General features: G+C 41.6%; 2 protein-coding genes and 2 long non-coding RNA genes across 6 annotated transcripts; 2 read left to right on the top strand and 2 right to left on the bottom strand.

Annotated features, from left to right (window-relative positions):
* Positions 1 to 30,581: 30,581 nt before the first annotated feature.
* Positions 30,582 to 77,296, bottom strand: GALC (galactosylceramidase). Of its 2 annotated transcripts, XM_058655190.1 has the most exons (17): positions 77,037 to 77,296; positions 72,895 to 72,963; positions 72,259 to 72,322; positions 70,614 to 70,727; positions 68,885 to 69,024; positions 67,108 to 67,146; positions 61,497 to 61,627; positions 55,512 to 55,667; positions 52,171 to 52,295; positions 50,172 to 50,299; positions 46,236 to 46,325; positions 45,528 to 45,620; positions 44,010 to 44,160; positions 40,414 to 40,594; positions 36,913 to 37,076; positions 34,904 to 34,980; positions 30,582 to 31,314 (listed from the first exon to the last, which is right to left on the bottom strand). In XM_058655190.1, exons 1-17 carry the CDS (start codon positions 77,229 to 77,231, stop codon positions 31,168 to 31,170), a joined length of 2,064 nt encoding a protein of 687 aa, XP_058511173.1. In that variant the 5' UTR covers positions 77,232 to 77,296; the 3' UTR covers positions 30,582 to 31,167. The 2 variants fall into 2 exon arrangements, with proteins under 2 accessions (XP_058511173.1, XP_058511174.1); XM_058655191.1 differs by lacking the exons at positions 72,259 to 72,322; positions 77,037 to 77,296.
* On the top strand, positions 77,160 to 122,831 carry LOC131478023 (uncharacterized). The gene is made up of 3 exons (XR_009244249.1): positions 77,160 to 77,299; positions 84,234 to 84,287; positions 122,807 to 122,831. It is a non-coding gene; the product is annotated as an uncharacterized LOC131478023 (long non-coding RNA).
* Positions 94,248 to 96,745, top strand: GPR65 (G protein-coupled receptor 65). The gene has a single exon (XM_004584351.2). The coding sequence runs from the start codon at positions 95,515 to 95,517 to the stop codon at positions 96,523 to 96,525; it is 1,011 nt and encodes a 336-aa protein (XP_004584408.2). The 5' UTR covers positions 94,248 to 95,514; the 3' UTR covers positions 96,526 to 96,745.
* Positions 122,832 to 132,499: 9,668 nt separating the features above from the next.
* LOC131478037 (uncharacterized) lies at positions 132,500 to 139,981 on the bottom strand. 2 transcript variants are annotated; one of them, XR_009244270.1, is made up of 4 exons: positions 139,847 to 139,981; positions 139,085 to 139,553; positions 137,169 to 137,466; positions 132,500 to 132,794 (listed from the first exon to the last, which is right to left on the bottom strand). It is a non-coding gene; the product is annotated as an uncharacterized LOC131478037 (long non-coding RNA). The 2 variants fall into 2 exon arrangements; XR_009244269.1 differs by having other exon boundaries at positions 139,085 to 139,981.
* Between the last annotated feature and the right edge of the window lie 4,198 nt (positions 139,982 to 144,179).

Raw genomic sequence — 144,179 nt, 5'->3', positions numbered from 1 at the left:
CCCCCGTGCATTTCCAAACCTCCTGTGGACCACAAGTTTCTTTTAAATCTTTCTTCTCCCTTCAATTTCCTTCTCCAGTAGCAGCTACCTCCAGAACTATTCAGGCGGGACAAGAGCACACCTGCTTTTTACTTGTTTTAAAAGCCACTGAAAGACTTGTGGCATATGCTCCCATTTGACTGGGCAACTTTGAACAAATGGTCTAGCTTCCTCATCTATCGGTTGGCGCTAGCAGTACCTACCACAGACCTTTTATAATGAACAGATGAGTTTGTCATCGCAGGTTAAATTAACAATGAGACTTACAGAAAGAAAAAAAACAAACCACTCATGTTACGCAATAAGGCCCGTCACTGACTGAGAGCCCCCAATGTGCAAAGCACCCTTGAGCTTGTCCACATTTCTGTGTTATCCATGCATGGTGCAAGAGTCAGGTGAGACTGCCTACTCCCACTTTGCAGATAAGGACATCTGTCTGCCCAAGAACACTCTGTGACAGCAAGCTGTCTGGCCTGGAAGTGACCCTCTACCCTGTTAGCACTGGACTGCTCATCTGTGTGCTAGGATGATGGGCCGCTGGGAGGCAGTGGGGATGCCTTGAGGAGACCCAAATGGAGTTCCTGGCTTGAGAAAGCCTGGGCCGCTACGAACATTTGGAAGTGAACCAGTGGATGGCAAATTTATTTCTCTGCATCTCTCTGTCTCTCAAAAAAAAAGTAAGGGAAAAAAAGAAAGAAATACTATGATGATTTTATAGTCCTGAGATACTAAAAGTAATGCTATATATATATTTCTTTAAATTTTATATTCTTTTACTCTGATTTCTAGAATAGTTCTCATGCTTCATCAATTTAGCCACACTTGTATTTGTTTTCAGGAAATATTCATTTTAATATAAGGCAGGAGAAAGATTACTGAAAATTATTTTATGTATTACATTCAGGGTTTTTATGGAAAAAGCAAACTTCACAAAAGGTGCAGAATGAATCACTAAAAGAAATATGTGAATGGGGCGGGTCTTGTGGCATTGCAGGTTGAGCCACTGGTTAAAGTTGCCAGGTCAGAGTCCCTGCTTTGATCCTGGCTGCTCCGCACTTCCCAATACAGCTTCCTGATAATGTGCCCACAAGGAAGCAGAGGATGGCTCAAGGACTTGGGTTTTTGCTATTATATGGGAGACACAAAGCTACCACTCCTGACTTCAGCCTGACCCTGACCTCACTGTTGCAGGTATTCGGAGAGCGAAATAATAGATGAACAATCGCTCTTTCTCATCTCTCACCCCTCTCGCCATCTTTCAAATAAATAACCTTTTAAAAAATATTTCAAAAAGTTATTAAGCTCTTCAAAGCAATTCCTACCCTACTTCCAATTTTTTTTATACTTTCCCAATTTTCTCTATTTTCCTATACGTCATCTTTTTTTTTAAAGGTATTACTTTATGCAGTGAAATATTATAATATTGTCAGTTTTTCACCAAAATAAGCACTTTCCATATTATCTAAAATATACAGTCGAAGCCAGTGGTGCTTGTTTAAATACTTCAAAGTTAGGCTTTCTCCTATTTAAATTCAATAGCTGATTCTCTTCCACTTTTCACATGTGCTAATCCAAGCCTGACATTTAGAAACGGCCTAAAACCTTTTCTGTGAATGGAAGCCTGCCAACAACATAAAATTTTATTTTGTCCCTGGTCTTATGCCATTGGACTACTTCGCCTTGGACTTGTCCAGGTGTTCTACAATATCCTTGCATCTATTTACTGGCCATTTTCAGTGTGATAAATACCGTAGCATACAAACCTCAAACTGAAAACAGAGACAAAATAAACTACACCATAGGCCATCCTGCATCACACTTATAGAGCTGATCATCTCACTATGTTTAGAAGCTTTAAGGAATCAGTTTTTTCTCTAGAGAAATCCAAGATGCTGTTATAGAGAGATGAGTGAGAAAACAATTATGCACGCACAGATCCAAAAGCTGCAAGGCAGGCTAGCTGGTTGGAGTTCCAGCTTGAGCCCAAAGGCCATCTGTTGGCGAAATTCCTTCTCGCTCTGGGGAGGGCAGTCTTTTGTCAAAGCCTCCAACCTGTCGGATAAGGACCATCCACCTTATGGATACTAAGCTGTGTTAGTCCAGATTCACCCATTTAAATGCTAATTTTATCCAAGAAGCACCCTCACAGAAACATCTAGAATAAGGTTGGACCAAATATCTAGGCACCATGGCCCAGCCAACTTGGACACATAGAATTAATCACCATGCCTGCAACATAAGCCAAGGTTAAGAAATTGCCTCAGAACATCCACCGCCCTTACTGAACTCTTAAAATCACCATTCATTAATATTTTCAAAACCCCTGTGTCATCTGTTTTTGCTGCTAAGATTCCTGAATGTAAAATTTAAACATGAAAAGAAAGCTGTCAACACTGAAATACAGAAGAATCTCATTAATCATCAACTAGATTCTGTTGAAGTCTTGTCACGGGGGAAAAAAAATCCTGAATTATTGGATATAGAAAGATATACACATTTTTAAAGCAAAGTAATCTACATTTTAGCCAAAATAAGGATCACCATAACTTAGCAAGTCAATTTCCTTCTAGATCTGCTTTAATAATCAGATTGAAACAATCCGTAAACAGCACATCGATTACTGATTTGGAAATAAATGCTGAATGGAGTTGGGACTAATGTGCTCTCAGAGGAAACCAAACATGTTCCACACAGTTCAGTTTTTATTACAAATGAATGTAATTTTTCAAGGTTATGTCTGACTTGGAGGAGATTCTACATTATTGAAGCTTCAAATTATTAAAGAATCTTCTAAATAAGCAATTAGCAAGGTTTTGCTCAACAGTTTCAACAGATGTTTGGAATTCTGTGGTTGGTTTTTTTTTGTTTTGTTTTGGTTTTTTTTGGTTTTTTTTTTTTTAAAGACAGGGCAGTTTGCATTAGCGTGATGCCAGCAAGGAGGCTAGAAAATGTCCGCTGTCTTCCAGAGTGAGGAATACCCCTTTTAGTGTGGTCAATAGAAGCCGTGAAGGAAGGAATATTTCAGAAGGACATGAAGCAAATGCCTGGCCCAGGACCTGAATAAATACGTTCTGGAAGGGAGTCTAAGAGTCTTTCAGAAGACCAGGCTGGGGAACAATCTGCAGGTCAATTCACGTGCAAAACTGTTTCCTGATAGATTGGAGACGGACAGGACACGTTAAAGGAGGTTTAGCAAATGGGAAGTGAGGAGTTGTTCTAACGATAAAACAGAATCAATGGAGTCTTTCAGCAGAGCGGGGTGGGGGGGAGTCTGTTTTGGGGTTTTTTTGGCTAAAATTTTAAAGTTATTCTGCAAACACAACCTTGTTCCTAGGTAAGTTTGAGGTTCCTGTTTTATACTACAGGAGAAACAGTCATGGAAAAAAAATGAAGTGTTCCAATACATTTCATATCTAGAACATGTCATTCAGCACTGTACTTAATGCTTTTCCCTGACCACTAATCATCTTCCATTTCAGGCTCTTTATTTTTAAAAGTCTCAACTATATAACATATAATCAATATAAGTAGTCACACTCCTCTATTTCAATTTGTGCCTTCTTTCATCCTTTTTGCTTTGAACCACTAATGAAATGGGGATAATTCCACATGCCTCACAGGTCCAACCTGAGATAATGTGAACCTGAGATGCTATGCCAAGTGCCACTTATAGAGCGGGTGTTCTGTAAATGCTGGTTCCTAAATATTGGAGAAGTCAAAGTTTGGGTAGTTTGACAGAATGACTGCTTGTAGGGTACGATATCAAAAAGAAAATAAATTCCTATACTGATACAGCTTTTCTTAAGAATTGTGGCACATTCCCTTTCATTTTTAATAAAAAGAAGAAAGATATTCAAACTGGCTGCCTATGCATTCAACTCAGCCGGTTCAGTTGCTGAAGAACAAGAAGGATCAGGTTGACTGCAAAGGTCTGGGCACCGCAGGGGGTCTTCCTTGTACAAATAACAAAGAGAAAGCAGCATGTGCCTTCCGGGGCAGGGTTTCAGACAGCCCTCATTGGTGCCCAGCTCTTCAGTTTCCTTCCCAGGCACCCACCTCCCTGTGGGCAAGTGCCTTCCTTAGCTCCACAGACAGTTGTAACATTCAAAGACTTCTACCAGGAGGACTAGGAACATCAAAGACCATCCAGACCCAGACCTCTGCTGACGAGCGGGACACACCTACCCACCAACTTTTGATATGAAAGAGAGATGAATCCTTTAGCAAAGGAAATCCCAAGAGGGAAGTGCGTGGACAGTTTCAAGCACTGGGTGGTTGACTGTGTCGAGGTGAATGCTGTAATTTATTTGATGTATTTATGGTACCCACACTGTGTGATGCCTTCAAAGAAAGTCATGACCAAACACCATGAGACTTCCTTAGAAATGCAGTAGGCCCAATAAATCCATAAATAATTTGACATTTCCTTGACATTTATTGGCTTCCCAAAGGCTTATGGTATATGAAAGACAAGCTACCTGAATTTCAAGCAGTATGCTACTGACATAGTTTGGATGATTGTTTAAAAATAGTTTTAGCGGGCCAACACAATGACTCAAATGGCTAATCCTTCCCCTTCAAGCACCACGATCCCATATGGATGCCAGATCGTGTCCCAGCTGCCCCACTTCCCATCTAGCTCCCTACCTGTGACCTGGGAAAGCAGAGAAGGATGGCCCAAAGTCTTAGCAAACTGCACTCACGTGGGCAACCTATAAACAGCTCCTGGCCCTTGACATTGGATCGGCTCAGCTCTGGCTGTTAAATGCAGACGATCTAAATTATAGTGTGAAACCTTCCTATGTGTGGTAGTATTGTATGACTGCCCTAGGGAGAGAATGCTTGACTTGCACACATGATTGTGGTATGGATCAGATAAATATTAATATCTGTAAAAAGGTTCTATAAAATAACTGAAGTGCAAGTGTCAAGTGGTACTATTTTAAATTGATTACTAATGAGCCTCTGTTGTTGTTTAAATAACAGTATTTGCTGCAAAAAATCATGTTGAAACTTAATCCTCATTGTAGTGCTATGAAAATTGGGGCCTTGGGCCTGATGCAATGGCCTAGTAGCTAAATCCTCACTCTGCAAGCGCCAGGATCCCATATGAGTGCCAGTTCGTGTCCCAGCTTCTCCACTTTTGATCCAACTCTCTACTTGTGGCCTGGAAAAGCAACGGAGGATAGCCCAAAGCCTTGGGACCCTCCAGCTGTGCCAGAAGCCCAGAGGAAGCTACCGATCTCTAGCTTCAGATCGACTCAGCTCCTGCTCTTGTGTTGATTTGGGGAATGAACCAGTGGATAGAAGATCTTTCACTCTTGTCTTTCCTTATTTCTGTAAATCTGCCTTTCTGATAAGAATAAATACGTTTTTTTTAAAAAAAATAAGAGTTTTATCTATAGCCCACCCCATACAAGTAAAATAGAAGTGGGTATTAAAGAGCAACACGCACAGATTTCAGCAGATGTGTAAGAGTTGAGGGAGACAGAAAGCCATCTCTTCCTTGTAAGTTGGAGAAGCAGTGTTGCATCAAGCAACTGCCCCTTCAGGTATCAGAGCTTCCATCATTCAGGGCGCATCTACTATTCTAAGGGTTTAATAGCATCCAGTTTGTTTGGGGTGAACTTAACAGACTGCATTCGCCAGTGCATAAATGCTCTCCTTTGAGACAGGTGATGGCAGTGCTGTGTATGACTCATATTGCTCTAGGTCACAGAGTCATGTCAAGTTTTTTCCATTGGAACCACCTGCACTGATAGTTCACGTAAAATTTTGAAAAGCATCAGGCTGAGGCATAGAAGTGCTTCCTTTTGACATGTTGCACCAATATGCTGTGACCAATCGAGGAAGCTGTATTGCATCTTCAAATGGCTGAGCTTTCTATTGTAGCTCCTAAAAAATGCTATTTGTAATGGTAACCAGATTGTCTACCCCACCCCAACACACCATAGAATCTGGTAATAAAGGTAATGTTCTTCTATAAAACAACGGTTTCATAAAATGATCAGAGCCTGGCCCAGTGTCCTAAACACTTACCTACCCCTTAAAGTGTTGAATTAGATTAAAGTGCCATGGGGACATAACTGATGTAATGTTTCAAAATCGTAAATGCAGGAGGAGGGATTTTAAAGCTGGATAATGGAGAGAATGGAATAATGCAATAAAACCTGGCTCAAACACTGAATCTGTGATACATGATTTATTGTTTTAATATAGTACTATAAAGGCCATTCTTGAATACACGGCAGTATTTTATTTATCTAATAGTCATGATCCTAACAGTGGTGTTTAACAGCAGCCTCAGACCGAAGGTGGTGGCACGCACAGATAAAGCTGGTCTCAGAGTGTTCCCTGAAAAAAGAGAGCAGAAGTGGGGAGAGGTTGAGAGGCTGTGTTTTAGCACCACCTGGGAGTGCCTCTATAAAGATCTTTCTGTTTCTCTAAAATGGACCTGAGGCTTTACCAACTGTCGCCAGCCCTGCCAAGCTCAGCAATTCGAATAAAGAAAGGCCCTGGTGAATAATCAGAGACCACAGGACGGTTTCGAACCAAGGGCTATGGGTCCGCTCTAAGGCTAGCAGCATGTGGTGTACACCAGCAGACAAGAGGGTCCAAGAAGGGAGGGAGACAGCAGCACCTGTGCAATCCCCATGTCTCACAGGGCCTGGTCTTACCTTCTTGACAGGCCCCAGAGGTAATGCTGTGAGCCATGAGGCCAAAACTTTGCTTCATTTGGGGGATTTTTCAAATTTTTCTATAACTTGCAGATATGAGAAATTGGGTATGATTCATTGGCCAAAATCATTCTACCTTAAAAAAATTAAAACCCAGCACCTGTGTTTTCCACCAGCAGTTCATTCTGCTTGTCCAATGATTAAGTTCTCAGTGGTGAAGCAGCGTGGTGCAGTGGCTAGGAGAAGCTCTGGCTTACAACCCAGCTCCACTTCCTGTGGCCCTTTGCAGATTAGTGGCAACTCCTCATGCCTTAGTTTCTTCATCTTTACGGTGAGGTTCAGAATGTTTCCCACCTTGTTCAGGGTTAAATAAAATACTGCATGCTCATACAACTGGCAGTGGTGGGACAAAACTGGTTCAGTGGTCCAAATCAAAACTCAATACTTCCCTAAAGGGGAATTTTCAAAATGCCTTCAGTGGGGAAGCTTTCTCTTTGTGCTTACCAGGAGTCTGTCTAAAGCATGGCCCACAATATATGGGCCTCAGATACTAACAAATTCTTCAGTCATATGCCAAACTAAACCTCAGGTCACCATACGGGAACTCTCATTCCAGGCTTCTACTCACTTTGGACTTCAAATCTTCTCCCCTTCCAACCTAAGATCCATTCAACTGAGGACCTGACTCCCCTAGATGGTATTCTTGGGCACAGACCCCACCAAGTGACTCTCAACACAGCATTCTGGCCACAGTGTGCACCTCTGGTCCACATCCAGCTACCTCTGACCAGCTTTCCTACCTACACTGACCACTTCTCTCCCCTAACCTCTTCCTGCTCCCTCTAATGGTCCCTGCTCCCAGAAGGCTTGGAACACTTGGGCCCACTCCAGAGGTCACAGTAAAATCCCTTGTTGGAGTAGGGGAAGAAATTTTCTTCAAATAAATTGTATTCCTAAATATACTTTTTCCTTGTTAATAAAAGACATGTTTTATTTGAAAGGCAGAATTACAGAGAAAGACAGCGAGACAGTGATGTTCTATCCACTGTTTCACTCCGCAACTGAGCCTAACAGTGGGAGCTCTGCAAGACCAAAGGTAGAAGCCTGAAATTCCAGCCAGGGTGGGTGACAGAGGCCCAAGTCCTTGGGCCATCATCCATTAGCAAGTAGCTGCATTAGCAAGTAGCTGAACCAGAAGCAGAGCAGCCAGGATTCAAACTGGTACTCCACAGTGGATGCTCTTGTCACAGGCAGCAACTTAACCTACTGAACCACAACACCGACTTCCCCTGCTATTTTCATGCCATGTAACTCCTGCCCCTGTGACAGTCTGCATTTAGAGTGGCATATTATTTGGGTAAGATGCTGCTGTTGACATTTCCAATTTATCACCCATGACATATGAACAGAGAGGTTAACACATGCCAAGCATGTAGTAAATACTTAACAAACACATCTATCCAGAGTAATGGTGCTGATTTAAACATAGCATTTGGAAAACATGACAGTGTGAAATTTGAAACACTGGCCAGGCATGTCCATGTCTCTCCTCTGCTAAATTTCTCCAGTGGCTTCTCACTTCCCCTGGAGTTAAAACTCACACTCCAATCCTTCTAAACTTTGTCTCCATTCAACTCTTCCTGTGTTTCTTCAAAAACACTGGACTGTTTAACGTTACTGTTTTGCCAACAACTCAAGCCTCTCCCTATCTCTGAATCTTTGGGTTTTGTCCTCCTGCTGTTACCATCTCAACACCCTGAGTGGTTTCTGTCCTCCCCCAGAGAGGCCCAACCTGACCACTCAATTGGAATAGCTTTCTCTGCCCCATTTTAATCCCAGACAAGAGTGAGTTCAATCTTATAAAATGTTTCGCTCTTCACATTTACCACAATCTGAAACTACGTTCTTGATTTTTTTTTATTTGCTAATGTGATGGTTTGAACGTTTACATCTCCCTCAAAACTCATTGGTTAAAGTCCTCACCTCCATTATGATTGTATTTTAGAGGTATAATCTTTGGCAGGTACTTAGCTTCAGACGTGGTCTTGAGGTGCCCTCATGAGATTACTGCCCAGTGAAGAAGAGGAAGAAAGACACTGTGCCCTCTCTCTCTCTCTCTCTCTCTCTCTGACCTTGGTGTTGTACTTTGCACCCTCTAGGACTGTAATAAATGAATGTTTGTTGCTGAAGCCACGCAGTCTTTGATCTTTTGTCGTATCATGAGCTGACACAGCTCATTGCCTCTTTTCCTCCCTCAAGTAATAATTTACTCCCCTACAGTCTCCATCTAAAGAAAAATCCCCCTTTTCAATGAGTAATAATCACTCAAATATGTTAAACAAGTGGATAATAATAACCAATATATTAATAATTAATATATGTTGTGCTCTACATGAGAAATATAGTGGTCTTACAGGCATTCACCCGATTAACACAATTCTATAAAGTAAGTACCACAACGATACCCTCTTTACTCAGAAGAAACTAACGCAAAAACAAGGGATGCTAAGTAAACTATGCCAAGGTTAACAGCTAAGAATTTGATAAGTTGTGCATCAGAATTTGAATACAGGTCACCTAGCCCCAAAAATCTAAGTTTTAAAGCCGTACCCCAGGTAGGGTACCATTTTGTGCTTTCTAACACCCTGTGGGAGCCAAGCAGAGGTTCTGCCAACAGAGAGACTATAATCTTTAATTACCAAGGCATGGTCATCTCTTACCTTCCACCCTCTTTGTCACTTTACAGCTACAGATTTAAAAGTGAAATTTTTTTTGCGCAAATACACAGAGAAGTTATAAAACTATAAATTTAAGACCCTAAATTTTACCATTTAAATTCTTTTTAACTTAATCATCATTTTGTGACGTTTCTATAAAATCTGTCACCATCTGTTTGACACTAGCTTAATGCTAGACTACAAAATCTGTTAACTGCTTGCTTGAAGAATCACCCATACATGTGTTGCTCACTTATGGGATATTCCTTCTTTATCTCAGCAGAAAGAACATCTCTTGATTCCTTTATCTAATCTTTCCATCTTTTCTTTTTTTCTGAAAGAAAGAGGGAAAGAGGGGGCAGAACTTCAGGAGGTAGACACCCAAAATATTTATTTCTGTGCTCTATAATAGCAATGATGAGAAATGTATATTAAGGAGTAGGGTGGTAGTTGAAAAACGTGAGCTGTACTAATTATCCTGATGTTATCATTATATATGGCATGCATACATTAAATTATCATACTAGACACCATAAATATGCACAAATATTATGTCTCAATTAAAAGGTACAAAAAATTATGAGCTCTGGATCCTGAATAGTCATTTGAGACTTTGAACATGTTACTTCTCTTGGTGTCTCAGCTTCTTCATCTGTGAAATGGGGCGGCATCTACGATGAAAGATTTGAATGCTAACTGTGTTAGCATAATAGATTGTTTAGGACTGTGCTGGTAAAAAAAAAAAAAGGCTGTATGAATGTGATGAGCCTGCTAGTTTGCAGCAAGACAGTGAAAAAAGGGGGATTTTCAGAAGAGTTGGGGTGATTTTCAAAGAGTGGGAAAACTCCCTTACCTATGGACTAGTTCAGACTCAATGTAATGTGACAACCCCAAACTGTATGCATGGATGAGAAGTTTTCATACTTGAGATGAAATATTACATTGCCAGACAAAAAGAGAAATATTTCCATGTGGGGATGACAGATTCTAATTGACTCTAAGACCTGTTCCCAAAAAAGCTCCCAGACGAAGATGTCCTCTCCCATGCCAAAAGCAAGAACAAATCCAATTTTTGTTGAAACAATTCAAATGAAGGGAAGGTGTCATTTTCCCAAAATAGACATGTGGTAGTCTGAGGCCTTCTCAAAGAATCACACATCCCACCACCCAGTACCTGCTTCTTATAATTAGATAAAAGGGACATTGAATATCAGATTAAGTTAAAGATTTTAACAGATATTACTTAGGCGATAGCTAAATTCTATCACAAGTGTGCTTACATAGAAGTGGAGGAAGCTTCAACAGAAGCAATGAAGAAAGGAGCAGATTGGAAGGATAGGAGGAGAGGAGGAGGAGAATACAATCTAAGAGATGCAGACCCCAGAAGCAGCAAAGTAAATAAAGTATTTCTCCCCTAGGGTATCCAAAAAAAACCCCAGTCATGCCAGTATCTTTAATTCAAACCAGTGGGAGCAACTTTTGACTTCTGTTCTCCGGAACATTAAGAGAATAAATTCATTTAAGACACTGAGTTTGAAGTTATGTATTACAGCAGCAGCAGGAAACCAGTACAGATCAGAACACAGTTGCGATTACTGCTGACACAGTGGTTCTCCAATTTCCCACCTTAAAAAATGGGTATGCCAGATTGCAATAGCCAAAATGGAACAATAAATTCATTTAAAAATAGGGAAGGGCATTGGATCTGTCAGTAAGGATACCTGTAGGGACATCCAATTGCATATTGGACCACCTCTATATTAGAGTCCTGGCTTCACTCCCAGTTCTAGCTTCTACTCATATGTACCCTGGGAGGCAACATGTGGTGGCTCAAGCAATTGGGTTCCTGCCATCTGTGTGGGAGACTTGGATTCAGTTCCCAGTCCCTGGCCTCTGCGTAGGCAAGTCCAAGCTCTAGCCATTATGTGGATTTTAAAGAGTTTCTGGATTTCTGGAGAAGAAGAGTTATTCCATCAAGGAACCAGAGTCACAGAATGCATTCTCGGGCGGATTCTCTCCAATCCCTCCCCCCCGGACCTCAGGCAGGTGCCCTGTCCTTCCTCTGTACTGTGAACATCCTCCATAATGCTTCTCTCTTCCCTTGCCTTTGTTCCTCTTTCCAACCCCATACAACACAATAGGTGAATGGGGAAAGGTGAGTCGGTTACCCAAGGGTCTGCTCATCCCCTAGTGTAAGTCTTGCTGGTGAAGTTGCACCTCACTTTGGTCTGCAGCCTCTGTTAACGTGAGCACTCAGCTGAACCGCATCTAGGCAACCTTTATTTTAATGGCTCTAAAATAATAATAGCAATGGTAATAATAAGAGTCAAAATTTTATTGGTCACACAATTTTATCAGTCTGTGAACTGAGTACTTTGTGGATGCTGCCTTATTGTAAAACCCTTTTAGGGTTACATGATTTGTCATTTGACACATAAGGAAGTCTCTGGAAGGATCTGTGACTTCTGTCAGGTAGAAATTCATATAGGGCAATGAAAGGATTTGAAAGCACATGACTGATTCCAAGGCCAGCGTCAGAAGATCCACATGTTAGAATGCTTGTGTAACCATCACATCAGTCATTTATTTGATAGTTTATGAAAAAGGTTTTTGCAAAATCATAAGGATTCTTCAACTATTTATATTGTTATTGTACTTCTAAAAAGACAATGCTTTTTATGATTCCATCCTATTAATACAGCTTTAGGCTGCTTGCATAAAATACATTAAAAACTCTGAAAAAGATATAAATTGAGGCTATGGATTACTAGGCGATACAGTAAGTGTTACAGTGGTCATTAAAATGTCTTAAATGTTAAGGTGCCTAAAAATGGAATATTTAACCATATTAAAGTTGCCAAATTAAAATTGGCTGTTTTCCCAAGCATGCTCCCTAGTAAGTCCCACTTGATTGAAGAGCAATTCAAAAGGGCTGAAGTATGAGCAACGAAAATGATGTTCAAGCTACCCCCTTGCGTCCCCTAACCCTCCTTTAGGTTCATGGAGTTCTACTGATTGCTCAGAAAACAAGATATATACAATTTTTAAATTCAAACAAGCAGCAGCTATAGTAACACCATATCCCGACCACTGAAAATAATTATGAAAGGAACTTTTCTATTGCATATGACATGATGAAACTGGTGATATTAACATCTGATACGTGAGATGTTTGCCCTGAGCTGAGTCTTCCATGAGAATGACTTGTTGGAATGCCTTGTTCTTAACACCATGACATAAAACTCCTGAGGTTCTCAATCTGTGAAGGAGACTTAGGACAAGTCACTGTGATGAACAGAAAAATCTCCCCCAAAGATGTTCACGCCCTGATCTGCAGTTCTTGTGCATATTCCACGCACTGTGCCAAAAGCCTTTGCAGATAATGATGGCACCTAGAATCTTTATTATTTTTTATTATTAGTAAGCCAGATACACAGAGAGGAGGAGAGACACAGAGGAAGATCTTACATTACTGATTCTGAACATGTGATCAGGGGCTACAAGCCAAGGAATTCAGGATCTCTCTGGAAGCAGCCATGGCAAGGAACCTAAAACTGGGGGACCGCCCACCTCACAGGCACCATCTCTGCTGGATTGTAGCCCTGTGGGACCCAGTTCAGCCTTATGATTTCTACAACTATAAGATTATATATAAATGTGTGTGGGGGGTTATCTCTAAATTATTAAATATGTATACTTTGTCACAGCTTCAATAAAAAGCTAGATAATTTACCTGGATATTAGTAAGTGCTGCAGGTTGGCTGTGAACTCCGGAGTGCTTGGCTGCAATTCCATCCTTTTATCTGTTATTACGCATTGAATTATGCTCCTTTCCACCCGTGCCTCAAACTGTCAAAATCCTAAGTCTCAATATCTGTAAATGTGATCTTATTTAGGAGTGCAGTCTTTGCAAATGATCAAGTTAAGCTGAGGTCATGTGGGGATGGATCCCATTCCAGTATGTTGGTGTTCTTACAAAGCGGACATTCGGGCAGAGACATGCACAAAAGAATGCAGGGTAAAGAGACAAAGGGAGAAAAGGGCCCAGGGGATGCAAGGCGAAAGCTCAAACTATGGCATAGCTAGGACAAAGAGAAATGAGGGCGAGCTTTTAAACAGATCCTCCACCTCAGAGTCTGCCTGGGCCCACCAGCACCCTGATTCCAAACCATTGGCCTCCAAAACAAAGATAATAAAAATCAGTTGTTCCAAGATATGATGTTTTCATACAAAAGCCTTAACACGTCCATTCTGCCAAGGAGCTTGTTGACACCTGTAATGAGTAGACATTATTCGCATCTGGATTTTCAGGAAGTATCTTAGTCCCTTTGTGCTTCTGCAATAAAACACCTGAGCCTGGGCAACATTCATAATATCTACTTCTCACAGATCTGGAGGCAGAAAAGTCCTGGATCAAGGTGCTGTGGCTTAGCTGGTTAGCGAGGGCCTGCTCTGTGCTTCCAAATGGTGCCATGACTACGGTGTCCTCCCACACAGAACAGGAGCAAGAACAGAAAGACCCCGAGACAGTTCCCTACAGCCCTTTTGCAAATTACCATTTCTCTTAGGAAGGCAGAACCTTCGTGACTTAACCACTTTCCCCAGAAGATCCCAATTCTTAAATCACTACAATGAGGATTACGTTTTGACATGACGTTTGCAGTAATACCGTTCTTGAAACCACGGCAGAGGCCTATTAGTAATCAATTGAAAACAGCACCACTTGACATTTGCAGTTGAGTTCTTATCTTATAGAACCCTTTTCACAAATAATTTATCTGATCCATACCACAATCAGGTGAGCAAGCCAAATGTTCTCTTTCCAGGGTGGTCCTACTATAGTGTCACAAATAGGGGCAGGGAGTTTCACGCTGCAGTCTAAAGTGTCTGTATCCAAGTGTTGCCCTGTCTGTGACTTGGGAAAGTTACCAACTTTCAGTGCGCCTCAACTTTACCATCTGTATAGTCGGCATCATAATAAAAGTAGTACTGCCATAGAAGGCTTTAAAACCAGGTAACGTGATATTCTTGGAGTGAACACTTATGAGGCTCTGGAAAACCCTGTTTTACAGACACAACAAAATAAAAATAAAAAATTATGCTCAGGGAAGTTAAGTAATTCACCCAAGGACACATGGCTCTGAAACAAAAGCAGAACCATCATACAAGATTTTTAAGCCCTGGGAAAGAATTTTTGGTGTCCTAAATGTAAATCATTCATAACTTGGTTTGTCGTTTAAGCAGTTATAAATTTAATACCTGTCCCACTGACGACCCCCATGGTCATTCAGTAATGATTACAGTTTGTAAAAACTGCAGTCTTCTGAATGTCCAGTTTCTTTTAGGACAACCATTATCCCAAGAAGTGACTCGTTAGATTGCCCAGAAACAAAGCATTTCTGTCAATAGTGTCTTAGCTGAATAAAGCACCAAGGCCATATGAAAAGGTGGAAGACACACCAGCCACCCACCAGCAACCACCAAAGCATTGAATGCCCAAAACCTTTCATATATTGATCCCGGGGAGTCTCTGCTAAGCGAGGGAGACGAGCATAAATTCACAAGTAAATAAACTTAGCACCCTGCAGACGGCAAGGTTCCAGGGGACCTCATTTAGACCCTAAAACAGTTTTTTTTTTGCAGGTATCCAACCATCTTAGAAAGTAGCTCTCAAAATTAGGGGATGCAGAATGAAAAACCCATCAGGGTTTAATGGCCATATTTTAGCAACCTACTGCTTTTTAAAAGGAATTTGGCTTTTTCAGCGCTTTTGCAAGTTTTGGGTTTCTTAACTGCATCCATCAAAGTTAAACTATGGATAGGGAGACTGAAAGGAGAGCCATGAATGAGACGAGTTGCTGAATATTAAAAAAGGCCATCTCCCAGTCCAATAAAACACAATTAACTGGATTTCATCAAGGCTTCTATAAAAAATACACAAAGAATCAATATTAGGCATAAAACCCAAAAGTGGGTTGTTATCTCTAAACCAGAGAAACATTTCATTAGGCTGAAGGATTTTATACTCCCATTGGGAAAATTGCTTTTTCCTCACACCCCTCTTTGCTCACTACAGAAACTCAATTGAAAAGTCAATCATCGAAACCACTTAGCAAATGTCACGAGGTGCTGCCGCTTTCTAAATATATTTGTTTCCTGATGGAAAATCCAGGCCCTAAAAGCCTGGCACCCTTCCTCTATGTTGACTCACACTCTTCTACTCTTCTGCTGCTGCTCTTTCTGGTGTTCTGTTTCTGTTATTTCTTGCCATTGTTGTTGGAAAGCCTATTTTGTAAGGGTGTGGGCAAGAGCTTTTCCCTTTAACATTTGTGCACCCAGAGAGAGCACCTGTTGCCCAGGTTAGAAAGGAGCGTCGGGCGCAGTGCGACAAGGAAGGCCTTTTGAGACGCGTGGCAGGAGGTGCAGTCCTTTTTGAAAAATCCTTTCATCCTTGGAAATGTCTATTGTCTGCCTGACACTCTGCCCGGCACCTGTGCCTTTGTTGGGCTTATGTCCCGTGAACCCAGAGCAACGATGCACTCACTCTCCTTCCGCAGCGCCCGAAAACACAATTGTGCAGAGACACAGAGGGCACAGACACCAGGGGCAGAAGTCAGAGATAAGAAATATACCATCAAAATAGAAGCTTAAAGAATTTTCTGAAGACCTCAAGTCATAAATTACTGAACTGAAAAAGGCAAGAGGTAAGACTACTTAGTCTGGGTACCAATGACCCAGCTTCTACTAAAGGGTAGCCAGAGTGAAATAGCAATTCACTGGGTCCCTCCATTGTGTGCTTGATATGTTTTATCTTTCTCTTTCTGAATTCTCTTTTTACTGGCTTGCCATGTGAGCTGGGGCAGCCAGCCTCTTTTTTCAAGCTTAAGGTTGTGAAGCTCACGCAGGATATATTTCAAAATGCTTTCAGTGCCTTAGAAAGAATTATTTTGTCAAACCTAGCATAGGAACTTCTGCTATTAGTTGACCATTTCTATGTGTGTATTCACGTACTTAGCTATCCAGACTCCCCAGACACATATTTCTGATTTACTTTATCTGGCCACATGAATGTGTACTAAAGGTGACAGATGGTGACAATAGCCAACAGCTCTAGTAGGGCCCTAGCACCCCCATGATCAAATCTAGCATCAGACTTGTAATAATCTAAAACTTGGAAAAACTACTGCTAGTCCTCTTGGGTCCAAATCTTTTGGGCTTTTGCTCCACATTCAGATACTTCTGAAAGGATTTTCCCCTAGTCAATAGGACAAGTGTCTTCTTCTTAAAAGGATTTGTAAGAAAATAAATTATGTCACACTAAAGTACACACTTAATACACAATTCATGGTGTGTTCCACTATGGTGGAGCCTCCACAAACTCCTTGCCAAAAGCTCACTGAGGAATTGGCACTCAGGAAAAGATGTAACTATTGAACATATTGCACCCATGAAATCTCAAACATGGAGTTGTAGTTAACAATAAATTGCCGTAGAAAAAGAAATCACTTACATCCAACGACTGAGTGAAAATTATGAAAGAACAGTAATTAGTAGGATCATAGCTGTGTGACTAATGCCTTAGCTTAGAGCCATTCCATAAACATTGCCTGCCCTTTGAAGAAAGTACTGTTAGCCAGGCAAAGCCTGGGACTGGCCAAGCAAAGGTGGCAGTGGCCCACAAAGGGCTTGTAGCCAGAACCTAGAAACTGCTTCAGGCACGTGTGATTTAAGTAATGGTGAGTAAGAACACATTCAGAATGTCAGTATTACACTTCTTGCGTTAGTAGTAAGAATTCTGTACTAGCTTTAGATAGACGGACATGTAAAGATACACATGCTGCACCATGTGGGAGGGTTTAACACTGTGTTCATAGCTATGAAACCTTTTGAGTTCCAACATCAGTGAAGCATAATAAATCCCTGTTTCTGTTCCCAGGAAGGACAGTGAGCCTCTTGCCAGGGTCATGCTGCCATCCAGTGGGCATTTCTTAGAAGTGAGGTTCTTCTTGCCTCTGGGAAATCACTGAGAAAGGATTCAAAGTCCTCAGGGGGCACATCAGGGGCCTGTTTTTCTTTAGGAGGCTAAGTTTTGGAACAGCTCTACGGATGTTTCTGAGCCTGCATCTAAGTATTCTTCACACTAGATCTCTCTCCTGTCTTACTTGAAAGCTATTTTCAAATGTGATAGTTACACTCAGTGAGCTGGAATAAATTTTTTCTTTGTCTAAAAACGAGAGGATGTTCACATGAGAAAAAGGCGCCCCTGGAAAGAAGTGCCATGTGGGCAAACACGGGCGTGATCCTTTCGCTTAGCTCCATGTTGCCTTGGAGGAATGAGACCTCAAACAAAAGGACTACACAGATAACTTTCCTTTTTTTCTGTTTAACCTTTTCATTCTGTCCTGAGACACTTTTGAACAGTGCTGTGTGACAAGTGTGCTGCTGGTTGGAAGGGGACGTTTTATTTTAGGCCCTTCACATGCTTCAGTGCAACACCAAGGTTGCACCAAGCAGGATGAAGGTAGAGAAGGAGAAAGCCATGACTCCTTAACAGCAGCCCAAGTTACTCACATCTCATTTCCGAGCTTCTTCGTTTCTCTCCCTGTTCAGTGAGGAGTGCCATGAGACAATGCTCTCTGGGGAAATCAAACCCTGCCTGCCCTCTGGGAAGCTTTGGCCGGAGGGTGAGCTCCTGGACACTCAGTGGGATTCACAGTCATCTCTGAGCCTTCCATTCGCTGTAGGACAGGGACCTGCCCAAAGCTGTACACTAGGGTCAGCTGGAATGCTTGACATTTTCACTAGTGTGGGCGCTGCCCTGAGGCTTCAGAGTAGTCTTAAAGCTCTCCATGTGGATGCACTTTGCCAGGAGGCTTGAAGACCACTGCTCTGCAGAAACCAAAACACAGATCCCTTGGATAATCAAATGCATCTTTCGAGAAAGGGGCAGGAGAGCAGGGCACTTGTACTGAACCACTTCATCCCTCATCAAACCTCAGCTTGAAAACTATGACCCACTTCTGGCTCCCTGTGAGTCCTTCTGATCCCACTGCTAAGTTTCAAACACTATTACTTGGTCCTTTAAGGTACGTGCACACAGAGCAATAACTCATTCTTTGCCAAAGGAGGAAAAATGAATTCCCCTTGCTAAAGACATAAAGTACCATGGATGTCTTAAAGGGAAAGGGGAATATAGAGATCATCTATTCCAGGTCTTTGGTTTGACAAAGATGTAAACCAGGAAAGATCAATAGCTGGATATGGTTTTTTTCACATGCTCTAAATCAGTGGGGCTCCTGGCTATTGCTTCTAAATCCATCCTAACTATAAGTGTTCATTATAGACTCACAGAGTAAACATTTTTCAGCTCTGTTGAGATATCATTATTAAGCCAACATCAGTTGATATTGGATTTGACCTTGAACTAGGGCATCCAGTTAATTCATATTATACGAAGTCTTGTTCCCACAAGTCATGGATGACCAGGTCCAACTGGAAAACTCAGTCTTCCTCTAACTCTATCTAAGCTGCCCCACATTGTACATTTGGCCAGCCAAGACTATTGTTTAATAAAACACTGCATCTGCCGGCTCTCATTAGAAACCTCCTTCAGAAACCCCCATTCTCTCTTCTTCACAGCACCTTTCCTTCTCAAACCCAAATCCAATCATACAATCTGACCACAGGGAGATTTTGGAAATTGGATAATGCAGGGAAATCTAGATGCGTTGGGTTTTTTCTCTATTGGCTTCACATACACAAATGTTTTACTATGTGCATTGGATAGCTTTACTGAAGAAAATGCACACACTGGGCCCAGCACAATGGCTTAATGGCTAAATCCCCACCTTGCATGCGCCAGGATCCTGTGTGGGTGCCGGTTCATGTCCCAGCAGCTCTACTTCCCATTCCAGCTCCCTGCCTGTGGCCTGGGAAAGCAGTAGAGGATGGCCCAAGGCTTTGGGACCTTGCACACACGTGGGAGACCTGGAGGAATCTTTAGAAAACATGTAAAACAGAAATAAATATGTCAAAACATGTGTGTGGTTTACATTATCCATATTTAGCTTAATATTTTCATTTTTAAGATTTATTTATTTTTATTGGAAAGGCACATTTACAGAGAGGAGAGACAGCTACTACTGCTTTTTTTGAAGTTTTCAAATCCATAGTATGAGTTTGTGTTTAGTCATTCTCTTGTCATTAATTTCCTGTTTTACTATTATAAAGAGCCCTGTGATAACATCCTCATATACACTTGTGCCTTTTTATATTTTTAAGAATATATAAATAACATTTTTATAAATACATAAGATGTTATATCTTTATATGTAATAAACATTTCCATGTACATGCATTTATCACTGTGATATACCAAAATATGCTGTATTTTTTAAATGAATTTTTAGAAGAAGAGAGAAAGAGACAGAGAGAGTACTCCTGTGTGTCGTTTTACCTCTAAATACCCAGGAGCCAGTACACAAATGTAGGTCTCTCACATGGATACCTGGGCCCCAACCCCTTGAAGTATTATCTGCTGCTCCCAGAGTACATATCAGCAAGGCTCTGGAATCAGAAGCAGAGCTGGGACTCAAACAAGGGAAGACCCTCTCTCAGCTGCCCTCCAGTCCAACATGGCATGGGCACCTACCAGGCAGTACTGTCCCCTTTTATTCTTTTAATGGACTATGCATTTCCATAATACATACATATACATAACACATAATACATATTTATCAGAACTACACAAGTCCTAGACAGTCTTCACCAAGCTTCTTTGCAGCAAAGATGGCTTCTCATCACTAATCTACTACAAACCACAGCTCTCAGCTCAGGAAGGCCCTGAGGAGCTGGGTACTACCCCAACAGGTGTCATGTGTTAACACAGGCCACTTCTTCCCCCATCTGCCTCCATTTCCACATATGTTCAGATGGAATATTACAGAATTTCTGGAGCTAGCAGTACCTCATAAGATTGGATGTGCTCACACTTCTAAAAGAGCAGAAGCAAGGGCTGCACTGCTAAGTCTACACTGGGGTTGGGTTAATAACAGCTCCCTCCAAAGGGTTCTTGTGGTGTTGTTAACATTAACTCACTCCTTCAAAGCCATTTAAGACTTGGAAAATTCTCTGCTCATGTCTTGCCATTTGGCCATTCAAAGCCTTGTCTGAAACGCTCCTTCAAAATATATAACTCGTGCCCTCACAGTTCTACATAAAGCTGCTTGCTTTTATCGAGTTATACTTTTAATGCCCTGAATGAAAATTCTATTAAAAGAGCCCAACATCCCAAGCCATTGCTGAAAATCATACCGTCATCGCTAACAATTTTGTCTGCTAAAATTAGATTCAAGGGTCCTTAATAAAGGAGATGAAAAGTCATCATGAAATGACAACTGGAGAGGAACAGAAAGGCAAACGGATGATCTGGATTATTTGCTTTGTTGAAAGCGGAAGGCAATTATGATCAGATTGTAAATCTGTTAGCCCCAGACCTTTATATTTTAGCAAGAGATAATGCAGCCTTCCAAACCTGTCACAGGTATCTCATGACCCATACTGTCCAGATAAGATTAGCTGTAACTCCCATGTTTTCCAGCCATCCACAAGACCTTTGTGTTTGTTCTTTTGGTTGCCTCTGACTTAGAATCTCACTTCTGCTCATCCGATCATCAGAGGGCTATCCTGCACTGCCGTGGCCCTCCAAAGAAAAACGCATGCCTCATCTGCCCAAACTGTTCATTTTCTTAAAGATTTATTTGTTTTATTTTAAATGGAGAGAGAGAAAGAAAAAGTCTTCCAAATACCCACAATAACCAGAGCGAGGCCAGGCTGTCTCCTGGAGCCAGAACTCCCTCTAGGTCTCTAACCTGTGTGGGAGGGAACTAAGACCTTGGGTCTTCGACCACTGTTTCCATAGGTGCAATAGCAGGAATCTTGACTATACGTAGAGTAGCTTGACCTGAACTGGCACGTCAATGTGGAGTGACTAGGGTGTCCCAACTGGTTTACCTACTGTGCCTTGCTGTCACCACACAAACTGTTCTTTCACTCTGTCTCTTACTTTCCCTGTCCATATGTGTGTCTCTCATGTGCACATATACACATATACAGTCACATGCTAGCCACATATGTGTGTTTACATCCATGCACTTCCATGCATGCACACCGTGCACACATAGACCCACACACACACCACTTACAAAGGATGTGCGTTGGTGTGCACAATACACCAGATTTCAAAAAAATGGGAAAAGACCTGAGTGTTGTGCATCAGTTGAACACAGCCCTCTCAAATGGCCGGCATCCTAATCACATCAGGGGCCTGTCACCAGAGACTCACCACCGGTCCCTCTATCTCTTCTCCCTGTCCACAAGTTTAATATCCTACACACAGAAATCTCTACATTCTGTGCTTGTCTTCACTCCCTCCAGCCCTCAGTGCCTGCTCTTCCATCCCCAAATGACTTGTCAAAGAGCTCCCCTCCAAAGCATATTTCCCCCACCTGCACACCTCTTTCTGCTTTACCTACTTTTTTTTCTGACTAAATAATTGGTATTCAGGTTTATAAAGAAATGCCAGATTCTGGTAAGGTGAGCATTTAGCATTTAGTTAGGATCCTAGTGAGGCTACCTGCAACCCACATCAAGTATCTAGGTTCGATTCCCAGCTCCAGCTCCTAACTCAAAGCTTCTGCTAGTGCACACGCTGGTAAGCAGTTGTGACAGTCTTGTAATCGAGCTTCTGTCACCCATGTGAGTTGAACTGAATTCCTAGGTCCAGCTTCATTCTGGCCGAATCCAGGCTGTGGTGGACTATTGGAAAGTGAACAGAAGATGACACTGTCTCTCTCTCTCTCTGCCTCTCAAATCAGATTTAAAAAGAAAATAAATACATACTCTGTTATGGATCTGATAAATCCTGGGAACACAAAGACTATTTTAAATTTAACACTATTCTATCTTTATGGGAATTCCACCAATTTAAAGGACTTCGCCGGCCAGAGATATGTTAAACACAGGGGCTACCCATAAATTCCTTGGCTTGGGACCCAAATCACCACCAAGAGGCTCCATCAATTCTATGACTCTCAGGTCTATTCAGGGACAGCTGGTCATCCACCAACCACAAGATTTTTTTTTTCAAAGATTTATTTTTATTACAAAGTCAGATATACAGAGAGGAGGAGAGACAGAGAGGAAGATTTTCCATCCGATGATTCACTCCCCAAGTGAGCCACAACGGCCAGTGCGCGCTGATCCGATGCCGGGAACCAGGAACCTCTTCCAGGTCTCCCACGCGGGTGCAGGGTCCCAAAGCTTTGGGCCGTCCTCCACTGCTTTCCCAGGCCACAACCAGGGAGCTGGATGGGAAGTGGAGCTGCCGGGACTAGAACCAGTGCCCATATGGGATCCCAGGGTGTTCAAGGCTAGGACTTTAGCCGCTAGGCTACGCCGCCGGGCCCCAACCACAAGATTTAAGCCCTGGAGACAGATGTTCAATAACCCAAGACGACCATTGGCAGGAGGTGCCAAGTGCACAATTCTTTGTCGAAACAGGGACCCACTGAAAACTGCATAACAGGAATGAAAGGAAACCTTGCCAAGCAGGAGAAATTTTAGGATAATTTGGTAGGAGTGGACCTGGAGGGGACAGCTGGAAGACTGCTTTCAAACCTCAGCCTGTCCTGCCAAACACCCACATTGAACAGAGCGGGGAGAAGAATAAAGATATCAGCAGATGCCAGCTGAGAGCACCAGGTGTTGTCTTTGCTGGAGCAAAAAGAGGAGTGAAAAGGGAGAGGGCTGATTTCCTAGATGCCTGACCTTAACCGCTGGGCCGGTTTTGAGTCACACATCCTCAGGATGACACGTGAAGACGCGTGTGCCCCCATCACCTCTGTTTCTACACCAAGCATCCTCTCTTGAGTCTGCCTCGTCCTGCTCACCTCACAGTTTCCCATAAATACACACACTTACCTTCCCCGGAAAGATCAGTCATTTGTCTTTGCTTCCCCCATGGAAGCCAGATCGTGTCCTACCCCATGAGTAGGCAGATTACAAAATTTTGTCCATCTTACCCTAGAGAATAGGGAAAGTGGAATAATAGACTGACAGCCAAATGTATGAAATGTCTGTGTTTTTGTCAGAAAAAAAATTCTCACCCATCCCAGAAATCATTCACTGACTCTTCTGGCTTCCTTCACTGTAAAGAGAGCAGCTTAGCCGAGGATTATGAGAAACTGGAAAGGTACAATTTTCCTGCCCAGTTGACAAGTCAGGAAGAAAATGCAACTTGTCTAGTGACAAAGATGTCTCGACAGAGTGATGGCCTGGGAACTTTGCAGGCAGCAGCAGAGACCAGCAGCAGGGGATGCCATGCAGGCTCCTAGCCCTGCAGAGAGCCAGCATCTCTTCACAGAGAGCCAGGAGGGCAGGATCAGCCAGCTTCCCTCCGCAACCTCATGATCCATTGTTTGTAGTACGTATGTATACTCCCAAATAAGAGGAGGACTTCCAAAGAAACTGTTAAATATACCTTGACAACATGATTCTAGATATTCTAGCATTGTCTGTACCAACAATGTCATGATACACTTAAATACCAGAATGTCGGACTTGTGACTGTTGCTGAAGAACTATACTGGTATAATAATATGGGGAAAACAGTAGCGGGCAGGCAGAGTGAGGAGGAAGGGAAACTGAAGGTGGGAATCTCTGTTCCTACAAAACCATATCACGGAAAATAATTTTTTAAATTTTAAAAATTAAAAAATTAAAAAAACTGCAGGGCGTCCCAATCCTAGGTTTCCAAGTCCATAACATTTTATTAATTATAATTTTTAATATTCCATTTGTATTTTTGAACTTATGCTCATGAATGAAATTGACATAATTTTACTGTTTTATTCTATCATTTCATCAATACGGTATTGTTATATTATCTGATTAGAGAGATTTAAGTAGCCTTTGCTCTTTATCTAGTCTGAGGAACTATTTGCATGAAATTGAGATTTTTCTGTACCTTAATTTAGAACTTGTCTCTAAACCCTTTTGTACCTAATACCTTTTGGGATGATGTAAACATGCATGCACAACTATTTACACATAAAAATCAGCTTTTCACAGTAAAAAAAAAAAGGTTCACTATTGGACATAATGGAATTTCCCACTATCTCATCATGTATCCAGCACATATATATTCATTTATATAAAATGCCTCCACCACATCTAATGAGAGCAACACTTTTCTCCTTCCTTTAATCACCGATGTGAAGAATTATGTTAACAGATTTTCACTGTTGATCCATCCTTTGATTTGTTAAAATGAACCTCTCTTGGCCACATGTTCTCTCTCTATCCACTGCTAGATTCTATTCACTTGAACATTATCTGGGGCCTTTTTATTGGTGTTCTTAGTAAGATTGAATTGCATACCTAATTGTTGGGGGGTTTTTTAGATTTTTTTAAAGATTTATTTTTATTGCAAAGTCAGATATACAGAGAGGAGGAGAGGCAGAGGAGGATGATTCACTTCCCAAGTGAGCCACAACAGCCGGTGCTGTGCTGATCCAAAGCCAGGACCAGGAACTTCTTCCAGGTCTCCCACGCGGGTGCAGGGTCCCAAGGCTTTGGGCCGTCCTCCACTGCTTTCCCAGGCCACAAGCAGGGATCTGGATGGGAAGTGGAGCTGCGGGGATTAGATTCGACGCCCACATGGGATCCTGTCACATTCAAGGTGAGGACTTTAGCAGCTAGGCCACTGTGCCAGGCCCACCTAATTATTTTTAAGGGCTGTCTCCATCTATTTTTTTTATGCTATGCCTGTTTCATACAGATAACTCAGAAGCTTCTCTTAGTTCTAGAACACTATCAAACAGCCCCAAGCGCTGTCTCACTCTCAGTAATTTGGAATTATGTAACTAGAAACTGCATCTGATGTTTTATGACAACTGACTCAACTTCCTCCATGATAACTGGTCACTTTCAAATTTTGTTTCAGTTCCTTTTGAGTTGGTTTTACTAAAGCTTTTTCTTGTTAAAGCATTCATTTTTAGACTCATTCTTTTCTGTGGGCAGATTACTGCATTTGGATTTCCCATAAGACTCTTCTTTAAATTTTTCATAAAACTTTATACTTGGTAATTCCCAAGTTTTTAACCAATATATATATATCAACAATGAGCTATATATATATATATAGCTCATTGTTGCCCGAGCCTTACTCAGTGCTGTCATGGAAGCTCCCCACACTCTGACACACAATCTCTGACAGTTTTGGAAAATGCCTCCCTCCGATGCAGAAGCTCTGCTAACTGATGATGCAGGCACAGGAAGTGCTGTAAGGACAAAGGGAAGTGGTTTCTGGGAGAGGCGCCTTGTTGGGCTGTCACTCCTGACCACATGCCGGAGACACTCAAGCATGCTGCTAAAATAAGCACCTAGATCCTTCCCCCATGTCCATCCAAACTGACTTTTCAGGGTAGAAGCCACACATCGCTATTTTAGATGTGTCTAACACACATCCAGAGTTGAGAACGTCCAGACTCTAGAAGTAGAGAAAGAGTTGGAGAAAGCCCTTGAAGGAATATGCTCACAGGGTTTGTAGCCCACCTTCACTAATATGAGACTTGTTCCCTAGGCTCAGTTGAAGCCACAGCTCTGCTGTAGGGATCTTGTCTCAAACTCAAATGGTTTGAATCTCTCCACAGGGCTCTGAAAGACCACATCGGCAAAGTAAGACAGGCATGTACAAAAAACACCAAAATCTTCCCCCAGTGGAAATAGAAAAACCACAGAAGTAGAAGAGGCCAGAGTCAGATGCGACATAAAGATGATTTCTATAGCTCACGGAGATCCTTTGCTCCTGCACAAATTCATCATTTTCTTTGAAAAACACTTTAGAACCATGAAAAATGCATCCTGGGCTTCTGGGAATAAGACTCAATGTCACCAGTCTATGAGAGTGAGAAAGTACTGAAAATGGCCCCAAGTTCTTGGGTCCTTGTTGTCCATGTGGTAGAGCCAGCTGGCGTTCTAGGTATCTGGCTTTGGCCTGGACCAGTTCCAAGCACTGTAATAATCTGGAGAGTGAACCAGCAGGTGGGAGATCTCCTGCTCTGCCTGTCCCTCCTACTCTGTCATTTTGCCTTTTAAATAAATAATCTTTAAAAAAATCTTACCTCATCCTTTCCTTCCCAAAATACTGTCTATTTTGGTTAGCTTAAAATATCAGGTTTTCTCCCCAATTTCCTATTTTTCCCTCATTTTAGTAAGGCAAACCAAGTTATATCTTAAATGCTGGATGATATGTCACTTGGTCAGGCTTTTCAAATTCCTCATTTATCTAAGTTACTTTATTCATTTTATATGGTAATAAAATGGCAACCCCCAAACCTCCAGCTGCGCTTAGTAATTCAGATGGAGTCAGAGAGACCAGTTCAGATGCTAGCACTCACATCACTATGTTAGTACTCGTAGGCATGTTGTAAATTTTAGTTTCAAACATATCTGCCTCCCGAGGTACTTCCAAAGATGAAACGGGACAGCTCACGAGAAGGGCTTAACACAATGTCTGCCACCTTGTAAACACGACATCCCCTCAACCAACAGCTCTTTGTTTATGAAATTCTGTTTCAGATATTAAGGGCTATGCTGGGCACCACAGACACAGTGGTGCATAAAATCAAGCTTGATCCCTGTTTCTACAGCGCTTACAAACTGATTCCCAATAAATGCTTGCTATTATCATTTCAAGATGCTAAGAATGGGAACAGTCCATTCACTGCTAAAAATAAATAGTGTGAGCGGCTCAGCAAGAATTTGCAAACATTTCCTCAAGCGTGCGGATTCCCAAATGGCAGGCATTTGTAGTTGTGTTTCTTGGAGAGAAACAATACAGCACGCCGGGGTGGGGGGGCATGTTCGCTTTGATTGAGCTTGAGATAACAGGGTCTCCTAAGTCTGTAGATACAGCATGGGGTGACGTTTCCCACTCACACTCAAGGCTCCCAGGGCACTTAATTCCCAAGCAAGGAAAAATTATTCAATTATATAATTACTAGATAGAGGAAAGGCATTTAACAAATGTAATACTCATTATAACAAATTTGAACAAGCTGGAAATGGAGAGAAAATGTACAAAATACTAAAAAGAATTTACAAAAAGAAGAAGAGCTAGCAAGTGAACTTGCAAATTAACATAACTGCTGGTCAACATACACAAATCAACTATATTTCTATGTCTGAGCAGCACATAACAGAAAGAAAACAAGAAAAAAACTACTTATAAGAACATACAAAAACCACTTACGGATAAATTTCAGAAAATGTGTTCAAGATCTGTCTGTACACTGACAACTTTATCACTTGCTGATATAAATTATCGAAATCTAAATACAAAAAAATGACGTAACGACGCAAAGACCGAAGACTGCATACCTGTGGGATGATCAGCATCCTTAAATCGTCCCCAACTTAAATGTGATCACAATCAAAATTCGATCAGGCTCGTTCCAAACAATTAGATGCAAAACATCGATTCTTCTTTAAAAAGTGGATCTGGTATAAATAGCTCTTATAACTCAATGAAAAAGACAACACAAATTTTTATGTGAACAAAAGATTTGAACATTTTACAAAACCAAAAGAAAAAAAGGCCAATAAGTTCATTAAGACATGGTCAACGTGGTTTTTTTGAAGATTCATTTATTTGAAAGTCAGAGTCTCTCTCTCTCTCTCTCTCTCTCTCACACACACACACACACACACACACACACACACAGATCCTTTATCTTCTGGTCCATTCCCCAGATGGCCAGGGCTGGACCAGGCTGAAGCCTGACACCAGGAGCTTCTTCTGGATCTCCCACATAAGTGGCAAGGGCTCAAACGCTTGAGCCAACTTCCACTGCTTTTCCCAGGCCATTAGCAGGGAGCTGGATCTCAGGTGGAGCAGCCAGGGCATGAACTGGCAGATATGGGAATAACGGTGTCATAGACAGTGGTTTTATGTGCTGTGCCACAATGTGGGGCTCTCAACATTTTTATTCATCAGAGAAATTTAGCCACAACTAGAGGTAAACCTGAGGAAGAGTAAGGGCCATTGCTTGGCTTAACAATCTAGACACAGCTTGGGATATCCACATGGCATAACAGGTGTCTAAGTGCCAGCCTGTCCCTAGCCCCAACTTGCTGATAAAGCATGCACCCTGGAAGGCAGCAGGTGCTGGCTCAGGAACTTGCGTCCCTGCTACTCACATGGGAGATGGTGTTCCTGGCTCCTGACGTCAGCCTTGTCCATCCCCAACCATCGTGGACATACAGGAAGCCAACCAGCAGACGAGAAATAATTCTCTACCTGCATCCCTCCACCATCTTTCAAAACAAACAAAAGTTTTAATTAGAACAACATGAAGCACCCAAGAATATAAAGTAGAATTCATAAATATTAGTGATTTAATTTGAAAGAAATTTCATGCCTTCTAGTGAAGACAAATATATATTTACAATAAGATCCAGCCATTTCAGTCTTAATCCAAAGGAACTGAAATCAGATGCCTACACAGAAATCTGCATGTAAATGCTAATAGCAGTTTTATGCACAATACCAGAGACTGGAGGGAACAAGCAATGGATCATCATATATTAGCAAACGGAATGATCTTGAAAAATAAGAAGGGGAAACCACTAACACATACCATGGACGAATCTCAAAAGCATCCTGCTAGAGAAGTCCTTTCCAGGAGCGCACAGCTTGTGATCCTTTGGAACAAAGAAACCCAACCTCTAATGACAGAAGTCGTGTTGGCAGCTGCCAGGATTGAGAGTGAAGGTAACGGACAGCCAGGATGTACAAGAGAACCTTCTGGGATGACAGAGACGTTCAACAGCTTCACTGAAGAACTGGTTACGTTACTGTCTCCATTTTTCTCAAAACTCATTCAACTGTGTATTTCCAATCTCTGGTATCTTATTGCTAATAAGTATGTCTCTATAGTATCAGTTTTGAAAATAGCAATTTGATCCAGAACTCATTTGGACTTTAAGTTGAAATATTCTCCATCATCTAATTTATTCTAGTAATTATCTTTTTTAAAAAAGATTTCTTTTTATCATGAAGTCAGATATGCAGAGAGGAGGAGAAACAGAGAGGAAGATTTTCTGTCTGATGACTCACTCCCCCAAGCAGCCACAGTGGCCAGAAATGTGCCTATCAGAAGCCAGGAGCCAGAGCCTCTTGCAAGTCTCCCACGTGGGTGCAGAGTCCCAAGGCTTTGGACCGTCCTCGGCTGCTTTCCCAGGCCACAAGCAGGGAAGTAAATGGGAAGCGGGGCTGCTGAGATTAGAACAGGTGCCCAGATGAGATCCCAGCACATTCAATGTGAGGACTTTAGCCACTAGGTTACCACACTGGATCTTAATTATCTTTTGTCTTAAAATAATATAAAAATGTATTGTAATTTAGCCCAATTTGCAGAATTAGCTCAATGACCAACTATTTTTTTTTTTAATCCATTTTATTGTATTGTTGTTGACAATCTTTACATAGTTAACTATAGTTGAAGGAAAATCAAGAAAGAGAAGGAAAAGAAAAAAAAAAAAAGGTTCAGGGGGATAGGGAGGTGGGCAATGCTATTATGTCCATATTGTTTCCATCATGTATCTGAGGTAAAAGGGGATATTGAGGGAGAAGCCCCACCCGGTTTCCCGCCCACCCCAAGTCCCATATGTGGGGCATGCTCTGAGACATGTGCTCAAGTGGAGTTAATAGTTCAATGACCAACTATTACACAGAGTTTCACGTTGACTCTGCCCATGATAGCAATTTATTTTCATCTAAGAGTAACATTATGTTCAGTATAAATTAGACCACATGAGAAACACATTCTTCCATATTTAGATATAAATATATTTGCAATTTTAAAAAGTACATATATCTAACTACACAAAACATTAAGGGATGAGCAATTCTTTGAGCTATTAAAAAGCTAAGAGCCCTCCCCCCACTTCCACAAATAAGGAAATAAAAGCATTAATCAGACGTTTCTGTCCTTACCAGTGCCACATTTGAGGCCAGACCACTAAAGGAACGAGACACAAGGAAACCACTACAACTCACAGGAATTAAAGAGCACAGATAACCCAGTTAGTTCATTAATATTTATTACTGCAGAAATAGTTCTAGAGGTAGTTTATTAATGAGGCTTTTTTTTCGAATCTTCTTGCAATTCTAAGGCAACACAAAGCATCATCTTATAAAAGAAAAAATATCTTTTCATGTAAGTATAACATGATTTTTTCCAAAAGCAGCACTTCCAGTGTTGTTCAGCTCGCCACTGCAGCAGCTCCGCCTCCTGATGGGACCGTCAGCTCCTGCAGACACACGGTCAGCCTTTGCAAGCACCTCTGGCAGGACCCTGTTAGTCATCGGCAAATAACACTGAAGCAACAACACCTGACCCACCCAAGCCCCGCTGGAGCACAAGGTGAACAAGCAGGTGGAGCTTCAGGGCACAGCAGGTGGCATTAAAGAGCCACTCGTTTCCTGCAGCTGGTTCGAAGAAAACCTTCCACAGGATCAAACAAAAATATATTCTTCTCTCCATTTAGTGTTCATAATTTTCAACGTCCAAAGGCCCATGTATTGGCCCATCGAAACAAGAACGGGCTCTGAATCAAAACCGAAAAGGAAGGAAGGAAATCCAAAGAATGTTCTGCGATATTCAGTATCATCAGCACGCAGCTTCCACGTGAAAGTTGTCGAACTGTGCGAATTCGAAGGAGTGCGTGCCGATCGCAGCCCAGCCGTTTTTCGGGAACAGGACACGAACGTTATTCCACAGCGGCTTGTCATCCAGCATGCCAGAGGACAGCTGACCCTGGAGTAGAGAGAAACACATCCCTTGAGAACATGGAAATAAGAAAATGCATGGGCCACCTACTTAGTGGAACAAATGTCTTTCTCACTCTAGACTTACCACACTGAAACACAATCCCACGAGTCTGAGAAAAAGCTTGTAATCCAGGAAAATGGTCTGGAAGAAAATTCTTACCTTCCTATTTTAAAAGCTCCCAGGGTTCCTGAGTATTTCCTTGCGCTCCACCAAAACGTGAAAACAACAAAAACTATAACATCATCATAAACTTTTAGACAGAAGTACATTAAGTTCTTTTTTTTATCCCCCCACCCCCAAAATGTTATTCACAAGTACCTGCCTGTGCAGGTGTTAAGGCTAACAGAGCTGGAGCCAAATGTCTGCTCTCCCTCGGTGCTTATTAAGCTCCTCTTTAAGGATGCTCAGCCCAGCTGAGAGCAATCAGACTTGTCCAATGCTTTGTCCTCATGCATTCACTGTCTTTGCAAAGCCATTTGTCTCTCCTACACTTAAGCTGCAAAAATAGTAGGCATCAGTTAACGCCATGTGGGGTGGAGTACCAGCGTAATGGTGGCACTTCCTGGTCACTGACAGAGAACAGCATGTCTTCTTTGGGCAGTGGCCGTCTCTTCCAAGCTTGGTGCCTGGCACACAGTACACGACCAGTGTTAGCTCTTATTATTAATACGGCACACCTGTCAACTTACAACCACAGTCTAACAGATTTAGCTGAATATTTAAGATGGTCTATCCTCAAATGCTGAGGAGCTGGTGATCCGAAACACTAGGTCAAGAAGCAGAGTCAATCAGTTTTGGGAAGTCATAGAAGTAGAAAGCAATGCATCATAAGTTGGTTCTTTCAGTCTATGTATGGATGGGGACACTGAAGAAGTTGTTACCCTGACTAGGGCTTGGCTCCAGGTCACTCTTATCCTAGAGCCACAGCCCCTAGACCACATAGCCATGTAGTCATCTAACTGTCCTCACTGAACATCTTGCAATACTGATGGGACGGTACACAGTAACACCGAGCCCAGGGGCTCCCTTACCAAATCCTATCCAGCACAAGGCTTGCGCTGCATCACCCCTCTCCTCTTCCTCCCTGCTAGCATCCTGGGCTACGGCTCGTCGGGCCTGCAGGCCGAGGTCCCGGAGACAGGAACAGCCAGGCCTGCTCTTGCCGAGGCCCTGTTGTCTGCTCAGGTTCTTCATTGTCAGGTCTAAGATTAGCAAGCTCATCTCTGACTGCCCTCACTGGACGATGACAGCAGGGAAGCTGCTTCTTCCTATTGGCCCATTTTTTCCCCTCATGATTATTTATGTATTTATTTACAAGCTTAAATTTTAGAACAGGAGTTTAGAAAACTATGACCCACAGACCAGCCATCTATTTTTGTACATTAAGTTTTCCTGGCAGAAACCCGTTCTCTTACGTACGGTCAGTACTTCCTTAAGAGGAATTGAGAGGCTGCAAGCGACCCCAGGGACCCACAAAACCCAAAGTACTTATGCTCTTGCTCTCCACAGAAAGAGCTTGCCTGTCCCTGTGGAGGAATTTCTATACTAAAACGGGAATGGTGTGTGTCTTGCTCCATGCTATAACCCTACTATAAGAAAAGGTACTTCATCAAAAGAGTGGATAAAAATAAAAAACTTGAATGAAAGAATGAGGCACCATTAACTCTCAAGACAATCTCACAGAACTAAGCTCCACCTGGCACGTAAGCACACAAGCTGGAGACGGGGAAATACCTGGCCGGGAGCCTCTGTAACAGCACCAAGGAAACCCCAATCAGTTGGGCTCCACGCACATCCATTCATAAGAACATTAACTTGATTCATTATGTTCTTAGCATGCATTAGGTACTATACCAAGCTTTCATATATGGTATCTCATTGAGTCTTCCTAAGAAGGGCATAGCAAAATAAGCTGACAAAATAAGCTATAGTAGAATAAGGGATGCAGCTTTCAGTTGGATGGTTGGACAAAGATTCTCAGAGTATGTGGCATCCAACAGAGATGTCGGGGAAAACAGAAGGCCCACAGATGACAGAACAAGAAATACCCGGGGGGAAGGCATCAGAGTGGGTGTAAGAAAAGCCCTGTCCACTCTGGGAGCAAGACAAGAGCTAAATTCTAAAAGCAACAAATCACTTGATAGGAAAGGCATACTAGAACCAGCAGCTCAGAGAGTGAGGATGGCTGTGTCAAAAGCAGAGAACAAAAAGCCTGGATGAGGAAGGAGGAACGGGAGAGGAGCCAGGACACGGCAGCTTTCGGCGCATCTGTCTGATTCCTAACTGGACATACAAAGTCACCTGGAAAAATTAGGGAACTTCACCTTTCACATCCCAGTGTTGACTTTTTAAAATTTCTTACAATTAATAAAATCAACCTTAGTCAGAGATGTGCAGAAAGTAAAAACAGACTGAAGGACGTAATAAGAGCTCTTAAGCAAGGGTGAGATACAATGTAGAATGAACACATTATTTTAAAAGTTATCTTCTCCAAATTGTTACATAAATTCATCGTATCAGCAGTATTTTTCTGTAGAGTTGAAAACTGCTTTCAAAATTCAGTGAAGAACAAGTAGAAAAGATAACTCTGAAAAGTAACAATAAAGAAGGTTCACCCTACAATTTCCACTTACTCATTTAATGAGAATACACTGAGCTTTCGCCTCTGACCACCCATCAGGCATCTTCCAGGTGCTGCAGAGAACGGAGACAGACTAGTCCCTGAGGGGTGGGGTGCCATTGGGGGACCAGGGCAACACAAGCAGGGCAGTGTGTGCGGTAAAGCACTGAGGGCAAATGAAACACTAGCAGGCAGGTTGAGTGACATGAGCACTATTTTACAGCAGGTGGCCAGGAGAGAATTCTGAAGCATTCAAGGCAACAAACCACATCACTGAAGATTTCAGAAAGACAGCATAATGTGAAATACGGTGCCAGCACAGGACAGTTTAGAAGCAAGTTCCGCACACACTTGCACACACAGGGATAATACGCAGCATGCCTGGAAGCCTTGTTGACTAGAACTCATAACAATTAATCTTGACAGTTTTTAGATGTCCATGATGCTGTGGTTTACCTAGTATCTTCTCTAACAACAAATATCTGAGGGAATCAGTGTACACAGCACTGTTTGATGGCTGAAAACCAAACAAACTTCTGTGAAGTTTTCACACCAATAAGTTTTTACTCTAGTCACGGTTCGAGTACCTGAATTCAATGATTCAGTTGTTGACTTTATCCACCAAGTATTCCTCAGTTTAAACAAAACAAAACAAAATAGCGTTTTAAAACATAGTGATTAATCTTAGGTCCCAGGTTCCATGATTGCAGGCATGTGGGGAGTGAACCAGCAGCACACAGGAGCTCTGTCTCTATCTCTCTGTCTGATAAAGGTGGCTGCTGGTGATTGCCACCTTCTGTCATCTGAAAGGCAGGTGGCTGGCTGGCTCCATGGCACATACCCTGCCTGTTTCTGTTAATTCCCATACTTTCTCTCTCCCATATTACGATGGAAAATTCTAGAAAGGCACACAAAAGAGCATTTAACTTAGACATTTTGATCAGCAATGCTTACCTTAATAGTTAACGTGAGTGTATACCATGTTTTCTCTATGATTCTAACCCGTCCTGCAGCATATACGATCCATCCGGCTGTAACATAAAGATTATCATGACTGGTCTATTTTTGAAATCTAAATCACAGAATCACGTAATTCAGTGGGGAGGGGTGTCCAAAATGGTACTGACATATACAGTCAGGCTCGAAAAAGAACTATGGTCTGTTATTTCCAGCTCTGTTTCCCCTTGAAAACATTCATAGCTCGGCTACACAGTCAAAAAGGATGTACTGAGATCTACAGCAAGGCATAGCCTGTGTGTGCTCACACAAGAACTGGTGACAAACGGACAGAAAAATCCACCACAGTACCATCTGTTAGTATCTGTGGTTCACACACATTTGTTCCTGAAGGGACAGAGGCGAGGGAGCAGAAGCAAGGATGACCCAAGACTCCTCCCTGATAGAATGGCCAACGCAGTCACAATATCAATTTAAGCTGACAGGGCACAAAGAATCAGCTAGTTTTTAGATTTATTTCATCTGAATGCCTGGGAGAAACCCTAGATGAGATCATGCAGCCAGTCTACAGCACGTGGGGACCAGAGAGACAGATTCAAATTCCTGCTTATGTGGCTGTCGCTAATTTGTTTTGAGACTTTGAGCAAATCAATTAACCTCCGGTTTGTTGTTTTGGATTAGAAAAATCAGTGAGGTGCCTTTAAGACTAGTCACACTAAGATTCCACAACTCCTACTGCAATTCCCTTGTCACCTAGTCCCTCCTTAATTTTTATTTTATTGACAGAGGCAAGGCAAAGAGCAGCAAACCACCAAAGAGAGACTTTTCAATTAATGCAAGAAGACAAGAGAATAAGAATCAAGAAAAATCACCACAATAAAGTCTAGTTCCAATGAAGTGATGTGTACTGAAATCAAATGAACTGGATTAAATCCAATCTGAGCACTTTTTCTCCCTTGTTCCATTTGAAAGGCAGAGCTGTCAAGAGAGAAGAAGGTAAACAGAGTATTTCACCTGCTGGCTCAAATAGGTAGAAGAGCTGGACTGGGCCAGGCCAAATCCGGGGCCTGAAGCACCATCCAAGTCTCCCACGTAAGCGGCCTCCAGCAGTGGGCTTTCCAGCTTCTTGGTCACATTCAGGGGAAGCTGGCTAGGGGGCAGAGCATCTGGGACTGAACCAGGGTTCAGACGAGACGGCAGCATGACAGGCGGCAGTTCAAGCGCTGTGCCCGTAACGCTGCTCCCCGTCTGGGCACATGCCAAGCGGCTATTCCGCATGAAGCCCTTCCACATCCAAGTCGTGTGTGAATGAGGAAAGTCGGGTTCTTTTCAAGTGTCAGCAAACAGGATTTCTCCATTTTAAGCACATCAATCTTTCTTCTACTTCCCTAAGCACAAAGGCAGCGTTTTTAGTCTTTGATGGCGACACTTCCAAGTGTCCTCTCCCTCCCACTCCCACATCACCCCAGTTTGTAAAATCCCTCCCCATACTGTTGGTGCACATCTCCAATCCCTTAAAAAGATTTCTCCAATTATTCTATCTTTAACTGAGCTGCCTAGCCTTATACTGGTTCAGTAACTCCGTATTGTGCATGATTTGGCATTTGGTTGCGTCGTGTTGGACATATTTAACAGAGGGGGCTTATCACTCGAACAAGTGAGAAGCACGCACTCCAAGTGAGAGCTCACTTAGTCATGCGCCGGGATGGACGGTGGTGCAGCGCGTTGATCAGCTGCTACAACCCTGAGTCCACACTGCAGTGCCACGTGAGTCCCACTGCTTTGCTTCTCTGTCCAGCTCCCTGCCAACATACCCAAGACAGCAGCCAAAGATGCCCAGGTCCTGCCACTTAGGGGGGAGACCCGGAAATGGTCCCTGGTTCCTGGTGCAGCCCCAGCTTTTGAACCAGGGGATGGAACATCTCTGTACCTCTCCTTTTCCCTGTAACCCTGCCTTTCAAATAAATAACTTTTTACAGTCACGTGCTACGAGAGACGCTACTCACCCAGATCACCTGTAACTCTGTAAGATCCACTTGCAAAAATCCAGAAGAAAACTCCTTTGGCACTTCTAATCAGCGTGCCCCCTTTGTTTACTCTTCCTGCGATGAACACTCCCCCCACCTCGGGGGTCTCTATGTAAACATCACACTTCACAGTCATGTTGGTCCTGCAGAAGCAAACAGGTGATTAGAACTCTTCAATACTGCCCCTCCTCTCCAGAGTGGAGCAGGTGGGAAGGAGGAAGCTTGGATCCCAACCATGAAGACTCCCAGACCTTCACCACAAACTATTAATACGAGCAACAAGGACTATATCCCAACTGCCAAGGAGGCCACAGGGAATTGGATGCCCTCGGAGACCGAGTACTCTGAGGTCACCCACCCCCAACCGGAGCTTCCACATGGGATGGAAGAAGTCCAAACACTACCGTGCAGAAACCAACGTCATCGGAAAAACAACCAGAAGCCCTGAGCGGTCCGCAGAAACAGAACAATAAACGTCCTTCGGGACCAGGGAGGAGAGCTTTCTCTGGTCTGAGCCTGGCTCCACCTCTGGACCCCCACTCTCCCTTGCAATGACCATCGGGATCGCTTCGAAAACCCCTCACAGCAAACAAACAATCATACAAACTAAAAAAAAAACCTAAAATAAATAGACAAACAACAAAAAGTAGAGCTTGGAATCTGACAGGAAAGAGCTGGCGTGGATTGGCTCATGCCTCGCTGGGTGGGACACAAAGATTAGTCACTCCTCACCAAAAAAAATGTTCTGCTCCTTAAATGTCGACAAATGTCTTGTTAGAGTTACAAGCCAGTCTAGATTATCCTAAAATCTGCCAAGATCAGCAAAATTATACTTCAACACAACAAATGGCTAAATACTAAGATGAAATAGAATGTCAATGAGCTAATCATAGGTTGTGGTTAAGAACTTGCTTTTTTTTTTTTTTTTTTTTTTTTACATACTGGTTACTCAAAACCATGTCAATTCCATAATGTTGCAAATTGCTGTCGATGTTATATTGGGACTCTTAACTGACTGGGATGATATTCTACCAGCTCTAACTTCGGACCAGAAATGGTCTCCCCAAGAAACTGTTCAACCCATCTGGACAATAAATAGCTGGACTCTATGCTTGGTATACGTTTGCAAGGAAAGAATCTTGATTGAATTTGAACTGTAATACTGTATCAAGGTGGAGGAATCCACCAGGGGGGAGGGGCGTGGGGAGGGGTGGGGGGATTCCCAGAGCCTATGAAACTGTCACATAATGCAAAATAATTAATAAAAAAAAATACTGCCCCTCCTAATGTAGGGAGAAGATGTCACTTCTCTGCAAATGCTCCCAAACTTCTGACTGAGGTAAGCTTATGATTGGCTGAGTCTGAACTTGCCCTGGGGAGGGGCTTCCAAAAATATTCATTAAGGACAGTTTGAAGTCCTATGTGATTCAATGGAATCATTTTGTTGCCTTGCTTAATAGGACACACCACTTGTACGTTCTGATAAAACAACTTGTCATCCTTATAGTCCATGGGATGTCTGTGTCTTGTCCCTGATCCTGTCTTTCTCCCCCCCCACCCCACCCAGACACTCATAAAAGATTAAGGCTGCCACAGGATGCTGAATAAAGAGCTTTATTCACATTTCCCTCTCAAAGGAAGCCAGGCAGGCAGTGCCAGTGGCCCAAGAGGGCTTCCGTTACAGGATCTCGTGCGGCAGGTCTGAACTTACAGGTCCACTGCTGACACCACAGGCCCAGTCCCACCTGGAGGACTGCTCTGCACTGGCATTGGGACTCTGGTTCTAGGCTCAGACTCCTTTGGAATCTATCCAAGAAAGGAAAAGGCGCAGCCCACCAGGGACTACTAAATCAACCCAGAACTCCTTGTGGGACCTCAACTGTTCTGCACAGGGCTGTCACGTTTCCCATGACTGAAGACTTTAAAGTTTCTCTAGACTTGTGGGAGAACTAGGGACTAGAAGGGAAACTTATAATTGGCAGGAAGGCAATTCAGAATAGAACGAGACTTTCTGCAGCGTTCTACAGATAAGCAAGTCAAGGCTCCTCTCAGAAATACCTTCCCTCTCCTGTCCAATTTCCAAGCTTCAGATAGGGCTGTCTGGTGGCTCAGCCTTACCGTCTGCCATATCTAAATTGGATTGCTTATGAGTGGCTATTTTTTCCATAGTGGAAATATACTAGTTATAGGAAAAATAGCAAACAAAACAAAACAAAAACAAAACAAAAAACCTAAAATGAGTTTAAGTTACACATTGAAATTCTGTAACTAAACTGTAGGGAAGGTTAAATTGGTTTCGCTAAGTGAACAACAAACACAACTTGTCTCTTTACCACACATCCACCAGCTAAAGCTGATTTACTGTTTACTATCGCCATCTACTGTCCAGAGGTAAATGGCTTTTCTACAAAAGCTAAGACGGTGTAAGTCTAGCATTAGTCCACCAGGTGGCAGCCCAGATCAACAAATTAACCAACACAACTAACTGAAAAATCTGCAAATCTATTTATCAGTAAATATTAAATTATAATTTGACCCAATGTCATCAATTTTTAAATTTGGTTCAAACTTCTCTTGCAATGATTTGGAAACCCTTGAGAAAAGGATACTGAAGTGGTGTAAATATTATAATTTTGGGGGGGGGGGGCATACCTGTTTATAATTCATGGCTCATTAACTCCCTCCCCAAGAAAGGCCATGGAAACTCAACTAGTAGCTCCTGAGAGCCAGCACATTCCAGAGGGGATTTTGTCCATGTCCTGGAGGAACACTGCTGAAAGAGTTGGATACAAAGACCTTGCAGGCTTTTCCCATGAAGTCCACGTACTGAAGCCTCTGTGAGTATCCAGGAGTTCAGAGAGCTTCCAGCAAGGTGGTGGCCCTTGCTCCACGCCTCACCCTATAGAGCTCTACAACTGTGCCTTCTGTCGTATTGTTTGTGAGAAACCAGTAAGTGGTTTCTTTGAGTTCTGTGAACTGATCAAGCAAATTGAAGGAAACCAAGGAGGGCTTATAGAACCCAAGGTGGAGTTATGGAAATCGCAGATAAAACCCCAGGGGCTTGCAACTGGCACCTAAAGCACAGAGGGAGTCTTAGGATCTGAGCCCAAAATCCCAACCCCAACCCCAGCCCTGGGGGGACACTAGCTCCAGGTAGACAGTATCAAGACTGCACTGAATCATGGAGTGCCCAGCTGGTGACTGCCCCACAACTTGCTGGTGGAGAGAAACACCCCACCTTTCAGAGCACAGAAGTAATATGTGTTGTAAACACATAATAGGAGCATTCAAAACTGAGTTTAACTTGGTTTCTCCTTCTCTATCTTCAGGGGCAGCAAGCACAATTTGCTGATCGAACAACTGTCTCACACCTGTGGCCCCAAACAAGGAGCCGCACGGGACAGCTCTGCTCTAGCAGGACCTGACAGTGGTAAAGGCTGTCTCAGCCACATGCACGCTGGGGACATCAAGCTCGCTTACCACCTGTAGTCTCCCAGGATGCTGATGGTGCTGGCTGCGTCGGCAGCCCAGGTCACGGGCCGCTGGTTGAGAACCTGGCGGAGGGTGAAGCGGTGTTCTCCAGAATTCTCGATGTTGGTGTAGTACTCAAACACGCCAGTCTGATCAGCGAAATTCGGAGGTTCACTAAAGTATGGGTAATCTGTCGGAACACAGTGAACCCCGCTTAGTAGCAACTCCTTTCAGAGGCTCTCCCCGCCGATACTGAATAAAAGATTTTAAAACACTTTGGAAAATCTTGAAATGAATAAACATTGCTGCTGCCAAAGTTGAAGATTTAAGTCTAATAAAGAGATAATGACTTTGTCAGCGGGGATGCACTTATAACTCACTGGGTGGGACACAAAGATTAGTTGCTCCTAACTGGGGTATGGAAGATTTCTCTGCACACCTCTCCTAAACAAGCTCACCTAAACTGTTGACATATATCCTGTTAGAATTATAGAGTTAGACCACCCGAAAAACATCCAGGTTCAGCGAAATCATGCTTCAATGCTATAAACTGCTCAAGACTAAAATTAAAATAGGCATGAGACAGCTGAATAGCAATCTAAGCCATTTTAAGGTGTATAGAACACGGTTGAATGTAAACCAAAATTGCAATGTCTATGAAGAAGTCACAGGTTGTGGTTGAGAACCTGCATTTTCCTATTAACATATTGGTTAATCAATACCATGTCAATTAATGCCATAATGTTGTAAATGGTTGGAAATATTATGTTGGGGCTTTTAATTGATTGGGATGATACTCTGCCGGCTCTACCTTCAGACCAGAGATGGTCTCACCAAGAAACCATTGAACTTACCAGGACAATAAGATGCTGGACTTTATGCTTGGTAAATACCTCCAATGAAAGAATGTCAACTGAATTTGAACTATGGAAATGCAACAAGGTGGAGCAATCCACCGTGGGGGGAGGGCTTTGGGAGAGGCAGGGGGAATCCCAGTGCATAAAAAAATGTATCACATAATGCAATGTAATTAATTTTATAAAAAGGAAATGCAATAAAAATATATGTTAAAAAAAGAAAAAATAATAAAATAAAAAAAAGAGATAATGACTTTGTAATGTCACCATTACTACGTGTCAAGCTGTCAGACTGGAGAGACAGACTCCGTGTGACGTGGGATGTCTGCATTTGGCGACGAGCACAGAGCCTGAGTTCTGGGGTATGAGAGACCCAGGTTTAAATCTTAGCTTAGTCTGTCACTGTCACCTTCGAAAGCTAAGTAGCGTCTCTGTATCTTATGTTTCCTCCTTTCCAGGGAGGCAAGAAGGGGGGAACCGAGTGAGAGGTGCACACAAGCCAGCGCCTGCAGAGGGGAAGAGTTCGTCACTTCTAAGAGGAGCATCGTCAAACGTGCCTCCCTCTTAACACAATCTTCAGCTCAAAGAACATTAGAAAAGGTGCCATATTATCAATTTATAAGACATCTTCCAAAATGCAGCAACACCAGTTTGGGGGTTAGGCCCCTTTCTAATCTTATTAAATTATAATCTTATGATAATCAAGTCTATCAAAGAACAATCCTCATCGTAAAATCTTAAAGCTATCTCCACTTCATGCTTTTCCAACTACGTTCACATCATTATCTCATTGGACAATATTAAGAACTCCAGTATGGTGTTCCAAGTCCTGGCTTACAGGTTTGACTTTAGTTTTTAGTTTCACTTGATGGCCAATAAAATCTGGCATTTTCGACTGGAACAGCCAGAACTGTCTCCGTGTTCAGGTCCCAGGACAATGTTCTGGACCAGCAGGCGTCCTTCCGTGTCATGAACAGCACCATGCCAAACATGGACACTGGACCCCTGAAAATAAATCCACTTAACTTTGCTCAATGAGCCACAGAGCACTAAGACAGTCATGTCAGGTGAAATTAATGTGAACTCTTGTAAGAAGTCACTTCAAAGAGTTGCAGGAAAACAAACTACCAGTTTACCCTCAGCTCCCTCTAGTCTTTGTTACACAACACATTTGAGAGGACTTCAATATACAACCTAAAGGGTTTCAGGCTCCAATCTGCTAGAAGAGCCTTTCCTAGGAAACTGAGCAAGGCCTGGAGGGAGGGCAGTAACCGGAAGGGGTAGTGGCATTAGGTATGAAGACAGCAGAGACCCTGCCCAGGAACCAGCAGCCTCAACATGGCTCAGGAGCGGCCCCGCACGGTGCACTCCCCAGGCCCCTGCCCAGGAACCAGCAGCCTCAACATGGCTCAGGAGCGGCCCAGCACGGTGCACTCCCCAGGCCCCTGCCCAGGAACCAGCAGCCTCAACATGGCTCAGGAGCGGCCCCGCATGGTGCACTCCCCAGGCCCCTGCCCAGGAACCAGCAGCCTCAACATGGCTCAGGAGCGGCCCAGCACGGTGCACTCCCCAGGCCCCTGCCCCAGCACGATCCTCCCTGCCCAGTGCCAAGTGGGCTGCCCAGTCTGATAATACTGCACGCTAATACTCTGAGAGGCATTTCACCAGCTTCATACCCAGAAAACCATTTGTACTGGGAAAGAGGGTGGGAGAAGGAGAAGCAGAAGCAAGAACTGGACCCTATTCCCCTATAAAGTCTGGTCAGGACACCAACTGGGCTCTCAGTAACTTGCCAAGAGGCCCACTTGGCCTGACAGGTGACTCCCTAGGCTGCCCCATGCAGAATGATTGAAGCCTCCCTGACACTTCTGAGGAGGTGCCCGTCTGTTCCCATGGATGTGCTACCTCACTGAACTTTGCCACCTGCCTCACCACTGTTCTCTGTCTCCCATCTGAAATCTTCTAGGAGGACAAGAACCTCTGTTCCAGCCACCTGTTAGCAGTGGGCGTCTCCTCTGACAGAGCAAGCACTCCCGCAGTCAAAGGGGCGTTCAAGCTGCTCTCCAGCAAGGCCAGTTCCAACCACTTCGCTCTCCTGCAGAAACTGGTTTTAGGAACAGATGACAGAGCCATGGACTGTGAAGCCCATAGCCTATAAACAACTAACCTTCTTCCTGACTGACCCATCTATGAGTACAGCCCATCTTCTGACTGTTGTCCCAGTAGCTTTCCCAAGTTATCCAAAATCCATGGCTTTGCAGTTTTAGGGCAGAGCTCCATGGATCCCCAGGAGAGCTCTCACACTGGTGTAAAACCCCCAGGGGCAGCTAGAGGGAGCTGTGTTATCCAAGGAAAACAGAAATATCCATAGCACTAGCTTTTCTAACACAGTGGAAAGTCAGGAATGAGTAAGATTTAGCCTCCATGTAAGTGGAAGTTGCCCAGAATGTGCTAACAGGAAACAAAGTTGCAAATCTTGAATTGTATCAAGCTAGGAAACAAAGTTGCAAATCTTGAATTGTATCAAGCTAGAACTTTTATTCTGACACTAATCTATATTCTTCCAGGTTCTGAAAATCCAAGGTCTTCAAGTTGATACAAAAAATTTGATCTTCCACCACCAGGAGATTTGAGAGTTAAACCAATGTGCTTTCTGACAGTCACTCTATAATATACCTGGCATGCCAGAAACCACCCTATTACTGTGGAAGATGGAGAGGAAGGTAAATCGCAGTGAAAAACACCTACCATCGTCAAAATCATCCATGTAGCTGCACGGGAATGGCTGGGATTCGGGAGGAAGTGGGTGACTGCCTTTCCGGCCGGTGGTGAGGGTGGTGAGTGTGAACAGCTCATCCTCCTGAAGTTGCAGTGTGAATTGGCCATTGCTGTCCAGCAGCTGAAAGAGATGTTACCACCATACAGGCTTCTGAAAACACACTCATCCCTTTCACAATTAAAGCAGCCATTATATTGATTTCCATTACATGCAAACTTTGAGAAGCTTTTCTACTGCTTTCAGTTAAAGGGTTTTTCTTTAATCATATCTTTAATAATGAATTAATAGTCTGATCTGTGGGAGACTGCATCCCATACGCTGGCTTAGGAATAACCACAAATGAAGCTCATCTTTCCTGTGAGTAAAGTTAATCCTATTATGTCATTTCTAACAATTTGTTACACAGAAAAACGTATAGACTTTTTTTAGAACTCAATACACAGAACAGTAGCTGACTGTCAGAACATAAATTACTACAAGAAAACAATAGCAGGTGTGTGTCTGTTAGGTGAAGTAGTGCGCCTGATTGGGCCAATTCACTCTTAGAAACTTTCCCTGTGTCAATAAACACAGCAGCACACACCTGGGCTATAAAACTAACAGGCAGGACCCGGTCCTCCGGGTGTCTGATGAAGAGGAAGAAGTGTTTAACCAAACAGGCCCAGGGTCCCAGGTGGTCACCCCACTAAGTGGGTAGAGACAAGTTCAGAGGGGGTGATACCCCAGGTAAGTCTTAAAGAGACAAGATTACCAGGAAAAGACATTCTAGGCTTGAGGTTGGGGGGACAGGGCGTGTGCAAAGTCACAGAGCCAGGAAATCAGGCCTGCTATGCAGCGAAAATTGCAGCAAGCTCAGTCTGAAAAGGGCCAGGAGAGTGGGGCCTGGATGTAGAAGCAAAGCAGCGCACAGAGGCACCCCAAGGCAAGAGCCTGACAAAGCCCAGCTCTGCATTTCAGATCCACACTTGTGGTACCAGTCCGGCAGGGGAGGCCGGGAACACAGGAGGCAGCCAAGGTAACCCCGGGAGTGCAGCATTGAGGAAGTTAGACGGGATGCAGGAGCGGGGACGGAGACTCCGCAATGAGTAACAGATCTCCACGGAGGGCACAAGCCAAGACAGAGTCTGGAATGAGACTGGAAGCTCCTCCCAGGGCGGCCAGGGAACAGTGATTCCATGCACCAGGATGAGACGGTAGCCGAAAGACAGTCCTAGAAACAGTACTGCCTGCAAAAGGACTTCCACCAAAAACAAACAAGACCCCAAGTTGCAGACAACTTTATCTCTGCAGTGCTAATGAGTTACACCTGTGGCACAGCAGGTAAAGCAGTCGCTTGGCATGCTCGCAACCCTTCCTGGAGTGCCAGTTCAAGCCCTGGCTGCTCCACTTCCAAGCCAGCTCCCTGCTAATGTGCCTGCCACCCATACAGGACACCCAGCTGGGGCTTTACTTTTGCAAAACAGAAACTTTTGTTTTTCAAAAACTACCCATAGTGAGTCCAGTTGCTTGAAGAGCGGTCTCTCCCGTGCCGATGACTTCCCAAGCTTCGTGTACCACACCTGCAGCTCTGGGATTTCACTCTGGGGAGAAGACGAAAGAGCATCCTTGTGTGAGTCCCAAAATCCTCTCTGAGCATGTGAAAAGAATAATGACGCATTCCATTTCCACTTAGCAAAAAGAGTCACCTCAAATTTTAAACAAAAACACACTTTATTTCCTACACACACCAATGAATCTTGCCAAATGTTAAAAAAAAAAAAAAAAAAACTCAGTGTGTTTGCTTCAAAGCTGCTCATTACTGTCTCTGTGTGAAGTGCTTCTGAAGAATTCTCTGGTATTAAAATCATTAATCCCATATCCGTAACCAAAAAGGCACTTTATGTTCTCAATTCAAATCTAACCACAGGAAGAAATGGCAAGAATCCAATGCCTTCAGTTTTGTTTTATTTTTGGCATAGAGAACTTTCCAGATCAAGGCTTGAACATTCCCCTCCCGGCACAGTTGATGCTTGCCCACAGGTACAGACTTTCAGAAGCTCTGAGTCCTTTGGAGCCACAGAGAGCAGAAAACAGGGTGTTTGTCCACTCACAGGCAAACTGCTAACAGTTCATAAGACTTCACTGAAGAATTGGCTAACCTTCAAAGAACACGTAAGTTCTCGAATCAAAACACAATGAAAGGTATGTTTACTTACAAAGGATCCCTGAAGAGCAAATGTAGCAAATTGTCGGGACACGTTGAAATAAGGAAGGATTGGCCGTATACATTGAGAATTTCTATGACTCTGAGGGGAAAAGAAAATCACTTCAGTTATCCTAATGATAACCATGCTATCTTTTGGGAACACGGGGTTGAATAGTTAATGTTCCAGGATTAACACAAAGGGGACAACTTTGTGGTACAGTGGCTGAATCGCCATTTGGGATGTCCACGTCTCCTATGTGAGTACCTAGGTTGTTCAAGTGCTGGCTATTTCTTTTCTAATCGTGTTTCCTGCCAATGTGCGTCCCAGGCGACAGCAGGTGTTGGCTCCAGCACTCGGGTCCCCGTGGCTCACATCAGAGCCCTGGAGGGAACTCGGGGCGTCTGGTTTCAGCACCAGTTGTTGCAGGCATATGGGGAATAAACCACTGTCTGGAATCTCTTCCTTTGTCTATCCTTTCTCTCTCTTTCAAATAAAACAAAAGTAAATAAATAAAAAGTTTAGAGATTACTGGAAATGAAATATATTAGATAACAAATGCAGTCTTATTTTGAATATTAAAAGCCTTTTAAAAGCCTTTTGTTGAATGTGTTTTGTGTGTACCTAGTAAACGATGACATTTTAACTGAATCAAACTTTGAATTTATAACTAAACTCCAGACACATTTATGTCACATACAGATTACACTTAATTTATAATATTTTCCAAGTAAGATCTACCAAATAAAAATCAAAAGCAAGGCATTTAAATACCTTTCAAATATATACTCACTGAGGCCAGCTAAATATATATGTAACAAATAGTTCTCATATTGCTCTTTTTTTTAAAGAGCTATTTCTTTTTATTGGAAAGTCAGATATACAGAGAGGAGGAGAGACAGAGAAGAAGATCGTCTGTCTGATGATTCACTTCCCTAGTGACCGCGATGGCTGGAGCTGAGCCAATCCGAAGCCAGGAGCCAGGATTCCGGGTCTCCCACGCAGATGCAGGGTCCCATGGCTTTGGCCGTCCTCGACAGCTTTCCCAGGTCACAAGCAGGGAGCTGGATGGGAAGTGGAGCTGCCAGGATTGGAACCAGCACCCATATGGGATCCTGGCACGTGCAAGGCGAGGATTTCAGCTGCTAGGCCACGGCGCCGGGCCCAATATCCTTTTTTTAATTATTAAGAACTTACTATTGTGAACTGGGATCAAAAGAAGCTTGGGACAGGATCCCTACTTTAGCTAATGTAACAACCACAGAGTGTTTATTGTACAAGGGTCTGCACCAGGCTTTGTGAACAGGAAAAACTTATTATAATTAGATATTTCACTATCTCACTTGTAATAATTGTAGATAGGCAACAATGAGAAACAGAAGAGCTGGGAGGTTCCCAGAGGCCCTTCATTCCTGGCTCCCTGCCTCACGCATCACCTTCTTAGGATGCTTCTGGGTCTCTTATGTCACAAGGAAGTCACATGACCAGCACACGCACACTAGGCTCCACCTGGAGATGACATGAAAACTTTTCGGGAGAACACCGTGTGCCGTGACCCCACCCAAACTCTACCTCACCTGAGCAGTCAATGAAGGTACCGTTTCCTACCCAGTAAGTGGGTCAACACAATCTCTCCTCACAATCTCTCCTCATGGGAGGGTTCTTCTCATGGCCTGTCTTTGCTGGGCTGCCTACCCTCACATGAGAATGTCTACTTTCTCTCTCTCTCTCTCCCTCTCTCTCACTCTCAATGAATTCTACTCCCATGCTTTCACTTACCTATGTTTCTACCTTGAATTCTTCTCTCGCTCAGAGATAATATCCTGGAATATGGTGGAACTCATGCCACGATAATAGCACAACTAGACAGAGAATCAACAGGGACATAGAAATTCGCACAATGCTTCCAACTGACTGCCTTGATTGACACCTGCAGTTCATCGTACCAAGCCTCAACAGAGTGAATGCTCTTTTCAAGCAACAGGTACCATATTCTTAACCATTAAAAAGTAGAATAAATTCAAAAGATTTAAATCATATAATAATGACAGATCACAAGGAATTAAATAAAAATAACAAAAATCTATGGAAAATTTAAAAAACTTGAAACATTTAGAAAACATTGAAATAATCCACGCATGAAATAAAAGATAAAGAATTAACAGGTGAGGGGTCAGCATGATGGCTCAACTGGGTGGCCAATCCTCTTCCTGAAAGGGCCAACATCGCATATGGGCATGGGTTCACATCAATGCTAGTGCACTTCTGATCCAGGTCCCCATTGGGAAAGCAGTGGAGAATGACCCAAAGCCTTGGGACGCTGCACCTGCACAGGAAATCTGTCAGAAGCTCCTGACGCCTACCTTCAGGTTGGCTAAGCTTCCAATTGGCTCAGCTATGGCCATTATAGCCATTTGGAGAGTGAACCAGCAGATGAAAGATCTTTCTCACTCTCTCCATAAATCTGCCTTTCTAATAAAAATAAATAAATCTTGGAAAAAGGTGAAAATTTCCTAAACTTCAGGAAAACTTACGTAAACTACAAAGCCAGAAACCTCCAAAAGTCAAGGCAAAGAGAAGTGCATATAATATATTATGTAACATATAATAAAAATGCTGAAAATCAAAGAAAAGAAACCTCTTGAAAACAGCAAGAGAAAATATGACTTAATCTTTTACAAAGGAATTGTAAAAAGCTGACGTCACCTAGGGAGGGACATGTTTAAAGTGCTGACGGAGAAACTGACAACCAAGAGTCCTGTATTCATCAAAATACCTTCAAAATATGAAGGTAAAATAAGAATATTCTCAAACAATAACTGAATTTGTTAATAGCAGAACCAACTTGTACAAAATAGTAAAAGTACTGCAAGTAGAAAGCATTAAGATCCAAGACCATAATTCATACCCACACAAAAATTACTGGCAAAGATGATTATGCAACTATAAAACAATACGAATGCATATACTTCATTTTCTCACAATCGAGTTTAAAGGTAGTTGATGAGACAACATGTATAAAATTGTATTTTGGCACTCACAACACACAGAAATGAAGTGTAACCCATAACAGCACAAAGAGGCCAGGTAGGAAAAAGTTGTATTGAAAAAAGGAAAGAACACCAGGTTGTAATTAAAATCCACAGAACAAATGGTAAATGAGATCAATACAACAAATGCCATACATACATAGTTGTTCTTCTTTCTTCTCTCAACTTCCTTAAAAGTTTAATTTATATATACAGAAACAATTATAACAATGCCTTTGTTACATTTGTAACAAAGAGAAGTTGATATATGTGATACTGGAACAAAAAGATAAGGTAACACAGTAAAATAGGGTAATGATTTGCATCTTGCTGGAATTCAGTCAGCTTGAATATGAAGTGATTCTGATAAGTTACGATGTGTATGGTAGACCTCAAAATAACCATTAAGGACATAATTCACAAAAATATAGTGAAAAAATCATTGAAAGAATTAAAATGCTACATTTTACACTCCTCATGTAATGCAAAAAAAAAAAAGAGCAGTAAAGGTGGAATAAAGCAAAAAAAAATAACACAAATAGAAAAAAGATCACAGGAATGATATGAAATTGCGTCAATATTAAACTAAACAAGATTGATCCAATCCCAAATACTAAATGCAAGAGCAAGATCCGACAGTTTGCTGTTGAAAGGTAACACATATTATATTCAAAGACACAAATAAATTGAAAGCAAAAATAATATAGAGATATATTCTACCAATAGGAAAACACAAGATTGAAATGGCTCATACAATAGCAGACTAAACATACATTAAAACAAAAAGAAAAAATGTTGTGACATCTCACCATCTCTAAGGATGTTTATGTATGTATATATATTTTTTAAAGGTGCCAAGTTTTGTATAATGTGCTTTTCCAAGTACTAAAGAAGCGAGATCGTAAGAACAAAAACATACCATAGTTTCAACAATGAGGGTGAGGTTACCCAAGCCATCAGTCAGAGCTACGTAACTTCCTCCTTTCTCTAAATGGCCAACTGTCTTCAAGTAATACCAGCCTGGTTGAGTAAACTGGGTGGTATGTGCTACAAAAAAGCAGAAAACATTCAAAAAAGATTAAAAAAAATAGTGATAATGGGGTTTCTTTAAAATTTTTTGACTCTGATTAAAACCTAATAACCAATTTCTATTTAGGAGGAATATACTTGTCAACCTCATGTTTTAATTTTTAAATCATGAATCCAGTTAAAAAATATAGCCAGAGGAAGTTGTTTGGAATAACTGGTAAAAATAAATGGACCTATCAGTTCAAGAACATGGATTAGTTCCCTCCCAGCCAAAGCTCGTTGCTACTAAATCTATCCAAACATGACAACATAAAAGCTTGAAAACTGAATAATGCATGTTCGAAAACTATGTTTTACGGTTTCAAACAGATTATTTATACAACATACAAAAGAGCATTTCTAAAAGTTCATGGAAAAATGAAACCAAAAGATCTACATGCAACTTTTGGAAGGACCTGTGTGTATTTATTATCATCTATCCCTAAAAGTCATCCTGAAAGTATACTAAGTAATATTGCACATCCACACACATCCACAAAAAAATTGAGAAAATTATAAGAGTATTTTAGTTCATCTAAATAATATGGGGCAATCAATTTTAATATGTAAGGGTTAACCAACCCAGATATATAAGTTCTACTGAATTTCCGTATTTTAGAATAAGATTTAAGGAGTTTTAGAATCATGTCATGGTCATAAGACTAATGTCACGATTACAAATCTGCCCAAGAACACATAAACAAAAAAAATCAATATGTGCTCAAGATTAAAACTAATCTATTTCAAATTCAAACTTTTCCTGAAAGCAACTTATCTTTGAAGAAATTTATTTTTAAAAAAGATTATTATGAGTTTAAAGCAAATGGTCATAAATGTTCAAACCTTTACTCAAGAAAACTACAGAAAAAAATCAGTATTATTCATTGGATTTTTTTTTTAATTTTGCTTAAATGTATTATTAGGATGGTTCTAAGCTTCATTAAAAAAAATGATGCCACACCATTCATTGTCTACATGAAATTAAACTTCTTAATGAGTAAAACCAGACAAAGTTTTGCTTCAGTTGACATGTATAGAGTCTGATAGCCCTGTTCATTTTCTCTGAGCCGTGTCAATGATGTCTTGTTCGGTACGGATTTAATTGACTTCCTCCTTGTTCTGAGAAGCACAGCTTGTCTGGATTTCCACGTCCCATTCCTTCATGCTCTGCAGCTCTGTGGACTTCCGTTGAGCTTGCTCTAACATCTAGCTGGCTCCCTCTTCATGTAACACTCTGCAGCCTGCGCTCCTTTGCTGTCTACATGGGAGTCATGATCTGATCTTTTTCTGAAAATTACTTTTAACAACAGATATCAGTACATTAATGGGACATTCTAAAGCTATGATAGTTTGCCTGAGTTTTGCATTTACCAATTTAAGCATTCAATAGTTTTTGTTTGCTTGCCTGATTTGCTGCCCACCTTTGATTTTGTTACCACACAACTTGAACCAACAAAACTATATTAATATATAGTTAAAGCATCTCCAAGACTCACTCACTCAAGACTTTTAGAAACTCTGAACTGGAATGAATCTTTAAAATATATATATATATTTTCCATTAATTACTGTCATAACTAAGCCTTTGTATTTAGGTGTTTCTTTTTCTTTCTCCATCTCAGTATCTTCTTTCCCTATGTCTGACTTCCTCCTCTATCACACCCTTGTCCTAAGAGCCTGGTCTTCAAATAACTGAGACTGAAATACAGAAAGCAAGATAGTTACCCAAAATTGTCTTTAAAAAAACAACTGCACACACATACAAACCCACACAAAGTTTCTGTAACCTCCTCTAAGACACCAAGTTCTCTGCTTTAAGAAATATAAGGAAAAATAAATCTAAACCATACCTGTTACCCAGATAGGAGATTCTACCACATAATGCCCACTCCATGGCTCCTGCGCGGTCATCAATCCACTTCGCTCATACGGCAAGTGCTCATAGTAACTAGCCACCAAATTCCAAGCAATCGTTCTGAAAGATTCGTTGATTAAAGATAAACACCAAAACAGCTTAGGATCCTCATCCCCTCTACGTAAGTACATTTGTAAAAACTTCAGTAAAAAAGACTCACCACGGTTATGTTAGTAAATATGAATCACTGTCTGATGATTACACACACACACAAAAAAGAACATGTAAATAATTCTTAACATTCACAAAAAAAACATTCTGTGTTTTAAAAACTCCACTGTCGTACTCACCTAAATGTTTTCAGGAGTGAATCATGTAATTCCCCGCTCACACACACACAGTATACATGGGATACATACATTTTTTACCGACACAATGATAGAGCCAGAGGATGAACGATGGCCTACAAGCACCAGATGTGTTACAAATTTGAGTCAGATAAAAACAAAGGCTTCTTTCACACCTATCCTCCTCCTGGCAGCCAACCTTCGTAATGTCCCACATTCGTGACCTGATTTTTAAGAACCTGACTCTGAACTGTTGCCAAGTTTCACAACTGAAAACCCTTAAGAGTCAGACTACTTGGGTTCAAACCATAGTTCCACCACCCACCTCTCTGACCCCTCAGTTTGCTCATCTGTAAAATAGGTATGATTGTACCCAGCTCACGTGTTAAACATCCGAATGCATGTGAAAACTGCAGAGCAGAACATACAGACTACAGCACAGTCTGGGCCATTCTTGTGTCTGTCAGCGACAGCTAGCTGCACCAGCTGCTGCGCCACCCTGGCCCATTCTTGCACATCATCAGGTCCTCACAGTTCACAGCAGCTGCTAAACCCTAGGCTGGTGAGTCTAAGGTTCTCAGGAAATTCAAGGGCAAAAGGGAGATGCTCTGCATAACACTGCTTAGTTGCTAGCCGTTAAAAAGAAATTAAACAAAAAAACAATTTACCCATAACATTTTATTTTTCTTATCAAGGCCTTATAAAAACAATGGCAATCATAGCAAATCAAAGTCTTCTAATTCTCTCAATACAAATTACAAATAATAGTCCCAATTTTCAAAGCAAAATCACTCTACATTATGAGAGTTCCTGTGGTTGTGCCCACGGTTTCTAAGATGCCTCACATCCTCTGGCTAGTGATAGGTGTATAAATTGAGACAAGCCTTCTAGATGGCATGTAGTGAAATAAGTAAACCACATTTCAAAAACTCTATATACATCTGACTGACATTCCATTCCCAAGACTATATCCTAGGCAAACAGTTATAGTTCATACTAAGATATTTTGAACAAGGCTACTAAGGAAATCTGAAACACTCTCCATTTCTAGAAAAAGGGAAAAGGTCAATCAGACACAACACATTTCCTACAACAGTACTTCCCAAACTTGAGTGGCATCAGAACCACCTGTGGCAGTGACTGGTGAGCCCCACTAGCCTTTCCTGAAAATTCTGAGTTAGTACCTGGATTCCTGCCCAGGAATCAGTACAGCATGTACCTCACACACTTTCAACAGAGGGCAAGTTTGGGAAATCCTGCTTTACACAACAGAATACTAACAGGCATTAAAAGCCATGAAGTGGAAACACAATGTCAACTGAAAAGCCACTTGTTAAACAGTTTATAGCAGGGTCTCAAATACTAACAATACATACACATAAATACAAGCGGACATGCACCAATGCTTCTAATGGTAAGATCATGAATGCTACATTTTCATCCTATTTAATCTTCAGTTATTAACCGAACACACATTTCTCTTAAAAGCAAACATCCTATCCTAAGCATCTTTTCTTTCAGCAAGAGAAGAAAAAACATAGTATTTGTGCAACTGGCATTGAAATCCCAAAACTACATAAATTAATTTTAAAACCCTGATTTGCTTTTGTTCTATTTATCAATTTATTTCAATCCAATCACAAACTGTTTTCTGAGCATTTGAGAAAAATTTCCTTTAGAAGTAAAGACTTGTGGGCCTGGCAGGGTGGCTCACTGACTAAATGCTAGCTTTGTAAGCACCAGAATCCCATATCTGCACTGGTTCATTTCCCGGGTACTCCACTTCCCATCCAGCTCCCTGCTTGTGGCCTGGAAAAGCAGTGGAGGACAGCCCAAAGCCTTGGGACCCTGCACCTGCATGGGAGACCAGGAAGCATCTGGCTCCTGGTTTCAGATCAGCTCAGCTCCAGCCACTGTGTCCATTTGGAGAATAAACCAATGGATGGAAGATCTTTCCCTGTCTCTCCTTCTCTCTGTAAATCTGCTTTCCCAACAAAAATAAATAAATCTTGGGAAAAAAAAAAAAGACAGTGTGTTCTCCTTTAAGAACCTCTGTTTTGTAACAGTCGCACAAGGTAAGTGATCCCATGAAGAACCCAAGTGGATGGCCACAGAATAGCTGGACTGTTCTTTTAAAAACATCACTGTCAGGAAAATGGAGAAAAAGAAACTGATTGAGAGTGACAAGAAAGGCATCCTAAACACAACGCATGCTGCTTATGCAGACCTTCCTTTTCTTAAAAAAGGAAATCTGAATGAATGAATGAATGAATGGATAGAGTCCCAGCTACTCACCCTCCCACCGATTCCCTGCTAATGCCCCTGAGAAATTCTCAAATGATGGCTCAAGTGCTTGGGACCTGCCAGCTGCATGGGAGCCCCAGGCAGAGAGCTGGGCCCCTGGCTTCCACCTGGTCCACCTCCGCTGCTGCAGCCACAGGAAGCCACAGCACGGAAGGTCTCTCTCTCTCACTCTGCTCTCAAATAATAAATACATAAATATTGTTTTAAAAGAAATTAAAAATGAAAAATTATAAATGATTTGTAAAAAAAATCAATGCAGACTAGATATGAGAAATACTTTCCAATGCTCTCCTGTAATGAAAAGCCATCACATAGGAGACCACACGTAACGCTTTGGAGGTACAGGCTACATTACATGTTTAGGGATGATGTGCCATGACATAATTTATAACCATTCACTACAAGTAGCCTGTCAAAAATCATATACTGTACAAATTTACTATACATGTAAATTACACTTCAGTTAACATGGCTCTGTTTAAAATTAACTATATCCAATACAGAAACAGACATATATACAGGTACAGACTACACTATTAGATAAGCAGACTTATACTATTATATAAACAACATTTTTACAATCATTGAATCTAGGTTGTAAGAAAAAGGCAGTCCAACACGAAGTCTTCTACTACTTGCCCCTCCAAACTTTTATAGCAAAAGAACTCTCAGAGGCTTTACTTACGAAGTCATCCATCCATTGATATAATTCTGATTCAATATGCGAGCCCAGCAGCCTGCACCCGTACCATTATTGGCAGTGCTAAAATCTTCAGAAGACCAAAGCTTCTTCCCAGTCATTTTTGCCTCCTTTACTGAGTGTGTCCCAGGATAATGAGCCCTGGAAAAGAGAAGGCATGATAATACAATTGATCGATAAATTTGGAGGGTGGCAAGAGTTTATCAACAGTTATTTGCCCATTATTTTCAGAACCCTTGTCATTTACTAAATGACAAGAACAGAGCTGGGGTGCTGCAAGTCTTCCAAGAAGGCCTCAGGTAGTCTCTCTCTGAGTTCCTTTTCCTCCCCAGTACACATCATGGAAACTTGAATTTCTCTTTCCCAAGGCTGGTTGTAGAAACTAAAATACATTCTAATGTTTCCCTTCCATTTACGTTTCTGTATTGGAGCTGGCCACCCACCTTGTCTGACAAAACCCCCATCTGCTCTGTGTTCCCCAATGAGGACTATGCCAGAGACCAAGAAGAAGGACAGGAAGGTCTTACTGGGCTCTCCCACTCCTGTCCTCTGGCGTCAGCTCATGCCCTTTTGTACAATCAGATTTTAACAAGGTTAGCCATGCTTTAATCATTCCTGTGTAATAAGGTTTCTGTGAAAACCTGGTAAGATTCTGAGAGTTTCTGTATAGCTGACCACATGAAGGCTTACAGGAAGGCAAACACTCGCCCACTCCCCAGAGCAAGGTGTATTGCAACCCTACAGAGTCAGGAGCTACTGAGCCTCAGATCCCACTCACCTGATGTATCTCTTTCACCTGGTTGCTTACCTGTATCCTTTAAAAGATCTTTTATAATAACCAGTAAATGCAACTCCTACAGTGCTTCCCTGAATTTTGTGAGTTAATTCTAGCAAGTTAATCAAACTTGGAGGGGGTGGGGCACGGAGGCCTCAATTCACTGGTGGTTGGTCATCAGTTCTGGAGGTCCAGGCCCTTGGCACTCTCAAGGTAGCTAGGGTCAGGAATGGCATGCATTTATGGACGTCTAGCCAGTGTCTGTCCTGCTACTGCTGCACAATTAATTCCTTGCTTGCTGCAGAGGAGACAACCCCAAACCTTTAGAGGTCAGGCTGAAAATGGTTTGTGCGTCTCACACAGGAATAAGTGGGAAAAGGCCAATATGGCACTTGAATGTATTTGTTGAATGAATAAAAATACAAGCCTTCTCCAAGGATTTAGAAATTTTGTGGCATTTCCCAGTAGATGGTAGACTGTCAGCTTGTGTTTCCCACCTATCACTGAATGCCCTTGAAATGACAGCAAAGAAAATCAAGCTGGGTCTAAACTAGCAATAGAGCACAGAATAGGAAGGAAGGCCCTCCAGAACTGAAGAATTTCAATGTTTCTGAAAACCATAAACTGCATGGAAGCATGCTGATGGATGGAGGTGGCTGAGGAGGTCACGTCCGGAAACACTGCAAGATGACAGTAAGATGGAGGCAAGATCCAGACTTCCCAGAGGAAGGCAGAGAGCACGACACCAACACAGCAGGCAGGAGGATGCCAGGAATGAGTCTGCAGGACAAAGCAATACCCTCTCTCTAATAATGCTGTCTGTGGTGGAAAGTTCAACATAGATTCACACTTATACGCAGGCAAATTAAAAAAGCAAGAATCCATGTCTGGCTCTTTCTTGAATAAAAACAAACTCCTTGGGAAAAGGCAGATATCACTACCTCAGAGAAGCAGTGAATCTCAACCCAGATGATTCATCCCCTGGGCGATGAATGTTATGTAGCCGTACCTGGACACTTTTAAACGTCCCACCTGGATTGCAAGCACTGACAGCTAATGACAAGTGGCCAGAAATCCCGCTAAGGCCCTGTAATACTTAAGATAAGTGTCAACAACAAAGAATTCTCCTGTGGGAAATAAGCAGAGCACGCAGCGGGTGCTTCATCGAGCAGTAAAGATGGCCATACCACACACTGGAGTGCCTGGGCGCAATCCTAGCTCTAGCTCCTGTTTCCAAATTCGCACCAACACAGGACACTTGGGGGGCAGCAATGCTGCATCTCACACAGGGATCTGCACCGCACGCCTGCTTCCTGGCTGCAGCCAGCCATTCCGGGAGCTCATCAGCAGATGGGTGAACACTCCAGGGGCTCCATCTCTCTCTCAACATTTAAAAATATGATGATGATGATGAAGAGGAAGATAAAGATGACAGAGGAAAGGTTGAGAAATTTCAGCAGAAAATGAATACCTCTCATATCCTAGCATTCCAAGTGGCTAATTAACTAAAGAATAAACGCATGTGTATAATACATATTATTACATTATATATTTTATGTAGTCTATATTACATACCATATACAATATAAATACAGTAGATTATATAATACATAGTAGTAAATTCTCAAGATTTAAGAAGCTACTAATAACATAAATAAAAATAATACATTCTAAATGTGAGATAGAAAACAGATCAACAACAATGAGAACATACTACCTTTTAGGAATAAAACTATGCTGTTGGGCCTGGCGTGGTAGCCTAGTGGCTGAAGTCCTCACCTTGCATTCTCCAGCATCCCATATGCATGCTGGTTCTAATCCCGGCTGTTCCACTTCCCATCCAGCTCCCTGCTTGTGGCCTGGGAAAGCAGTCGAGGACAGCCCAAAGTCTTTGGACCGTGTACCCACAGGGAAGACCCATAGGAGATTCCTGGCTCCTGGCTTTGGGTCAGGGCAGCTCTAGTCATTGCAGCTGCTTGGGGAGTAAACCAGCAGACAGAGGTCTTCCTCCCTGTCTCCCTTCCTCTCTGTATATCTTTTAAAAATGTCTAACATACTCCTAGCATATCTCTACCAATTTCCAGTAAGAAAAAGGGTGAATGAGCATATGAAGTTACATATAAGGGTGAAATGAGTAAAATCCAAACTAAGAGAAATTTTAAAGACAAACAATTCAGTTTCTTCAACCAAAAAAAGATAGCAAGAACCTATTAATGAGTCTTAAATACCAACCAACCATAATGTATGAATACAGACTCAAACTATTAAATAATGGATAGTTGACACTATCAATATTATTATATTTTTAGAAATGTTAATAGTATTGTTCACAATTTTAAAAAAGAAAAAGAATCCTTCTCTTTAGATATATGCAATAAAACATTTTTATTGAAAGAACTACATAGTGCCTAAAATGTTTCAAAATAATGTGGGGATGCCCAGTGTGATGATGTCACCTCACACACACTGGGATCCCATATGGACGCCGCTTTTAATCCCCGCAGCTCCACTTCCCATCCAGCTCCCTGCTTGTGGCCTGGGAAAGCAGTGGAGGACAGCCCAAAGCCTTGGGACCCTGCATCTGCATGGGAGACCCCGAGGAAGCTCCTGGCTCCTGGCTTCAGATTGGCTCAGCTCTGGCCACTGTGGCCATTTGCAGAGTGAACCAGTGGATGGAAGATCTGTCTTTCATTCATTCTCTTCGTAAATTTGCCTTTCCAATAAAAATAAATATTTAAAAACTTCATTTAAAAAATAATAATGTGGGCAAGAAAAGGGATAGACTGTAAAAGCATGTAGATGGAGAAATGGCCACAGGGTCACAATTCTTGACATTCATCTGCCTATTTGTGGTACATATTCAAATTTCACTAAATAAAACCACACAGGGCTCAGTGGCATGAAACAAAGTGTTCATGCTTGAAGAACAAATTCCGGACCTGTGTTGTATTAGGGTGGGTTGTCATCTGTGATGCCAGCAACTCACATGGTACTGGTGTAAGCCCTGACTGCTCCACTTCTGATCTGGCTTACGACTAAGGAGCCCGAGACAGCAAGGGAAGAATGGCCTGCATACTTCAGTCCTGCCATCCATGTGGGAAATCTGGACAGAGTTCCAGACTTTGGTCCAATCCAGTTCCAGGGACTGTGGCCATTTGCAGAGTGAATTGGTAGCTGGAAGACCTCTCTGGCCCTCCCTTTACTCTCAAGTAAATACTGCCTTTCAAGTAGATAAATATTTTTAAAAATAATCAATCCACAGATATACGTGTTATATCTCTCAATTGTTTCTATATACTATATAATGGATACAATACAAATTAACTAAGAAAACATACTGCTGGAGTGCAGTGAGGTCAGGGTGAGTGGGACAAAGAATAAGGCAAAACCACACTGCTAAAGAAACCTGGCAAGAGCTGCAGTCTGTGGCAGCATTCTGAAACACTGTGACAGTGCTCTTGCAAGAACTCCTGCAGTCTGTGGCAGCATTCTGAAACACTGTGACAGTGCTCTTGCAAGAACTCGCAGCCGACAGAAATCTGAGTTAGGAACTCCCACACCGCCTTTGAAATTGGGTTCCGTTCTGTAACAGGGGAAGCTGAGTGTGGTTTATATAGATTGTGACAAATACACTAAGATGTTAACCATAGAGAAAGCTGGATGCTGGGTTTATGGGAAAATTTGGCAGTATTTTATAATTTTTGCTTTATAAATTTAAAACTATCCTGAAATAAAAAAGTTTAAAAAATGTAGTTCTACCAGGAAGGGAGGGGGCAGAACCGGCAGGGGAACAAGGGGTGGTTTCCTTGCTGAACAGCTACTCCCACTGGAGACCGTGAGCTGAGATGGGGGTAGACCTGACTAGGCAGGGCTACAGCACCTGTGCGCCTCATGTGGCCCAGATCAGGGAAAAACCAGGCTGGGCTGATTATTCCTACTGGTGCAATCTACAAGTAGAGTGGGTGAGGGTTGTTGGGGCTTAGCCACAGCATCAGCTGGCAGAAGCTGGCACTGGGGGTTAGTTCTGTCAAGTTAAACCACAGAACCACCTGGAGAGTGCATAATCTGGGAGTGGGAGTGGCCTGGGAGGGAAACAGTGGGCTCCTCCCTCTTGGATTACCACCCCCCACGGGAGGGCATGAAAACTAGGGGCTGGGGTGGCTAGACAGAGACACCCAACAACATCCGTGAGGGCTGGATCGTTGAGCTGGTTAGATGGAACAAGGTTTTAATACTCATTGACATGTATGAGAGCAGAAGGGGATGTGGGACAGACTGGCCTAGTCTGCCACACATACTGGCAAACTAGGGCAGGGGGCGGGCCTGGTGGGGGTTATTGTGGGTCACTCCGACTGGGCTGCAGCTCCCACTGGTTTATGTGAGGGCCGAGTATGTGCTGGGCAGAACCAGGCTGGACTGCAAACACCCACTGGTTCCAGTGGAAGACAGGGATGGAAACAGAACCAACCCAGCAACTGCAACCACCAGCTGATCGGGGCAATGGAGTGTACCGGGCCCTGTGCTTGCTAGTACATACAAGAATCTGGTCTGGGAACACCTCAGACAAAGTTTCTTTGGGGATCCCCCCAATCGAGCTTTCGGACTCAGAACACTAACTATCAAATGACAGAGGACAGAACAAGTCAATCAACCACTTCAGCTATATGTTGGCAATGAAGATACTGGGCAAATGGAGACTATATGATGGACTATGTTAATCAGTGGATTCTCCAACGACCACATCATGCTTGGAGTGGTGAGAGTGGCAGCAATTCAGAATTGTTGAACTATCAAAACCACTTGAGCAAGACCCTCGGAGCATGCCCCACATCTGGGACCTGGGGTGGGTGGGAGACTGGGTGGGGCTTCTCCCTTAAAATCTCCTTTTACATCAGATATATTAAGGAAACAATAAAAAAAAAATGTAGTTCTGCTCCTTAATTTAACAAACCCATTTTATTACTCCAAATATCAACATATATTTTTATCATACTTACCAGTGTATTTCATTGAGAAAGATCTCAAAACACATATATTTCAATGAGTAAGGAATGAACTATGAGCCACACATGTCTTATTTCAACTAATACCTCATTTTCTGAGAATGTTCTCAAACAGGGAGGAAATAAAAAACGAAGACATGGTTGAGAGGCGGAGCAAGCGGAAGCCACCAGCAGGAGGAACCGATTCCTTACCCTATCACATCAATCACGTCCATGAGGTCAGGGTCAAGCAGCATGGCAGCGGAAATCGGCTGCCAGAGATTATCACTCGCTATGATTTTCACATGCTGGAGACCTTGAGAGTTCAGCATTTTCCTTAAAACCTTTTGGAGCAACAAACAGAACACAGGAAAGGTTACACAGGAGTTTGCAGGGTTTGAATTGCAATGAAGACAGCCTAAATAACTCCAAAATCAAGCATGCTGGCGACATAGTTTCCATAATACCAGAGTACTTCAAAAAGCACGTGGAAAATGTATTAAGAGAAGGTTATTTAGGGACAACAAAATCTTGAAATCCATGTGTAAGAGGTGCCTTCAGAAAGTTATGAAAAATAAGCAGTCTGAGAAGATTATGCATGAATTGCAAATTTGCATCAAAAATAAACTTTTCTTTAAAGATTTATGGTATTTATTTGAAAGGCAGAGTGACAGACAGAAAAAAGGCAAAGGCAAAGATCTTGAGAGATATCTCCCCAATTGCTTCAATGGCAGGATTTGGGTTAGGCCAGAGCCAGGAATATGGAACTTCATCCTTGTCTCCACCATGGTGGCAGGAGCCAAGGTACTTGAGCTGCCATCTGCTGTTTTTCCAGGAGCATGAGTGGGAAGTTGGATTGGAAATAGAGCAGTTAGCAACTCAAACCAGCACTCTGATATGGGATGTTGGAATTACACCCATTCACTTAACATGCTATGCCACAACACAGGTGCCCAACTTAACTTTTCAATTCCATTTGTCCATGAAATTTTTGAAGTACCCTTGTATTTCTCAATAGAAATGTATCTCCTATGGAAAACAAAAGCAAAATCACTATATAATCTATTTCATGAGAAAGTAAAATGAAAAAGAATGGGGAATTCATTGACAAAACACAGCCGGAACACCTACTTTCGTGCTTAGCACTACACTTGGGGCCTAAATGAGCAGTAAAAAGCAACACAAGATACAGCCCTCACCTTTGGGTGGTGCCAAAACTAACAGGGTCTGCTAGAAAACCAGAGGGAAATGACAAGATATGGGTTATCTGGACACAAAACCAGAGCAGGGAGAAGGAAACTTGTGATCCAGAATCAGGAGGAACACCTTTCAAACCAGAACACGTCCCCCAAACATGCCCTCAGCTCTCTGAAACTGTTGGGGGCTGTAGTAGGTCTCAATAACTTATCAGCTAAACAAATTCCAATAAGAAGGAATGAAGGCTTTCATAAACTTACTTTACACATTCTAACCTATCTGGAACTACGGAAAGATGAAAATTTCCTATTAGGTGACAAATAACAAAGACTCATTGACTCCATGGTGTAATTTACAATGAGGTATTTTTTAACCAGGTGTACTATGGTATTTAAAATATGTGATAAGAACTAGAGTGGCAATTCAAGTTCATCTTCTAAACAAGCTCAGCTGACTCCGTGAATCACTATGAATCACTGTGAACACTGTAGAAATTATCCGGTTCCCTGGCAACAAGGAAGCCCCTGGTTAAAAAATCCCCCCTGAGATAAGGAAATCACCAATGACAGGAAAGCCTCTGGCCACTGGCAACTTGCCCCGAGTATATATGGTCTCCCAGACTATAACTTACATTGCCGTAGTCAGTCTCCAGCTGCCCTGTTCACCCTTGAAGTATATTTTAATAAATCTGCATTCTACTACAGGTGAAGTCTCATTTCCCAAGACAGACATTTTGGGGCCATTGTAGGGACTTCTCCCTGATCATGGGGAGTCATGCTGTTGGCCTCAGGTGACTGTCAGCCTTGCCTTCTCTGTCTCTGATCCTTGTAAACTAGGAGGGAAACTGAAAGGTCCTTGGCCAGGGCCACTCCCCAGCAGAACTCAAGAGCCCCCTTTCCCCATTCTCCTATACCTAGCTCCCCTTGCTCTTACGTGGGAGGACCCTCATCTCTGGGTTCCCTCTCTCTGTGGCACCCGGAGAATGTCAGGCATGTGCTCCAACAACAAATGATTTGGTCAGGGTGAATTTGGTACACCTGGAAGGTCCCTGCCCTTGGCTGCTCAGTATCTGGGGCCCATAGGGGTCAGGACTCCTGGCTCCCATATTTTCTCAGCTGATCGTCCAGTTCAGAACCATCATTGACTTGAGGCTGCAAGGCCGAGTACAACTCCTTTTTTGTACTTTTCCTTCAAGGACTTGTATTGGTTACCAAGCATCAAAGGTCTCTGTTCTGGGCCACGTTGGGCAAAACAATGCGTCAAGGGCATCCTCCAGTGGATGGATGCCCCCACTGGAGCAGGCACCATTTAAATGGCAGGTCTCCCATCCAGGAACATGTCCCAGAACGGGTTTATGCTGGTCTCCCCTCACACTGTTTGTTCACCACTTAACTGAGATTAAACAAACATTGGTTACTTGAAACTGAAATAATGAAATGTGTGGATTTCTACGTCTATCGTTTTAAATAGCTGGTTCTGTATTTAAATGTTCCATCCAGGTTCTGTAAGTTTTTTTTCTGTGATTTCCATTGTTTACGGTGCTTTGGGATAGTTTTGCAAACAGATGGGAAGTTTTATCTTTCCTCTCATTTACTTCCTCTAAAATGGAAAAATCTGAGAATTTTTTACTTTTTATGGCAATGTGGTCGTAAAAGTTCAGATTAAAAACCTGTTCTCCCCATAACCGGCAGAGTTGAAAACACCGGTGTATCTAAAACTTACACTCACAATGATGGCTTCAAGAGTTCCTAGCGTCACAATGAGTAAATAAAACAGTCACTTCTTAACAGGCCCTGAAGCTTAAAAGGTTAGCTACCACAGCTTTAAGAAAAAGCTAAGTCTGGTTTGCATAGGCTTTTTAACTTCAAGTTCTCAAAATCTGAAATCATCATAGGGCAAAACAACTTCTGTTGCTTTACTTGACACAAGCAGTCAAGAAAGTAAACATAGCTACTTTTAGAGTGTGACTCTACTCATTATTTTAGACTTCCTAAACTTGTTCTTTTGGTTGCCTAATATATCTGACAGACATTTCTTTTGCGTATCAGAATTATACAGAAGTGAAAACCCAGTAAGACAATGTCTGGCACCTTGAGATGATGCCTGTGTCTACAGAACAGAAAAAAAAAAAGATTAAAAAAACAGCTTAACAATGGACTCTGAGTAAAGTTAACCAAAGGACTGCTCCTGGCAAAATTTTCTGTTGCTCAAATGTAGCTGCAAGGGTTACAGACATGGACTCCTAGTCAACAAATACTTCTCTCTTTTTTTTTAATTATAAAATTATTTATTTTTTAAATAATTTTTTATTAATTATTTTGCATTATGTGACAGTTTCATAGGCTCTGGGAATCCCCCCACCCCTCCCCACGCCCCTCCCCCTGGTGGATTCCTCCACCTTGATGCAGTATTACAGTTCAAATTCAATCAAGATTCTTTCCTTGCAAACGTATACCAAGCATAGAGTCCAGCTACTTATTGTCCAGATGGGTTGAACAGTTTCTTGGGGAGACCATTTCTGGTCCGAAGTTAGAGCTGGTAGAATATCATCCCAGTCAATTAAGAGTCCCAATGTAACATCGACAGCAATTTACAACATTATGGAATTGACATGGTTTTGAGTAACCAGTCAAACACTTCTCTCTGAACGTGGGACTAGGTATGGAGCCAGGTCCAACATGATCCAGCAGCGAGGAACAAACAGAACCTAGCTGCGGGACAGCAGATCAGTGACATGCTCAGAAAAAATGTTGGTCCACAAGAAGGAATAAAGGCCCGGCGGCGTGGCCTAGCGGCTAAAGTCCTCACCTTGAGAGCCCCGGGATCCCATATGGGCGCCGGTTCTAATCCCGGCAGCTCCACTTCCCATCCAGCTCCCTGCTTGTGGCCTGGGAAAGCAGTCGAGGACGGCCCAATGCATTGGGACCTTGCACCCGCGTGGGAGACCTGGAGGAGGTTCCAGGTTCCCGGCTTCGGATCGGCGCGCACCGGCCCGTTGAGGCTCACTTGGGGAGTGAATCATTGGACGGAAGATCTTCCTCTCTGTCTCTCCTCCTCTCTGTATATCTGGCTGTAATAAAATGAATAAATCTTTAAAAAAAAAAAAAGCCAATATGGAGTCCTTGTTATCAATCTTAAGCAAAACTCAATGAACTTCAGAGGTTATGGAAGCAGGATTTTTAGGTGTTTACCTGATGGTAACTCTCACAAAAGACTTAGAGAGACATTTGAACACAACGGATGTAACAAGAAGTGGCCCAAATACTTGGATCCTTGCCACCCACGCAGGTGAACTGGTCTGAATTCCAGGCTCCTGGCTTCAGCCTGGCCCGGCCCTGAAGGTTGCAGATATCTATCTGGGGCAAGTCCCAGTGGAAAGATCTCTTTCTGTCTGTTGTTTCTTACAGAAGATCAATTCAAATGTGTTTCTCTTCGAGGGACACATGAGCTTACTGACTCAGCTCCCTTCTTCTCTCTCCTTGGCTAGCCATTGATATGATACTTTTCTCTTAAATTCCACTTCCTGTTAACTTTCACCTCCTTGCATGTGCCATAGCCCATCCCTAGCAACTTGGAAATGAGCTTTTATTCATCCTTCTTAAGATTCCCACCACAGGTCACTTCCCTAAAGACCCCAGGGTCCCTTCTGTGCGCACCTTCTGAGAATCCCGCCTGTGAATTATTCCATTAGAGAAACTATGACAGATGTTTTAATTATCTGTATCTGACTCTCCCCTGCTCCTCATATGCCTTATGGGCAGAAGCAGTACCTTCTAGCATACTTGAAGAACATGCACAATGTCTGATTAGCTAGGTGTTACATAAATGCTTGCAGAATAAATGAGTAAATGAATAAAATGTATGGGATATTATCTGCTTCAAAATATAAAACTTTAAATTTAAAGAAAACTTTTAAAACGCAGAAACCAAGTATAACCACAAAACAGTATTTCTTAGGGAAAGTTACATAAAACAAGACAAATGAGACTGAATAGTAAACTAGGAAAGAGTTTCACATGAAAAATAAAACTTTATTTTCAACAGAAGCTGTTATTATCACAGCTTTTCCTTTTGTGAAAAAAAAACAGTAATAGGAGTTCCTCATGGGGAAGCTTTTGCAAGTTAAAAACAGATAAATATTTAGGGAAAGTGGTTCAAAAACAACAACTTAAAAATGTAAGTTGCTCCCTCTTTGGTAATCAAAAAGAAAATCATGTTATATATAACAACATATTCTGATATCATAAACTTCGCAAAAAATAAGAATAAAAAATATCTGACATAAGAAACTACTACATTTCATGAATGCTTAAAGTCTAAAATAATTATTTTACAATGTTTATCAAGATTCTAAAAGTAACGAATTTTTAAAATAGGAAAATGCAAAGCAGATGTTTAGATAAAAGCAATTTTGGGATTATATACTGAGAACTACATATGTTTTAATATCTCCCACAAAAACATTAAAACGGCTTGAAATTTATGTCACAAATAACAAAATAAGTCACTGTGCAATAAAAAAGAACATCATTTCCTTCCACAAATTTTCTACCAAATTTTTCTACCAAATGAAATGACAAAGAATTATTCACTAATAAAGTCAGGAATATATTAAAATCGAACAGACCTTGATGTAACTGGCGTTAAATGACCTCTCATTCCAAATCTGTAAAACAGAAAATAAGTCCAAAGTGAAAAATTTCAAAAATCAGAAAGTGCTCATGACCATTAAGATGCTATTTCTCACATCAACTTTCACATTCCCTGATAAGTCATTTTCTTTACCTTTTGGAAAATTCCAGAGAATATTTAACTAAAATATTTGAGGGCAATTTTTCAAAGATTTATGTATTCCAGAGACTTTAAACAACAGAACGTTCATTTAGTCAACCAATGCCGACAGTGCAATGCATGCCGGCACCGTACTAGGAACCGGGCGACTAACAGATACGGAGATCTTAGTGGTAATCCTGACAAGACCCCTCTCTGCACACCTGAAAGCTATGTATGAATACGTATGTTGTACAAAAGCAATTCTTTAGGTACACGTAAAGAATCACAATGATATGCTAGATGGCAAATGAAAGCTCTTCGCGAGGATGCAACGAACAAACCTTTCAGGTTCAGAAGCATGAAGTATTGGGTTACAGAGATGAAAAGGAACTTCTACGGCTTTCATTTTTGTAGGAAAAAAAAACTATAAGAAGAGAAATGATTCTGGAGTCCAGGTCCCATCATTCTTTTGACTCCCAGGACACAAGAAAGAGTCCCTTAGGGTGGGGACACTGGAGCAGTAGGTTAAGCCACTGTTGGGGACACCCACAACTCGATAGCAGGGCACGTGGGATGCAGTGCCAGAGCAGCTTCTCATCCACCTGCTTGCCAATGTACGCCCTGGGAGACAGCAGGTGCTGGCACAAGCCTCTGGACTCCTGTCACCCACGTGGGAGGCTGGCATGGAGTTCTAGGCTCCTGTCACCCACGTGGGAGGCTGGCATGGAGTTCCAGGCTGCTGGCTCCACCCTGACCCAACAGCAGCTGAACAGTGAACCAGCAGATGGAAGACTGAGATTTCTCTGCCTTTCAAATAAATAAAAATGAGATAAATAAACCTTTAATAACAAAGAATTTCCTATCAAGGAAGCTCCTCTTATAACATGTGATTATCAAGAGGAAACCAACAGAATAAAATGCATATCTTTAAACGGTGTAGGGAAGGGCCTGGTACAATAGCCTGGTGACTAAAGTCCTTGCCTCATACACACTGGGATCTCATAGGGGTGCCAGTTCTAATCCCAGCAGTCCCACTTCCCATCCAGCTTCCTGCTTGTGGCCTGGAAAAGCAGTTGAGGACGGCCCAAAGCCTTGGGATCCTGCACCTGCATGGGAGACCCCCAGAAAAGGCTCCAGGCTCCTGGCTTCAGATTGGCTCAGCTCCAGCCTTGTGGCCACTTCGGAAGTGAATCATTGGATGGAAGATCTTCCTCTGTGTCTCTCCTCCTCTCTGTATATCTGACTATCCAATAAAACTAAATCTTAAAACAAAAACCATAAACTGTGTAGGGAAGATAGTATTGCTTTAAGAATTAGAATATTTAGGGAAAGCAGCAGAATCAGGTTGGATTCAGTACAAAAATTTTTTGACTATTCAAAGAAGATATACATACACTTAATACAGTCTTTAAATATGGGAAGATTTTATAGGTAAAGAGAAAGAATAAAAGGTTATAGGCAATTAATTTGTGTTATTTTCAGACACCAGTAGAACAAGTTAGTCTCATGAAATGATACCAGTGGTATACAAAGCTCCACTTTGTATAAAAAAAGTAATTTTTATACAAATTACTTTTTTAAAGCATGAATAAGTGTCCCCAAATTAGCCATATTTTAAATATATTACTAACTCCAATATACTCAATGTCCAAATCATGATAACGTTTGGCACCCATTATCCAGCTCACAACATAATAGGCAGTCATCTGGAGGTTCACATACGGCCAGTTGAAACCTTTCCCCAGCCATCCAGGAAACGACCATGGCAACCCTGCAGAGGAGAGGGAAGAGGACCAGGTGTAACGTGTCAAACAATGGTGCTGACACTCCAGGAAACAAGACAGAATTTAAATTAAAGCAAACAAAAAGTAGCAATACTCAGTTAAGCAAAAACCAGTGCAGATCTAACTTATGGAAAGATGAACACCCCACACAAAGCCCTGACACTGTACTAGAATTCCTTATTCATCAAAAGCAGGCTCATACTAAACTACTCCTACACAGTAAGTATGACTATTTCACCAGCATAACTTCTTGCAGTTTAAAGCTACTAAGATGATTAATCACTCGGGCAATTGCATCTAGTAAAATCAAATTTAGTTTCAACAGGGAATTGTTATCTTTGTTAAACCATAAATATGAAGTATATACATATATCCTTTAAAATCTTACTATTTGTAAACAAAAAAATGAGAACAGTAGAAAAACACAAATTAGTAATTTTAATTATATTCCTAATATATCAAATTAAGCTTGACAGTTATGTTTCTTAGCTGTTGAATACATTACCAAACTAGTTCAGCACTGAAAAGCCAAAGTCAAAATGAAAAACGCATATCTTCTCAACTCAGAAGGAATGTCTATGTGTATTATGTAAACAATCTAACATTAATAGAACATCTGGAAACAATGGCAGGCTAAGTCCAGTATGAAGGCCAACTGTGTGTGTAAGTCTTTGTTAGGGCCCTGGTTAGCCCCGCACAGTCTCCACAGTGAAATGAGCTCTGTCCTTGGAAGCAGCCCAGTGGGTGAACATGTGCTACACTGAGTGACATTTTTACTGTTCAGCACATCTCTGGAATGCCCTTCAAAAGTTCATTTGAAAAAAAAATAGCTTATTTTTTTTAATTTAGAAAATATTACTCTTATCCTGCATTTAAAAACTTACAATAACTGCAAAGCAAGTCTTCAAAACTGATCATTAACCTCATTTGACTCACACAGAATGTCAGCCTGTCTCAAAACATTAATCACATTTCAAGTATTGGAAGCACCTCACCCACTCAGGATGTCTGAATACGTTACCGAATGTGTACACATTGCTACAAGACTGTAAAATGAATACAGTCCCATTTGAGCAATTACACAATGATCCTGTCACGCACCTGACTCCTTAGGGGGTTGGGGACCAAATTACCCCCTAGCCCAGGTCCCTGGAAGAGCAACCAACAAACTCCTGGATTACACACACACACACAGCGTTATACATGCCTCTTGTAGAGACAAAAATGTACTACTGCTATAATGGAATGGCCCTTTTACGAATTTTGAGGTAAGTAACTTAGCATCACAGAAAGAAAAAAAGATACAGAGTGGAATTGGGTTCTAAACCTGACTTTGCCATTATCTTCTGAGACTTTAGACTGGTGGCAAAGCTCTCTCACTGCTTTGTGTACAACACAGGGAAGGGTGAGGCCTTCCTACAGACATGTAAGAGAGACCCAGCATAATACTCAAGAGCTAAGACAGGCTGGTGTCTGGCAGGCGCTGCCTTCTGGCTGCACAAAGACTCCAGAATCTGGGCAAGAGCCTAACCTAAAGGGGAGAAGAGTGCAGAGACATTGCAACACCACTTCTTACCCATCAGTATAATATTGGGGTTTCTTTTCTTCGCTTCCTTCATTAGCCACCACTCGTACCCTCGGAAGTAACTCTCTTCAAGTTCATAGTGCATATGGGAGGGCTCGGTACCATCTGAAGAGAGGAATAGAGAAAGGAATTGATACATTAATGCTGCTTCCCAGGGCCACTCTCCTTATATGCACACACTTCACAAAAGCACTATTCCAGTTTCAAACCTGAAAGTGCGCAAAAAAAAAAAAAAAAAAAAAAAAAAATTAAGTAACTTGAGAATGAATGACCAGTGCAGAATATTTAATACTTTCTCATGACCATTAGCATCATAAAGGCTTTAATTAAAACCATAACTTTCACTTATAAGCTAAATTAACAAATTACCATCTCATACAGCTGAACATTGCATAGGACTGCTTTTTGGTGGACTTTTGATCTCTCTGAGATTTTCAAATCACCATAACTAAGTTCACATGACTTCAACTTCCAGCCTTTCAATTCTGGATGTCAATTTGCAGGTTCCTGAGCCCCAATTGTCATACCCCCCACCTGAAGCGTGTGACAGGACCTGACACAAGACTGTCAGGAACAAACAAGAAAGAGAAAATATACACAAGCTAACCATAATCAAATCCTACCCCAAATCTATAGCAGTGAAGGTAACATCACCAGGCTACTAAGTAGGGGAATGACTTTCAAGTTCTCACATGCTCACGCTTCCCCCAGGACCTCTCTGCACCAAGCAGAGCCTAACAGGAAGAGAGGCCCTCCCCACTTCTTAAAGGGAAACATCAGAACTCAGCAGAACGACCTGCTTCTGTCTATACCTCTAACTAGCCTCACAAAATGAAGCTGGCCAGCCACTATTAAGTCTTCTTAACCAAAAAAAAAAAAAAAAAACAAAAAAACAACAAAAAAAAACCATCCTGATAATAAAATACGCATTCTCTTGAACTACTGCTACCACCACAAACACAGATCTGTTAATATCTATATATATATGCTTCCATCCACCAGCACACTAGCAGCAGCACAGTACACAAATGATATCTATGGAATCACCTAGAAACAATAAGTGACACCTAAACACTGACAGACTTTTTCTCTTCTTTCTGGAAAAGGCATTTTATTTTACCCCTTGATAACACGTACTTGACAAAGCCAATTAAAATGCTGACAATGAAGACTGAGAATGGAGTACAACCAATTTTGACTTCAAAATTCACAAATCATAATTTCAAAACTTCAAAATTTAACAAATCATAAACTTGAAAAAGCTGCAACTCTGAAATACTAATCACTTAGCTTTTTAACTATATATTAAGAACACCTTATATTCTACACAAAATTTAAAACTTTTATAACTTTTTAAATTTCAAACTCCAAACGGTCCTTATATTCTGATTTACAGTTTTAGGAAACTTCAATTAAATAGGTAAATCAAAATCTGAACACTCTTTTTGATGGAAAACTTATATTTCTATACATTTTTGCTAAATTACAAGTAATAAAGAACAACGAGAAACGATCTACTCAGCAGTAATCAATCTTGAGAGTTGGTACTCTTTATATTCTAAAATCACCATCTATGTGGTTAGAGTGGATCAGAATGTTGGGGAGAAGAGAAATCCTATTTCCCAAATACTCCTACCTGTTGTCTGCCCATCACCACCTATTTCGACTTTTAGAATATGCAAAGAGGCACCAAAGTTTGGCTGTGGAAAAAAGTAAAAATATTAACACTGTGCTTCATCCTAGGAAGACATTAGTTTGTTACTGCCTTTGACCTCTGCGTTTTATGGATGAGAAAACAAAAGCAAAATCAAATAACAACTGAGTTTGCAAGCAATTTTTCATCTTGCAGAAACCAAAATCAAGGGATATTGTTTGAATATTTCAGTTAAGACACCTGCCTCAGATGATATCTGTCTTTGGCTCCTGATTCCAGTTTCCTGCTATCGCAGACCCTGAAGGGCAGTAATGACAGCTTAGTTAAGTAGGTGTCCTACCACCCAGGTGGGATACCTGGAGCAAGTTCTGCCTTAGCTTGGCTCAGCCAAATCCATTACGGGCAAATGAGAAGTAAACCAGCACACAGCAGCCCTCACTTGCTCATTCCCTTGCCCTTAATGCCGCTAAAAAGTAGCTGTTAAAAAAAAAAAAAAAAAAAAAAAAAAAAAAAAAAAGAACCCTAGAATTGTGAATCTGATAAATACTGTGGGTTCAATTCACAAGACAATTTCTAAGACATCACAAGTACCACAAAATGATTTTTGTTTCTCATTACCTTAAAGAGATAATCCAATATTTCAGAACGATATGGTTCTGGATAATTTACTAGAAGTCGGGAGGTTGCCTGGAAAAAAAAAAGTTTTCAGAAGTATGAACAAAACAAATCTGGTCATGACTACTTGCCTATAATGTTCATGTGCATGCTTAGCCAGTTCTAGGGCAACGTGGATCTGTGGGAAGTCATTGCTCAGGTTTGTTATCTGCCCTTGCCAAGCACTGCACAAATGAGGACACTGTTGTCCACAAGCTGAAACGTTCCCTTCCGCTGGGATGAGAGTTGGCAGGAAGTGAAGCTTGCTAAAGTTTCAGTTGAATTTTGCGATTATAAATTTATCTTGAAACTCAAGCTTTCTATCTTAAAAATCATTTGTCAACAACAGTATCTATGGACTAGAACGTGTGAGATATATATCAGATAATTTTCCCTCTACTATCTTGCAGGAAAAATATTATAAGCAACGGTGCTGAAGGAAGCACTATCACCCTCATCACTCTTGTTAAGAACGACCTCAGGGGCCCACACTGTGGCATAGTGCATTAAGACACTACATGCAGTGCCAGCACCTCATATGGACATCAGTTCGAGTCCCAGCTGCTCCACTTCCAATTCAGCACTCGGCTAATGTACCAGCAAAAGCAGTGGAAGAACCAACTGCTTGGGCCCCTGTAACCATGTAGAGACCCAAGGAAGTTCTTGGCTCCCAGTTTAGCCTGGTCCAGCTTCAGCTGTTAACAGTCATTTGGGGAGTAAAGCAAAGAATGGAAGACTGTCCCCCCTGCCTATCTCTCTCTCTCTCTCTCTCTCTCTCTCTCTTTCTCTTTCTCTCTCCAGAGAGAGAGGATCTCACATCCGTGACAGTTGGTGTTATAAGTGTTCCACTTCCAATCCAACTCCCTGTTAACAGCCTGGGAAAGCACCAGAGAATAGGCCAAGTGTTTGTGTTCCTATCACTCACATGAGAGATCTGAATGAAATTTCTGACTCCTGACTCTGGCCTGGCCCAGCCCTGTCTGTTGCAGCCATCTTGGGCGGGAGGGGTGGGGATGAAATCTAACAGATGGCAGATTCTGTCTTGTAAGTAAATAAATCTTTTATAGAGATGTCATTTGAGATGCCTACATCCTACACAAGAATACCTGAGCTTGAGTCCCAGCTGTTTCTAATCTCAGCTTCCTGATAATGCACCCCTTGGAGGCAGCAGGTGGTGACACACCTATTTAGGTCCTTGCCACCCAGGTGTAATACCCACACCAAGTCCTGGCTCCTGGCTTCAGCCTGGCCAGCCCCTACTACTGCAGACATCTGTGGAGTGAACAAGTGGATGAGATTCGCTCTGCACCTGTCAAGTAAATATTTAAATTTCATTGTGTTTAGGGTAGGCACTGTTGCTCAACAAGTTAAGCTACTTCTTAGGATGCTGTTTCAAGTCCTGACTATTGCACTTCCAATTCAGCTTCCTATTAATACATTCTGGAAGGCAACAGATGGTGTCCCAAGCACCTGCCAGTCACATGGGGGGCCTGGATGACGTTCTGAGCTCCTAGCTTCAGCTTGGCCCAGGTCCGGCTGTTGTGAGCACATGAAGAGTGAAACCCCAAAGGGAAGCTCTCTAGGTATGTGTTTCTACTTTCTCCCTCTCCCATGTGTGTATGTGTCGCCCTGTTTTTCAAGTAAAATAAACCTTTTTTAAAACCACTGTTCAAACCTGCTTAAAAATTCAAATTGCTAAATTTTATACCCAAGTCTCTTAGTTATTAAATCCTACTTCTGGCACTTTACCCGTTACCGATCGCATAGCTCTTATCGAGACATACAGCTTTTTCTTTCCTTTTCTTCTGACCTGGAGCAAACTCCACAGTCCCATTTGAACAACAGGCTCAAACTCCACCTCTTCAAGGAAGAATAAAGTCTGCCTCTGCCCACTGATTTCATTAAGTGCTTGAGACCAGGGCCACAGCTCTAACATCACGCTCTAACCCAGTGCCCTAATCACTGCTTTGCTCTTCTGTGTCAGCCCTCTAAACTCCCTGAGGACATTCTTCTTAATAGCCACTTCTCTGGTTTGGTTTTATTGTTGTCATTGCCCTGGAACACGCCAAGTGAGGTAGGTGGCTTTGAGTCAAATGAAGTTGCACTTCGATTTTGTCATCTATAAACTATGCAACCGAGAGTAAATTACTACAGCTCATTCAGCTAGTCTAAGAGTAGTGTTCCTGAAAGGACAGACAGCACAGCACCTGACACACTGTAAGCTCTCAGTAAATGGCAGCCATTGTCTAGTTTTTAATTACACTATTCTCCAGGAGCTTAACAGAACCTCAAATAAAGTAGACCCTACTTAAATGAATGAACACTAGATGAAAATTTTTCAAAGTGAAAAAACAGAACTAAAAGTTTGAGCACAAAAATATTTTACATGCATACACTTAAATACATAAAAGCGTTATTCAAAAGCTTTGTGTGAAGTATGTATTATGAAAAAAGAAAAAACTAGGCATGGCCTCCCAGTATGAGAGCACATTCTTAACTACTGCACCCACATGCCGTCCCTATCTAATATGAACATCAAGTGCAACGGTTCTTACACCTTTAAAAAACTATGCCAGGTACCAAGGGTTCCAAGAAGTTTAAATGAGTACAAAAATACAGTGCTGCACTAGTTCCACTCAGTGTTGATCGAGCTTCTGAGATGAGCAATGCACTCTAGCTGGGGACACCATTAACTGGGCATACTCAATCAGATTAGATAGGAATTTTCTACTTGAGTAACGAACGGATTCTTCCCATCTTACTAATGTTATTTATAGCTAACCAGACCTTCCATTTTTCAATAGGCTAGTAAGTTAGACCTAAGCAAAGGTTTCAGAGAGACTGAATTTTCATTTTAAGAAATACTGGCTATCTCAGGTTTAGATAAATATATATGGTAGCAACCAAGTGCAAGGAAGCAGTCAAGTTCTAAGTTGAATGGAAGAAAGCAAGTTGCATCTGATCAACCCAACAAATCCAAGCCTTTTAGAGTCATGCCTTAGCTTCACATCCGCTCTGGCTTACAAACCATAAAAATCCACCTAAAGATCTAGCACCTTAAAACCCACTGGCCCAAAGATTATTAAAATGGGGGTCGGGGAGTGAATAAAAGTTACAAAGCACACGGGACAGGTAACTTTTATGAGGAATCAAGAACAATCCTGGCACTGACACTGGCATTCACTGCTGGAGGTCACCTTTTGGTATTTGTGGAGTGATCCAGCAGGCGGAAGCTGGGACTTTCTACCTCTCTCTCTCTGCCTTAAAAGTAAATAAACCATTCTTTAAAACAGAAAACATATCTACAGACAGACAGCTACTCCACAGTCGCTCCTCAGAAACAACCTGCTAGTCACCAGAGGCAACGCACTTCCCAAGCCATCCATCCATCTCTGGAATGTAAGAGGCCACAGAGCAGCCGGTCCGCTTTCGCTTCCCCTTCGCGAGGGGACGCTCCGGAAGTCCCCTCAGCAAGGAGGGTTAGGTGCCTAGGGTGAGGGTCGCTCCGGAAGTCCCCTCAGCAAGGAGGGTTAAGTGCCTAGGATGAGGGACGCTCCGGAAGTCCCCTCAGCAAGGAGGGTTAGGTGCCTAGGGTGAGGGTCGCTCCGGAAGTCCCCTCAGCAAGGAGGGTTAGGTGCCTAGGATGAGGGACGCTCCGGAAGTCCCCTCAGCAAGGAGGGTTAGGTGCCTAGGGTGAGGGTCGCTCCGGAAGTCCCCTCAGCAAGGAGGGTTAAGTGCCTAGGATGAGGGACGCTCCGGAAGTCCCCTCAGCAAGGAGGGTTAAGTGCCTAGGATGAGGGACGCTCCGGAAGTCCCCTCAGCAAGGAGGGTTAGGTGCCTAGGATGAGGGACGCTCCGGAAGTCCCCTCAGCAAGGAGGGTTAGGTGCCTAGAATGAGGGTCGAGCCCCGCCTCGTCACCACCTGCATCTCTCACTAACCCTCTGGACTCCCGATCCTCCTTCACGCAAACCTAACCTCCTCTCTAGAGTCACCCTAAGCAGCAGCCTCCCCGGCCGGACGCCCAGGGACCATGCCGCAGGGGCTTGTGGGGCGGGAGGGCTCCGGCGCCTGGCGAGCCCTGGCATCCTCGCCTCGGGCCTCTCACCCCGCCGCCGCTGATGGCGCCGATGCCGTCGAACTCCAGGCCCAGCCCGTCGGAGTCGTCGAGCACGTACGCGCCACTGGGCGCCAGCAGCGCGCACAGTAGCAGGGGCACCGCGGCGCGGCCCGCCGAACCCGCGGCGGCCGTCATGACTCCCACTTGGCGTTGCCGGGAAGCCTGCAACAGGAGCTCAGCCATTGTGTGGGTCACATGACTCTGGCGCCCAAGGAGGTGGATCCGGTCGCCGTCATGATAGAGAAGGGCTGGTAAGCGTCTGACGTCGTTGCCGCCATCTTGAGTGAGGGCCACCAGAGGAGGGACGCTGTAGTGCTCAGGCAGGCGGGGGCGGGGGGAGGCAAGTCTGGCGAACTTTCTCTTGGTACTTCTACTAGCCTTCGAGGGTTTTCAGCGGGTTTTTTTGGGGGGGGGGGCGGTCCTCACTGGATGGGCACTTTGGTTTAAGGGATATGAGTCCCAAGGCCTGCCAAAACGAAAAAAAAATGAAGAGTAGCCATTCACGCATCCCAACATCTTAGGGCACAAGTACTGGGACCAGTAGGTGGCAGAATAAGAAAGGGGACCAAGCTTGGAATTTCTCACCCAGCCGAGTTCACTTATCACCTTGGTAGGGTCACTTGGTTCTCAGAGGCTAAGTTTCATCTTGAAAACCTGTGCTTAAATGAGAGAAGTAAGGTGATAGGTACTCAGTAAATCTTACACACCTGGCCTTACACACCTGGCAATACTTAAGACTTTCGATTCTAGTAACTAATACATTCAGGACTTTTAGCGTTGAAGAGTTAAGAATATACCACCCTAAAATGTACTGCTCTGGCGCATTGACTATTTTGAAATAAAAGCACTTCAAAACAAAAAAAAAGTTGCAAGATCACCCTGCCGTTTATTGAGTTTCATAAAAGCAGGAGATTAAGTTCCTGTGGGAAGGTCATCCTCCCTGGGTAGCAAGTGCTTGTCAAAATTGGAGTTAGAATCAGTGTGAACAAGACTGTTCAACTTGCCCGTTTCTTCCTTGTGACTTCCCATTTGACCAGCCTAAAGTAAGCTCCTTTGCCTAGTCATGGTCTTCAACTGCATCAAGTTTGATCCAATACAGTACAGTAGTGATTGAGTCTAAGCTGGGAGAAGAGAGGGGTGTCTTCAATTTCTTGTGAGGACTCAAAAATCCCCCCTCCTCCAGATACAGAAAGAAGAAAAAGAAAATGTGGAAACAGTGATCTCGCCCACTTGCCCATGATCCTTGACCCTTCCAACCGTGATCAACTGTGTAAACATGAAAACATAAAACTAAAACAAAACTTAGGTAAAATTTGTGTATTTGCCAGTTTTCTTTTGTCAATTCTTGTATCCAGCTGGGATCCCAGAAGGGTGGAAGTGGTATTCTTCCCCTCTCAGTTCTCTTAAACTACTACTGTTCGGGCCAGCGCAGTGCTACAACTGGCTAATCCTCTGCTTGTGACACTGGCATCATATATGGGTGCCAGTTCTTGTTCTGGTTGTTCCACTTCCCATTCAGCTTCCTGCTTATGTATGACCTGGGAAAGCAGTGGAGGATGGGCCAATGCCTTGGGATCCTGCACCTGTGTGTGAGACCAGGAAGAAGCACCTGACTCCTGGCTTCAGATTAGCTCAGCTCCAGCTGTTGGGTCCATCTGGAGAGTGAACTAGCAGATGGACAAACTTTCTCTGTCTCTTCTCTGTGTAAATCTACCTTTCCAATAAAAATAAATCTTAAAAAAAAAAGTTAAAAATGATCCTACACAGAAGACTAAATTGGCAGAAACGTGAACTGTCCCGGGATTTCTGCCATATCTTGTGTTAGTCTGGAATCTCTGATTCCCTTTGTTATTGGAGCAAATTAGAGACACTTTGAGAAAAATCATTCGGACTCCTCATTTGGCAGAAGCTTGGGATAATTTGTTATCAATACCTGCCTCGGCCACACCAAAATGAGAAGACCCAGGAGTCTTTAGCAGTCAGGAGCTTCATCTGCAAAGTCCTTTTTGTAATCAGAGTGATTTTGCCCATTAATGCCAGACCTGAATCTAGGGTTCAGGACCACAATTGTAGAGAGGTCAAGTCTGTCTGAACCATCCTCTGAACATCCCTGCCAGGCCAGGTAGTATCCTGAGGTTCTTCATGGACAGTAGCTATGTTTGTTCTTTCTTTCTTTTTTGACCTAGCCTAAGTCTATTCTGGTTCACCAAGGATGTAGATTATCCCAAGTAAGTATCAGTAGTGACTCTTGTGTCCTAAAATGTGTTCTTGGATGGATGGTCAATGGACTCCTAGGGACCAGTTGTTTTCTTCACGTTTTTTCCCGATATTGCACATAACTGAACTCTGTCTTCCCCACTGCTGCTCTTTTCTGGAATCTGGTAACTCTTACCTTTGTATAGCTGTTGTCCGTGCTTTATCATGATTTTAAAACCACCCTCTGCTGTCTTACTAGGCCATAAGCAAAGATCTAGATCAGAAGTAGAGCAGCCAGGACTCAAATGGATGCCCAGTTGGGGGTCACAGCACAGCAGGCAGAGGATTAACTTGTAAAGTCACTGTTTCAGCTTCAACATGATGTTTTTAAGTGTTAGTTGAAGTACCAATATGTACCAACAGATAAGCTTCCTGCCAGCCATGAAATTATGTATTTGTGATCTGGGCATCATTCCTAAGGACCTCATAATGTGATTATGTGGGAAGTACCAATGAGGTAAAAGAGAAAAGCACTGTACATATGAAGTTAGGAAATTCAAACTAATGTTCAGTGTATAACACAGGGCTGCACATCATTGGACCTTGTACTCGAAAGGCCACGGAGATTCCTGAAAAGTGTGAAATCTGCAGAAGAAGAAACAGAATCTTTAACTGAAAAGTTACCTCAACAAGTGCCTTCCATCATTGTTCATTCATAAGCCCAAGTAGCTACTCATTTGCTGTTTCTAATTTCTAATCTGTATTGAGGAAACCATTGGAAAAGAACGTTTCTAAGGAAAGGGCAATAAATCTAAGCGGAGAGAGTGAGCCTTGTAGTACTGGTCATGAACTCCAATTTCTCAAGATGTGAGATCAAGAGAAATGGCAGTTAGCAGGCAGGTGTTCATGTGCTAGATTTGCCTCCTATCTGTGGTTTTGGGATCAGTGAGATAAACAAGACAAAGAGGAGACAGACAGGTCCTAGTTCTCACATTTCAAATGGATGTTTATAGTTACGACATTTTCTCTTACATTAGAAGCACTTATGAATATTACAGCCATACTTCAGCCACAGCAAAATTTATTTTTCTAAAGTGAAAGCGACTACCAAAATCAGGTGTCTGAGTGAAAAAAAATGAGAAATTTTGACTTTTAATGGTAATTCATAATAAAGGCTAATAGCTATGTGCTTTCTCAATGAAACAAACAACCTTTAAAAATCTGAATTAGAGGTCAGCCTGTTCAAGTCCCGACTGCTCCACTTGTTTTTTGTATCTAGTTGTTTGAAGAACCTCCCTGTGGTTTCTAGTATGGGTGTGATGGTCTCTGTGCTTGCCAATAATGTGCCAAGGTTCCCCTTTCTCCCTGCTTGTGTCTTTCCTCCCTTTTAATAACACATTGCACAGTTCTGAGGTAATAGCTCATTTTCATTTTAATTTGCATTCCCTGCACAATTGAAGATGTGGAGTAATGTTAATATACCTATTAATCATTTTTATGTTTGCTTCTGGGCAATAGCTATCCAGATCCCTTGTCCATTTTTAAAGTGGGTTACTTAAATTTGTTGCTCTTCAAGTGTTTGAGCTCCTTATGTATTTTAAATATTAGACAATTAAATGTGTGGTTTTGCAAATGTTTTTTTCCATTTTGCACATTCTCTCTTTACTCTCTTGTTTCTTTGTATGTACAAATTTCTTTTAGTTTAAGTAATTCATTTCTCAGTTTTCACATTTGTTCCCTGTGCTTTTGGAGCAACATTCCAAAATTTCATAACACAAACCAATGTCATGAAACTTTTCTTCCATGCTTTCTTTTATAAGTTTATACTTTAAGGTATTACATTTAAGTATTATTTTGTATTTAGTTTTTTATGTGTTATGATAAAAATGTTCTAATTTCATTCTTCTGCTTGTGGATATGCAGTTGTCTCACATTTATTGAAGAAACTTCTATTAACTATTGTATGTTGTTTTCATCTTTATTCAAAATCAGCCTACACTGTGACACAATGGATTAAGCCATCATCTGCAGTGCTGGCATCTTATTGGGTCACCATTTCAAGTTCCAGCTGCTCTACTTCCTGTCCAGCTCCTTGCCAATGCTCCTGGGAAAGCAGCAGCAGATGACCCAAGTGCTTGGACCCCTGCACCCATGTGGGAGACTCAGAAGAAGCTCCAGGATCCTGGCTTCAGCCTGGCCCAGCTCTGGCCAAGGCAGCCACTGCGGGTAGTGAACCAGTGGATAATCTCTCTTTCCGTCTCCTTCACCATCTTCCTCTCCTTCTCCTTTTGCTTTTCCCTTTTTTTTCTTTATCCCTCTTCTCATTCCCTCTCCTTCGCTCTCATCCTTCCTCCCTCCTCCTCTTTCTCTGCAATTCTGACTTTCAAATGAAATAAATACATCATTAAGGAAGAAAATCAATTGCATAGACTTGTTTTTGGACTCTGTTTTACAGATCTATGTGTCTGCTTTTATGCCTGGAGTTATTAATTTGATTATTATAGCTTTGTCATATTATATAAATACAATAGTTTCATTCTTTTTTGCTCAAAATGTTTTACCTGTTTGGGATCTTTTCTTGCATATGAATTTTAGGATTTTTTTTTCTGTTTCTCTGAAAAACATTATAGAATTTTGATGGAATTATCTTGTATCTGAGGTCTATTTGGGGTAGTAAAGACATTTTAACAGTATCGAATTTTTTCTAGTCTAGGAACATGGAATGTATTTCCATTTATTTATGTCTTCTTTAATTTCTCTCTTCAGTGTTTTATAGTTTTAGAGTACAAGTATTTCAAGTCCCTGGTTAGGCTATTTTATTTTCACTACTATTGTAAGTAGTAGTATTCTCTTGATTTCGTTTTCATGATTACTATGTAAATTTTTATGTGTTGGGTTTGCATCTGGCAACTATCCCGAATTCATTTATTATCTTTATCAGTTTCTTGTTGGTCTTTGGGGTTTCCTATAAGACGATATAATGAAATCTGCAGAAATAGTTTAGTTTCTTCTTTTCTCACTTAGGTGCTTTTTGTTGCTTATTCTTGCCTAATTTATCTGGTTGAGACTTCTACACTATGTTGAACAGATGTTGTAGGAGTGTGCATCTCTGTCTTGTTCCTAGCTTTGGAGAAAAACCTTTGAAATATTTGAAATTATATCATGTTAGTCATGACTTTGTTATATATAGCCTTAATTGTGTTGAGTTACATGCCTTCTACACATAACCTGTTAAGACTTTTTATCATGAAAGGATGTTGAATTTTTTCAGATGCCTTTTTTGCATCTATTGAGATGATCATATCATTTTTGTCCTTCACTCTTAACAAATCATACTAAAATTGCTGTGGTTTTATATGATGAACTTTCCTTACATTCCTAGAATGAATCCCACTTAATCATGGTGGATGATTCTCGTACTGTGCTGTTGCGTTTTGATTTGCTAGCATTTTGTTGAGTTTTGTTGTTGTTGTTGTTGTTATTGTTATTTTCTATCTGAGTTCAAGAAAGAGTTGTTTGTAATTTTCTTTTCCTTGAGTTTCCTTATCTTGTGTTAGTAACAGATTAATAATGATCTGGCATTTTTGATTTGAAAATATTCCCTCTTCAAGTTTTTGGAAGGGTTATTTTTTTGTTCTTTAACTTTTTGGTAGAATTCAGTTTTTGGTAAAGCTGTTGGATCCTTGTCTTATTTGTGATAGAAGTTTTACAATTTTAATGCAATCTTCTTGTTACTGATCTCTTCAGATTTTCTCTTCTTTCATGATTCAGTTCTGGTAGATTTATGTACCTTGAAATTGGTCAAATTATTCCATATTATCAAATTACTTCTTCTGGTAAAGCCAGTCACATTGGATTAGGACCCATTCTTGTAGAGTTCTCTCTCTACAGGATTTGTCTCCAAGTAGAGCTACCTTCTGAGGCACTGGGGTTTAGGGACTTAACATTTGGGAGCCCGTTATATCATTTTTCTTAGAGTATTGTTTACTTTTTATTGGAAAGTCAGATTTACACAAAGAAGGAAAGACGGAGAGAAAGATCTTCTATCTGCTGGTTCACTCCCCATGTGGTCACAACAGCTTTTGCTGAGCTGAAGCCAAGAGCTTGCAGCTTCTTCCAGGTCTCCCACATGGGTGCAGGGTCCCAAGGCTTTGGGCCAGCCTTAACTGCTTTCCCAGGCCACGAGCAGGGAGCTGGATGTAAAGTGGAGCAGCTGAGACATGAACTGGCAGCCGTATCGGATCCTGGAGCATGTAAGGCAAGGACTTCAGCCACTAGATTACCAATGCCTGGATCCCATTGTACCCCTTAAGATGGAAAATGTTTGTCTCTGAAAGCTGGAGGGCATTCCCTGGGACTGCTGTGCATCAATGGTGGCATGTAGTCCTATTCCTTCTTTCCCTTTTGCTGGTGGTCACCCACAGCTGACTCACCTGAGCTATGTTTTATGGCTGCAAGACTGCTTCTGCACTATGCTGGTCCACTGGACACATTAAGAGGTGAGGGACTAAAGACTCCTGCCACTTTTGTATGCCTCCTAGACATCATCTGCTCTGCCTGTGTTCCATGAGGTATTCTCATGCCTCGAACATCCGTACCCCTGATTCTCATACTCTGATGGGCACAAGTTCATTCTCCTCCCCAGATTGTAGAACTCATCCAGGGTTGATTTTAGTATAATCATCTAAAAGTTACCCAACCCTAGCTCAGGACTTTGGAGGAGAGAAATAACTGCCAGGAAGTGGGGTCCTCTTCTCAGGCACTCACCACATGTCAACTGTCGTTGCTTGCTTTCTCACTGCCCTGAACCCCACCTTCACCTAGCAGGAAAAGGTTTTTTCGTTCTTGTGGGTGGAAGCTCTGCTTTATGTAAACAGTTTTTTCCCCCAAGCTGTGTTATTTGTGCTTTGGTCCTCTCCACACTTAACTTGTCTTCATCTCTTGAAACTCAAACCTGACATTGTATTCTTTATTCCTATTTTTCTGCAGAGAACTCCTTCTCTCAAGACAATACATGCGAAACAGTTCATTGGGTGTAGAAAGGTAGAGCTGGGGAAAAGGAAATGTGCTTGGTAAAATATAGTAGTATTTCAAAATCATACCAGCTATATTTAGTCGCTTTTTTTCTTGGTTAAATTGCATCAACCATTGTGGCCTCACAAGACCTCGCCATCAGCAGAAAAGGTGCTTGCTCTGTCTACCCCATGGAGAAGTTGGAATCAGGCTGATCTACACACATTCCCCTTTAGTTTTCAGTGTCCCAGTATCCTTCCCAGATGACTGGCCAGGTATGTCAGCCCCCTAAGGGCATTGTTCTGACTATTTGGCTTGTTCCCAATTTTTGTATTGTTAAAACATCATAGACTTAAGGTTCTAAAATGTCGTATGCTCAATGATAGGATTGTGGTTGAAAATATAGTACTGCATATCTTCTGCAGTAAATAAAGACAAAAGTCTTAAACGGTGATAAATGACTTGTTATGTAGAGTTGGCAAGGTGAAGTGCTACCCTGAAGTCATTGCTTTCAGGTTTTAAGGGTGTAAGGTTATTATTATTTTCCACTTGTAGTTAATTTTTCATTAATTCAGTAACAGCGGCTAATGTCCTCGCCTTACATGCGCGAGGATTCCATATGGGCTCTGGTTCTAATCCTGGCTGCACTGCTTCCTAACTAGCTCCCTGCTTGTGGCCTGGGAAAGCAGTTGAAGACTACCTGTCCTGCATCTGCATGGGAGACCCAGAAGAAGCTGCAAGCTCCTGGCTTTGGATCCACACAGCTCCAGCCATTGTGACCACTTTGGGCAGTGAATCAATGGATGGAAGACCTTCCTCTTTGTCTCTCCTCCTCTCTGTATATATGACTTTCCAATAAAAAATTTTTTCAAAATTGCATAAACTTTATTTTTGATAATTTTTACATATTTGATTAGGGTGTGAAGGGTCAAGGGCTACAGGAAAGTGGGTGAGACCATTGTTTTCACATTCTCTTCTTTCCTTCCCGTATCTGGAGGAAGCAGAGAGATAAGGGGAAAAGCCATACCCAGCCTCCCAACCATTCCAGGGTCCCCAATGTGGGGCATGCTCTGAGGATCCTGCTCAAGTGGTTTTGATAATTCAACAGTTCTATATTGCTGCCAGTCATTCCACTCTAATCATGATGAAATCTCTCCAGACTCCACTGGCTGACATAGTCTGCCATGGAGTCTCTGCTTGCCCAGATTTTCATTGCCAACTCTTGTCTGGGGTAGTTGATCGATTTCTTCTGTTCTTCATCCTCTGTCATGGTACCAAGTGTCCTCTGCAGGCTCCAGTGTACTGCCATTTCCTCCATGTGTTTTTGGAAATGCAGTCCACCGTTCTGTCGAAGCCACTGAGGAGGCCCAGCTCTGACACATACATTCCATGGTCGGACCATGGAACCTACCCCAGCCCATCCGACACCGACCCTGGTTCTCACAATCACCAATAGGTGCTGGAGAATAGCTCAGTCGTGCACACCCCAGACCCAGTCCACACTTGTACTGAGGGAGATTGCTGCCATGTCCAGACCAGACCACAGCCCCCCACTCTGGCCCCTGCACTCATCAGTGGGACCCACAACCCAGCCAGGGCGTCCCCTTTGCTTCTCAACAAAGCCTGATTCCAGCCACAGATTTCACATGTGCCAGTGGTTGCTCTGACCCAGCTTGACATAGCCCCTCCCCTGACTTGGTCTTTGCCTTTAGATGCTGTAGCCTGGTCTGGCCTAGCTGGCCCACAGTCCCAACTCTAACTGGCAGTTGCTGCAGCCTGGCCCTGCTAAGTCTGCTCTCATCCCTGATTCATGCAAATCAGTAGGTGTGACAGCCTAGTCCAGCATGATCTGCATGCCCTCCTGGTTTCTGCACTTGCCAGTGGGCTATGGTTTACTTGGCCGTTCCTGGTCTACCCTCTTCCAAAACCAACTCACACACTTGTTGATGTATGGAGCTACCCTGTCCAGCTTGCCTAACACCCAGGTCTGGACCACATGCTCATCAGTAGGAGCTATGACCCACCAGAAGTTTACCAGGTTCCCCCATTTGGGCCACTCTCAGACCCAGATCTCATGCATGCTAGCAGGTGCTTGGCTCTTATCCAGCATGGTGTGCCACATCTGTCCTGGCCTTTGTATGAGATGTTGTGGACCAGCCTGCCCCACACCCTGTTTTAGGGTGCTCAAGTGGGTGCTGCAACCTTGACCTGCCTTGCTTGTTCTCAGACCCAGTACCAGTGAGCATCAGTGCCATGATCATGCCTAGCTCAGCCCATCACCATCCTAACTCTCAAGCTAACCAATGAGACTTGTAGTTCCATAGGGTTGGGCGCACATATCCCCCACAAAAACCACCCCCTGGACCTAGTTCTCTTGCATGCTGGTTGGTGTCACAACCCAGTCTAATGTGACCCATCCCCTGATCTGATACTCACTGGGATCTAACCCTGCCAGACAGGCTGCCAGTCACAGCTTGCATGTGAAAATAAATCTTTTTTAAAAATACTATCTTTTATCTTCAATTTTTTAATATATCTAAAATCAGGAAGTTCTAGGAGCTAATTTCACTTCACATTAAGCCACTTACAGAATGGGCAGTAACTTTTGACTCGTTGAAGTACTGCATGAGATTTTGTAATAATTTTTGTCTTTCTTTAAATGTATGTTCAAGTTTCATAAAATGGATTATTCACTGCCCAGGACAGTAAACTAGTGTTATTTCTGTTATCTACACCAAGAGATTGTGAAGAAATTCTAATTTCATAATCAAATACTGTGTTCTGTATTAGAATATGTCTCCTATTTGTCCTGCAAGAGAAAAAAGTGGAGAAATTTGGCCACAGTAACCTTCCATATCCCCACCCTGCACCACTGATATAAACCAGACAGTAACCACTATTGAAAACCCAACTTCCACTCTCCCTCTTCTGTTTGTTCTCAGGAACTTTTCCAGTACATTATGATTATTGTTGAATATGCCTTTATCATTTACTAGGTGATAATCTCCCTTTAAATGATAAATCCCACATATTTCCCAGCACAAATGCCTTAAGAACATAACAGAGAAAACCGTATTGACACAATAAAGTTGAGGAGTGAATGAATGAATGAATGAATGGGAGATCTACATGTCCTACTAAGTATACAAATGAAAGGATTCTTTTATAACTAAGAAGCAAAGAGAAAAGTGAATTACAAAAAGATTGCACTACCATCAAGGATAAATGAAAAGCATGGTTTTAAAATAGTTGAGGCTTGTTTTGTTCAAGCCTGGAAAATGCATGTCCCCCACATCAAGACGCTGCTTCCTCATTGGCTTATGAAGAAATATGAGTGTAATTTCCTGTTCTCTCAACAGTCTTGGTTTCTGTTCTCCACGTACACAGATTTATCAGGTTCTTCAATCAACCAAATCATCACCCCAAGAAGCATGGGTAAGTGGAATATTAAAAATAAAACATTTCAAGTTACAATAATATATATTGAACGATAGGAATGCCAGCAATATTCATCACGTTTTATCTAGTTCAAGCTGGATAAATGTGCTAACTTAAAGCGTCATGAGAGAAAAGAGGAAGACATGTGGTTTCCTCTACTTTGAGCCATGGTAAAAGGATGTCAAAACTTAAATTTAGAGCTGGTTAGGTTAAAACCATGGATATACAAAAGAGGGTGTATTCTTACTCCATTTCTTTTCCCAGAAATGTGTTAACAAACTGTGTTTTGGGGAAGAAACCTACCATCTAGAGAGATGGTAGAGCTATCTAGCCCATTCCTTCATCTGTACAATGGTTTAGCTGTAGTCTTTTCAGAAACAATGTGAATTGAGGAAATCACTGATACTTATTAACACTGAAAATTTGATTAGACAATAAATGATCATCATAGTTCCTACACAGAGTGGAGTCTTAATTAGTAACTATTAAGCTATTAAATGAAAGCAAGCATTTCTTGTAATGTTACAGGAAAGAATTTCACTTTTAGTTGCTGTTGTCAGTGATTTGTGCTATTTGTAGAGCTAGTTAAGAGTCCAAATCTGTAGACTGTCCCTCGTGCACATTTCTCAGTACTGGCTCTAAAAACAGTTCTATCAAAATTTGATTAAAGTCACCTTAGAAATACCTAAAAAGATAAATGAATCATAGACATTATATATACTGCCACACAAATTTTACCGGCGTAGTCTGCAGTGTTCAGTATGATGTGCGAAGTGTTCCTGTAACAATGACGCTGTTAATCCTCTCAGGGCATTTGGCTAAGATCAAGTGTAGGAATCCTGAGCCCCCCTGCTCTGAGTCCCCCTGGTTTCTCTCCTGAGCTCTGCCTGGCAGGTGGCCAAGCTGGCCTCTTTCCAGGAAAACGTAGGGGACAGCAGAAAGAGGACCACTGATAAGGCTCAGAACCAATGCCATCAGATAGTATCTAGCAAGAACTTACTGTGTGATAGGTACCTTACTTTATGTATCATCACATTTAATTTTCACAGCACAGTAGAAAGTGGGCACTAACTTACTCATGTGGAAAGTGGAGCTTGAGAGAAGTGGAGACACCCGAAAGCTGTAAGAAGCCTTAAACTGTCCTCAGGACCCACGCTCATAACCATAACCCACTGTTCTATCTCTGCTACCCAACAGTAAAGAGACACAGTATCTGTTTCATGAAGTCATCTTGTGTGCAGCTGGGGGTTACTCAAGGCATGAAATGTTTTAACTGAGAGATGGGTAAATAAAAATAACTTTTTCCATCTTATCTTTTAAAAAAGAGATGTGTGTGTGCACGTGCACTTGTGTGTTACAACAGACAACAGTGCAGCTCCTGGCCTCTGCCCATTACCTGCCCTCCACCCAGCTTGGTCCTGCTCTCCAAGGAGGTTATTTTCAGGATTCAGGTGTTGTCCCCCAGATGTGTAAGTTGTGTGGTAGATGTCTCGTACCTTCGGCAGAGTCACCCACAGTACCATGAACAATCCTTTAGGCACTCCATGTCTTATGCAAGTCTCACTTTATTTTTTCCAATCAAATAATTTAGAAATTTCTTTCATAAGGATTTTGGGGGTAAATTTTTCCGGTGGGATAATCTGGAAATGACCTAATTTTTGCTATGCTCCTTAAAAATACGATTTTGTTGAGCAGGGTGGCATGTATTTTCTAAACATTTGGGAATATCAGTCCCTCCTCTCTGCTTTCTGTTTTTGCTGTTGAAATGGAGTATTCTATAGTAATCCATGTTTTTTTTCTGGCACTTTTTTTCTTAGCCTTTGTTGGTCTACATGTTGGTCACAATTTGTCTAAGTACAGATTTTTTTTGTTCGTTTTTAATCCTATTTGGTAATTTCTAGACTTCATAAGTAGGAGAATTTCATGTCCTTCATCAGTTATAGAAAATTCTTATCCATTATCTTCACAATATTTCCTCTTTCCTATTCTCTCTTTTCAAATTTCATGGAACTCCAATGATGCATATGCTGACCTTTGCATTTTGTTTTCCAGATCTCTGGTATTTTCACATCTTTAGTACTGCAATAACTTGGGTTTACTGCTATCTTACAATTAATAATCAGCTCTCCAATTAGATCTAATAAAATCTAACCTAAGCAATCGGTTAACACCTATTTTTAAATTTAAATGATTATATTTCATAACACCTGTTACCATTCTTTTATACATTTTTATTTGTTTGAGAGACAGAGAAGAAAATAGAATTCCTATCTGTTGACTTCAATCCCCAAAAGATCAAGAGGGCCTAGCTTGTGCCGGACAAAAGTCAGGAGTAATGCATTCAGTGTAGCTCTCTCGTGTGGGTGACGGAGACACAGCCATTAGAGCCATACTTGCGGCCCACCGGAGTCTGTATGATAGGGAGCTGGAAGTGGGATTAGAGCCAAGACTCAAATCCAGGCACTGTGATAGATCTGAGATAGGAGTATCCCAAATAGCATCTTAATTGCCATGCTAAACTCTTTTTAAGATTTATTTTATTTTTATTGGAAAGTCAGATATACAGAGAGGAGGAGCGACAGAGAGGAAGATCTTCCGTCTGCTGATTCACTCCCCAAGTGGCTGCAATGGCCAGAACTAAACTGATCTGAAGCCAAGAGCCCGAAGTATCTTCCAGGTTTCCCATGCAGGTGCAGGGTCCCAAGGCTTTGGGCCATGCTCAACTGCTTTCCCAGGCCACAGCAGGGAGCTGGATGGGAAGAGGGGCTGCCAGGATTAGAACCAGTGTCCAAAAGGGATCCTGGCATGTGCAAGGCAAATACTTTAGCCACAAGGCTACCATACCTGGCCCCAGGCCAAACCAAAAAATATATATGCCTGGTCATTTGTTATAGTGTTTGCTCTTTACTTATCTTTTCAATTCTCTTCTTTTACTGCTTTAAATCTACAACCTAAACAGTTATTTCATATTATGGCTTTTACTGATCCAGTTCTCTCTCATTTCTATTCACTTTAAAATAGAGTGGCTTATTTTACTTAATGTGTCTGTGTGCACACGTGTGAATAAAGTTGCATTTGTTATTCTATCGATTGCATTTGTAATTCTATTGATGGGACTGTGACGCTTAGGTTGAAAAAGGCCTCATTAAAGAGGATTTGTCTTTACTCCTAGGTGTCTAGGATTTTTTTTCATTCAGTAATCTTTATCTTCAGTGTATTTATTTCCCATAACTATTTTGATTATTCATACATTATTTTGTTTCACAACACTTTTTTTTGTAAATAAGAAGTAAAATTGTATCATTGCATATGAAGGCAAATGTGCTCCATTTGCAAGTGAAATAAGTAATTCATTTGTCAAAATATTTCACACTATATAAATTTTGGATCCACTTTTTCAAAATTGCATAAACTTTATTTTTGATAATTTTTACATATTTGATTAGGGTGCGAAGGGTCAAGGGCTACAGGAAAGTGGGTGAGACCATTGTTTTCACATTCTCTTCTTTGCTTCCTATATCTGGAGGAAGCAGAGAGATAAGGGGAAAAGCCATACCCAGCCTCCCAACCATTCCAGGGTCCCCAATGTGGGGCATGCTCTGAGGATCCTGCTCAAGTGGTTTTGATAATTCAACAGTTCTATATTGCTGCCAGTCATTCCACTCTAATCATGATGAAATCTCTCCAGACTCCACTGGCTGACATAGTCTGCCATGGAGTCTCTGCTTGCCCAGATTTTCATTGCCAACTCTTGTCTGGGGTAGTTGATCGATTTCTTCTGTTCTTCATCCTCTGTCATGGTACCAAGTGTCCTCTGCAGGCTCCAGTGTACTGCCATTTCCTCCATGTGTTTTTGGAAATGCAGTCCACCGTTCTGTCGAAGCCACTGAGGAGGCCCAGCTCTGACACACGCACTCCATGGTCGGACCATGGAACCTACAATATCCTCCATGGTTGGAGTTCTGAGTCCAGTGGTTCAGCTGGGGGGATTCCCACAGAAACTTCATCTGAGGTGATCCCAGATCTGATTCTTGTGTGTGCATTCCAATACAGGGTCCAGCACATCTGTCATCCAAATCAGCCTAGGTGCACATGGTTAGTTGCAATTGCTTGGTCAGTTCTGTGTCCAGCTCTGTCTTCTATGCAAACCAATGGGCGTTGCAGTCAAGTCCGATCCTGCCCACCGCACACTTGGACCCCATGCAAACCAGTGTGAATTGTAGCCTAGTCGGAGTAACCTGCAATAACCCTCACCAGGCCAGCCTGCTGTCCATGTTCCCGCACTGCCGCTATATGTGCAGCAGACTGGAATTCACTTTTTGATTGCAATGCAGTGAACATGCAAAAAGTTGCACATATCTTAAGTGTACATGCTCATACATTTTTTACAAACTGAGCTCACGGAACCAGCACAAACCACAGAGAAAATTACTAAGATCTCAGAAACACCCTTAATGCCGTTTCTCAGCATGAGCCAGCACTTCTTCAAAGGTAACCGCTATGCCCACTCCTTTCACAATTGACTCTCTTGTTCTTGTAAGAGAGCATACACCCTTTCCTGCTTTTTTATTATTAATGTTTATTGGAAAGGCAGATTTACAGAGAGAAGAAGAGACAGCGCAAGTTTTCATCTGCTGGTTCATTCCCAAAGTGGCCATATTGGTTAGAGCTGAGTAGATCTGAAGCCAGGAGCCAGAAGCCTAGACCCTGGAGCCTCTTTTGGGTCTCCCACATGGGTGCAGGGTCCCATGGATTAGTGCCATCCTTTACTGCTTTTCCCAGGCCACATGCAGGGAGTTGGAAGGGAAGTGGAATAGCTGGGACACAACCAGCGCCTATGTGGGATCCCGGTATTTGTAAGGATTTTAGCCACTGAACCATAGTGCTGGCTCCACTTTAATTTTTGTTTGTTGTTTTTTGTTTTTTTAACTCATTCTGTTTGTGAGCTTCACCCATTTGGTTGCACAGTCATAATTTGCTCACAGCTGCTGATACATACATTTCAATGTGTCAATATACCGTTTATACCGTAATTTACTTATTTACTGATAATATGGGAACAGCAGTTGGGAGATACTACGAAGAGTGCTACTCGAAACATAATGACTCGGCTATGTATTATTTAGCAAACATGCATATGAATTTACATTAAGCATGTGCCTAGATGTAAAATTATTTAATGATTTGGTGAATAAAGTCCCAAACAGTTTTCTAGTCAACATCCTATAATGGTTTAGGTTTTTTTTTAAAGATTTATTTATTTTGTATTGGAAAGACAGATTTACATAGAGAACAGGAGACAGAGAGAAAGATCTTCCATCCGCTGGTTCACTCCCCAAGTAGTGGCAATGGCGGAGCTGAGCTGATCTGAAGTCAGGAGCCAGGAGCTTTTTCTGAGTCTTCCACATTGATGCAAGGTCCCAAGGATCTGAGTCATCCTCTGTTTCAGGCAACAAGGCAAGTGGAGCAGCCAGGTCATGCACTAGCACCCAAATGGGATCATGGTGGATGGAAGGCAAGGATTTAGCCACTGAGCCGTTGAGCCAGGTCCTACGGTGTTGGTGTTTGTTTTTTAGGAAAGATGTATTCATTTTGAAAGTCAGAGTTTCTAGAGCCAGGGAAAGATGGAGAAATCTTCCATCCGCTGGTACACTCCCAAGTTAGCCACAACAACTTGCAGCACTGTGCTGAGTTGAAGCCCGAAGCTTCATCCAGGCCTCCCACATAGGGCGCAGGTGCCCAGGTACTTGGGGATATTTCACTGCTGCTCCTAGGCCTAAGTAAGTGACTGGCTTAGCATCAGAGCAGCCTGGATAGAACTGCACCCATATGCAATGCCATCATGGCAAGCAGAGGCCATACCCATTATACCAAAACACCAGCCCCAATCGTGGTCCCGGTTTTTATATCGTCAATAACACTTAATAGTCTTAATAACTTTTTTCACGATATTTATTCTTCTAGATATGCAGTGGTGTCTGCTCGCGGTTTTACTTCGCACTTCTCTGATAACCAGTGAAGTTGAGCCTGTAAGGTGGCCAGATGTTTGTGCCACCAAACGAACAGTATAGATTCATACCCTGTTTCCAAGTGTGTTCCTGCCGGTAGACCATGAATACTCAGAGAAGGATGTGTCATTGCAGTTCCTCCTAGACACCAAATTAAGGCAGGAAATTTGCCGGCTTTTCAGTGTTGTCTGTGGATTATGCTGTGCTCATCATTTCCTAGTAGTCTGCTTCCCTGAGGGTAGAGGTTTCTGGATTGCAAACACGGTGGCATGACCGCAGCCCCTTCTTGCGTGCTCCCAAGCCTTGTGACTAATTCTTCTAATACAGTGGCCCAAGTTTGTGCCACCAGAGCATCAAATGCTCCCTGTATACCCAGAGCATAGCAGTTCTATAATAATTTTTTTGCTTCCATGGAAGTTTCCCTAGTGACTGGTTCAAAAGCTTGTTTTCTTTTCACATTTTATTCATGTGTTAAGTGCCATCAAACTAGATTTCATGAGGATTTTTCCTTTCTTCAATTTGTTTTAAAGTTGAGATACACTCCTAATAGCCATTCTAGCCGCAGCTTGTGCTCCTGGCAAAAGCCTGTGCCTTCTGACAGCAGGTGCTTAGGACTCATCAACCCGTGGAAGGAAGTGGTTTTGATGCTTTGCAGGTTGTCTCCATCACGAAGGTTTCCAGCAGGTAAAACCACCTAAAGCAGCAAGAGCCTCCCGACCACAGACGTGTGGAGAAGAGGGAGGCTCCTCTGTCTGTGAGTTGAAGGCATCTCGGCTTTAAAGAAAACTGCCTGAATAAACAATCAGAAAGGTGGAACTTGATGACCACAAGACTGTAGCCAGAATTGAGAGCGAGAATGCTCCCTTTTCTAAAAGTAGAAGATCAAGTGTGTTAGCTCACAAAGGAAGAAAAAAAAATAGTAAAATTAAGAGCGTAGGAAGCAAAAAGAGACAGAATTTCCTCATGATAGACTATGTTTCATCAAACTACTTTTTTTTTTTAAAATTCTGCAACTAAGCTATGTTTCTCATGACAATATTTGCTTGGTTAATAAGGTGACTTTGAAAGTACTTTATCCCTAGATAATATATAAAATTTAGAACTATAACCATACAGTTTATCACCCGCAACATTTACTGATCAAAAACAAATGACTGACTTTTCTAACTTCAGCTGCTAATAAAGCTTTTTAACTTCATCTTTGAATTCTTAAATCATTTCCACTGAGAAATGTAATTCTCTATAACACTGTTGGATGATTCTTATTTAAGACAGACAAAATACCCTCAGTAAAAATTAGATTCTCTTCAAAGTATGACCTCAATGAAATTATTTATCTTTTAAACATCTAAACTGTTCTGGTTCATATTTCATTACAGAAACAAAGGCATTTTTTTTAAAAAGGCAACTATGAAAATTAACCATGATGTACTCGTCTTCAAACCAATCTGCTGTGAGATTCCTGAAGAAAATCAAATTGAGGACAATGCTCCACCAGCGCAAAAGAGATCTCTCAGTTGACCTTTGAGAATTCCTACCCGTGTTCTCTGAACAGGACCACATACGTGAGCTTCTGTCCTTTCATTCAGCTGACCACTCCAGCCAACTGCCCGGAGTGTGGATTCCAACTTCTCTGTGAAAACTGATCTACATCTCCCCTTTTTACAAAAAGCCATGTTCAATTAATTAGAACTTCCAGAAACAAAGGCAAATTGGAGAAACACTCTTAGTGAAAAGAATTCAGCGTTGGAGACAAGACCTACATTTCTGCTTATCTTCTAAGAACATAATTTCCACCTTAAAGAGGAAAAATGAACACCACCTGTTTTGAAGAACAACGTGACCTAGAACACTATTTGTTCCCAATTGTTTACATCTTTGTGATTGTAGTCAGTGTCCCAGCCAATGTTGGATCTCTTTGTGTGTCCTTTCTTCAAGCAAAGAAAAAGAATGAACTAGGAATTTACCTCTTCAGTTTATCACTCTCAGATTTGCTCTATACCGTAACTCTCCCTCTCTGGATTAATTACACTTGGAATAATGATGACTGGACCTTCTCTCCCGCCTTGTGCAAAGGCAGTGCTTTCTTCATGTACCTGAACTTCTACAGCAGCACTGCATTCCTCACCTGCATCGCCGTGGATCGGTATTTAGCAGTTGTCTACCCTTTGCGCTTTGCTTTTCTAAGGACAAGAAGATTTGCGTTCATGGTCAGTCTATCTATTTGGGTATTGGAAACCATGTTCAATGCTGTAATTCTGTGGGAAGACGAAACAGCGGTTGAATATTGCGATGGCAAGAAGTTGAATTTTACATTGTGCTATGACAAATACCCCTTGGAGAAATGGCAAATCGATCTCAACTTGTTCAGGACATGTACAGGCTATGTCATACCCTTGGTCACCATAATTATCTGCAACCAGAAAGTCTATCAGGCCGTGCGGCAGAACCAAGCCACGGAAAACAGGGAAAAGAGGGTCATTGTCAAGTTACTTGTTAGTATCACGTTGACTTTTTTCCTGTGCTTTACCCCCTTTCATGTGATGGTGCTGATTCGCTGCATTTTAGAACGTAATGTGAACTTCAGTAACCAGAAGTCTGGGAAGCGGACTTACGCAATGTATAGAATCACGGTTGCATTAACAAGCTTAAATTGTGTTGCTGATCCAATTCTGTACTGTTTTGTGACTGAGACAGGGCGATCCGATATGTGGAATCTATTGAAATTCTGTGTGGGGAAGGGTAATAAGTCACAAAAACAAAGCAAGCACATACTTTCTGTATCTACAAAAGATACTGTAGAATTAGACGTCTTGGAATAGAATATAGGATTTTTTTTTTTTTTTTGCTTTAAGGTGCATGGCGTTATTTCATCAAGATGATGTTTTGGAAAGGAACTCTAACATGGGAGCAAATTAAAGTGATCTGAGTGAATATTTTAATAGAATTTATCAAGTGGGGATATTTTTAGAAGTATGTTGTACGCTCTCACCCTCTTATTAAATGAGAAGTAGAAAATAAAATTTAATATTTTCCTAATGACTCGGAGTTGTGGCTGTTAATGGAATCGTTCAGAAATTAGAAAGGAGTCCAGGATTATTAGCCTTGGCTGCAATGACTTTTGTGTACAATTTGGGGGATTTTCTGACTTTATTGGCTTTCAATCTCTCAGCATCACTTCTTCCAGTACTGTGGACCTGTCTTCAACAACCTCAACTACTAAATACTACTGTTAGAGTTCTCACTCATTAGTAACTATCTGTTAAACCCATTCCACATACTAGGTTTCAAGTTGAATACAAGAGTCATTGCAGAAGTGATCTCATGAAGCTGCAAGAAATTTATATCAGTTCTGAAACCTAATTGTTGAGCCTGTAAGATACCCATGTAAAGTAAAAGTAAATACTCTCTAGACTTTGACTCTCCCTTAATGTATAGCCGATTATGACATGGTTGAAAATACAGTAAGTTAGGACCAGCATGGTCGCATAGTAGGTTAAGTCTCCACCTGCAGTGCCAGCATCTCATATAGGCATTGATGAGTTCCAGCTCTCTGCTTTTGGTCCAGCTTCATGCTGATGTGCCAGAGAAAGCAGAAAATGTTGGCTTAAATCACCTGGCCCCTGCACCTGCATGGGAGAGCTAGAAGAAGCTCCTGGCTCCTGGCTTCAGATTGATTAGGTTCCGATCATTGCTGACACGTGGGGAGTGAGACTACAGATGGAAGAGTCTCTCTATCTCTAAAAATCTGTCTTTCATGTAAAAACAAATAAGTCTTTTTCAAAAAAAGAAAATGCTATAAACTTAACATCTAGACAAATTGTTACATGACATCTTATATTCAGAGGTTGATTTTCAAACTTTGCATACTTAGAGTCTTTTGAAAATTCACTGTGTAAATCACCCTACCCAGTTTCGGTAGGCACTCAGTAAACATTTTTCTAACCAAAGTATGTTTAAAGATACTTTCATTGTCCTTTTCTCCTCTCCTCCCTTCACTTTGCTATCTATCCTCTCTACCCTCTCCAAAATTATGATCAGGTGGCACACATCTTGATATCTATTTCGTGTCCACACGTTAGAAAACAGAGGCCTAAGAGGAGAGGCTGATTATACATTTCTAGATGCACACTGAAAAAAACAGTGAGTGCAAATTAACTACATTTTCTATTTGAAATCAATGAAATGAATGTATGTAATAGAAACCACGTTGCTTTGAGGCCATACCTGCACTCTGCATTTTTCTGGCAGTAATGGATGATGATGCAACATTTCAATGAAGGAAATTAAAATACTTTGAGCTTCTTGATTATTAGCAACCTGTGAGTTGAATGCTTGTAAAGGACTCAGGGACAGGTTTGCCCACATCTGGAAAATCAGACACCGATTAGATGTCTTGTTCAAAATCATACCATTGATTGAAAGCGGGACCGATCTTTGAACCCCGAATTCTGGTGTCCCTCTAGAGTTGCTTTTACTCCTTTTATGGCTTATCAGTTACCAAGTTCTACATTTCTTTCTTCAAATATGATAAAGATATATGTACAGTTATTGAGTGTTGCTGATTGGTTTAAATCCATTCAAACAAAGAGGTAAACATTATCTTATTAATTAACACATCTGGAAATATAACAAATCATGTAGATAGTAGCTAAACTGCTTTATTAGAAACCTAATTTGGATTTTTCCCCAACTGATTAGATAAAAATATGTAGTAATTACAAATTCATGGCACTCTTCCCTCCATGGCACTCTTAACATGAATGATCTACTTAATGACTCAGAACAAAACATTGATCTAGAGAGCGTTTTGATAGTAGTTCCCAAATCAGGTTGCTGCCAAAACCTGCTAGTCCTTCCATTAAATCAAGGCCCATCATGGGGAAGCCGTGTTGGGAAGGTATTCCTAAGATTCAGGACCCTAGATACAATCAAAATGATTCATATTACAAATTATCCTTTAGTTTTTAAAGGCTTTTCAGATTCCTCTTTAAAGTTCCACAGAAAATTGAAAGTAGTTCTGGAAGGGAGAAGCCCTTCTACTCATTATCATCAGGGATTAATAGTCCATGACCTAGATTGGAACATCAGATAATCCACTTTATAGCCATTTAACCTCAAAATATTTTACCCCCAGAATCAGTTTCTGCAAACTCTGGGGACAAAAACAGCACGTGCTTTTAAGAAGTAGATGTGAAAACTCTGTAAATGGTGACGAGCTTTCTAAATGTTCATTATCATTAGATATTTCATCATCATCAAGATTGTAGACAGTCACCAAAAAGACAGGGAAGTCTTTGCAGAAATACTGGGAGTAGGAAAAACAGCAATATGAGCTGGTAGGATTTGGCTGCAGGACACCCCACTACCTACAGATTGTTAAGTCGGTCTATCATAGTCACGTTAGGACCTTCCTTGTTTCTGGTTCTATGAGATATCGTTAGTATCAGTATGCGTGCCATGGTTCTGAGGAAGAATGCAATGTGGAATATAAGTAGACATGCGGTCTTTATTTGTAAACCTTTTTAGAACTCAATCTGGGCCTCCCACATAGGTGATGAGGATTTAAGGACTAAGAGCCTAGCCGTATCTGCTGCCTACCAAGGTGTGTGGTCACAGGAAGCCAGATTGGAAACAAAGTAGTTGGAACCACTTCAAACACCCCCACACAGCATGAAGGTGTTCCTACAGCGACTGAACCAGGGCTGCACATGTCCACTCCATGAGCATAGGGTTTAAAACTAAATGTCCTCACGGGGAATTGGAGTGCCTTCGGAGGCCAAGAACTCTGAGGTCACCCACCCTCATCTGGATCTACCACATGGGACAGAAGAAGTCCAAATCCTGCCTTGCAGGATCCAAGGTCATCGGAACGACAACCAGGATCCCTGAGCAGTCCGCAGAAACAGAAGAACAGTAAACGTCCCTCGGGACCAGGGAGGGGAGCTTTCTCTGGTCCTTGCCTGGTTCCGACTTTGGGTCCTCACCCCCTCCCGCAATGACCATCAGGATCGCGCCAGAAACCCCTCCAAACAAACAAACAATCTAGAATAGAGAGAGAACAACAAGGAAAGCTTAGAATCAGACAGGAAACGGTCAGCAGGGATGCACTTATAACTCACTGGGTGGGACACAAAGATTAGTTGCTCCTCACTGGGGTATTAAAGATTTCTATGCACACCCCTCCTAAAACTGTTCACCTGAACTGTTGATACATGTCTTGTTAGAGTTATAAACTTACACTATCCGAAAAACAGCCAGGTTCAGCAAAATCATGCTTCAATGCTATAAACTGCTAAAGACTAAAATTAAAATAGACACGAGACAGCTGAATAGCAATCTAAGCCATTTTAAGGTGTATAGAACCCGGTTGTATATAAACTAATAATTGAAATGTCAATGAAGAAGTCACAGGATGTGGCTCAGAACTTGCATTCTTTTTTTTTCTTTTAACATATTGGTTGCTCTATACCATGTCAATTAATTCCATAACATTATAAATTGTTACTAATGTTATGTTGGGGCTTTTAATTGTATGGGATGATACTCTGCCGGCTATACCTTCAGACCAGAGATGGTCTCCCCAAGAAACCGTTGAACTTATCTGGACAATAAGATGCTGGACTTTATGCTTGGTAAATGCTTGCAATGAAAGATTCTCAACTAAATTTGAACTGTGATAATGCAACAAGGTGGAGGAATCCACCATTGGGGGAGGGTTTCGGGGAGTGGTTGGGGGAATCCCAGAGCCTATAAAACTGTGTCACATAATGCAATGTAATCAATAAAAAACAAAACAAAACAAAACAAAAAACTAAATGTCCTCACCCAGTCTGGACACTGCATCATCTCCCAAGGTACACCCTGAGCAAATCTACTTACCAACCTGATTTAGGAGCCAGTAGCTCTCCCCAATGCATTCGATTTCCCTCCTTGAACGTAATAACAGAAAAAGCAACTATTTACCAATTACCTCTGTGGACTTGGCTAACTTTATTTATAGCTAGCACCGATTTTAAAATACAACCTGTGATCCTGAGTCTATGTTCACTTCTCTTTATAACATTTTTATCTTGCCCTGCACTTCCTTTTGCCCTATCAGAACTGTCATCAGTGGTTGCTATGGAAACCAACAGCTACCGCAACACCCTGCCTCAAGAAAGACTGGATTCACAGACTTCTCTGTCTAGGTCTTCTGCGTGACCCTGTTGCAGAACCAGAAGACTTCCTCTGCAGACATACATACCCAGAAACCCACAGAACTGGCCCCATCTCTCCAAAAACACAAACTAGAAAGAGAAGCATCCCTGAGTCTTTAGCGCAGGCTTGTACCATTTCGTAGCGTGTCTGTTAGCAGCTGGTTCAGCTTCCCCAAGGCTTTGGGTTCTCATGTTCCAGTTCACAAAACAGCTACTGAGGAGCAGGGCAGGGCAGCGAGGTGTGTCCAGTCAAGACTTTCCCTCCTTGTCATCTGGCTTTTGTTCTCTTCTGAGAGTGATCACTAAGGGAGCCGTAATAATAAAACTTCTGCTTGTGTTTTCTCATTGGCATACCATTCTGGAAGAATCCAATACTGGCTGAGATGTTTCTTTTCATTGTTGTCTCCTAAGTTTACACCTTTTAAGAAAAATTATTTTTTAAGATTTTTATTTATTTATTTACTTATTATTTTTGGAAAGTCAGATATACAGAGAGGAGGAAAGAAAGGGAAAGGAAGTCTTCCATCTGCTGGTGCACTCCCCGAATGACTGCAATGGCCAGAGCTGAGCCGATCTGAAGCCAGGAGCCAAGAACCTCTTCCAGGTCTCCCACACAGATGCAGGGTCCCAAGGCTTTGGGCCGTCCTCGACTGCTTTTCCAGGCCATAAGCAGGGAGCTGGATGGGAAGCAGCAGGGCTGACAATATTAGAACTGGCAGCCAAAGGGATTTTGGCGCACACAAGGTGAGAACTTTAGTGACTAGGCTACCACGCTGGGCCTAAGAAAAATAATTCTTAAAATAATAAATAATAATAATAGATTGAACTTAAAGTACACCCATATGTTTAAATTATTCTTAGCTGAAGATATAAGTATTTAATTCAATTCAACTAAAAATATTTACTATTATTACTCCTTTTTTTTTTTAGCCTTTCCAATAGCTTAAAGATGGAGCAGAATGAGCTTAGCTAGCTCCAGATATGGCATTTTCTGAATGAGAATAAGCTGACAGTTGCCAAAGCAAAGCACACTTACAGTGAGGGGGAAATGAGCCAATCCCAAAACTCTCCTTTTCTGTTCTAAAGATATATACAAACACACATACTTGTTGCTGGCAACAACACAAACAAACAAACAAACAAACAAAAACCCCAACTATGCAGGGTACTTGCTTGCAACCACAAGGTGTCAGCCACGTTCCATCATGGAACCCTGCAGGGTTCAGCTCTTTTGCCACTCCCACAGCAAAGTAGCCCAGGAAGACATTTTCTTGCCCAGAGAAGGAATTCTCCCTTCACACTGTGAATGAATAAGAGGAAAGGCTATAGTTCATTTTGCACAATTTAGTTTTCCATAATCTGTAAAGCTTGGCAATCATCAGATAATTTCACTGGGTCTGAACTCCAAATGTCATTTCAATCTAAAGTTAAAATTAGCCAAGGGCATGGGCCCAATGCGGTAGCCTAGCCACTGAAGTCCTCACCTTGCACGTGCCAGGATCCCATATGACTGCCAGTTCTAATCCTGGCAGCCTCGCTTCCCATCCAGCTCCCTGCTTGTGGCCTGCCTGGGAAAGCAGTCAAGGGTGGCGCAAAACCCTGGGACCCTGCACCAGTGTGGGAGACCTGGGAAAAAACTCCTGGTTCTTGGCGTTGCATCTGCTCAGCTCTGGGCATTGCATTCACTTGGGGAATGAACCAGTGGATGGAATATTTCCTCTCTGTCTCTCCTCCTCTATATATTTCTGACTTCCCAATAAAAATTAATAAATCTTTTTAAAAAATTAGCGAAGGGCAGGCATTTGATTGAGTAGTTAAAATGCTCACTGGGAATGTTCATGTCTCAGGGACTTGGTTCAGGTCCTGCCTCCGTCCACCATTCCGGATTCTTGCTGATGCACATCCTAAGGGACAACAGGTGATCATGACTCAAGCAGGGGTATCCTGCCCATGCAGGAGACCCACACCGAGTCTCTGGCTCTGGGCTTCAGCCTGTTACAGCCCCAGACACTGACACTGTGGGCATCAGAGCAGTGAATCCCCTGCAGAGGGGCGGGGGTACATCCCTCCCTCTCAAGATAAATAGATGGATCATTCCCAATGTAAGAGAATTTGGATTAAGTGGCTTCTTTTTGCAGTATTGTAATTACAGCACTAAGAAATTGTCCTTATATGGTTATCTCACCTGTATGAGAAAACACTGGCTACCTTTTCTTATAAATAGAAACATGAAACATTGCACCTATAAGCAGCTTGCATTTTTATCTACTACAGAAGTCACAATGCAATTCATTACATGTGTTATCTTTAATTCGAAATTTATTGTTGCTAAATTTCAGTACTAAAACCTCACATCTGTTTAAAACCTCACGTCTGAGTTGTTTAAATCTGTTCTTCCCCCAAAGAACAGTAATACAATCATGTTCTAATTTACCACCATTTGCATATCATTACATGTATAATGACCTACTGTAATCTATTTTTCTTATGCTTTTAATTTTATTAAATCCTTTATGAAACACCAGTGGATCCAAAAAAACCAATCTAATTGTCTTTTATAAAACTTGTTCTTACTGATATATTGTCAGTTTTTGAAGATTTATCTATTTACTTCAAAGGGAGACAGACTTTCTGAGAAGGAAAGAGATCTCCCATCAACTAATTGGCTCCCCAGATGGCCACAACAGCCAGAGGTGCTCCAGTCTGGAACCAGGAGCCCAGAAATCCATTCAGGTCTCCCATGTGGGTGGCAGGGCCCTGGTGCTTGGGCCCTTCCCCAACTGCTTTCCCAGGTACATTTGCAGCAAGGTGGATAAGCACAGCAGCCAGAATTTGAACCAGCACACTGATATGACATGCTGCTATTCCAAGCAGTGGCTTAACTGTGCTCCACCATGCCTGCCCCAATTTGTCATCATTTTATTTGGAAAGCAGAGAATGGCGAGGATAGAAACAGGGATACAGACAGCCATCTCCATCCACTGGTTCACTCTCCAAATGCCTACAGCACCCTATACTCCGACAAGCTGAGCCAGGAGCTGGGAATTCAATCCAGATCTCCCATGTGGGTGGCAAGGACCAAGTCTACCTGCCAGAGTGTGAGTCAGACACCTTAATATGGGCGGCCAAGAAACAGTGCCCTCCCACCAATGGATTTTTACACGTTGCATAGTGTATATAGGTTATACTTCCTCAAGCAGTATTGCAATGAATGTTCACAGAGCAAGCTGTGCACACAGGCAATAGAAGAGTGAAACAGAGGCATCTCAATATTGTTCTGTGCCAATTCTAGCATAAAAATATGAATTGAATGACCTAGTATGTCTGTGCTATATTTTAAGTGTAACACAAATGAAGAAGTCTTTCTCTACAGTGACTTGGTTAACCTGTGCTATGGGTTTTTGAAATTCTTGGGTATGTGTTTGAACTTGTAGCTATTCTGCTAAGAGAATCCTCTTAAGAATTACTCTAAAATGCTTGATGTGTATCCAAGAACATTGACACTAGACAGTAGTTTAACTTGGAAATCTCAGTCAGAAATTCAGAAACAACTCTTGGACTGATTTTTTTGAGCAAAATCTTCTTAACGATGTTCTCACTGGAGATCATAGTTGTTTGCTGAATGAACAAATAATGAGTCAACTAATAGACTAGATGAATGACGTTGCAGTTGCAGACTCACACTTTGGAGCCATTTGTGTTTACAATGAGCACTGTAACATTTCATGGGAAAGTCAGATTAAGGTGAAACAAATTGTCTTAGGAAAGCTTTTTTTTGACAATTGCTTCAGTAAGACAGTAAAACAGTAGAAATAAACATTATCAGTGACGTTTTCTTCATCCTAATTTGGTAATAACAGAGATTTTCATGATTTTTTTCCCAATTTTATTATTCCTCACTTGTGAAGGCATTTTTTTTCTCCCCTAAATTTTTAGTAAGATATTCGTTATGTGACTTAATTTGCTTGCAGACAATGACATGAATCCCTGTTCCTTGAGACAATGCTATATATTGCTGGGTTTCGTCATTTTAATTGTGACTGCCAGCCCACATGTTGTCAAGCTATAGAAAAATCTTATCTCAGTCTACCCTGGATTCTCTTTCTCACAACAGAGTCAGGAAGGTTTATTTGATGCTAAGAAAACGGAGGAGGAATTTTTGGTTTACATTCTACAACACTTGCCAGTGATGGTGATATTGCTTAAGCTTTCAGTGGTACCCAGGACCCCAGTTCTTCTCTGTTGCTCCTGAGTATGTTGGAGCATAGGGCTCGCTGGCAGGGCTGACAGGTGCCAAGCTAGTGACCTCAATGCCTATGCGTAGGGTAGGCATGACTTTCCTATGTTGTCATATCTTCCAGGGCATTCTTGGGAATGCCTGACTTCCCAATCCGTGTGGCTGTTGGCTTAAGCAGTGGAAGAAATAATATCTAAATGAAGCTAATCAAAGCAGTGACTCCCCTAGCCACAATAATTGAGTGGTAGATGTGTGGCTTAAGCTGCTTAGATCCTGGGACAGAGGAGCTACCTCGAGTCTTTGTGGTTATTTTCTCACAGGGAAATATCCAACTTGTAGAAGAAAGGAGAGCACAGAGACTCACAGAATACAAACTAGACCCTAATAATACAATGGGTCTCCGTATATTGCCATGACATGAATCCAATAAACCCCCTGAATGCTTAACTAGATCTGAACCATTTCTTGTTGTTCATGTAACCCCAAAGGTTCTAATGAAATTTAGAATATTGAAGTGAGAGTGATGCCACCTACTTAAGACTGTTGAATGGTACTGGAAAGCTCAACTAGAAAGGAACTTGGGGCTACCTCTAGCTTGTGAAGTTAGTAGCTCTCCTTAGCAGATCATTGGTTAAGCTATGTCCTGTGAATCAGCGTCTACCAAAGCCCACACACTATGGAATTGTCAGAAAAGTTCGCTATGTGGGAGTGTTTTGGCTTCCTCCTGCAGCCTTCAATAAAGTCCCACAGAGACGGGTAACGAAATTTTTATAAGCACTCTCCTGCCATATTTTCAAATGAAGAAAATACTGCTGCTCTGTAGGGGCCTACACATAGAAGCAAGATGTTGTCGTTCTTCAGGGTAAGGGTGAGTTTTGCAAGAAAAAGATTCGACATAGTCTGTGTGCCGGGATTGGGCAAGGCAAAACTGGGCCCAAGACCTTCTTTTGGATTTTCCACACATATAGCATGGACATAAACACTTTTGGTATCTTCCAGTCCTTACCTCTGTGTACCAGCAGAGAGCCAGGTCAAAAGTAAAGCCACTGAAACATGGACCAGCTCCCCCTGTGGTAGTGGGCTCAACAGCCCCAGGATGACTGCTTATGTGCCTTTTATTATAGAACAGTAAAAGGGCAAAAGAAGACATTAAATCATTATTCTTTCCATGCCTGTAAGTAATGTTCTGGAGAATCCATCATTAAAGCTAAGACTTGTCCAAGGAAAAAGAATGAACTGTCAAAAAGTGGTAGTGGATGAGAGGAAGAAAATTCTGTTTGGTGATGCTTCACTGGGTAGAAGATGGGATAGATAGATGTACACTGTGATTCTAGGAAGGAACTATGAGAGCAGACAGTGATGAGCAAGGAAACCCAGAAGATTAGAAACCCTTACATAAATTTATGTTGTTCAGTTTATTATAGACAATTCTAGTTTATTTAAGTTAAATTTCTAACCAGTGGAAAACAATACTAAAAATGGAGCTATTGTTAACAGCCCAGTAAAACCACCCTAGTCATTGGGTACATGGCGGAAAAAAGGAGGGATAGAAACATGACTCTTCAGAATTTTCCTTTGTCTTTATTTCAAGATTCATCCATTGCTTTGGCATTTATTTGGTGAAAGATGAGTCCAGTCTCTTAGCAGGAGCTGTACATGAAGACAGAATGTTAACTATCATACTACCTAGTGTCACATTTTATTATAGTAGGCACTGAGTATGTATTTGGCCATTTGATGTTCTGATTACATCTGAAGAGACATGAAAATGACCAAATTTAGTTGGTTCATTGAATTGAAGTGGGAAAGACAAGAGGAGCTATCCTAGGAATATCAATGGGACTAACAAGGGCTGCGCATAACCCTTATTTGCTATAGCCTTAATTAGGCAGACAACAGTGGCTGCCTGTCTGCAAAATGCTAGAAATGGAGAATGAGTTGATTTTTAGGCAGGAATTTACTCTTAGTGCCAGGTGAGCTAAAAAAAAAATGGCTACTATTTCTTTTTCTCCTTATTTAGCCATAAAAAGGCCTGTGAAGAATATCCAGTACAAAAATTCTCACTGTGTACCTGAGGAATCGGAGCCCAGAGAGATGAAATGATTTGCTGCGACTCATGCCAGTTCTAAGTGAAGAGCCTGCAGAGTTGCAAGTCCTGCTCAGTAGTGTTCTTTACTGCAGACTCTGCAGGTGAAGATGACAGAAGCATATACTGAGAAAGAAAAAAAGTTGATCCAGGGGATAAAACTGCTGAGACAATTTCAGATGTGGTTGAATTCTAATGCTCAACTCATGTGCCCAGGAAGAAAGTTTCACCATCTCTCAGCTCAACCCTTCTGCTGTTTTGCTTTTATAGGATGTCAAAGTGGTTACCGATATCACAGGGTTAGATTCACGGCATAGAAAAAGCAAATGAGAAGGGTCTTTTGATACTTTTGGAAAAGTTATAATTCTGGTTCTTGATCCCTGCTCTCATCATAAGCTAATCACCATGTTGAGGGTCTGTACTTTTCTCATGGATCAAACCGGGTTTCCAGGCTCCGTATGACCACATGAATTTAGGTAGAGACACGTATCAGACATTATACAGGCTTGCTCTGATTTGGCTGTTGAACTGAGCACAAATTCAAGTGAGAAACAGTGTGCCTGTTTGTTCCACTCTTCATCCTTCCCTAGGGGATCTGATGTCATGACTGATAATATCAGATCTGTCAGCACAAGCTTCCTGGCATCTCATTCCATTGGGAGTGGAGGGAAGGAGAAGCAGAAGATGTGGGTGTTTGCTACTTTCCTCAGCTCACACTTTTATGGATGACCCAAGGCTGTTTGTGTGCCAAATGGTGTCCTAGCTCTGTCCATGGCCATATGCAGACAGCCTTTGGACTTCTAGACTTGGTCACCACTCCCTCCTGCTCCTTCCTGGTGTCATGGTGGCCAGATTTTACTAACCCCAATTACTGCACCATCCCTGTGCCCTGTCCATGCCTTTGTAAATATAGTTGTGTTAATCTTGCCTCAAATGGTGTGAATCTGAGTGCTCCATTTGGTGCCTGCTAAAATTCCTCCCCAAATCACCTTTCAGAATTGTTGACAATGTCAGGTACTCTGTGAAAATAGATGCCAACATCTTTATTGAGAAATATATCTCTCATTCCAATCTCGGTGATAGGATGGGCCTGCCCCTATACCTGTTGTTCTTATATTTGCAAATTATGTGATCTTGAGCAAAAAGTGAAACCTATTGGAACTTTCTTCCCCTTCAACTTGAGGATAATTCTTCTGCTGCCCACCAAATGATATCTGATGTTCAGTGCCAGTGAAATATTAGACCTAAGAGTGTTCTGAGAGCAATAAAGTCTTGATTTTATATTGATCATTCAGGCTTCAGTATGTGAACCTAAGAAATCTATAGCATGCTTTATTTATGGGTGTAATCTTCTGTAATTCTTATGTCCTCAAAAATTCTAAAGTCCATTTGACTCCTTGCTCAAGTGTCACTATTTTTTCTTACCATATAAAATCTGAAATGAACTAAAGACAAATTAACTTCCGGTCTACTCTAGACTTGCATTAAAGGAAATGATTTACTATGATTCTGTTTATTGCTTTAATCAAGTTTTCTGCCTGACAAGTGAATTCTGTTTATGACTGTGCAAAAACACAAAGCATCCTGAGTGTCATGGTGAGTTATGAAGGTCCTTCCAAAGCCATGCATGAGCCATGGATCTTCCTGCTCTCTTTCTCCTGCAGTTGGCTGAGATGCTTTTCCACAACAGAACTAGGCTTATCACCATTTATTTCTGGCTCCTGGGCTGATTGCCTAAAGTCCTGGATATCAGATTGGAAGCCAAGGTTTAACAAAAACTTCTTTAGAGAAAAGGACAATATTTCCTTCATCCTCTTTTACCTATCATTGGCGCCCTAAATCCCATTCATCTCTGAGTATTCTGGTTCCTATGATACCATTAATCTGATTTCTTTATTGTCCCAGGTCTTGGGGAATTTAGAGTGACACCTACTAGGAACATACCAAAGCTGACATGTGCTCAGATTAACCTAGCTATCTTATGGAAATAGAGTTTGTTTTTTCCATATTGGACATGGTTCATGTTTTCCATATTGGACATGATCAAAGGTTCCAGAGGCTAAAGGCAGAACAAGGATCTGAAGGCAAGTGTCTAAATTGAAAACCTGTGACCTTCCACATCATTCTCTGTGGCTTATCTATTTCTGTGGTGCTCTAGCAGCTTCTTTTTCCTTCTTCCATCCCCTCCTTCCTCCTGCTCCTCCTTCCTCCTCCTCTTCTTGTTCAGCTCAAGAGTTACCACACGTAAAGGTCCAGCTAGCTCCATTCTAGGGACGTGGAAGTTGTTCCGTGTCATAGGAGCTGACTGAAGTGGCAACAGATAAAGATGGAAGAGGAACAATAGTTAAATTCAGAGTCTCTTAGCTAAAATTAATTATTCAGACTTTTGTATTAAGATCAATAAGTAGCCATGAAAATATTTTACTCAGGTGGATGACATGATCAGAATCGTGCCTTACTCTTAGTGTTCGAGGCGGATGGAGGGAGACAAGCTTATAAGCAATGTTATATGATGTTTGGAAGGAAGATCTGTTGAAACAGCTAGGAGATACAGTGGAGGCCAAACCTGGACACATGGCATCTGGGATGGCAAGCAATTATCTGATACAAAAGATAATTCGAAGGATCAGAGGATCTTTTAGCTGTGTAGCACACATTTCAAAGGAGCAAGACAGAGAATGACCTGGAAATAGTATTTAGTGAGCCAACAATCATTATTTGAGCGTTGTGCAGGGAAAATTGTATCCTCAGAAATCAGCCACATTTTAGTTAAGGTGCAGCTGCAAGAATTGTTTATTCTAACAGTGGAATCTCCAAAGGGCCCAAGCAGATCATGTGGGCGGGTAGAAGTTTACCCTATTCTGAGTTAGATTTGTAAAATCCCATGGAGGAGGGGTGAACAACAAAAGGGAATAGAGTAACAGGGAGAGAAACTGAAGTTGCATTATAGAGCTGACTGCTACTAGGTATGCTCAAATCCAAGTCTCCATTCACTGATAAATTATTTAATTTCATCATGGAAGAAATAAGAGGAGAAATTAAATCCCTGATTTCCATCTTCTCTTGGTTGAAAGCATATCACACGGAGAAGTCATTCCTCTACACTCTATATTTGCACATACTTGAATGCAATAAGGCTCAAATCAAGGCATCATGGGGCTGGTTCCAGCGCAGGTTATCCTCACATAAAAGAATGAAATTTACGCATGAAAGGGATCTTCAAAAGTTTAAGAAAATACACATTATGGAAAAACAATGTGTTACAACTCTCTTACATTAAAATAAACACCTTTTGATCTCATTATCCATGAACTTTTGAAGTATCCTCCTATCTACGTCCCACACCCTAGGCCAATATGTGTTAGGTCCACTCCTTGATATGCTCCCTGGGTATTACAAATACTACACTGGAAGTGTAGGCTATGCCTCCACGGTCAGAGATTGTTCTTCCTTGATCGGGTTATGCTGAGGCCTGGAGTATGCTGGGCTAGGAGTAACTTTGAGTGTGGATCCCGAGGAGGACTAGCATCACATTGCAAAGCTCCTGTCCTAGGCCATATCACTGCACTGACACTAGGAGAGGGAGTGCTTCTCCCCTCGACACAGCTGGGGAGATTTAATCCTGTGATACTAGGGAGTTCAGGGCAATTTAAGATTCACACTTCTCAGAATGCTCAGCCTAGATACCCCTAAAATATGCCATGGCATCCCACTCTTCCCATTACACCATTAGCTTTCCTAGGTGTCATCTGTTGCGACTGTGCCTTGAGTCTCCTGTGACACTACACTTAGACACCAATTTTTAGCACAGCTTGCAGAAAAGGAGAGCTTTTTACAAAGTTGCCATAGAACACTCTGGCTTTTTTAAGAATGTTTTTACTTGGCATTTGGCTGTCATGAGTTTTTCATTTTCCTGTGCCAAGTCTTTCACTGCAGTTGAGAAAGTCATCCCATTCAAAAATTCTTACAAGCATCATTGTTCTCAGGACATGAAAGCACAACATATTCCAGTGCCTCCTATTCTAAATGCACCTCACACAACTGACTTCTAGCAACCGCATCAGTAATTGTAATGCCACTGCAGGCCAAGGGTCATTATCTCTCTACATCGCACTGTTGGTGGAGCACCTAGTTATTGCCATCAATTCACTGTGGACTTGGTGGTGACTGCAGATACTGGTGAAGATATTGGCACTGTGAAGGTGCCTTGCAGCTGATTGCCATGTAATGTGACCTTTCAAGTAAACCTAGACAGTGACAAAGAAAACCTCAGCCATGGGCATGGAAACATCTTTTTTACCTGAAGAAGGGAGTGAGCTTTATCACTTGGGGCCATTAAAGGAGACATGATGAACAATCTCATGGTTTGCCTCTTGTATTATGTGTGCCGCATCCTATGTGGGAATGAATGTGAGAAAGTCATGTAGCTCCTTCATCAACAGTCAAGCCTCTTAGAATGAGCAGGTATTTGAGTTTCACAATAAAATATTTTTCTATTTTCAATGTGACCAGTGACCACACAAAAAAATCTCCTCACCCTATAAGAGAAGTCTGAAACCTGTCATTAAATTCAGGCTTGTGACACAGGCAAATCCAGCAAACAACTGGTTGGTTTCAGATCTAAATCCGTAGTCTGGCTAGCTGAATACACTTCACCATTGATTTAGCAACTGGAGTCTGGTCATTTCAGTTAACATCACTAAGCAATGCAGCTTGAAAAATCCCATCCAAATGATTTGTAAGGCCAGCCCTGATAACAGCTGGTTTAGTGCGACTTCTGAATGAGGTACAGCCCAAAGAAGGGCCTTAAGCATAATCCCAGAGATTAGGAATGAAGGACAAGGAAAAGAGGGGGTATAAAGGAAGCCAGTAAGAGAATTTGCTAAAAAGGGCATTGCCAATAGGTATGAGTGAATGAACAATTCTGTGAGTCTAACCCTGGGAATGCATTGTGGTTCTGTTCATCGGCTGGGAGAAGGAAAGGTGAAGAATTTATCAATTCACTCCAGTCTCCCATCCCCCATCAGTCAAAGTGCCGTCTTAGAGAACATCTTAACCCCCTTATACTTCTACATTTTGTCTGCAATTGTGTTAAGCAGAGATCTAGGACCATATCAACAGGAAACCCAAGTCAGGAAATGAAAGTCAGTGGAATGGGAATGAGACGAGAGGTTATCAGGTTGGCTTACATGAAATCAACCAGAATCTGTTTAAAATTGGTTGCCAAAGGAATAGTTTGAATAAGAGAGAAGCTTGGAGGATCTGAAGTCATATGAAAGCTCGATTAGGGAAGTAAATAGAAGAGAGTTGTTAGGTGAGAGTGCAAGAAAAGATATGTGCTAGTAAGAACTTAGGCAGAATAAATGGGCCATAGATATACTTGGCAGGTGCACCTTGCCAGAATTTTTTGTTTTTCTATATAACCATGCATAAATGTGTACTCACCCTATTGGCTATTTGCCATGGTCTGTACCGATTCTGCTATTTTAAACGCAACGTACCCTACATATTCCATTTTCCTCACTCATTCTTGAAGGCATTTAGGATTATCATTTTTGAGGACTGGGATTTTGTTGTGGTAGCAAGGAATGATGGCTTTAGCAACTGAAAATTTTCCAGATGAGTTTTTATCAGAAGCTTCTGGATGGAAATGATTTGCACCCTCTGGGAAAAAAAAAATGAGAAAGGGTGTAGGGTTCCTAGATGACTTTGAACCATTCAACACAGGTGAGCAGTGAAATATGAGAGCTGGTTGACTCCTAGAATTCTGAGCACATGTTGGAAAAAGTATCAGTCTATTTTGGAAAAAGGATTGAAACTTTCGGGGGATGAGGACAAGGCAGAGAAATTTATTTTATTTTATTTTTGATAACGTTTACATAGTTGATTAGAGTGGGAAGGGTCAAGGAATAGGCAAAGTGGGTGAGACCACTAGTTCCACACCTTCCTTATCTTTTTCCTATATCTAGGGGTAAAGGGAGGCAAGGGGAGAAGCCACATGCAGCCCCCAACTGCCTCAGTACCTGGGGTTTGGGATCAGTTACCTGATGTCACCCCAGGGTCCCCGACGTGAAGACAGAGAATTTTTAAGAAAGCCTGTTGAGTAAAGAGGTTTCATCCTAGTTCAGATTAGACACAATAAGGCTGTAATTAATTTTCTTCTCTGCTATTTTTTTTATCATGGCAGTGACCTTCAATTCATTCGTCATTTCTGTTTTCCAAAAGCAAGATAAGAATTAATAGTTATTGCATCATCTAAGCTGAGCTTGAAGTCTATTGTCTGTGCATTCTGCTAATGAGATAAGCCCATTCGGTTAAGTGGACTGTCTGGATTTGTAAGGGATATTGAATTTCTCTAACTCATTCTGAGGCAGACCACAAATATGGTAGATATTCTACTAAGATATTTGTATCATAGAATTGGGTGCAATGGCTCAGCGGCTAAATCCTTATCTTGCTATCACTAGGATCCCATATGGGGACCGATCCCTGACCCTTCTGCTCCACTTCCCTTCCAGTTCTCTGCTTGTGGCCTGGGAAAGCAGTCAAGGACGGTCCAAAGCCTCGGAACCTGTACCTGTGAGGGAAACCTGGAAGAAGCTCCTGGCTCCTGGCTTTGGATCGGCTCAGCTCTGGCCATTGCGGCCACTTGGGGCGTGAACCAGTGGACAGAAGATCTTTCTGTCTCTCCTTCTCTCTGTAAATCTACCTTTCCAATAAAAATAAATACATCTTTCAAAAAGGATATTTATACCATAGACATATTTTCAGAGGCTCACTTCAGGATATACATTGTATCTGTTCATTTGATGCAAAGAGAGTTGAGATATAAAATATTATTCACTACCTTTGATCAACTGAGAAATCAAGTAGGAAAACACATGTTATATGAGATCGAACAGTATCACAGAGACACAAAGGCAGGAGGGCGTCATGCCTTGCTTACCACCTCACTCTGGGTACATCTGCAGCCACCCTCATCAGTGATCTCTGCCAAAGAATTTTTTCCCATGCTTGTAGGCTAGGTATGTTGCACCAGTCGTGAGAATGTTGCAAGCAAGTCACAGTTGCCCTGAATTGGATGTGAAGGAAATGGTTGAATATCCATCATTGACTATAAATGTTAACATGCACACTGCAGTAATGACAGCTATTAGTAAAGTACCAAAGTGCCTTATATTTGCTTTTGCTTTATCACAAGTTGAAAAATCAGGGGACAAAAGCTATGGACGTGCCATGCACATCTTGTGCACCATCATTAGTAATGCAGGACAAACAGGACAAGCAAGGCAGCAAGCTGAAAGCTCAGCATGAGCATCCTGGTGCAGAAAGGAGCACGTTGGCGGTGAGGGGATCAGCGAGGCTGAAATGTAGGGGCTGGGAGGAAGGGCTAGAGGACAGATTTGAAAAACGCTTGCCAGCTAGCTGCATTAATAACTGAAGAGTCTATCCTGTTAGCAACAGGGGCCCTAAACCTTTTCAGTGGGACAATCGCCAGCCAGAGTTTTAAAGATCCCTCCAACTGCTGTGTGAAGAATGGATGAAAAGGGTCAGGGGGAATGTGCAGAGCCCACCTTGGAGATCCTGCCTCTTACACCCCCTGCCTGGGGGCTTGATCTGTGGGGATGTGAAAGAGATATTTTTAGAAGAATATACCCAAAATGGAAAAAGGTCACATGAGTGAAAGTGTATGTTACAGTTCCTCCCAAACTATGGTTAGGGAAGCTAAACGCATAAATGAAAGGAATCCTTTTTTTAAAATCACTAAAGTTTATAGAAATGACCTATTCATGTCTGGAGGAACAGAATCAAGGAAGGGCTAGACTTCAGGCTTGCGGGGAGAGAGATGGACAGGAGACCACAACCATTGGGCAAGATGGGCTCAAGGGATGGGCATCCTTGACACCCCATTGAAGATTTATTTATTTCTATTGAAACATTACAGAGAGAAAGATCTTCTGTGTACTGGTTCACTCCCAAACTGGCTTTACTTTTTTAAGAAAAGCGTGCTGACCATTCTTGGGGAGGTGGAAACAAAATCATTGCACTAACAAAGGCTAAGCATGATTTTCTGTGTGATCTCCAGCAGGTGTTCTCTCTTTCTTTCTCTTTTCCTCCCTTCTTTCCCATCCCATCCCATTGTTCTGCTGGAAAATGTCAGCTTTGGGTTCACTCAGCTGTAGCTACTCTCACACTCACAGTCCTCGTAAGGCTGCTTATCCTTTAAATCCTTGACTACGGATGTAAAAAATATGTCCGTGAGCATCCAACAATCTCACCCTGTTCTCATAGTTCATTCACTCATCCAGTCTCATACACTGTTATTCCTGTCTCCTGTTCTCTTCACAAATCTCTATTTTCCTCCTCCTTCTCACTCCGAGCTGATGAGTTTGAATTCTACTTCAGTAAGAACATAGAAGCAATCAAGGGAGAATTTCCATTAGCTCTCACCACCTCCTCTACTGCCTACCTGCATCTGTTCCTGTGTAATTTGCCTTCCCTCCTGGGTGGATTGTCTGTGCTCGTTTCTAAAGCCAAAATCTCCATATGTGCACTGGGCACCATTTCCTCTCATCTCCTAAGGATCCTACTTCAATAACTCTTCTCCCACTCCTGCATTTTGATGAATTCCCTTCTACAGGGGAAATACACAGAACATCTTCAATATAGTCTACCATAAAAGAGAGACAGATGGGGGGAGAGAGAGGGAGAGAGAGAGATTTGACTTCACATTACTCTTCGACCACTATCCCATTTCTTTGCTAGGTTTTGTAGATATATTCCTGAACCATCTTTACTAACCTTCTTTAAGTCTGTTCTTCCTTGAACTTACTCCAGGCAAGTTTCCATCCTTTGCATTTCACCGTGTCAAGACCAGTAATGATCTTCACTTGTCAAATCCGATGGTCAATTGCTAATCTTCATCTTACTTATCAGCAGTGTTTGACACAATAAATCACTCACTCTTTTGGAAATAGTTTCTCTTGATGTCCAGGGATCCTTCTCTCTTGTTTCTTTGCTTTCCTTACAGTGCATGCCATGTCATTTGTAAAAGTTCCTTTTGAAATGTTGAAGTAACCTGGACTTTGTCCCTTACGTTGGTTCTTTCCTATCTACGCTTGTTTTATAGACAATTTTGTCATTACATCTTTTAAAATAATTTATATTTATTATTTATTTTCATTTTGGAGGGGTGGGGAAAATCCCTCCAGTTCTTTCCCCTAATGAACCAGAGCAGTGGTTCTTAGCCAGAACAGCAGTAGCTAAGCTCAATTGAAACCAGGACCCAAGAACTCAGTCTAGGTCCCTCACATCAGTGGCAGGAACCTAAGTTCTTGGGGGTGTCACTCACTGTCCCCCGGTGTACATCAGGAAGAAGCAGGATCAAGAGCCAAAGAGCTGAGACTTGAACTAGGAACTCCTATGGAGGGTGGCAACCTAAGCCCCTTGCCAAATGTCCACCCCAAATTGTATAATTTCTAATACCTTATGTGTGAAGAAGATACATTCAAAATCTCTGTTTTGAAGCCAAAGATTCATTCCCTTTTCACAACAGCTTCGTACATGCAACTGCCGTCTTGACATTTTCACATAATTATTTCTTACTTCAAAACGAGTTTTTCCCGAAACCAAATTCCTTACATTGTCTTCACCCTTAAGCCTGCTTTATAACAGGGCTGAACTCTGATCTTCCAAATTATTTTACAAAGCCATATGGCTCATTGCTGTAGAGTTGCTTGATTTGGTTCAGAATCTAAGTCTGCTGTCTATCGAAATGTCAATATAGGTCACAAAAGCTTTGAACACATGAGGAGATTTAGCAAATAAATTAGCCTTTCCTAGGAAGGGTTCTAGTTGGTGTCAAGGAATTACCATTTTAAACAACTGCAAGGTAAATTACATTATCTGACTATTAAATGCTACATTTAGAAAATACTGAAGACAGAAACTCAAGCAACTGAAGCTCAAGTGAAGTTCAAATTTTTCCCAGTAAAAAGCTCATAAGAGTTTCACATAGAACTTAGTAGTAGGTGTTACATATTTATGCCAAGTTTTTATTAAAGAAAGGTGTTAGCATTCCCATATTCATTTTAATTTTTATAGATTATTTGTAAATAATTCTCCTGGAAAATGATAATAAGAATTTCTTTGAAAGGAGCTATTGGGTTTTTCTTTTTAATGATTTATCCAGAATTCAGACTTATGAAATAATTTCATGCATTCATTTAACCTAATCATGTAACAGATATTTATTTAGCAATGCCAGTTTCTGATCTAGGAAATGAATTCCCAAAAGTAAATAAAGCAACAAATTTTTCCTTCTGTAGAATTATAGTCTAACTTTAGAATGAATAATAAAAATAAATGTTGAATATCTTTGGACTTTGAAGAAAAGGCTAGCAAGGCAGGGAGGGATGGGGTGTTAGGGTTTTTTTAATCTATTTTAGTAAGAAAAGGGATAGAGAACTCTCATCTGCTGAGATTTCCCAACTGCTCAGAACAACTAGGTCTGGTCTAGGTCTGACCAGGACCACATGACAGAAACCCAATTACTTCACCTATCACTGTTGCCTCCAGGGCCCACACTGGAGGGAGACTGGTGTCAGGAACTGGAGCCAGGAATCAAACACAGGCACTTCAATGAGGGATGTGGGCATCTTATCCACTAGTGTAACTGGCCACTCTGGGACGGAGTTTGTATCACATTTGTATCACTAGCATATGGGGCTTAGAAAGGAATTAAAGGGATGAATGAATTAACACATTTGAATGAGAAACTATAGAAGCCCTGATAGAACATTTGCACTGCATCTTCAGCATAGGTAATGTGGGAACATGCATGCTTTGAGTTCCATCTCCCACAAATGGTTATCTTGTTAGGTGTTGGTTTCAGATGACTCTTTGCATACAGCTATTTCAGGCATGTAATATCTTCCTGCTTTTATTGCCTACCCTGTTTATTGACTGATCAAAGCATCTTGAGCATTGACGGGGTTAGGAAGAATATAACAAACCAATGAATTTCCCATCTCCACTTTCTCGTTGCCTTCTTGGGTCTGGCATCTGCTGCCAGTCAGTCCTCCACTGAAGCTACCATCATAATATCTCCAAGGAAGTGTAGATTGCCAACATTCACATCAATGGTGAATACTTACATTTTTAGACTTCTGACATTTAAAACCACTCTTCATTTAATTCATTTTTATGGAGTACTTAAATGTTTTGTGTTTCATCCCAGATTTGGGGAAGCATAATTATGAAGCCAACAGACAAGAGTCCAGACACCACAGTTGTTTAATAGGAAGTATTGATAAATACTAATATATCTGGGGAGACTTTAAGAGCATCAGGGCTCCTTATTCAAATTTATAAGTTCAAGAAATGCACCTTGAAACAGATAACAGTTAACCTGAGGTTGGAAAGGTGAATGGAAATTAGCTCATTTAAGAAAAGGAAGAGCGTTCCAGGTCTAAACACTGCATGCATACAGCCTTAGTTACAAGGAAAGCAACTCATGCTTGACGACAGAAAATAATCCCACATGGCTGAAGCCGAGATAGCGTGTGCCTGCTGTAATTTGGATGTGTTCCCCAGAGTCCATGTGTTGGAAACTCCATTTCCAACACGAGAAGGTTGAAGTGAATTTCCTATAAAAGGGTGAATTCAACCCCCTCTTTCTGTTCCTCGCCTATGTGTGGCTTTCTCCATGTTATGATACAATTAGGAGGCCCTCAAGATTCTGGAGTCTTGATATTTGACTTCCCAACTTCTAGTACCATGAGCAATAAATTGATGCTGTTTATCAATTTGTGAGTGTTACAAATTGAGCAGAACTTAGCTGTTCAAACTCATGCAGATATTTAAACTCTGAAGTCTCATTGTAGAGTCACTGAATTAAGGGTAGACACTTGATTGAATTATGATGTCTGAGAAGCGGGTCTTATGGAAGGTCTTTTTAAGTCAATAGGGTGGCCCTCAGAAAGTAGTTCTCCTGAGATGATTGTGTATTTAAGCTGGGTTTGATCTAGTTACTCTCTTTGTTTCTGGGCTTACTATGTGGTTCCCTCTCTATATCAACTCCAACTTAACTTCCACCACATGCAACTCTAATGGAGTCACCTGATTCTACAATATGAACCTCCAGACTATATGCTGAAATAAGCCCTTTTTCTTCCCAGAAAGCTCCTCTGGGCATTTTTGCTGGAATGGTAAAAAGCTAAGTACTGCAGGAAAAAAATGAGAGTCTTCTATTAACTCTTCCTGAAGATACAGAGGGCCATTTGCATTGGTCTCATGCATAAGACCAGAAAAGTTGGGGGGGCAGACTAGAGAAATCCTAGAATTCTATAAGCAGAGTGTATGATTATGATTGGGCCTCAGGAGACTACACTGTTGGTGGACTTACAGACCAGACTCCCAGGGACACCCAATCCTGAGCTGTCTACCTCAAAATCCTAAGTTTCTCCAGAAGCTCCACTTGTGTATTTTAGGTAATGTAAGGAAAAGTTGACCCACACATTAAGCCCATGGCCTTTTTTTTTTTTTTTTTTAGCAGTGCAAAACAGATGAAGGCAGTGTAGGAGGCAGGTTTGCACTATGGCATTGCGTTTTGTGGGGGTGACTCCGGTGTCCATGTGAAGGCTGAATTTGGTTGAGGATGATACTGGAGTCAGAGAGCCATCAGGAGGCTGTGGAAGGGAGGCTGGGGTCAGAGGGTGATTGCAGAATGTAATCATCTCTTAGAGGATGCAATCAGGTCTTCAGTAACAGCAGTGTGCATCGAGTGGAAGAATCCATTGCCCTGTATGCTTTAATGTGCAACAAGGTTATCTCAATAATCTCAATACTCCAGAGCATAACTATGATAACAGATAAACCTGTGCTGAAATTTTACATATACTTAGAGACTCTTCTGTTTTACAAGTTAGAAAATAGGCTCAGGGAGGGAGAATGATTTTCACTTGGCCACACATCCTGGCCAAGTTGGAATCTGGACCAGAACCTGAACATGGCCTGCTCCAGAAACTCTCTTTCCATGAGCCTTCCCATCATTGCTTCTATTTTTCTAGACAGGACTGTATATCTGTGATTTAAATTTTTTTTTTTGGGTAATAAAACATCTTTCTCAGAAGCTAAAAACAAGACTACCATTCAACCCAAACAATCAAATGTCACAGGAAATGTAACCCTGTGACAATAATTTTAAGGAACAAGAAGACATGAGTCATAATCTGAAACTGCAAGAATAAAACAAGATTTGGTTATGCCAAAACATTCTCTGTGATTTAAGCAGATAGAAGAATTTACGCTCAGTCACAGTGGATACGCAGGGAGACCCTCAGCTGGATGTCTGTAGAAAAATGGACACCTTAGGTACACTAAAATGATAATTTTTACCTTTTGATATTTAGTTAGTATTTGGAAGGCAAAGTGAAGAAGAGAGAGACCTTCTACCTGCTGGTTCACTGCCAGTTGGTTGCAACATGACCAGGTCTGGGCCAAGGCTGAAACTAGATCAGAATTCCATTTGAGTCTCCCTCACGGGTGGCAGGGACTTGGGCCATCTTCTCTTTCTTTTTCAGGCTCATTAGTGGGAACTAAATGGGAAGTGGAGCAACTGGAACTGGATCCAGTATTGCAGTATAGAATGCCAGCATTGTAAGTGGCATTAACCTGCACCACAGCGCTGGCCTCCAAAATGATTAATTGAATGGGTTTATGAAAGATAAATATATGTGTGTTTAACATATTCCTATCATGTTTTATCCTTGGAAAAATTATACTTAATGCATATCTTATACTGTTTTGTAATAACTTGCTGAAATTTTAAATTTGACCTTAAAATTCAATCTACTGAAGTTTCCCAAGACTTCACATTATCCCAAAACACTCTACAACTACAAAAAGAAAATTGAGTCATTTTTCCAGTTCTTTGGGTTTATAGAAAATTGAATTTGATAGAGTCTCCCTTCCTTAATATTATTTGCAGTCACCATATGGCTATTTTTCCAAGGGCTTATTGTTTGCCAGGGACTGATCTGAAAACTGCATATCATTGTATTTAATTTCTGTATTAACCCAAAAATGTTTGTATGATTTTCACCTTTAGGAAAGGGAATCATGAATTACACAGGTTAAAATTTTGCTTAACATCAGTCAACTAGCATGGGAGGACTTAAGACTCAAAATATGATTGATCAGTGTTACATCTTGAAGGAATTATTGACCTGACCAGTGTTATTCTGTTTAGAACCAAACATCTGAGTTCTAAGGTCGCTGAACCATATTATTGGATGGAGGTAAAAATTGCTGAGTTTTCTACAGTACACTTAAACTGATAAAATGTCAACATCAGTAGCTTCAAAAATAATATCTGTAATAGCTATAGCAACCGTTCATATTGCTAAGACATACATTCAAAATACTCTAAATAAGAACAGAATTCTAAAAAATATTTAAGTCACTCATATGAAACCAGAAAGAAAAATAGCTGAATTCATTGCTAATCAGAGTAAAGGAGCTTTCAACTTGTCAGACACTCTCTTCCTTGGGAGAATAGAATATTGCTTTTATCTTGGGTTTGGGGGAGACATGAGTTCAAGCACTGGCAGACTTTCAGGCCTACCAATGCTGAAGCATTGTTACCCAGGTGGGACCCTTCGTGATCAGTGTGCAGTCTGTAGTGTGTTCAGTGGAGTACAGCCAGCATCACTGAGCCCATCTAAAAGTGACTGACTTTTAGAAGCCAGGCACGGACACTATTTGGTTGCTGGGGAATGTGTGTTTCCTGAGGCGGTTGCTTTGGTATATGGAGCAGACTGAAACTGGACCTTGTATATGCTTCTTACCACGAATGTGGTACTGCTACTGCCATTTGAAAAACATGTGTTTTAAAACTTCATCCTGTAATTTTAAAGTCTTTGTACCTTAATAAAATTATCATCTGGTGTGATAGAAGTAAGATGAAGAAAGTTCATGTAAACAGGTTAGAGCAGACCCTTTCTTGTTCGTAACTCATGACCAACTTTTCTCCTTTGTATAAAAATATCCATCCTTGTACATGCACACGTACGCACATACACACATTTGGAGAATCCTTCCTTTTCTATAATAACTCTTCAGTTCTAATGATGGAGGCCTGCCTCCTAGCCACATAAAAGAGCAGGTGAGCCAAGCCCAGTGGATGATAACATCACATCCTCTTGGTTACAATCATGTGACTCAAGTAATGCCGAAGCCTGTCTCTTGTAACGTTGAGTTCATGAAAAACAACGTATTTTCATCTCAGATCTCCAGGCAGAAATGTTATCTATCCCTGGTTATGTCCACTCCAACTAAAACAGAACCTATGCACAAGAGAAAGGAGTAACACTGGGAAAGGAAAACTGGAAGAACAGCATTTCAGATCTTGTTTATACATATCTGAGGTCGTGAGCCAATCAATTCATGCTTTACTTTAACTGCTTTAAAAATGAAGTTAGGGCCGGTATGGTAACCTAGCAGCTAAAGTCCTCCACTTGCACTTGCCTGGATCCCATATGGGTGCCAGTTCTCTCCCAGCCACCCAGCTTCCCATCCAGTTCTCTGCTTGTGACCTGGGAAAGCAGTCGAGGACAGCCCAAAGCCTTGGGACCCTGTACTCACATGAAAGACCTGGAAGAGGCTCCTGGCTCCTGACTCCTGGCTTCAGATTGGCTCAGCTCTAGTCATTACAGTCACTTGGGAAGTAAATCCAATAAACATAAACAAATCTTTTTTAAAAAAATGAATGAAATTGAAGCCAGCATTGTGACACAGCAGGTTAAGCCACAATTTGTGACCATCAGGATCCCAAATGAGTGCCGGTTAGAGTCCTGACTGCTCCACTAGCTATCCAGCTTCCTGATAATGTGTCTGGGAAAGCAACAGAAAACAGCCCAAGTGCTTGGACGCCAACTACCTATGTGGGAGACCAGGACAGAATGCCTGGCTCCTGGCCTTGACCTGGACCAGTCCAGGCTGTTGCTGTCGTTTGCTTAGTAGAACAGTTAATGGACGATCTCTCCATCTCTGCCTCTCCGTGTCTCAGCAACTTTGACTTTCAAATAAATAATTCTCTTTTTTTTAATGAAAGAAGTGAAAGACTGCAAAAAGAAAAACCTTACTCATCAGTGAGTCGCTATTGTCTATGAACTAAATAACAGGTGTGGAAACGGGGAAAAATCCGTGATAGAATTTTAGAAAGACCTACCACTATACAACCTACATCGCAGAGATTTATAACCCACAGTTACAAGATCCTTATGGTTTCTAGCGTGCCCATGCTTTTATGCCACTCACAGTCAGTGGTCCCTGAATGAAAAACCTTAGAAGCTTTTTTCAAGGTTGGATGAAGCAGGTGAAACCTTGGCTGCCAAAATAAAGTAGGACAAAGTTCAAGTGAGCATTTCTACTTCACACACTTAAAATAGCTCGGTTTTGTAAAGGATACTTTGAGTATCAGTATGAGAAAACGATGTTGTCAGTAGGTAGCTGCCTTTGTGAGAGAGATCACGGTGAAGAATTTAAGGCACCAATTCTCCAGACGCCAAACTTACCATCATGGTGGCTGATATGTGCGCTCTGTTCTGCCAGTTGGGGCCTCTGAGCTCAGCTGTCCCAATATGAAAAGCCTTTAGTAGCTTTATTCAAAGTCACATGCTACGTGAGTTGCAAGCAGATCAGCTCATATACCTGGTTGCTTTTCCACTCTTTGGAGAGGATTCCTGAATTAAATCACTCTTCTCTGCTCCACGATCCAGAACTTTCCTCTATTGTGTCACCCTGAGCACCTCCCTGCATGGGTGTGGTACTATAATTACTATTTCCTCGGATAGACTGAGTTCTCTGAGGGCAATATCCATGTGTTTGTGCAGGCGCGCACGCGTCCCTCTGTCCCCCAAATCAGGACAAGTTTGCTTTCTGAACTTCGTGAAACTCTGTGTTCTCCCAGGAAGCCATACACTGTCAAAATTCTTGGAAAATTAGACATCACTGGTCTAAGATAAAAGTAACTGAGCTCATTTTTCAACCTTAAAAAAAAACTGTGATACATTGAAATATCAAGGAAAAATGCCTTCAGTTTTATTGCATTACCTGCTCTTAGGAGCTCAGACAATTGGCTTCTAGAGGTGATATCAAACACTTCACTGTGTGCAGCAGGGTAAGAAGGCAGTCCTGGGGAAAGGTAACTGTGGTACAAATAGAACCTAAAGCCAGGGAAACATTTGCGATTTTAAAATATTGCTCCATATCTTGCCATCCCCATATCTTGCTATCCCTCTGGTGTTAAGACTGACTTCAACATCTCAGAGCCAAAAAACTTTATTTTAAGCACAGATATAACTAATATCTTTGAGATTTACTGTGAAGATTAATGAAAAATATGGTTTAAAATAACCTGGTAGGAAGAATACACTGTATTGTTAATGCATTTATTTATGTATCTAGTTGATTCTCTTCCCTGTTCTCTCTCTCTCTATCTCTCTTTTTTTTGTGGAATCTGATGACTTTCCAATTTCATGAATGAGAAGCAGAGACATACGAATTTTTTTTTAAAGATTTATTTTATTTTTATTAGAAAGTCAGATATACTGAGAGGAAGAGAGACAGAGAGGAAGTGGAGCCGCTGGGATTAGAACCAGCGGCCATATGGGATCAAGGCGAGGACCTTAGCCACTAGGCCACGCTGCCAAGCCCGAGACATACGAATTTAGCATTGTAAGATATAGTTGATTTATATTCCTTTTTTTTTTTTTTCAGAAAAGGAAACTGAAATTAAGGTTAGCCTAAGTAGTAGGTATGCTGTGCAGGTAGTAAATGGAAAAGAACAATATTTTTATTATCTTCAGAGCTTAAGCTTCTAAGAATGAGGAATTTCACAGTACATATTGTTGCACATTCAGGTGGCTGCTTACTCTGACACCCCGCCCACTTAGCGGTGGATTCTAGGTCACCTCCCACTGAAATCTGATTTAGCTCTTTGATTATCTAATAGGATGAAGAGGAAACAAAGCTGTACCAGTCTCCTGGGCCAGGACTTAAAAGAATGGTAGCTTCTACTTTCTGTTTTTTTATACTTGTTCGTGCTTGGAGCTCTGAGGATGCTTGTGAAAGAAAAAAATTTTTTTCCTGCTGGAGAGATCGTGTGTGAGTCCAGAGCTCAGCATTGGCCACACTAACTCCAACACTGAGTTCTAGCTAGCTAAGGGAATGTTATCACTACATTACTGCAGGCCCATTTATCACAGTCCATTTTGCCCAGGGTATAATGTTGTTAGTTCAATAAAAAAAGTACTAAAAAGACAAAATAAAAACACACTTTGAAAAGCCTTTTAAAAAAAAGAAGACACAGAAAGACAAATACTGTATTTGAAAAAATGTAAAATAGTTATTATAAAAGGCTGGGAAAGTTGGGGGTAGGAGATATATAAGGAGGCTGGATAGTGGATACTCAATGCAGTTGGATAAACAAAACAGTTCTAGTGTTCTGTCACCTGAACTGAGCAACTGTAGGTCACACTGAGGAATCATAAGGTAGCCAAGGAACTGGAAGAGAGGCTGTAACCCACTCCAAAAGTCAGGAAATGGGAAGATCGTCTTATGCTCTAATTCATGCTGTGTATACATTTTGATATACTACACTGTATCGCATACCAATGTAGAGGTATTGAAGCTTTCCCATAAAGGATCAAAGATGATCACATCCAGCTTCCCACAGGGATTATGCAAACAGGAGAGTGCAGTGAGATGTGTAATGTGTTAAAAAGTAAATCATTGGCTGAGTTTTATTTTAAAAATGAATAAAGAAGGAGGGGGCATTTGGTATATTTGTTATGATGCTACTTGGCACACCTGAATACCACGTCGGAGGTCCTAGTTTCTAGTCCCAGCTCTGCTTCCTATGTTAGATTCCTGATAATGCCACCCTGGAAGGCAGCAGGTAACAACTCAAGTATTTGTGCTCCTGCCACCCAGATGGGAAACCTGGATGAATCTCTTAGTTTCTGTCTTTGGTCTGGCCTGCTGTTAGGGGCTTTTAGGAAGTGAACCTGCAGATAGGAGATCTCTTGGGGTGTTATCTCCCTCTGCCTCGCTTCCTTTCAAATAAATAAATGGGAATTTAAAAACAAGTAAATAAAGCATCTTTTAACTCCAAAAATTAAAAATAAAAAATGAAGGATGGGAAAAATATATATGTATATACTATGCTAACATTCATCAAAAGAAAGAGGGAGCAACTGTATTAATTTCAGACAGAATTAATGTCAGAGCCAGGCATAAGATTAGAGATAAAAAAAAGGAAGGCATTAAATAATAATGAAAGGGCCAAAACTCCAAGACAATGTAACAATCCTAAATGTGCATACACTTGACAACAGCATGTCAAATAGATGAGGCAAAAACTGACAGAACTGTAAGGAGAAATATCTGATTCTACTGTTACGTTGGAGTCCCTCAAACACTACTTGTAGGAAGCGGACAGGGTCTACAGGCAGAAAATCAGTAAGAACACCATTAAGCTGAACAGCACCACCAATCAGCTGAATATAATTGAAGCTAGAGACTATCCCACAACAGCAGATCACACACGCTTCTCACGCTCATACAGACCATTAACCAAAATAGTCTACACTCTAGGTCATAAAACACACCTTAACAAATTTAAAATAATAAAAATCCCAAAACATCTGCTCTCACATCACAATGGGATTACACTAAAGAATCAATATCACAGAGATAATTGGAAAATCCCCCAAATACTTGAATATTGAATAACACATTTCTAATTAGCATCATGCTAGAGAAGTCTCAAGAGAAAGTTTCTGAAGTTTAGAACTGAGTGAAAATGAAAATACTTTTACAAAACTTGTGTGGTATAGCAAAATAAGTGCATGAAGACAAATTTATAGCAGTGAATGAGTATATTAGAAAAGAAGAAACATCTAAACTCAATCATCTAAGCCCTCAGATTAAGAAACTAGAAGAGCAAATTAAATCCAGAAGATGAAATGCTTAATAATAAATCGAACAAAATGTGCACAAGAACTCTGAATAAAGCTATAAACTGGCAAGAAATTTATTAAAGGAGACTTGCAAGAGGAAAAATTAGCAGAGTGTCACAAAAGATCCCCAAACTGGGATGCAGGTCTGACTGAGTAAAGGAGAGAAGAAAGGAGTAGAGGTTAGTTGGAAGATGAGGATAGTCAAACAAGACAGTTGGGAAGTCCTTGAACCATTCCTGCCCATCAGTCAACTGTTGCATCCCTAAGGAATGGGTTTCCATGCACAGACAATGGCAAAGGTTCATGGGGTTTGAACAAATGCAGCAATGGTTTTCAGAGTGAAGCAACTTAATGCTTTGGTCCCTACTGTGTAGGGAAAATGATCAAAGAAAAACAAAGAGACCAAATGAGTATCCAGGGAGATGGAGAGAAGTGAGAGAAAATATATTTTGTATATATAATCAACAGGATTGTTAGTGGCTTAAGTGTCCCTGTCTTCAAATATTGTATACTTGGACAGAATGCAAGAGTAGAGACAACCAAATGGCTATCACAATTAAAAATATTAAATAGTGTCACTTCTTAGTTCTTACCATGTGGAGGCCATCTCAAAGCAATGTTTGAATTCCATCCAAGCCTATTCTGTCCTTTTATAATTTCCACAGAAGTGCCCATTACCGTCATTTTCATCTGTTTACAGTGGCTTTTTAATTTTCTTTTCCCAATGACCCCATCTATTAAAAGCAAAAGAGAGCTCAAAATAATTCTTAAAACCATCTGGAGAATAACATAATAACTCCGTGTTTTCAATTAGGTGGAGATCGCGTCCCAAAATAGGAAATTTGCTGGAAGGTTGTAAAGAGAGTATAAAAAGTACATGTCAAATGTCATTGTGAGCTTTTCATGTCTAACACTTAAGATACCCTCCTGAAGTTTTTAGGGACAATGCAAGATAACTTTGAAATGGACATCTTTCGTTTCTTGTCTGAGAACAATTCCTATTTGGTTTATCCTAAATATAAGCATTTTATTAGACTGAACTCAATTTATAAATCTAACTACATACTGTTTTTCTTGGAAAAATAAAATCTTAGGTAAGTGTTCACGTGTCTGCTGTGTACCCATTCCTACAATCTTCACTGTCATGCCAAGTTTGCATCCAGACAAGAGATGCATGATGGAGAGCAGGAGCACAGCTCTGCAGAGTTAGGACGCTTCAGAAAGGAAAGGCACATGTGATGAGGATGCTGGGGGCAGGGTGCTGTGGCAGGTAGAGTCCTTTTCCCCATCTAACCTGTGAAGTCTTCAGTGGTGAGCTCTGCATTGCCTGCAGAAGCAGTCTAACACTGTGAACTCCAGGAGAACACCAACTGGACTGGTGTTGTTTTCCCTCCCTCCATTATTTCTAGCATGTTCTGATGGACATCCCAGGCAAAAAATGAGTGATCTTCTAGTTCATGAGCAATGTCCTGTTGGTGATAGAGACTCTCTTTCATATACTTCAAGACCTGTCCAATCTAAAACAAAACTACAACCTCATTCCTATTTCCAAATTCTTTCCCTTTCTTTTCTTCTTTCTTGCTGTGTCTGCCATCCACCCCTTCCCCAGTGAGGACTGTCTTGTCTTGGGAACGTGTAGTTCAAGTTCAACATGAACTGTTCTTCCGCTTGTTCCACTCATCTGACTTTTACAGCATCAGTATCCAGAGAAGAGATACTATAGGATGAACAAAGGTCTTTCTGTTTTCTTTAGATGGTCACTGGCTTATTTTCCCCTTGACTGATATCAAGAGCTACTTCTTTGCTCCCAAACACCACTTCCCATTCAAATGCTGGCTTCCTGTGACACACGCATGCAAGTTCTTCAGTCACAGCAGAAATTATGGTACTGTTCATCCACAGGGTGTGTCACACACTGTCCAGTGGCTCTCTCCGAATCACCACTCAGCACCTCCCATGCTTGTGTGCTTCCGCCATGTGTGCTGGCTTCCTATAGGATCCTACAATTTGGCTTCAGTCTGAGTTACCTTCTGTGTTAAGAGAGATGCAAGCCTAACTCTTCCATTCTCCTCTTTCTTCTCCTTTCAGTCATTGATCTCTGTGTCATCCAGTATGCCCCACAGCTGCAAAGGGCTCCAGGTTATAATTAAGTGCAAATCTGTGTGTTCTGAGACCCCTCTCAATTCCAGAGCCAGGGCATCCAGACCTCCAAATATTCTTTCACTCTGCTCCTTGGTGGTGGAAGTGACACTGTCACCTGCTCCTGAAAGGAAAACAGGAAAATTCTCTGTGCTCATAAGCAGGTTGTACACATTATTGTCTTGTTGTGGATGGGTTATTAATTACAGATATGAAAGCTGTGTTTCAAGGTTGGCACTGGCTGGGCTCTGTGTAACAGCTCAATGGTTAAATCTTCACCTTACAAGCGCGAGGATCCCACACAGGCACCAGTTCATATCCCAGCTGCTTCACTTCCATTCCAATTCCTTACTGGTACCTGGGAAAACAGTCAAGGATGGCCCAAAGCCTTGGGACCCTGCACCCGCATGGAGACTCAGAAGAAGCACCTGCCTCCTGGCTTTGTGTAGGCTCAGCTCCAGCTGTTGTGTCTGCTTGGGGAGTGAACAACGGGATGGATGATCTTTCTGTCTCTCCTTCTAACTGTAAATCTGACTTTCCAATAAAAATAATTAAATCTTTTTAAAAATTGTTAAAAAAAATAAGCTGGCACTGGCTGAATACAAAGGCTGCCCAGGTTAGGTGCACGCATATCAATGCACGGATAAAGGAAGCTTTATAACCAATATCTGAGCTTCCTTGTGTTGGGTGGACAAAGACACACCAGAGGCACACGGTGAAGGCATTTCCAGTCAGTCATCAAATACTAGTAAAAATCCTTCCATGCGCCACGCACTGTGGCAGGTGCTGATGATGGCGAAATGAATAGAACACAGGATAGGGGGAGGGGATGCCTCATTTGTGAAATATTGTCAAGCAGCTACAGGTTAAGTAAAAGCAAACAAAATCCCCCATCATGCTCTTTCCCAAATGGATTAGTAATTATGTTCATGGGGAGCAGATTGCAATATCAATAACAACAGTGTAATGAACTGACGTTGGTATTCCATTTTCACGGAGCACTTTTCCGTTTTTCCACTAAACCATGAATCATGTTTATCTGAAGGCCAATTTCACCCCCCGCTCAGTATCCACAGGAAGAAGTGCAGTTGTTAGAGAGGCTCAATCACTCTCCGCTGCTTCCCAGCATTGGTCTAGAGAAAGCTCCTAACACCATACTTCATCCCCTCCGAGCTGTGGCTAATTTCTCAGAGTGTTTAAGAACTCATTCAAATGCATCAAGTTAGAGGAATGAATAGACAGTTGTCTTAGAGTTAGGACTCCATTGGTGAGCACTTCTTGGCACTGGCTAGCTCTTCAATGGCTGTGAGTTATATGACCTAATTTCCATTCATAATGATCGCATTCTATTTGCTCATGCCAGAAAATGTTCTGTTGGTGTTTTTTTTGGGGGGGGGCATGATTTCTGTATATTAAAATCCTACAATGTTCTGGGAACACTATACAGATGATTTCTTTTAACAACTGTAGAAAATAAGCTACTGTCTCCATTTCATAGACGAGTAAATGAGATCAGAACCATCACATCATTTTCAACACTCACGTAATCTCGCTGTACTGCAGTCTCATGGTTTTTCTAGGATGATGGGCAACTGTTGGGAAACAACTCAACTCAACTCCACCATTGCTGAGCAAGATTTCAGCTGCTGTGTGACAACAGATTACATGCGTGTGTGGGATAGATCCACAGCAAACTCATGTGGAAATTAGTTTGATCTCAAGTGTTGCAAAGTAAAATACTTTAACCTCTGATCCTGACATGGGAGTATTTTAGGAAACTTTCAACCTCATGTAGATTCCCATTCTGACATAATGTCTAGCTTTACCCTTACTTTAAACATCCAAAATGTAAAAAGTTTTAAAGAGTCTTATCACCAAAGGACATTCATTTCATTCTAAATAAAGTTGAAATAATATAACACAAAATAATAGAATATAAAATTGCTACAGTAATATCTTGTTTGTTTTGTTGCATCTAAATCAGGAGTTCTTAATATGAAATTCATGGACCTCTGAACCTCTGAAATTATGCAGGAAATTCTGTGTGTGCGTGTGTGTGTGCGTGTGTGTGTGTGTGTGTGTGTGCGTGTGTGTATGTGTGTGTGTGGTTCTGTATGAAAAGAGTGAGAGATACCTGTAGCATTTGCACTGCCCTCTCTATCACCTCCACTCTCACTTTGTTGTAATGTGTTTTTTTCCTTACCAAACTGTGGTCTTTGAAGGAAGTTTACTTCAGTTCTACCCCAACCACCTAATGTGGTGTCTGACACCTGCTTAGCACTCAGCTGATTATAAAACATCACCAATTAATAAAACATAACTCTAAGTCCCCCGATGGGGAAGATCATTCAGTCATTCACTGATTCCATAGTAACTATTCCCTGAGCTCCTGCCGACATAGCAGGCAAGCAGAAGCACCTGCCCCCATGTAATTATGAAAGAGATAGATGTTATAAAAGATAAAATGTAGGAGGAGAAACTAGTTTAATGACAGGGCCTGCAGAAAGTGACGTATCAACTGAGACAAAGGATGAATGTTGTTAACTAACAAGGGGTTTCTGCTGGGTCCGCAAAGACTTTTGTGCTTCTTAAGGAGTTGGCATCGTAGGAGACCTTTACATGGGTAACAAAGCTTGTCCCTAAATAGAGCTGCCATCAGTACCTCCCCCTTTTGTATCTATAGGCTGTCCAATTCTCTGGGTAAATTTTGTTTGGCCTTTTAACAACTTTGAACAATAGAAAGGGGCAGAAGAACTGCTATGACACTTATGCCACCTACAAGAACCCTGAGGGACCAGACCTGTGATGGCCACTCCATTTGAGACTTCTGATGGATACAGCCCCATGACAGCCTGTAAGGCATATCCAAGCCAACCCCATCAGCCCAGAGATCAATGACAGATAAACATAAATGATTATGTTAAGTCAATAAGCCTTGGAGTACTTGGTTATGCAGCAGTAGATGACCAAAACATCTGTCAATGATCATGTTCAGGCTCTTTTTGGAAGCATAATTGAAGAGAATTAAATCTATATCAGCTGACAGGGTCTCCGGAAAGCATTTATTCAGGTGTTTATCTGAGGGCAGGCAAGAAGAGTTTATGTCATCTGGTGGAGTCAGTACATTTCTACCCTTACGTGGGACAGAGAGAAGTGACTTTCAGTGTCTCTGGCAAGGTTCCATCCTGGCCCTTGACTTAAGTCTCTACCGGATACTCTGTTAGGTTCTTCCAAATCCTTCCAGTTTCTGTGCTGCTGTGATTTCCAAGCCTCCATGGAAGCAGAGCTCCAAAGCAGATGGTCTCCCTCTTTCTTGTGATGGACTATTTCATTATCCATTTCCTCTCTTGCATTTCAGAATCCGGTATCTTCTAGAGGAGCCACACCTTCAGCTGCCATCATGGGCCTCAGATAAGAGCAGAGAATGAGGAAGCCTAAAGAAGAGAGGGAGAAATATGGCTTGAAACTAGTGAGAGTGTTTCTGTTTGCACATCTTGCATTATTGATATTCCACCTTAGCATAATGAGCTACTTTCCCAAGCTTACACACAACCTGCAGTGTTTATGCCTCTAGTTGATTGCTAAACAGTCCACTGAGCAGACCGCTTCCCTGAATCCTCAATGCAGGTGGCTGTGAGTGCTGCATGCCAGTTGCTCAGAGAAGCAAGATACTCAGGCTTTCATTGTTGCTAAAAATATATTCACCAAAGGAATCAGACTCTCTCCATCTGTCTGGAGTGGATAAAAGCATCTATGAATTCAGCAATCTTAAGAGAGGCCCTCGAGCACAGAAGGAAAAGGTGGGCTGATGGGAACAAAGGAACCATATTAATGAAGGGGGAAAAAAGCTAGTATGGAACAATTACATTTCTCTTTTTTCAAATAATTGGCAGTCCAATTTATTTGAACAATGACTATTACCTTGAAATATGCTTTCAGACTCAACAAAGCAAAGCAATTTAAATTCTGTCATGCTTTGCTGTCATGCCTTGAGTACCATTGAATAAGGAATTCAACATCCCTTATAGAATCACAGGCTATTAAAGCTGAAAGAGAGCTTAGAGGCACAGTTATGGATTGTTTGCTATATTATTATAATTATCCCATTATACTTATTATTTGTGTTATATTGTTCTATGTATATTTTGATGACCTGAGTTAGTAGTTTTCCTTAACTATATATTCACTCCTCAAGAAAGAATGATGTGTGATCAAGTCAAGCACTCAGCAAGTATAATATAGGACTTTTGATGTGCCCCACGCGGCTCTCAGTGTTATCTGCAGCATCATCCGTGTATTAACTCGTGCCATCCTGAAAAAGAACCCTGTGAAATAGACACTATTACTACCCCCCATCTGACAGGTTAAAAAAAAAAAAAGCTGAAGCTTTAGTAACTGCTAGGATCAAGGTGCAGACCCAAGCAATCAGATGCAAATGTCTGTGTATTCAGTCGTTACAGCGTGCTCTCTGTTCATTCAGAGTTGGGCATTTCCACGTGCTCCAGTTCTCAGGCTTACTTCATTCTAAAACAAAAAAGTGATTTCCTTTTTGATCTGTAGAGTGCCTCTGCATCCCTTGTTTTATTGGCCTTTTCATCAGCTTCGAGAAGCGCGGCAAGAACAACCCCAAAATACTTACACAGGGGCTTGACAGTCATCTGTAGCAAACGTTTTGTAAAAAACGCACGGCTGACACATATATGAGCAGATATTGAACTTAATCAGTGTGCAAGAAAATGTAAATTAAGGGTGAAATGGGGTGCCAATTTCCATGTGTTTTATAAGGGGAAAAATATAAAAACCATCTTTGCCAAGTGTCAGAGATAAAATAGAGCTGGAGGATCTATCTATACCCTGCTGATGGAAATGTGAATTTGGAAAAGTTTGACATTTATCTACTAAATTCATAAAAATGAATTTATTCAAATAAATTAAATTCATATATTCTGTGACCCAGAAATTTCATCCTTATATATATTCTTCAAATATAATCTTATATATCAGTAGGAGATATATATATATATTTGTATCAGCAATTTTCACAGTAATAAAAAAATCTAGAAACACCCTAAATGTCCATCAGCAAATTAGTGAATGAATAAAAGATATAAAAGTTCATTTGATGAAATATTAAATAACAGTTAAAATAAATGGATTATAAAACAGATACCCAATACAGTGAATCTAAACATTCTAAATGATTAGTAGGGGCAGGGAAAGGAAAGGAAAAAGCCCACCTAAAACTGTTCTGTGCCTCGATTGTTAACATATGCCCTGTTAGAGTAATAAGCCTCTCTGGACTAGCCTAAAATTTGCCAAATTCAGTTAAATCAAGCTTCAATACTATAAGCTGCTAAATATAAAAATGAAAATAGACACGAGACAGCTGAATAGTACCTATAACCATTTTAAAGTGTATAGCAGCCAGTTGTCGTAAACTAAAATTGAAATGTCAATGAAGTAGTCACAGGAACTGGTTAAGAACTTGCATTTTTTTAACATATTGATCACTCTAACTTGATCAACTAACTTCATGATGTTGTAAATTGTTGTTGAAGTTATGTAGTGGTTTTCATTGGAGGGGATGATATTCTGCCAGCTCTACTTTCAGACCAGGGATGGTCTCCTGTTGAAATTATCTGACAATAAGAGGCTGGACTCTATGCATGGTTCATGCTTGCAATGAAGGAATCATGACTGGATATGACTGTACTGCTGCAACAATGTGGAGGAATCCACCATGGGGGGAGGGCATGGGGAGGGGTTGGGTGAATCCCAGAGCCCATGAAACCGTGTCATAAAATGAAATTTAATAATAAAATAATAATAATAATAATAATAAATGTTTTTTAAAAATAAGAAACTAATCAAATAAAGCAAGCTATTCTCAAGTCAGTTATCACATTGTGTCATTCACCAAAGATTATCGTGAATCTACTGTATGTATAACTGTAATAAAAATGAGGAAACAAAACAGAAGAGAGGTCTGCAACCTGCTCTTTTCCTTGTGCAGGGAATTCACATCAGTACTTGTTTTTTCCACCTTAGGCCCCAGCATGGTAGCCTAGCAGCTAAACTCCCTGCCTTGCCAGGATCCCATATGGGCACCGTTTCTAATCCCAGTGGCCACACTTCCAATCCTGCTCCTTGCTTTTGACCTGGAAAAGCAGTTGAAAGTGGCCCAGGGTCTTGGGATCCTGCACCCATGTGGGAGATCCAGAAGAAGCTCCTGGTTCCTGGCTTCAGATTGGCTCAACTCTGGTCATTGCAGCCATTGGGGGAGTGAATCATCAGATGGAAGATCTTCCACTCTGTCTCTCCTCCTCTCTGACTTTTCAATAAAATAGATAAATCTTGTGCCTTCTTCAAAATCTAGTTTTAAATTTATGGTCTATTCTTGCAAGGAGGCAATAAAAAAACTAGAGATATTATCCAGCCCTCCACTCTTCCTAGAAATTGGACTCAACACTTGATCTATTCATATCTCTTTAAGCTTACTTATATGGCCACACCTAGCTGCAAGAGAGTCATGGACATGTAGTTTTTATTTGGGAGAGACCCTGCCTCACTAGAAAGTGAAGACTGGAATCCTGAAGAATGGGGGATGTAGAATTGGCTAGCAGACTCTACATGACGAGTTTATAAAAATACAAGCATTCTTAATTCACACACGTTGCAGGGCAAAGGCTCATAGTAATCTAATAGAATTGAGTGGGGTCCTGTTTGCTTCTAGATTTTAATGTTAGGAACCTGTCACGTTTTCCAACATTTTTAACACCAAACAAATGCCAAGTTGTTTCCATTGGTCGAGTAGCTTGCTTTTGATTGTTTCAGATCCCAGGTGAGTAGAAGGTTAATATTGTTGAAATCCTCTTAGATTCTTGAGATAAATCGATGAAGAAAATACCCCCATGGATTGTATCAAAACAGACAGGAGTTGTATATTTCCTCCACATTGTTCACCCATGTCACATAAAGAATACAGAAGTTTGTGACTGCATTTTAATCACAATGCTTCCATATCCAAAATTAATTTGGTGGACAAATACCTCTGGGTGAAACCTTTCAGTTCCATTGCACATCTTCTATTTTGAAAAGACTTGGCTCTGAGTGGGATCCAGAGCTTTAGTGTTTATCCTTTAGTAGTGTGGGGGTGTTTTGAATCTAAACTGACTATTCTCTAACATGCACTGTTTTAACATTTAGAAAGTGTCCATTTTTAGCAAACTCACAGCTGTGTGAATGTAGCATATTGGTGTGGAGGAGGGCTGCTATATTAGAAAAGCAAGAAAACCACTGACTTTTAGATCTGGAAGAAACTTAGAGATTATTGAGCCAACCTCTCCTATCACAAACAAGAAAACGAAAACCCAGAGTGGTAAAGTGACATGTCCCTGTTCCCCTACACTTGTAAATTATAGACTTGTGCAAGAGCCAGTTAGTGGCCAGTTTAATATGCTTCCCAGAATATGACAGCATACAAAACTCTACTTTCTTCCACCATCCACTTGTTATGCATTAACAAAGAAATGGAACTGCTTTCTTAAATTTATGCCTCGTTTTTTTCCCTGTGTAAAATGAGAACCATCATGTCTACCCCAAGGGACTATTTATAAGAATTATATTATACAATTAGGCTAATACTGTAAGACAAAGTAAATATGTACCAGAATAAAGTTATGAGTAGTGGTTTGTATTAGAAGGTGATCCAGAAAGAATGTTTAGTTCCATGGTTAAGACACCACTTGGGATATTCTCGTGCCAGGTGGAATCTTAGTACCTAGCTTCCAGTTCCAGTTCCACTTCTGATTCCAACTTCCTGCTGATGTGCATCCTGGGGGCAGGCAGCAGGTGGTGACTCAAGTGTTTAGGCCTCTGCCACCCACTTGGAAGACTTGGATGGAGTTTCTGGCCCATGAGTTCAGCTTGAAACTCCCATGGCTAAAGTAAAATTTTCTTAAACATGAAATAAAATCAGATAAACACATTCCTTTTGAGTGTCTCAGTGAGTTAGCGAGGATTGTATTGACCCCTCTTAGTCACTGCTCTCCTCACGGTAGTTAAATGAAGGAGTGTCCCTGCAAAGTCAAAGGAAAGCATTGGTTTAATTAGCCAACAATCAATTCCATTCAACAGGCTGTTTCTCAACCTGGTTTAGGGCCAGACCCTGTCCCAGGCCAAGGGAGATGCAGAAGCCAGTAAGACACATACCAGCAGAGCCCTTGATGACTAAAACAAGAGTTGAACTCTTGTATTTGGAGATCAAAAACTTCTCACAGGTTCTGTTTGAACTGGAAAGCAGGAAGGGCTAGATCTGCCAAGAAGGCAAGTGGGACATTGCAGGCAGAGTAAACCAGTCTCCAGGGTGTTGGAAGAATAGTAGAGTCTAGTCGGAGTAGATTATACGAAGTTTATAGTCTGAAATTTGTCCACCCTCAAAATTCTTATATGGATATCCAACACTTCAGCACTTCAGAATCAAATTATATTTGTAGATAGTATCTTCAAAGAGATCATTAAGGTTATATGAGGTCATTTAAGGGGAGCTATAATTGGATATGACTGATCGCTTTTTAAATTTTTATCTTCAATGTTTATATAGTTGATTAGAGTGGAAAGCGTCAAGGGTTAGGGGAAAGTGGGTGAGAGCATTGTTTTCAAATTTTATTTTCCTTTTTTCCTGTATCTGAGGGAAGAGGGGAGAGATGAAGGAAGAAGCTGCACCCAGCCTCCCAACCGCCCCAGTACCCGGGGATGGGGAAGAACCACCTGATGTCATTCTAGGGTCCCCGATGTGGAGCATGCCCTGAGGGTTCTGAGCAAGTAGTTTTCATAGTTCTGAAATGCTGTTGATTTCACGATCCAAGGATGAGGAAATCCTTCCAAGTTCCATTAGCTGACATTGTCCACCTTAAGAGTTTCCATTCACCCAGATATTTGCTATCAATATTTGGCTGGGGTAGCTGACCAATTTATTCTGCCCTCCTTCCTCTGCTATTCTACCATCCATGTGTATCTGGGCATGCCATCCACTGCTCCATCTTACCCACTGAGGAGGCCCAGTTCTGATACATGAACTCTACAGTCAGTCCACAGATCCTGCAATTAACCCCATGGTTGGAGTATTAGCCCAGCAGTTCAGCTGGAGCGATCCCCAAAGAGATCTCCTCTGATTTGATCCCAGACCTTTCTTTTTAAGATTTATTTATTTTTATCCTGGAAAGTTGGATATACAGAGAGGAGGAGAGACAGAGAGGAAGATCTTCTGCCCATTGATTCACTCCCCAAGCGGCTCCAACGGCTGGAGCTACTCCAATCCAAAGCCGAGAACCAGGAGCCTCTTATGGGTCTCCCACACAGGTGAAGGGTACCAAAGCATTGGGCCATCCTTGACTGCTTTCCAAGGCCACAGCAGGGAGCTGGATGGGAAGAGGGGCTTCCAGGATTGGAACCGGCGCCTATACAGGATCCCAGTGCATTCAATGCGAGAACATGAGCCACTAAGCTATTGAGCGGGACCCCAGACCTGACTTGTGTGTGCTTTCCATTATAGAGTCTGACAGTACCCTGAAGAGTTTCCTAAAAGATTTCGTGATAAGTGTATGTAAAGCATTTGGACCACAGTTGGAATGGTACAAAATGTAAGTTTTTTTGCGGGGGAAAGGGGTTCTATTTTTTTAAGATTTATTTACTTACTTGGAAGGCAGAGTTACGGAGAGAGATAGGGAGATATCAGAAGAGGAATCTTTCACTCACTAGTTCACTCCCCAAATGGCTGCAACAACTGGGGCCGGACCAGACTGAAGCAAGGAGCCTGGAACTCCACCTGGAGCTCCCGTGTAGGCTCAGGGGCCCAAGCGCTTGGGTCATTTTCTTCTGCTTTCTTAAACACATTAGAGGAAGCTGGGTCAGAAGTAGAGTAGCTGAGACTGGAATCACATTGCAGGCTGCTTAACTCACTGTTCTTCAATGCCAGCTTTGGCCTGTCCATATTCTTCGAGTCTTCCTGTTCCATGCAATGGGCTATTTAAGAAGTGCAATGTTTGATTTCCCAATGCTGGGGTGGGCACTACAGCATAGCAAACTAAGCCAATTCGTGGTTTGCCCACATCTCATATCAGAGTGCCAGTTCAAGTTCTGGCACCTCGACTTCTGATCCAGCTTCCTGTTAATGTATTGAATATTTATATTTTTTTATTTCGTGAATAGATTTTTTTTTGCAGTCAGTGCTTTGCTTGTATTATGTCCTTTAACCCTCTAATAATCTAACAACACTGTAAGAGAGAGATGCAAATTATTCTTGCTACATAATCCTTGGAGTCCAATAAAAATTTGCTGATTGTCCCGAAATATTCTATCAAGAGGATAAGTTCAGAATTATGTGCTGCCTTTAGTCATCATGTTTTTTAGCCTCCCTTAAGCTGGAACCATTCTTTATTTTTTCTTGGCTTTACTGACCCTGACAGTTGAAGATTATAAGCCAGTTGCTTTGTAGAACGCTCATTACTTTAATATCTTGTCATGATTAGATTCAAGCCATATATTTTTTGGCTTTAGTGTTATAGACACAATGTTGTATGCTTCTTCTTCTTTTTTTTTCAAAATGTAAAGTTTTATTATTCCTAGGAATTGTTTGCTTCCTAGGTCTGCCATGACGAAGTTCCACAGACCAGATGGTTCAAAAACACAAGAATTTCTTTCTGACAGTTCTGGAGACTCAGCAGCGCACACAGTCACACATGTCGGCAGTGTTGGCCACTTACAAGAACCTCGGGAGAACCTGCTCCCTGCCTTCCCTGGTGCTGGCCAGCAACTCTCAGGGTCCCTTGGCTTGTCAGCCTGTTACTCCACTCTCTGAGTCCATGTTTACACAGCCATCTTCCCTCATTGTCTCCCTCCTCCTCCTCCTGTGAGGACACTGTCCAATGCTCTATACTGGTATGACTTCATCTTTATTCATCACTAATCCAAAATAACTCCATTCCCAAGAGTTCACATTCTGCAGCACTGGGAGTTGTCACTCAGGCCCCCATTTATTCTGGTGGGAGTGGGAATACAAGTAAACTCATCACAGGAGCTTAAGTTCAGCTTTTGCCCACCTCTCATCAACCAGCCAAGTGACCTCGAAGGAAGCTGTGACTCTCATCCTCACTTATCTTGATTTGCAAATGCAAATAACAATGCCTCTTTACGGAATGGACCCTAGAATCAAAAAAGATTGTGAGAGTCTTCTGTAATGTATAGGGCATTATATAGTGTAGTTCCTCATAAGTACCCCTGTGGTGATAGTAACTCACCATTTCAGTGTCTAATCTTAGCAGTCAGTTTCCCTACCTCTTGTGAGCCATCCAATGCACTGCAGGTCCTTGCTTGCTTTCAACAATCCCAAATGGAACATTTTATTAATCATTCCTTCTCTTCACTTTAAGTAAACTAAATTATGCCTGCAAATGTTTGGGCTACAGCAATTGAGTTACCTGATAATTTCCAAGCAAGTCACAATGTTAACCTAATGCAATGTGACAGCTTTCTCCTGTAACACATTCTCAAAATTTGATTATTCTGAGTAAGAAAGGAAAAAAAAATCTATTGGGATGCTCACCAAGATTGCACAAGGCTTGTTTATTAAGCTTCAGGAGTAAGGGCTCAGCAAGCGGCCAGCCTATGACCAGTCAGCATTCCCAGAGCTCTAATTGAGCAGAATTGACGTGTACCTGGTTCTGTAATCTTCCCCTGCAGGATTATCCCATAAATAATGAAACCTGCTATTATTCAAAAATTGGAGGAGATAGCCTGCATTTTGACTCCAAGAAAACAATCTGAAGGGAAATAGGCCTCGGGTACTCTCACAGCCCAGGCATATTAAGTCATCCAAAATAATGTTCAGTTGGAGTCTTCTTCCTTCCATATTGCCGGTATCCTTCCTTTTAGTGAGCAAATTGATTTGATTTTAAAAACAAGTACATAGACATTTAGTTTACTCTCACGTAATTCTGTACTAGGAAATAGAGCTTCTGGGCCAGAAATTTGGCTCAGCAATTGAAATACCCACATTCCATTTCAGAGTGTGTGGGTTCCATACTTGTCTCCAACTCTGCCAACTACAGCTTCCTGCTAACGCACCCCTGGAAGTCAGCAGTGATGACTCAAGGCATCGAGGTCCTGCCACACACGTGAGAGACCTGCGCTGAGTTCCCAGATCCCAGTTTTAGCTCAGCTGTGTCCCACCTATTGCAGGCATTTGAGGGATACACTTGTGAATTGCAGCTCTTTTTGTGTCAGAGGAATAAAACTATTTTAAGAAAAGGGAAACTTAGCTTTTTTTTTCCCAACATAACATTTCTTATTATAAATTACCTCCTATCTTCATGACTTATGAAAACACTACCGCACTACATGGATATTTAGTAAAGATGAAGCCAAGGTTTTCACGTCTGAGATGGCAGTCATTTCAGCAAGGACAATAGGAGAGGTGATTTCAGAGCCTTCCAGAATCCACTCGACACGAAGGAGAAACTTGAAGCCATAGACAATCATTTATTTTCATGAAAATGTGACAGATTATATGCTATGGCCTCTGTTAACATGCCTAAATTCAAGAGAAATAGGAAAATATATGTAGCTCTTGTGCATTCATTAATTTTCTATAACTCAGGAATGGATGGGGGGCCTGATGTTCTATGAATAAAGAATGATGAAGTGTTGAAAGCATAATATTTAAGATCTGAGACCTGTAAGATTTAGAAGGCATCTTAGTGTCTGATCTTCCTGCATCATTATTGAGTCTTGGCTCTAGCTCTTCTATTCTATGAAGGAAAACGAACATTGTCTATATCCTCGTCAAGCTAATAAATGGATACTGAATACTAAGCAACATTTTAAGTGGCTGAGGATATTGTATTGTTCTTATGAAATGATAAATACGAGATAGAACGGCCTAAACAGGTTTCAAAGATTCAGATATTTTCTTAACGCAAGGACTTACCTTACTCCAGCAACCGATTCCTTTCTTCTGTTAAAAGGGGCCCATTAGTTCACAGGAATAAAGCATATGTATTTCTCTCATTTACCTGAGATGATTCTGAAATTCACTGGTAGCTGAAATGTTTGGATTAAGCATCCTCAATATTTCAGCAAGATAGTTTTTGAAGCACTATTTAAAAATTGTAAGCTGGAACACTGAGATAACATGAACTATGTGGATAACTTGGACATAATGACCTAAATTCTTATTCATGGGAATTTGACGAGCACCTGCAGGGTGTACTCAGTCAAGGGAGGGATAAAGAGGTGAGAGCCATCTTCCTCCCGTTTGCTTTCTAATGCTTCAGTCCATACTCGCATTCCTGACATCAAGGAGACTGTGATGGCCCACCAACTCTGTATCTAACAGCATTTCTTCCTACCTTCGCCTAATCAGGCATACCACTGAGTCTATACTTCTAAAAACACAACTTTCTGAATAATTACCTCCATGTTCAAATGCTCTAAATGGTCCCAGTTACCAAAAAAAAAAAAAAGTCCCAATTTCTTAGCCTGACAGTCAAAGCTTGTTTCAGAGAAGCTCTTTTTCCACCTTGTCTCCAGTTATGTGTTTTGACTCCAATTAGTCTTTGTCTATAGATGTGTCTCTAGGACTGAGAACACCATTCTTTCGTCCATTATCATTTGCCTTGTCTGGCATACTCTGCTTAAATTAAAGCGCTATGCAAAATTTTGAACTCCCTTATCTGTAAGGATCTCCCTTACCTCTGACTTTTCATCCTTGAACACACATCATGGATGCCTGGATTAGTATGAACTGTAAGCTGTGCCAACTGCATCAGTTAGGACTCTTTAAGAAACTGACAGTTTAGTGATTTAATGCCACACAAAGGTGTTAATCTTAGAGCCCCACCATTACGAAAGGTCACAGTTCTGTAGGATGGAGTCAAAAGTTTCTCTCCTCCCAATCTTAAGACCAAAATCAAGGCACTGGGCAGCCCTCACTCTTTAGCGTAGGCTCTGTTACTAGAAAAGCTCTGTGGGTTCTTTCTTCAGCTTAGTAAAGAAACAAAATCACCAGGAGTCAGTTTTAGACAGAGAAGTTTTATTTGCAAAAGTGACCAGCTGCACACATGAAGATGAAAGTGACAGCATCTCCCAGGAGAGAGCTGAGAGGTGGGCTGCTGCTTGAGAGAGGGAGAGACATCAAAGGTTTCTTGGAAGGATCTTGGGATTTTTAAACATTCTCTGACCCTCCTTGTCTAGGCAGGAACCGATAGAACAGGTGTTCCTCATTGGTGTTCTCTCAACCAGTCACAAATGTCTGGCAATTCTTGTGCCACCCATGTGAAGGTGTGGCCAAGATTATGGTGGGCTTGGATAGTCTCAGACCCTCCCCCTCTTAGAATCCTACATGCTACTTCTGTAGTAATAAAGGGAGAAGATGTCTTCCAGATATTTCTTGCATAACGGGGTATCATTTGGGTAAAAGGCCCCTGGGAGTGTGGGATCCCCAGGGCAATGGTCGAGGTCATCCAAGTTGCTGTGACAGAGTTGGTCTCCATGCAAGCCCTACTCACTGGGAAATAAAGAACACAAGATAATTCAGAGTATAGGGTCCAAATCTGGCAGGTTTGGAGTACCATACCCACTAAGGCACTGAAGGCGTCTGCTGTAGCCAGCATAAACTACTCTCAGGTGTGAGTGATATTTTTGATGTAGCCTCTTGATATGATTTCTAAACTTTTGGCAAAAATGGAAAGTCCCAATGATGATCAGACAGTGATCCTGGGTGACAGACAAGATG

Source organism: Ochotona princeps, chromosome 26 (genome assembly GCF_030435755.1).
Source record: "Ochotona princeps isolate mOchPri1 chromosome 26, mOchPri1.hap1, whole genome shotgun sequence".
Lineage (NCBI taxonomy): Eukaryota > Metazoa > Chordata > Mammalia > Lagomorpha > Ochotonidae > Ochotona > Ochotona princeps.
This window is presented reverse-complemented; position numbering and strand designations above follow the sequence as displayed.

What these genes read in the sequence shown, in the direction of transcription:
- GALC (XM_058655190.1), bottom strand. Translation starts at nt 77,231, where the DNA reads ATGGCTGAGCTCCTGTTGCAGGCTTCCCGGCAACGCCAAGTGGGAGTC. An exon ending in TTAACGCCAGTTACATCAAG is followed by an intron (nt 61,628 to 67,107) that starts GTCTGTTCGATT and finishes TTGCTCCAAAAG; the next exon opens with GTTTTAAGGAAAATGCTGAA. An exon ending in CACTCACGTTAACTATTAAG is followed by an intron (nt 31,315 to 34,903) that starts GTAAGCATTGCT and finishes TCTCTACTCCAG; the next exon opens with GGTCAGCTGTCCTCTGGCAT.
- GPR65 (XM_004584351.2), top strand. Translation starts at nt 95,515, where the DNA reads ATGAACACCACCTGTTTTGAAGAACAACGTGACCTAGAACACTATTTG.